The 144,179-nt window shown below is 39.5% G+C and overlaps 3 protein-coding genes across 12 annotated transcripts; 2 read left to right on the top strand and 1 right to left on the bottom strand.

The window, feature by feature from the left end:
• Positions 1–9,701: 9,701 nt before the first annotated feature.
• DYDC1 (DPY30 domain containing 1) lies at positions 9,702–55,685 on the bottom strand. Of its 8 annotated transcripts, none has more exons than XM_020977353.2 (8): positions 55,542–55,685; positions 20,911–21,073; positions 20,722–20,823; positions 16,928–16,987; positions 15,576–15,635; positions 11,486–11,551; positions 10,585–10,680; positions 9,702–9,804 (listed from the first exon to the last, which is right to left on the bottom strand). In XM_020977353.2, the coding sequence occupies exons 2-8, from the start codon at positions 21,055–21,057 to the stop codon at positions 9,766–9,768; spliced, it is 570 nt and encodes a 189-aa protein (XP_020833012.1). In that variant the 5' UTR covers positions 21,058–21,073; positions 55,542–55,685; the 3' UTR covers positions 9,702–9,765. The 8 variants fall into 8 exon arrangements, with proteins under 8 accessions (XP_020833012.1, XP_020833007.1, XP_020833011.1 ...); XM_020977348.2 differs by having other exon boundaries at positions 20,911–21,076; XM_020977352.2 differs by lacking the exon at positions 55,542–55,685 and adding an exon at positions 41,440–41,545 and having other exon boundaries at positions 20,911–21,076.
• On the top strand, positions 39,080–46,308 carry DYDC2 (DPY30 domain containing 2). Its single transcript, XM_020977355.2, has 4 exons — positions 39,080–39,270; positions 39,664–39,819; positions 40,290–40,412; positions 45,624–46,308. Exons 2-4 carry the CDS (start codon positions 39,667–39,669, stop codon positions 45,750–45,752), a joined length of 405 nt encoding a protein of 134 aa, XP_020833014.2. The 5' UTR covers positions 39,080–39,270; positions 39,664–39,666; the 3' UTR covers positions 45,753–46,308.
• Positions 55,686–88,986: 33,301 nt separating the features above from the next.
• On the top strand, positions 88,987–139,556 carry PRXL2A (peroxiredoxin like 2A). 3 transcript variants are annotated; one of them, XM_020977344.2, is made up of 6 exons: positions 88,987–89,112; positions 117,172–117,348; positions 117,517–117,611; positions 126,321–126,461; positions 128,512–128,676; positions 137,437–139,556. In XM_020977344.2, exons 2-6 carry the CDS (start codon positions 117,174–117,176, stop codon positions 137,548–137,550), a joined length of 690 nt encoding a protein of 229 aa, XP_020833003.1. In that variant the 5' UTR covers positions 88,987–89,112; positions 117,172–117,173; the 3' UTR covers positions 137,551–139,556. The 3 variants fall into 3 exon arrangements, with proteins under 3 accessions (XP_020833003.1, XP_020833001.1, XP_020833004.1); XM_020977342.2 differs by lacking the exon at positions 88,987–89,112 and adding an exon at positions 95,141–95,298; XM_020977345.2 differs by lacking the exon at positions 88,987–89,112 and adding an exon at positions 112,050–112,200.
• Positions 139,557–144,179: the final 4,623 nt, after the last annotated feature.

Raw genomic sequence — 144,179 nt, forward strand, 5'->3', positions numbered from 1 at the left:
AGAATAAAATACAAAAAAAGCTACTTTTATAAAGTTCTTTAAAATTTACAAAGCACTTTCATTATTTCATTTCATTACATAATTATGTAGAAGGGACCCTTGAACTTGTTTTCTTGAGTTGTCCTAATTTCCATACCAGAAGTCACCCTTATGACCCTTTAAAATAGTCAGTACAAGTATAATTATCTCCATTTTATGGAGAGGTTAAGCAATTTACCCAATGACACATGGACAGAGTGGTGAAACCAGAATTTGAACCCAGATCATCCAACTTCAAATCTAGGGATCTTTCCGCTATAATGTACTTGTATTGAATGTATAATGCCCTGAATTTCTACTACAACTATGAACTACAATGATACCAAGTATTATGCATTATTTATCAGAAGCCAGGGCTACAGAATTCTGTTAATCTGGCAAAAGTTACCAAAAATTCCCTCTATAGACCTACCGTTGCTGCTTCAAACTGTTATGGTCTTCATCTTCACCTTAAAATCCTGAACCAATGTAGCTCACCTAAGCCTTAAATGCTCTACAAAATCTCAATTCAAATTGCAGAATCCTCTGGCCATATAAAGGACTACTTGTACACTGATTTTTTTTTAACGCTTACTCGCCCTGATGCTCCTCCACTCTAAACCACTCCATAGAACAAAATGCCCGATTCTGGGTACCGCTGGAATGCTTCCCCCTTTCCTGCTCATTATCATGCTCACCACCTGATTTCAATTCAAAGAGTCTTTCAGCTAAGCATGGCAATATGACAGAAGAGTACCAGTGACAAAGAAAAGTATCAGTGAAACAAAGTTAAAAGTGATTGCTTCAATACTAAACACACATGCACCAAGCAGTGGAGCATCCAAATTCTTAAAAGAGATACGAGTTAGAGGAAATAGCAAAACTATACTAGTGGAGGACCTCAACTATCCCCTCAGAAATTGATAAATCCAACAACAACAAAAACCAACAGCAAAGAAACTAAGAAGGTGAAAAGAATTTTAGAAAAGTTAGGTATGACAAACCTCTGGAGAAAACTGAATAGGAATAGAAAAGAATATACCTTTTTTTCAGCAGTACATGGTATCAACACAAAAATTGACCATGTATTAGGGCATAAAAATTTCAAAATCAAATATAGAAAGGCAGAAATATTTAATTCATTCTTTTCAAATCATAATGAAATCAAAATTACATTCAACAAAGGACAGTGGAAATATAGATTAAAAATTAATTGGAAACTAAATAATCCTAAAGAATAGATGGGTCAAAGAAGAAATCAGAGAAACACTCAATAACTTCATTAAAGAGAATGGCAATAATGACACAACATACCAAAGTATATGGGATGCAGCCAAAGCAGTACTTACGGGAAAAATTATTTCTAAATTCTTAAATCAATAAAATAGAGAAAGAGCAGATTAATTAAATATGCAACTAAAAAATCTAGAAAAAGAACAAATTAAAACCCCCCAATTGAGCACCAAATTGGAAACCCTGAAAAGCAAAGGTAAGATGAATAAAATTGTAAGTAAGAAAATTATTGAGCTAATAAATAAAACAAAGAGCTGGTTTTATGAAAAAAAAAAACCTTAAGATAGAGAAACCACTGGTTAATATGATTTAAAAAAAAAAAGAAGAGAACCAAATACCCAATATCAAAAATGAAAAGAGTGAATTCACCACCAATGAAGAGGAAATTAAAGCAATCATTAGGAAATATGTTGTACAATTATAGGCCAATAAACTTGACAATATAAGCAAAATCAATGAATATAACAAAAACACAAATTTCCCAGATTAACAGAAGAGTAAATAGAATACCTAAATAACCCCATCTTAGAAAAAGAAATTGAACAATCCATCAACGAACTCCCTAAAAAAAATCTCCCTGGACAGATGGGTCCACAAGCGAATTCTACCAAACATTTAAAGAACAATTAATTCTATACAAGCTATTTGGAAAAATAAGTGAAAGAATCACACCAAATTCCTTTTATGACACAAATACAGTACTTATACCTAAACCAGGAAGAGCTAAAACAGAAAAAGAAAATAAAGATCAATTTTCCTAATGAATATTGATGCAAAAATTTTAAATAAAATACTAGCAAGGAGAGTACAATAATATATCACAGGGATCACCAGGTGGGATTTATATCAAGAATGCAGAGTTGGTTCAATATTAGGAAAACTATTAGCATAACTAAACATATCAATAACAAAACCAACAGAAATCATATGATTATCTCAATAGATACTGAAAAAGCTTTTGACAAAATACAATGCCTATTCCTATTAAAAAAAACCATTAGAGAGCATAGAATAAAGAGAGCCTTTCTTAAAATGATAAATGGTATTTATCAAAAACCATCAGCAAGCATTATCTATAATATAGTTAAGCTAGAAGCCTTCTCAATAAGATCAGTGGGAAGCAAGGATGCCCATTATGATCACTATTATTCAATATTGCACTAGAAATGTTAGCCATAGCAATCAGAGAAGAAAGGGAAATCGAAAGAATTAGAATAGGTAATGAGGAAACAAAACTATCACTCTTTGCAGAGGATATGATGGTATACTTAGAAAATCCTAGAGAATCAACTAAAAAACTACTTGAAATAATTGACAACTTTAGCAAAGTTGCAGATAACACAATAAACCCACATAAATCAACAGCATTTCTATATATTACCAACAAAACCCAGCAACAAGAGATAGAAAGAGAAATTCCATTTACAATAACTGTAAACAACATAAAATATTTGGGATTCTACCTGACAAGACAAACCCAGGAATTATATGAACACAGTTACAAAACACTTTTCACACAAATAAAGTCAGATACAAACAATTGAAAAAGTATCAATTGCAAATGACAATTCTGCCTAGAATAATTTATTCATCACTATACCAATGAAACTATGAAAGTATTATTTTATAGAGCTAAAAATAATAATAACAAAATCCTTCTGGAAGAACAAAAGGTCAAGAATATCAAGGGAATTCATAAAAAAATGCAAAAGAAGGTGGCCTAGCTATACCAGATCTCAAACTATAAAATAGTAATCATCAAAACAATCTGGTACTGGCTAAGAAATAGAGTGGTGGACCAGTGAAATAGATTAGGTACACAAGACACAGTACTAAATAACCATAGTAACCTGGTGTTTCATAAATCCAAAGACCTCAGTCTCCAGGATAAAAACTCACTATTTGACAAAAACTGTTGGGAAAACTGGAAAACAACATTGCAGAAACTGGGTGTAGACCAACATCTTACACTGTATACCAAGATAAGATCAAAATTGGTACATGATTTAAACATAAAGGGTGATACCATAAGCAAATGAGCAGGAACAAGGAATATTCTACCCATCAGATCTGTGAAGAAGGGAAGAATTTATGAACAAACAAGAGACGGAAAGCACTACAAAATATAAAATAGATAATTTTGATTATATTAAATTAAAAATGTTTTGCACAAACAAAACCACTGCAACTAAGATTAGAAAGAAAGCAAAAAGCTGGGAAATAATCTTTAAAGCAAGTGTCTTTCACACAAATAAAGTCAGATCTAAATAATTGGAAAAACATCAGTTGCTCATGGGTAGGCCGAGCTAATATAATAAAAATAACAATTCTACCTAAGCTAATTTACTTATTCAGTGCTATACCAATCAAACTACCAAGAAATTATTTTATAGAGTTAGACAAAATAATAACAAGATTCATTTGGAAGAACAAAAGGTCCAGAATGTCAAGGGAACTAATGAAAACAAATGCAGGGGAAGGTGGACTAGCCATTCAAGATCTTAAATTGTATTATAAAGCAGCAATCATCAAAACTGCATGGAACTGGTTAAGAAATAAAGTGATGGATCAGTGGAATAGGTTAAGTATGTAAGACACAGTAGTCAATGACTACAGTAATCTATTATTTGATAAACCCAAAGACCCCAGCTTCTGGGATAAGAACCCACTCTTTGAAAAAAAAAACTGCTGGGAAAACTGGAAAAGAGTATGGCAGAAACTAGGAATAGACCCAGATCTCACACCATATACCAAAATAAAGTCAAAATGGGTTCATGACTTAGATATAAAGGCTGATACCATAAGTAAACTGGGAGAACAAGGAGTAGTTTACCTATCAGATCTATGGAGAACAGAAGAATTCATGATCAAACAGGAGATAGAGAACATTATGAAAAGTAAAATGGATAATTTTGATTACATTAAATTGAAAAGTTTTTGCACAAAGTCAATGCAACCAAAATTAGAAGGAAGGTAGAAAATTGGGAAACAATTTTCACAACCAATCTCTCTGATAAAGGCCCCATTTCTAACACATGTAGAGAATTAAATCAAATTTATAAGAATATAAGTCATTCCCAATTGATAAATGGTCAGAGGATATGAACAGGCAGTTCTCAGATGAAGAAATTAAAGCCATCTATAGCCATATGGAAAAATACTCTAAATCACTATTGATTAGAGAAACGCAAATCAAAACAACTCTGAGGTACCACATCACACCTATCAGATTGGTCAAGATGACAAAACAAGAAAATGATAAATGTTGGAGAAGATGTGGGGAAATTAGAATACTAATAAATTGTTGTTGGAGTTGTGAAATGATCCAACCATTTTGGAGAACAATTTGGAACTATGCCCAAAGGGCTATAAAAATGTGCAAACCCCTTGACCCAGCAATAGCACTTCTAGGGCTATAATCCAAAGAGATCACACAAATGGGAAAAGGACCCACATGTACAAAAATATTCATAGCAGCTCTTTTTGTGGTGGCAAAGAATTGGAAATTGAGAGGATGCCTATCAATTGGGGAATGGCTGAACAAGTTGTGGTATATGAATGTAATGGAATGCTATTGTGCTATAAGAAATGATGAACAGGCAGACTTCAGAAAAACCTGGAAAGACTTGTATGGACTGATGCTGAGTGAAGTGAGCAGAACCAAGAGAACATTGTACACATAACGGCCATGTTGTGCAATGACTAATATTGATAAACTTAACCCTTCCCAGCAACACAAGGATCCAAGACATCTCCAAAGGCCTCATGGTGGAAAAAGCTATCCACATCCAAAGAAAGAGCTATGGAATTTGAATGAAGATCAAAGCATACTATTTGCTATTTTTTTTTCTCTTCTGTTGAGTTTTGTTTCCTCTTTCTGGTGGTTCCTCCTATTTGGTTCTAATTCTTACTTACAACATCACTAATGTGAAAATATGTTTAATAGGAATGTATATGTATAGCCTATATCAGATTGTGTGCCATCTTGAGGAGGGTGGTGGGGAGGAAGGAGGAGAAAAATTTTAAACTCAAAAGCATATGGAAGTGATTGCTGATAAATCAAAAGAAATTAATAAAAAAAAGAAAAAAGAAAGCAAGTGTCTCTGATGAAGGTCTCATATCTCAAATATATAGAGAACTGTATCAAATTTACAAAAATACAACCCATTCCCCAATCGATAAAAGGTCAAAGGACATGAACAGGCAGTTTTCTGATGAAGAAATCAAAGCTATCTATAGGCATATGAAGAAACACTCTAAATCACTATTGATTAGAGAAATGCAAATTAAAACATCTCTGAGATACCACCTCACATTTTCAGATTGGCTAATATTACAGAAAAGGAATATAATAAATATGGGAGAAGTGGGAAAATTGGGACACTACTTCACTGTTGGTGGTGTTTTGAACTGATCCAACCATTCTAAAGAGCAATTTGAAACCATGCCTAACGGGCAACCAAACTGTTCCTACTCTTTGAGCCAGCAATACCGCTACTAGGTCTGCATCCCAAAGAGAGCATAAAAAAGGGCAAAGGACCCACAAGTACAAAAATATTTATAGCAACTCTTTTTGTGGTAGCAAAAAATTGGAAACTGAAGGAATGCTCATCAATTGGGGAATGGCTAAACAAGCTGCATTGTATTAATGTAATGGAATACTATTATGCAATAAGAAATGATGAGCAGGCAGATTTCAGAAAAACCTGGACAGACTTATATGAACTGAATAGCAAAGTGAAGTGAGAAGAACTAGAACACTGTAACACAGTAGCAGCAACACTGTGTGATGATCAACTGTGATAGACTTAGTTCTTCTCAGCAATACAATGATCAAGAAAATTAAAAAGTACTCATGATAGAAAATGCTATACACATCCAGAGAAAGAACTGATGGACTCTGAACACATGTCAATTTGTTTAAAAAAAAAAACCTGAGAAGGGCAGCTAGGTGGTGCAGTGAATAGAGCTCTGGCCTTGGAGTCAGGAGGACCCAAGTTCAAATCCAGCCTCAGACACTTAACACTTACTAGCTGTGTGACCCTTGGCAAGTCATTTAACCCCAATCGCCTCACCAAAAAAAGAAAAACAAATAAATAAATAAATAAATGAATAAAAAAACCTGAACTTGATAGAAGATTTGACATATAAGATCCAAGGGAAATATAAGGTACATATCAAATACTAATTACAATGGACTCAATAAAAACAGACTGTTTATCCTTTATGTGAGGAAACGTAAAACTTGTGTCTAAGATTGTTATTAGTAATTCAGTAGTTCATAAGAAAGATTGGGGTAAACCTGAGTATTATATGATTTTTAAAAGTAAAACTGTTTAGAAACAAATAAAAAAAGTAATTGCTTTATATAAATGAGGTGGGAGGTGAAGAACTGATCTAGAGGAATTAGATGGGAGAGGAGAACTGATAGTTCTGGAACCCTACTTTCATCAGGAAAAGGTTTAAGATGGTACAATACTTATATATCTAGAAGGGTTTAAAAGTCTTCTAAATTCAGAAAAAAATAAAAATCTAACAAGATAGAGTTGAGGGAGAGGATAAGGGAAGGATTTTTAGAGGCGAGGGTGAGGGAATAGGATAAGGGGGTGAGGTAATAGAAAAGTGTTTAGCTTATTGGGAATGGGAGAACAAGAGAGGAATCTTTGGGGTAGGGGTAGGTTGAATAATTAGAGGTGAAGTAGCAGGTAGAAGTAAAGTAGAGAAGTCAGGAGGGATAGAAAATAAGAGATACATACAAACATAAAAGATCAGAAGTAGAATTTATTTTTTAAAAATGGGTAGTAATCATGATCTCAGACAAAAATTGAGCTAAAATAGATTTAATCATAAGAGAAAACAGAGAAACCACACTATACATCAGCCATATTAATCAATATTGTTTTAGATTATTCACAATAGCTAGACATATAAGGATAGAATATCGCTGTGGTGTAGGAAATGATGAGTTGGTGGACTTAGAAAAATACGGAAAGACTTGGACTTATGAAGGAAGAGGTTATCCACTTTCAGAGAAACAGAGGACAAATAGGTGTAGTATGATCTTACATAGATGCATATGAATGTGTATGTCTATATATGAGTATCATTATAGGAAACTAAGTACATGTATGTGTATTTAAGTGTACATATGTTTGTGTATATGCACGTATATATCTTTGTATATATGTGCATATTTGTATCTATGTATGTGTATGTATGTATAGCTTATATGTGTATGTTTATGTATGTGTATATATATTTTATATATATATAAATGTGTATGTGCATATACATATACATATACTTATACATACATATATATATATATATATATATATATATATATATATATATATATATATATCCTCATTTAATTGTACTTTCTTTTGGATGGGAAGAAGGGGAGGGAAAACAAAGTAAAAAGGGTACAGCAGAGAACAAAAGAAAACTTACCAGGAAGCAAAGAAAAGATGGACAGCTCTGAATACAATGGATAGTATTTATTATATATACTTTCCTGAAATGGGAATTTATTGCTGTATATTTTGAATCCTCTGCTGTGCACATGGCAATGCTTTTTCTTTCCTTTTCTTATTTTGTATTTAAATGTCAATATTTAAGTTTATAATGCTTCTTTTTCTTTTCTTATCATGTATTAAAGTTTTGTATTTGTTTAAAATGAATTAATAATAAAAATAAAATAAAATAAAGTGATTGCTTATCTCTACCTAAGAGATCCTGCTTCTATTCCTTTGCTTTTCCTCCTTCCTGGGATTCCATCCCTCCTCCACTGGTACTGCTGATCTAACTCTAGCTTATCCTTCAAGGTTCAGTTCAAAGTTCTACTTCCTCCATGAAGGCTTCTTCTTTTTTTAAACTTTTTTTTAAAGTTTTGAGTTCCAAATTCTACCCCTCCTTCCTCTCCCCTCTCCCTGAGATGGTGAGCAATCAGATGCAGGTTATACATGTGCAATTATGTAAAACATTTCCATAATAGTCATTTTGTACAAGGACTTGAATAAGAGAAAAAAATGTAAGAAAGTGAAAAATAGCATGCTTCAGTCTATATTCAATCAATATCGGTTCTCTCTCTGGAGGATAGTATGCTTCATCGTGAGTCCTTTGAGAATAGCTAAGTCATTCACAGTTCTTCATAGAACAATATTGCCATTACTATGTATAACATTCTTCTAGTTATGGTCACATCACTATGCATCAGCTCATGTAAGTCTTTCCAGGGTTTTCTGAAATAATCCTACTTGTCATTTCTTATAGTACAATAATATTCCTTTACAAGCAAATACCACTGGTTGTTAGCCATTCCCCAACTGATAGGCATCCCTTCAATTTCTAATTCCTTGCCACTTACAAAAAGAGCTGCCATAAATATTTTTGTATAAGTAAGTCCTTTTTCCTTTTTTGGATGTCTTTGGGATGTAGACATAGCAGGGTATTGCTGGATCAAAGGGTATGCACCAGGGGTGGGGAACCTGCAGCCTGGAGGCCACAAGCAGACTTCTAAGACCTTGGGTGTGGCCTTTTGACTGAGCCCAAGTTTTACAGAACAAATCCTTTTATTAAGGGGATTATCAAAGGGCCACATGAGGACCTAGATGGCCACATGTGGCCTTAAGGCCACATGTTCCCCACCTCTAGTACTATGCACAGTTTTATAGCCATTTGGGCATAGTTCCAAATTGCTCTCCAGAATGGTTGGATCATTTGTGAAGGCTTCTTTGACTGCTGTTGCTTTAATGATGCCATCCCTTGCATCCTAGAATATTTACTGCATGTATAAAGTCACTTAGTATGGAATCACTCCAGAGACAAACTTGTCCTGTACTGACAGTGCCACCTGGTGACTGCTACAGGGAAATGTTTTCCTGCAGTTACATCCTCTTCCTCATCTTTTCTTCCCCTTCTGATGGATAGTATACACACCATGCTCTGCATTACAATGCATAAAGCCCGCTAACTCTACTTTAAAGGCAGGTAAGTAGCATAGGGGATATAATGCTGGGTTTGGTGTCCAAATCAGGCCTCCAACATTGATTAGCTGTATGACTCTGGGGCAAGTTACTCTCTCAGACTCAGTTTCCTCATCTGTAAAAATGGCGTAAATCATGCTATTATGATTGCTTCAGGCATTTTTGAAAACACCACATATTTCTCTTTGTAGAACATTCAACTTTGCCCTCATCCAACTCTTCTCCTATTTTGGCGCTTGTCCAGTTACCTCAGAGGTATCTCCTTTACTTTCTCTCATTGCATTCATTCAGAATTCCAGGGAAATTCTGGGCTTAAAAGTTCTGCACCTGCACACCATTAATATCATCATTTCTATCAGAAAACCAGAAACTGACTTGGAATAAACATATAGAACTCATTCATAACTTGGGATTTTCTTTATTGAAAGCTGTAAGTAACAAGCAAAAATATATGTTTGGCTGATGCTCATTGCTCTTTGCCGTCTCTGTCAGACTCTAATCCTGCCTAAAAGCAAAATAAAAAAAAGTAAATATTATTCTTCAGCATTATCCAAACTTTGAAAATGTCACAAAGCAAAGTAAATAGATACAGTGTTTAGATAACCTTCTATTTGACTATGTGTACTGGTTCAGTTTGGGTTGATTGTGATCAGTAAAATTCAACAGAATTTTTTAAATGAATCGTTTTCAAAACAGTTACAAAAGGTCCACAAAAATCATTTAAATTCCATCAAAGAACAAATGATTCATTAGGTTATTAGCCTAAAAATGTCATGTACATAGGGACGCAGTAAATGTTTGCTCAATTAAGTTGGATTGGCCTCAGAGTTTTGAGTTTGATAAAAGTTACTACCAAATTTCTTGCCAAAAAAAAAAAATCAAGGCATTAATATAATCAATATTCTAAAAAATATAAAGTTTTCATTATAAAAGGCCCAAATTAATAATTGATCATGCAAACCTAAGGATATCATGAACCATGTGGTACATATATAAGTGACATCCTTTGTATATAGTAACTATTCCACCATCAATCCCATACTTTCAGTTGTTTCCAGTAGAAGAGATGGATTTGTGATCTATTCAGTTTCCCACCTATCTCCCTTGTGATCAATGGTGTATCTGCAAAATTGGCTGTCTGGCATTCAGGATCCAAAGTCTGGCCACTGAAAAGATTTTTCCTTCTGTGAAACCAACAAGTCCACAACCCTAACACATTTAGTACTATAGCTTAACCAAAATAAAAGAGGCTCTTATCAAAATCCTCTTTTCTAAAAATACTTACTTCAGAAATAGTCGTTTCATCTAATTCTTCAACTCGACTTAAGTTAGGTGCTCCGTACTTATTGCTAATTTCAGCTAACGTCTTATTTAAGCCATCCTACAATTCAAGTAATTCAATTGCAATTTTTAAATGGCTTTATGAGAAATTTAATCCATTTTAAAATGATATTCCTATATTTGTCTACAATGAACAAACTGAACATAATAGTAACAACATATTTAAGATCTTCAAAGCATTTTAAATTAATTTGATAGAGTTAGGGCACAATGGTTGTTGATCACTAGAGGATTTTCCAAAGAAGAGTACAGAATATTCAAAAGTAATCTTAGGCATTTGAAAATACTTTAAAATATACATGTAACTTTTAATCTTCTTAAAATAATGCCATCAGTATCTCAAAAGATTCCGTTATTTTTATAAAAATTATCTTTTTATCTCCCCTAATGCCTATAATATAGTGTTCCAGAAAGCACTTAATAAATGATTGACAAATGAATATTTGAGATTTAGCTTGACAGCACATTTGGGACTTGTTATGACTAGAACACAAACAGTCTTTATGACCTTTATTACCCAATTACAATAAGACTGATTAAAATTAATGAATAAGGCTTTCACACAGGAAGCCCTTCCTGATAGCTGTCATTATTCTCATTCTCTTCAAATTCTATTTTATTGATTGGTTTAGATGTTGAATTCTCTTAGTAGAATGTAAGCTCTCTGAGAGCAAGAATTTTTTTTAATTTAGTCTTTGCCGCCCAAGCTCCTAACATAATGCTTTCTACTTTATAAGCACGTAATAAATGTGTAATGAATTTATCATTGAAAAATGCATCAGAATTTACTTTTGCTTTCTAGAATGAGTTACTGCCTATAACAAACAATAATTTTTTATCCTTACCACTTCTATCGGAATTTCTGCTACATGCTCTTCTTCCCCACTTTGCTCCACCTGGGATGACTCTGGCTATAATAATATTTTTTAAAAAGTTGAACAAAAACATACTTTGTATAATTTTTCATTTTCTTTCCACCCTTTCCAAATAGCTTTACTGAATGATCAAATGTATATTGCAACAAGTAATTTTCAAAGCAGAATCAGAGTAATTAAGCAATAGTTCATTCAAATGCATAGATCTAATTGCCATTTTATATTCAATTTTAATAGAGGCCATCATATTAAGGGCAATACTTTAACAGATCTGTCATGTAAGCATTTTCTCCAATGGTACAGAGCACAATTATCCATGCCCATGTCTCATTCAGTGCAATTCATATCCATCTCTGTTCAAAGAGAATATGGGAGATGGAGGTATTGTCAAGAGATATTACACAGGTAACACCAACAGGCCTTAGCAAAGAGATTGAATATGACAGGTAAGGGGGAGAAAGTGAATGTGACACCTAAGTTACAAGCCTGGATGACCAGAAGGATGATGGTACCCTCAACAAAAGGGAAGTTCAGAAGGAAAAAAGGTTGGGATCGTGAGATAATGCATACAATTTTAGATATTTTGAGTTTAAGATGTCTATAAGACATCTGGTTCAAGACGCCCAGCCAGTAGTTGAGGATGCAAGATAACAGCAACCTTCCAGTCACCAAGATTTGCAATACAAGATTTGGAATCATCCCTGAATCTCTTCACCTTCCTCCTGCTGACCCAATCCCATCAGTTGCTGGATTTTGTCAATTCTACTTCAGCAGCATCTCTTGCACCTGCCTCCTCCCCACCCTCTCCATTCACAAGTCACTCCTCTTTTTTAGGCTGTCATTACTTCGCACCTGTACTTTTGTAATAGCTTCCTATTTGATCTCCCTAGATCCATTATTTCTCTTCTCCAAACCATCCTCCTCACAATTTCCAAATTAGTATTATTTGTGATGTTCTCCTGCCATTTAGTATCTCCCTCTCTTTGAGATAGCTTAAAAACCTATCCTTCAATTTCTTCAAAATCACATCTCCTCCATGATGGCTTTCTTCTATACATATATATTTGGTCCACCTGCTATTCCTGACTTCATCTTCAGTCCAATTTCTACTTTATCATATGGTATTGTTAGCTATCAATTTATAACATATAGGGAATGAGGAAGCCCAATACCTTTTGTAGGTTTAGAGTCTAGCTAATATAAGAACTGCTTTTTGTTTGAAGGTAAGATCCTGTTGGTTTTTTGCAGGGCCATCCTTTAATGATCTACTGGATTTCTTCTTCTGAGTCTTGTCTACTCCATGTTTTGTCAGTCTTACTCTTTTATGTTTTTGTCCACAGTTATTCATTTTAATCCTCAAGATTATTAATAGAGCTGTGTCTAAAATTGTCTCTTAATTTTCTTTTGTGCTTATCTCTCATTTTCAAAGTCAATGTTTATGATTTCCTCTCTTTTTAAAATTACAATTTCTGATTGTCAATCAATTTTCTAGGTCATTTCTAAAACTTCTCCTTATAAATTCAGTTATTTCCTTCTTCTGTTTCATTCATCTCTGCTCATATCAGTTATCTCCATTTTTCTGCTTTCTATTGGTAAAATAGAATTGTTCCTTTTTCTAATTGTAGACTTACTTCCCTAAGGTTCCCTTATCCTATATATTAATATATGCATTCAGCACTATAAGCCTTCCTCTGAGCACCACTTTGTTTGTTGCAATAGATTTTGAAATGTACTTTATTTAATGTAATATGATACTGACTTTTGCAATTCCCCTTTTCACCCAGTCATTACTTAATAAATTGGGTTGTGTTTTTGTTTGTTTGTTTGTTTCTGCATGGACCTATTCCTTTACTTTGTTTTGTGTTGGGTTTTTGTGGTGGTAGAAGGGGTATTCAAAGGAGTTGTGGACCAGTGTTTTTGTTGGTATGGGGATGCTTGATGTGCAAACTCTTTGCATTAAAACAGATTACTGAAAGGTAATTTATAGAACCAAAAAGTTGCCTGGGCGGTTACTGAGAGTGTAAGTTACTGGCCCATAGTCACACAACTAGTATGTGTGAGAAGCAGGATTTGAATCCAAGTCTTTCTGACTCCAAAGCTAGTATCTCTACACCACACTATAGTGTCTAGTCATATTTGTCTTACAGTATTATTATCTACTCTAGCTTCATGGTATTATGATCTACAAATATAGAATATATACTTTCTGCTTCTCTAATTTTCCTACAACTTCCTGGCTTCCCTGGCTTCCTTCCAGTCTCAGCAAAAGTTCCAACTTCTGCAAGAAGTCTTTCTCAGTCCTCCGTAATCTCAGTGCCTTCCCTCTGAGATTATTTTCTATTTATCTTGCCTATATCATGTGTACGGATCATTTGCATGTTGTCTCCCCATTAAACTGTAAGCTCCTTGAAAGCCAGGATGGTCTTTTGCCTCTCTTCAGATCCCTGGCACTTAGCACAATGCCTGGGACATGGTAGGTGCTTCATTCATTGCTTGTCTTTCATCTGAGGAAGGGCTATGCAAAGTCACCAATCTCACTCTTTCCTCAAGAACTATCTGGGTCCAGTGGCCAGATATAGATCAGGACAACTGGATATCAGTAGGTGCTTAATAAATGCTTGTTGACTGATGCTATCCAGCACCTGATCAGTTTTTATGTAAGTTTCAAATGTAGCTGCTTTTGAAAAGCCAACTGAAGGTACATAAACTGAATCCCCAGTGCATTGTCATTAAGGCAAAGAGTATATCTAGGACAAAGTAAGTACGCATCATGTTGAAGAGTTAAACTATCTGTTTTTAAGAAATACTAAACTTTGAGGGGCAGCTAGGTAGTGTGGTGGATAAAGCTCCAGCCTTGAAGTCAAGAGGACCTGAGTTCAAATCCAGCCTCAGATACTTGATGCTTACTAGCTATGAGACCTTGGGCAAGTCACTTAACACCAATTGCCTCATCAAAAAGAAAGGAAAAAAAAAGAAATATTACACTTTGTTCAGGAAACAGTAAAGAAAGGGAGTCCCTCTTTTGCTATAACCAGATACACCTGATCCATCTGTGACAGAATTGAGAAATCACTGGACCTGAAATCAGAAAGAACCAGATTCAAATCCCACCACTGAAACTTATTCGCTATATGACCTTATGAAAAGTCATTGAAAGTCTGAGTTTTACTCTCTTCATCTGTAAAATGGGGATAATGATATTTTCAGCACATACCCTACAACCCTGAGAGACTCAGATGTGCCAATGGACGGAATGTCTTTGCAAACCATAAAGCACTGTATTAAATGTCAGCGTTATTGTTCTATTCCAATTTCTCCAGTCGTTCCTAAGAAAATTTGCTATGATCCTAATTGATTCCCCCCTTTGCATGTCATACTATGATAGGAGCACAGCTCTAGAGCTGGAAGGGAGCTCAGGTACTCTCTGGGCCAACAGTGTCATTCTACAGATGAGAAAACTACAAATTGTTGGTTTCCCCAAGATCACATTAATAGTAATTGGTAAAACCAGGATTTGATCCCAGATCCTTTGCCTCCAGAGACATATCTTCGCCAACTGAAGGAATCTTTCCTAATCAGTACCATATTGAATGAGTAAATATCGGGCTTCTTCTTCATAGGGATATATGAATTCATTCTAACAGTGTTTTTATTTGTTTCTTTTTTTTTCAATATTGGGAAATTTTCTTGAAAAATTTCCTGAAATACAGTGCTCAAAATTCTTTGCTTTTTAAAATTGTTCCAGAATGTTTGTAATAATTAGATTAAAGTATTTTGACCTACCCTACCCCCAGTTTGTCATTTTAAGATTTTCACCTTTCTTTCCATTTGAGTATTTTTTTGAAAACTAAGTTCTAAATTTGTCTTTTTCCCACTTTCTCTGCATTATATGCAATTTTATTTTCAATTGTATTAATACTGTGTTTATTTGGGAAATTTTTTTTCATTTTCAACTTAGAAGCACTTTTTCTGTTGATCATTCAAAGTGCTATAACACAAAGGCATATAATAAGAATAGACAGTATATCATGAAAATAGACATAAAACACTGCATAAGTACCTCCTCTAGCTGTTCCAAGAACAACCTTTCTCTTTCTTGCATTTCCATGTCAAGTTTTTGCTAAATAAAAACACAAAAATGCATACATTAAATCAGACTAAAATTAACTTCTATAGATCAGTTCTTGTATTATCAAACTCCTCAGGGGTAATAAATTCACATATGACTATGTAAACATATCTGCCTGTTGACATTTTCATGTTCTCTATCATATTCTTCATATTAAGCCCTATTTCATTATATCTTCTTAATCATTGTCAGCATATTTCAATTTTAGCTTCAGTTCATTCCAACTACAAATTGGTATAGGGAACACCTGGTAAGGAACCTCCTTCTATCAATGAAAATTCACAACTGTTTTGCAGTTTATAACCTTCGAAAATTGCCTGGAGCATTGAAAGGTTAAATAATTTGCCCAAAGTCACACAACCAGTATACCAGAAGGAGACCTTCAGACTCAGGTCTTCCAAACTCTGACTCTATGGGCACGTATTGCTGTTGCTGTTCAATTGTTATCAGTCATGTCCAACTCTTTGTGACCCCATTTAGGGTTTCCTTGGCAAAGACACTGGAATGGTTTGCCTTTTCCTCCTCCAGCTTATTTTACAGATGAGGAAACTGAGGGAAATAGGGTTAAGTGTTGCCCAGGGTCACATAGCTTAAGTGTCTGAGGCCAGAATTGAACTCAAGAAGTTAGCCTTACTGACTCAGGGCCTGAGACTCTATTCACTGCCACTGAGTCGCCCAAGGGCATGTGGTATTTTGAAAAGTAATAGTTTATTTCAGTGAAAGATGGACCATTTATCCACCTGTGGTAGGAACAACTGTCTTATATAAATTAAGCTGGCCCATTAAAAGGGCAAGGATGCCAGGGCTTCCTTGCAGACTGAGGCATAAACATCCTAGCCCAAGTGGAATTAGTGCTTGCCTCTAGCTGCTTTATAAGGAATGCTTTGCTGGGTGTGCAAAAGGATGAGATTATCCTTTTGAATGTATTCTCTTAAACTCTTATTTAACCAAGTGGCTTTTCATTGTAGATTTTGTGTTATCTGAGTATTTATTGCATTTTAAAACTTTAAATCTGCTTTAGGCTTGATCTACAATATTACCTGTAATAAAACATGCATTAAAAAAAACTTAAATTACTGCTCTTATGGCTTGCATTTCTATAAATTTTCATTTCTAACTTGGAGACAACACCAAGTTATTTTCTTAATATTTAACAGTCAACCATTATTACTAACAATCCATTAATGATCAAAAAGAGTAATTATGCATACAATTTAAAGAGAGTGCTTAAAGATAATGTAAAGGTAGTACATTAGAACAGATATCATCAAACTTCAAAGTACCTTCTCTAACTCTTCAAGTCTCTGCCTCTCTTTTTCTTGCATTTCCAGCTCTAGCTGTTGCTAAACATACAAGCATAAATAAAAACAAAATAGGTTAGAATAATATAAACTACTATGGATCAGTGCTTCTGCTCTCAAATTTCCCAGGAGGAATAAAATTGTATGCAACCACCCACATTTCAGAAACACACAAAAATTTTTGGTAAAAATGTTTAAATTCTTAAAAATAGCTACTAATAACAAAAATTGCAAGTATATTTCCTTTATAATCAAACTGCATCTACAGTTGGTTAAAAAAAAATCAAGTAATTTTCTTTATCCATGAAGCTACCAGATTTAAGATTTCAAGAGCTATTGAAATTACAAAATATCTCACTAGCCTAAGATTAGACCTCATCTAGACAACTCTTGATCATTTAAGGTAATGGAAGGAAAATCTTGGGTTTATTCCTTCAAGTCACAAATAATCTAAATACATAGTTCATTAAACATATAAGCTACCATTTCATCAGTTAACTTTTGACACAACTGATGACCATAACGCTCTAATTTTATCTCAAAAATGACTCAGTTATCAACTGTTTTAGCCCACAGTGCTATTTCTGGTTAGATCAGTTGATTATAATATGGATGAGGATCCTTTGGCTCTGCTAGGGCAAAAAGGTACATCCTAAATTGGGCCTTACATAGTGAAATACTGTGCCTACTCCATTCAGAGCTCAGTCTCTTCAGTGGTCTAACAAACCTGGCTGTTAAAGTAATAATAATAACAACAACAATGATAATGATAGCTAACATTTATAGAGCATTTTAAGTTTACAAAATGCTTACAGTAGTTAATCTTATTGGTAACAAGCCTATGTATTTTTTAAATTCTCGGCTCTCTCTCTCTCTCTCTCTCTCTCTCTCTTTCTCCCTCTCTCTCCATTATAATCCCACCCTATTGTAATACCTTGTACTTAGTAAGTACTTAATGCATGTTTGTTGAATTTACTTTAATTTTAAGTTAATCATCTGTTATAACCTACAATTGATTCCCCAGCCCTATAGTTGCTCAGTCATGTTGATGTGGGGGACAAAGAGTGCCCTAGGATTAGAAATAATATTAAGGGTTACTTTCCCAGGCCCCTGAGGGGGTTTGAGGCTCATTCTGTAGCGCATCCTGTACCTTGAGACCCTGGATCTTGAAAACTTCCCAATCCTTTTCCCTTTATCTCAAAATGCCATACAACTTTCACCAAAAGAATTGCCTTTGTTTCCCTTATCTTGAGATGCCATAAAACTTCCCCCTATCCTGGACCACGAAATTTCCTTGTCTCCCTCCTCCTGACTCATGAAATTTCCCAAATTCCTTATCCTGGGTCCCCTATGCTGCCATCCATCTTCCTCATCCTGTGTCTTGACAATCCCTCCCCCTACCTCGTAAGATAAAACAGACCCCTATCCCTTTGTTAGTTGTGAATGGGATGTCCCAGTGAAGATTTCTCAGTGTAATTAAGGTAATGAGTTCAGAAGGTAGTGTGAGAAATGAACTCTCAGAAGTGAAGGCTCCTCAAAGGGTCAAATAATTCTTGATTACTACTTTCAAAATCGTCCCCAACTCAGACCCTGTTTTTAAGCACTTAACAGAAAGAATAAACTCTGCCCCACCCCCAACCTGAGCCCTTTGTCCTTGGCTTTGAATTTCGAGCCTGGAATGTAAGCCCCACCTCCCAGTTAAGGGGATAGGAAGAAACTCTCAAGCTTAGAATGTAAGCCCCACCTCCCAGTTAGAATGTAAGCCCACCCCCAGTTAAGGGGGTAAGTGATAGTGGTGGGTGGAGACTTGTTTTCATGTTGGGTGGAGATTTGCTTTTATAAGGCAGTCCCTGTTAGGTGGTCTCTCCCTCCCCCTCTCCCTCTCCCTCTCCCTCTCTCCCTCTCTCCCTCTCTCCCTCTCTCCCTCTCTCCCTCTCTCCCTCTCTCCCTCTCCCTCTCCCTCTCCCTCCCCCCACGTGTATCGGAGGAGCAGACAGCCATCTCATGAGATTGTGATAAAGGTAACCTTTGCTTTCCACCTTGAGAAGTCTCTGAGTTTAATTTGGGTTGGGGTCGCTGTCCCACTCAGCTTCTAGTCCTCTTTCCAGAGCTAGCCCATTGCTTTTGCATCAATAAAGCTCCCCAATGGTTATGGAGACGGTCTAAGGGAATTCTTTCACACCTGAACCAGCTCTCCCAACTCTAAACCTCAACAATGTCCAACTTTTTGTGACTGCATTTGAGATTTTCTTGACAGAGATACTGGAACAATCTGCCATTTCCTTCACCAGCTCATTTTTATAGAAGAGGAAACTAAGCCAAACAGAGTTAAGTGATTTGCCCAGGATCACACAACTAGCAAACTTGGAATCTTCTTGATTCCAAGCCCAATGCTCTATCCACTGTGCCACCTAGCTGCCCAATAGCAATAATAAGCAAGTCACTCTACTTTAACCTTAATTGAAAAAATAAAAGATAAAGTAATTTTTAAATCATTAGAAGAAAAGTCCCTGGAAGCAGGATCAAAGAGCTTACAGTTTACTCCCAGATTCTATTGGCCTTGCCTATGAGGTCTATGAGGCTACATACCACACTACCTTTTTTCTCCTCCACACTTTCCCTTGATTTTCAGGAATCAATGAAAAGTCCTGGGCAAAATGGTTCTCCTGTATTTTTTTTATATTAGGCATTGATAGAAATTCAAATGATTAGACCTCATCTAGACAACTCTTGATCATTTAAGGTAATGGAAGGAAACTCTTGGGTATATTCCCTTAAGTCATTCAAAATAATATTATTAGGCAGTCAGAATTAAGTTCTGAAAAGATTATTACAGCCCTTCTCAGTAGGTGCACAGTCCTGTTCACTGATTTGGTTATTATCTCAACACTAAGTCAACATTTACTAACCACAAAAAGCTTTTTCAAAGCAAAATGTATTTGGAAAGGACCTCTGAGAAATTCTTACACTTTCCTCTCAATTTATTCTTCTGAGAAGTTTCTGTCTTAGCCAAGAAAGAACTATGAAGAGAAGGAAGAAGGGGCTGGAGCCTACTGGGTATTACCTATGAATTCTTATTCAAAGTTTATGGGACCATGGGACCATGGTTCCCCCCTCCCCCAACACCATCATTCTGCCTGAGGGGGAAAAAAAAACAAAGATAGGAAGACTGAGAAGAGAACAAGAAGTAGAGAGTAAGAGTAATGATGATAACAATAGCTTACATTTACATAATGCTTTTAAGGGTTGCAAAATGCTTTGCACACATTATCTCATTTGAGCCTTACAATAATCCTTTGAGGTAGGTGGTAGTACCCAGTCAATAGAGAGAGAAAGAAATGAAGAGAGATCATACAGAAAAACAGAAAGATAAAGGCATATGGGGAAAATGGTAGAGAAGAACGCACTGTATCAGGCTCCTGAGGCCTTCCTACTCATAATAACACTAAAAATGCCTCCTACTTAAGCTCGGTTTATTTTTCCCCCTTTCTCTATAGTCTGTCTTTCTGGACAGCTGAACTGAGCCAATTTTCCCAGTATTACAGAGATAGAGAGTCAGTGAGAGATAGACAGAGAGACAGATGTAAAACGAGGGGAAGGGAGGGAGAGAGACATGGATAGATAAATACATATAGAGATACAGACAGACATTTCCATTATTTCATAAGTTTAAGAACAATCACAAAGCACCTACTATGATCAAGAACATATCAGAAACTATTTCTAAGACTAATAAAAGTCAGATTTTAGTCTTAAAGGATTAATCTTTGTCATACCTGTTGAAACAACAGCTCCTCTTCTTTCAGTTGTTTTGATGTTTCCTCCTCTATCCTAGCTAATTCTTGCTCTCCCTGCAACTGAGTCAGTTCCATTTGCCGCTAACATTGTGTTAAAAAAAAAATTGTGTGAGTAATTAAAAATACACCAATCAGACCATCTGTCTTGGTTGCTTCCTTCATACTCACCATTTTTTCTGCAACCATGTTTTTCTTATATTTGTAAAGCCAGAAGGCTAAGTACTCAATTGGGTCTACTGGTTGAAACTTGACCACATCTGCAAGTGCTTGACTCAGGCATTGGCCAAGGAACTTTCGAAGATATCTGGACTCCATTTGTATCCAGTGAAAACTGCTGTGTAAATAAATATATTGTATCAGTGTTAACTGGTTCAGCTAAGGCAACAATGTCACACAATGTAAATGAATGGTAAATGGGAAGATGTCACCAAATAATTTACAGGATGGTTAAAGAAAGGCAAAGATGAAAAAGAGCACTCTATGAGAAAAATTTGTCAGCAGCAAGGAAGGTGACTGCTCTTCAAAGGCCACTTCATCTTAGATATTGGTGGGACTAAGAGTGTTTCTTAGGAAAGGAAAGTCTAGCAGTAAGGTCTGAAAGGAATAGAGGACGACGCTAAGAATCCCTTGATGCCTGACATCTGGAGTCAATACTTCAACCAGCTCTAATAAGTTCAGACAATGACACATAAGTGAAGTTGCCAGGGTGCTACATAGCATGATGTGAGGTATACTGATAGCCCAAAAGTTATCTTCAAGGCTTAAAGCCCCAAAATGTGTCTTCCTTATAGGGCTTTTTCAACAGCATCTAAAATTCCTGCAAGTCATTTCTTTATCTCACATTATAGAGAAAACATGTTATCTGGAGGAAGGAACACATGAAGTCTTTAACAAAGACTTCATTTAGTCACTTAGTGGAAAGTACATTAGTTTTGGAGTCAAATGACTTCAGTCTCAATACTGGCTTGACTACATATTACCTGATTTACACTGGGTAAATCAACTAATCTCTCTAGATCTCAGTTTCCTAAACTGTAAAATGATGAGGTTGGAATAGATCCATAAGATGCCTTTATAGCAGTAAATCCTGCAATCTCATTAACATGTATGCATTAAATTGGCATGTCAATTAGTCAATAAACATTTAGAAAGTACCTACTATGTGCCAGGCACTGTGTTAAGCACTGGAAAAAAAGAAAGGTAAAAGGTAGTCAGCTCTCAAGGCCCTCACAGTCCAATGCAAACAACATGCAAACAACCACATACAAACGAGCTAAAGACAGGATAAACTGGAAATAATTAACAGAGTAAAGGCACTAAAATTAAGGGAGATTGGAGAAAGACAGCTTCCTATAAACAGGCAGGATTCTATCTGGGACCTGAAGGAAAACAGGAAGTGGAGATGAGAAGGAAGAATATTCCAGGCATTTAGAAAAACCAGTGAAAGTGCCTAGAGTCAGGAGATGGAGTCTCTAGTTCAAAATAGAGGAAAGGAGGGAAAAATTGGGGGTGGAGGAAGAAGTAATGGGGAAAGTCAGGGTGGGTAATGGTGAGAGACATAAAGTGTTAGACTGAAAAGGAGTGAGGAGGATCACAAGTTATGAAAGGATTTTTTTTTTTTTGCAAGTCAAAAAGCATTTATTAAGTACTTACCAGTGTCTGGCACTATGCTAAGCACTGGAAATACAGCTACAAGTAGAGTGTCCCTGCCCTCAGGGAGTTTATATTCATTTCTTTTTTTTTCATTTTTTAAAAATTAATTCATTTATTTTTAGTTTTCAACATTCACTTCCCCGAGATTTTGAGTCCCAAATTTTCTCCCCATCTCATCCCTACCACCACCCCAAGATGGTATGCATTCTGAATACACCTTCCCCTAATCTTCCCTCTTGTCTATCTCTCCCCCACCTTCTCTTATCCCCTTCCCCTTCAATTCTCCTGTAGGGTAGGATAGATTTCTATACCCCATTTCCTGTATATCGTATTTCCCAGTTGCATGTGAAAACAATTTTTTTAAACTTTTCTTTTTAAAGCTTTGGGTTCCAAATTTCCTCTCTTCCTCCCTCCCCACCCACCCTCACTGAGAAGGCAACTTGATACAGGTAATACATGCGTACTCATGCAAAACACTTTCATAGCAGTCATGTTGTGGGAAACTAAATATATTTCCCTTAATCCTATCCTGCTCCCCATTTCTCCTATTCTCTGTTTTAACTCTGTCCCTCCTTAGAAGTGTTTGCTTCTGATTACTCCCTCCCCAAATCTTCCCTGCCTTCTATCATCTTCTTGCTCTCTTGTCCCTTCCCCCTGCCCCCATTTTCCTGTAGGGTAAGATAGATTTCCATAACCAATTGAGTGTGTATGTTATTCTCTCCTTAAGCCAAATCCGATGAGAATAAAATGCACTCATTCCGTCTCACCTTCTCCTGTTTCCCTTCCACTGTAAAAGCCTTTTCTTGTCTGTTTTTTGTGAGATAATTTAGCCCATTTTACCTCTCCCTTTCTCCTCCCAGTATAATCCTCTCTCACCCCTTAATTTCATTCTCCAGGTATCACCCCTTCATCTTCAACTCCTTCTGTGACTTCTATCTATGTATCTATTTCTATATCTATCTATTTATCTACATATAATTTTCCCCTGCAACTACTCTATTACTGACAAAGGACTCATGAGTTACAAATACCATCTTTCCATGCAGAAAGTAAGCAGTTCAACCTTAATAATTCTCTTATACTTTCTCTTTCCTATTTACCTTTTCATGTTTCACTTGAGTCTTATATTTGAGAGTCAAATTTTCTATTCAGCTCTAGTCTTTTTATCAAGAATGCTTGAAAGTCCTCTATTTCACTAAATATCCATTTTTTCCTCTGAAGAATTACACTCAGTTTTGCTGGGTAGGTGACTCCTGGTTGTAATCTTGTCTCCTTTGCCCTCCAGAATATTATATTCCAAGCCCCCCAGTCCCTTAATGTTGAAGCTGCTAAATCTTGTGTTATCCTGATTGTTTTTCCACAATACTTAAATTGTTTCTTTCTGGCTACTTGCAATATTTTCTCCTTGACCTGGGAACTCTGGAATTTGTCTACAATATTCCTAGGAGTTTTCCTTTGGGGATCTCTTTCAGGAGGTGATTAGTGGATTCTTTCCATTTCTATTTTGCCCTCTGGTTCCAAAATATCAAGTCAGTTTTCCTTGATAATTTCTTGAAAGATGATGTGTAGGCTCTTTTTTTTATCATGGCTTTCAGATAGTCCAATAATTTTAAAAAGATCTCTCCTGGATCTACTTTCCAGGTCAGTTGTTTTTCCAATGAGATATTTCACATTGTTTTCTATTTTTTTTTCATTCTTTTGGATTTGTTTTACAGTGTCTTGATTTCTTATGAAGTCACTGCCTTAAGGAGGTATTTTCTTCAGTAAGCTTTTGGACTTCCTTTTCCATTTGGCCAATTTTGCTTTTTAAGGCATACTTCTCCTCATTGGCTTTTTGGAACTCTATTGCCATTTGGGTTAAGCTATTTTTTAAGGTGTTATTTTCTTCAGAATTTTTTTGGGTCTCCTTTAGCAAGGTGTTGACTTGTTTTTCATGATTTTCTTGCATCAGTCTCATTTCTCTTTCCAGTTTCTCCTCCACTTCTCTTACTTGCTTCTCAAAATCTTTTTTGAGCTCTTCCATGGCCTGGGACCAATTCATATTTTTCTTGAAGGCTTTGGATTTAGGAGCTTTGGCTTCGTTGTCTTCTTCTGGTTGTGTGTTTTGATCTTCTTTGTCACCAAAGTAAGATAATATAGTCTGACTCTTTTTGCACTACTTGCTCATAATCCCAGCCAATTACTTGAGTTATAAATTCTTTGTTAAGGTAGGGGTCTGCTTCCAGTGTGGAGAATATACTGTCTCCAAGCTTCAGGGGTTTTGTGCAGCTATTTTCAGAGATACTTCTAGGGACCTGTAAATTTTCACTTCTTCCAAGGTGGTATAATAAGGGGCGAGGTATTTACTCCTTTCCTGGCCTGTGCTCTGGTCTATGAGTGACCACAAGCACTCCTTTCTGCCTTGGAACTGTGAGGAGGATTTTCTGTGCACTACCACTACAAGCTCTACCACGCCAGTGCTCCTCCTTGCCCCAGGACCACCACCCAGAACTGTGACCCAGATCCAAGCATGGACAAAGCAAGAGAATCCTTCACCAGCAAAGAGATCCCTGCAATCCCCCTCTGATCAGCCACTTGATTCCCCCTCAGTCTATGGGCCAGAAGCAGGAAGCAGCTGTTGCCCTGGGGACACACGTGGGGAATTGGGCTGGAACCAAGCTTCTGTCTCACCAGAGTCACAGACTTTTCCTACTGACCTTCTAAGTTGTCTTTGGCATTAGTGGGGTTGAGAAGTCTGGAAACTGCCACCACTGCCCATGACTCAGTCTTCTGAGGCTTGCTACAGGTTCACTGAGGTCTGTTTTGCTGCGTGCCTATGTCGAACTGCATTCCTCTCCCTGCCCAGTGCAATATATCTTTCTGATCAACCATCCATATTGTCTTGGGCTGGAAATTTGTTTCACTCTGTCTTTTTGGGTGTTCTGCTGCTTTAGAATTTGTTTAGAGCCATTTTTTACAGGTATATGGAGGGGTTTGGGGGAGAGCTCAAGCAAGTCACTGCTTTTACTCTACCGTCTTGGCTTCGCCCCTCTATGAAAGGATTTGAACACCAAACAGAAGATTTCCTATTTGATCCTGAAAGTGACAGACAGAATAAGGAGTTGAGGATTGCCACTAGGTTGTGAGCCAGGGTGACTGAGAGGATGGTGATGCTCTTATCAGTAACAGGGAAGTAAGGAAGAGGGAAGGGTTTGAGGAGAAAGATAATGAGTTCGATTTTGGACGTGTTAAACATAAGATGGTCATTAGCTGACAGGATCCTGAAGAAATGACATATAATGAATGAGATTCGAATCTTTAATTGGGAGATTAAAAATGATAATACCAAGAGGGCAATACTAGATGGGGAGGCAAAATTGAGAACCAAGTAGCCTAAGGGACAATAACGATTACAGGTAAAAACAAAAATGGCGTAAGGAAAAAAAAAAGCCTTGAGAGCCAGTAGCCTTGCATTATAGTCTGTGCATTGCTACCCATTTCTATATAACTAGGCAATCAGTTAACTTTCATGAGGTGGCAGAATAGTGTTCTTCAAATATTTAAGAATCCTTTTGTGAGAGAAAAAATAGATGAACTTTGTGTTGCTCCAAAAAGACAGACCAGACGATAGGTGGTAATATCTTCAATAAGCAGATCAAAGAGCAACATAAGGAAAAACTAACAGCTGTCGTAGAGGGGTAGAGCTTGCTCGAGTGGGCAAGTACCTTATAACAATGGTTTCCAAACTTTATTTAATGAATCCCTCTCATTAAAAACAACAACAACAACAACAAAGCTGCCACACTTCATCTTAAAACCCTGCAATTAATTTACTTAGTTCATATTTAATTAAAATAAAATTGTTAAAACTTACTCTTTATTACACCAAACAAATCTTAAACATAAAATAATGTAACAGAAATACTTGTTGATTGAAAAGATGCCTTTGCAATTTTCATATTTACATCTTATAAAATAAAAAGGGGCAGCATGGCCTATTAAATAAGGAGACTGCATTAGAGTCGGGATGATTTACCTGGTCTCAAAGAACCCATGTGTTAGACCAGGTCACTCACCTCTCAGTGCCCTAGGCAACTGTGTAAGATCAGACTGAAATCATAACCACAATAATATTACTCATACAATGAGTAGGTTTGTTTTTCAGGGCAACATTTCTCAAAACATGGAATCATTGATGATCTTTCTAGATAGATTCTTTTCCAATCACTAACTAAAATCAATATTTTGTCTTTAGTTACAGCAGACTACCCTATTTCACATAAGTAAAATGTTGTGAACATTAGTAAAAGACTTCACTTTGATTACAGAGTCAATTGCCACCCTCAAGAACACCCACTCTTCCAAGGGCAGATAAGCATTGAATGGGTTTCATGAGGGATCTTTGGCATTTGAGAGTGTCACTGATCCATTTTATTGGTAATATGCTAGAATTATTAATAAAATGATTAATTACCCCAAAACTATGTCTCTCGAGCTTTTTAAACACCACAGTATGAATCTGAGGATCTTGCATTGATGTAGAATATTTGGGTTTTTTTAAATTATCCACAAAGTACACCAATTTCAGGAGGAAATTTTTGTTATACAATTTGCTTCATCTTTATTATTATCATTAAGAAAACTGCAATTTCTTCTATTAGTTTAAAAACTATTCAAGCATTTTGGCATGTGAAAGCCAATACATTTATAGCAATGATACAAAAATGCCCTAGGCTTTGCCCCTTAATTGTCACATAATTTTACAACAGTCTTCCTTTTAATGTATTGGGTTTTTTTTAATAAAGTAAGTTATTTTTATCACAATTTTTAAAACTCTATGTTGTTCCTCACTCACATTTCTTAAGAAATTTATTGTGAATCATATGATGCATGCAAATTGCACAAGGGGCCACATTTTTAATTAATGCTTATAGACCTGCATTTCATTCATTGATAAGTACTAAGTACAGAGTCCAATGCAATTCTCTCACATGATCTAATTTTCATTTAAAATTTCATCAACGTTATGGAAAATTTTTCTTAATGTGGTAATGTCATCAATAGGCTCACAAAGTAACAAATCTCCCATAACATCAGTTTCAGTATCATACACATGTAAGCAAATAAGAATCTTTAACTATAGCTGTTACTTCATCCACTTGCAATGCAAAGTAAGACGATTTGCCTGTCAATTATTTGATCACAGAAGTCTTCAAGTACATGGGCATTCTCTTTCCTGCAGAAGCTGCTTTGCAAATGATCCAGCAACCATAATTTCAACCACATCAATAGCTACTTCTTGTTTTTCGGTGTTTTCAGTTGTGTCCAACTCTTTGTGATTTGGGGTTTTCTTGGCAAAATGTTGGAGTGGTTTGCCATTTCTTTCTCCAGCTCAATTCATAGATGGGGAAACTGAGGCAAACAGGGTTAAGTAATTTGCCCAGGGTCTAAGACTGGATTTGAGCTCAGGTCTTCCTAACTCCAGACCCTGCTCTCTATCAACCAAACCACCTAACTACCTATATCAATAGCTGCAGATAGCACCAAAGTTCATCCTATGGATAAAGCTCTTTGTATTTAGCAATGCTATAAAGTAACCTCATACAATTCAAACAATTCTTTTGATATTAATTGTGATTTTGGGGGAAAGATGTTTTTGATAATTAAGAACATCTAACTTTTTCTGTATTCGACAATATATTCTGTCTTTTCCATTTATACTAATATTTCTTTTATATCATTGTATCAATTCTGTTTGTTCAATTCTGTTTTTCACGACATCCACCCTTGTGTTATAAACTGTTTCTTCAGCTTCTAAATGCTGTAATTTCATTCTTTATCTCATTTCAGCTCTTCCTTTATTTCTTCCACCCACTCTTGGTAATCCTGGTAATCAAACCACTATTTTTCTAGGCTTCTACTTGAAATTATTGCATAGTGACTTTCTTCTTGGATTTTATCTTGGAAAATTCTTAACCCATTCTATTTCTTCATTGTATTATACAAGGTTTTTTCCCCTTTTATTCCATTCATCTGTCTCTTCAAGTTCAGTTCCTGAATTGGGACTTTGTATCAGAGCCAGGCTCTACCCACTCCCTCAGTCCTGGATGGAATGGCTAGGCCTAGGTCCTGTCTTCTGCTACAAACTCAGAGTGGGCCATCACTGTACCAGGGTAGATGCTGTACCACTCTTTCTCTTCCCTGCAGTGCAGGTGCCACTGTCTGGGACAGGGGATGGCTAGGATCCTGGTCTCACTTCCTTACCATAGTCCCAAAACTGTGTAGTACCAGCCCCTGCTTACCTTCTGCAAACCTGGACTAGAACTGGGACCGGAGCCTGATCCTTCACATTTCCCAAACAGCAAGTCTGAGACTTCAACTACTTTCTCTTGATCTGGCTCCCAAACAGAAAATCACAACAGTCTCAGTCTTGTCTCCAGGTGCAGTTATCTACAGCCAATCTTAGGCTTCAGCCTAGGATTGACAAGCTCCTGTCACAAAAGAGCTTCCCAACCAATAAGCATGGTGGTTTCAGGCCTCATCCTGACAAGACAAACAGTCTTAGGTGGGATGAAGGGGCTCATTGTTATATATCCTCAGTTTTGTGGAATCTTTCTTTCATCTGGAATACTTCATCATTAGTCCTGAAGTGGTTCTCAGTGGGGCTGACTAAGCAGGAACCTTTCATGTCACCATGTTTACCAGAAGTCTCATTAAAGTATTCTGCATGTACATTTTCAAGATGTAATTTCAATTGTTTAAACTCTATGCTTTCTGCAGCTAACTCATATTTACATAGCAAAGTAAGCAGTCTTTCCTCTCCATTAATAACAATAACTGTGAATCTCAATGATGGAGGAGATCATATTTTCTAGATTGGGGTATTTTATTCCCCTCCCCACTTAAATTGTCTCTACTGTCTTTGCTAACACTAGTTTGAGCTGCTCTAATGGATTTTCTCTTCAAACCAATTACAATGGATACATTTATCCATTATGAAGGGATGTTATTTCACTTTTTTAAATTAGAGAAAATAACAATTTTAAACAAATTTAAATTTAATCACTGAATATTTTAAATAATTATTAATAATCCATTCTTGAGTTATTTCAATTTCATAAGAGTTGCCAGTTTATTCTATTTAGTACTGGCTAAAAGAAAAATAGATCAATGGAACACACTAGAAAAGGAAGAATCAGAAATAACTAAACTCAATAATCCAATGTCTGATAAACTCCAAACAATCAATTAGCTAGGAAAAAACTTTCTATTGGACAAGAACTACTATGAAAGCCTGGCATAATTTAGATTTAGACCAACATCTTAAAGCACATACAATAAACTGAAAATAAAGATGTGATGTGAATATTAAATGTCATAGCGTAAGAAAATTAAAGAGAACCATATCAGGTACCTTTCACTTTTACGGCTAGGGAATAAATCATGAACCAAATAAGGGATAAAGGCAACTACAAAAGATAAAATGGATCTTTGTGACTTCATGAAACTGAAAAGATTTTCCTCAGAGGAAAAAAAAATGAACTACAACTAAGAAACTGAAAATATCTTTGTATCAGATATCTCTGATAAAGGTCTGATATCTAAGCAATATAAACAACTAACAAATGGAACAAAAGCCATTCCTCAATAGCTAAGTCCTCAAAGGATTGAATAGTTCTCAAAAGATAAATGCAAACTATTAACAACTATATGAAAGAATGTATCAAACCACTAATAAGAGGAAAAATGCAAATCAAAACAAGTCTAAGGTTTCTTCAACCTATACCCAGGAAATTATAAAAATAACCAAAAAAAAGAATAGAGTTAGTGTTGGAGCAGTTATATCAAGGTGGTTAACACTAATGCTCTCACTGTTGGCTATGTGGTGAATTGGCCCATTTTACAAAGCAAATTTGGAATAATGCAAAGAAAGTAGCTTTTGACCATATCCTTTGATTATAGATGTCAGGCTTTTTTGATGTGCTAGTTAGCTTTGTTGAACTATTTCTTTCTTCTTTCTTTGTTATACAAAGGAGGAGGAGGGATGCACTGAGAAATGAAGATGATGTCAAAACAAAAGTATTAAAATCCATGTTGCAAGAGATTTTGTAAAGATCAGTTTATATACTGTATATATCAAAACTGTTGTCATTAAGGAATATAACAGGTATTATGGTACTCAACTGAAATAAACAGAGACTACATGCTTCAAACTCAATTTCGACAACCATCACAACACCAATTCATATGGGTAACATAGCTATAGGTAATGGTTGCAGATCATTCCCAAATCAATATTCAACACCTGCCAACTCAAAACTGACCTCATTTGCTCATACTACATTAAATGATCATGCTCTACATTTACTGTCATTTGGAGGAATTTGGCATGTTGCTTTTTTGCTGGCTTTGATTTGAAATTTGTTTTCATTGAACAAAAATCCTCAAAAATGTACAATGATCTTGGCTACTGCTTTAAACCCCCACCTCCCCCTCTAGGAGGCCTTGTCACATTATCTAGCAAATTTTCCATTTCTATTGCTCTGGAGCTGTCCTATTAGCCCTATTGCAGTAAAGGAAATTGGGGGGAGGGGAAGAAGAGTTGGATTTGTTAGCCTCTAAGATCCCTTCCATCTCTAAATCTATGATCCTATTATCCTCTGTCAATAAAGTTCCCTTATTTGGCATTAAAATGGCATTGGAATGCCTGGACAATTCATGATTTGGACAATGGGCATAGTCAGTCAGGGGCAGCTAGGTGGCATACTGGTGATGAGATTCAAATAGAATGGTCGATGAGAAGCACATTATCTCAAGTACAACTTAAAGCCACTTTAGAAGACAATGAGATTCAAATAGGCTGGTCAATGAACTACCTGAAACTAACTAGGGCCCCTATGCCACTAGGCAAATGGACTGAATAGTGTAATAATGTTGTGCCTACATATCTGCAATACCCTGAACTATGGTCCCTAGCTACAGCAGGTTTTCTTCTATAAGAGTACCTCGCTAGCATCTCCTGGCTAGGGGGCATCTCTTTTTAGCTGGAGACAACGCCCCTAATTAGCCCTCCCCCTTGGAGGGCTGCCACCCTCCTTAAGCTGGCATCTCCCTTAGTGGGGGTCTCCCTTAAGTGGGAGTATCCCCCTTAAGCGGGCATGTCCCTTTAGTGGAAGGCATCTCCCTGAAGCTGCCACCTTCTTGAGAGGGGGGCCCACTCTCTCCTAGAGGACTGCCTCCTTTAGGGGACTATCACCACCCTTTAAGCTGGGGTCTTCATTAAGGGGCAAAGAAGTATGTTTGGTCTGTTGCATTATCTGAAATAAATGCCTTTACTTGATTTGGAGACTGCCTGAGCAAATTCATTTAAGATGAACTTACACCTCAACATTTTGAGGTGCCCCAGAACCTCATAAGAGGATAACATGCTTGGCCTGGAGTCAAGAAGACTCAACTCAAATCTAGCCTCAGACACCTACTAGCTGTGTGACCCTTTTTAAATGACTTAGCCCTGTTGGCCTCAGTTTCCTCATTTGTAAAATAAGCTAGAGAAGGAAATAGCATCACTTCAGGGGGGGCAGAGCTAAGATGGTGGAGTAAAAGCAGTGACTTGCTTGAGCTCACCCCAAACCCCTGATATACCTGTAAAAATGACTCTAAACAAATTCTAAAGCAGCAGAACCCACTAAAAGACAGAATGAAACAAATTTCCAACCCAAGACAACCTGGATGGTTGATTGGAAAGGTATATCATGCCAGGCTGGGGGAGGAATGCAGTTTGATGTGGGCAGACAGGAAAAATAGGCCTCAGCTAACCTGGAGCAAGCCTCAGGAGACTGAATCATGGGCAGTGGTGGCAGTTTCCAGACTTCTCAACCCACTAATGCCAAAGACAACTTAGAAGGTCAGTAGGAAGAGTCTGTGACTATGGTGAGAGAGAAGCTTAGTTCCAGTCCCATTCCCCACATGTGTCCCCAGGGCGGCGGCTGTTTCCTGAGCTCCTGGCCCACAGCCTGAGGGGGAATCAAGTGGTTGATCAGAGGGGGATTGCAGGGATCTCTTTGCTGGTGCAGGATTCTCTTGCTTTGTCCATGCTTGGATCTGGGTCACAGTTCTGGGTGGTGGTCCTGGGGCAAGGAGGAGCACTGGCGTGGTAGAGCTTGTAGTGGTAGTACACAGAAAATCCTCCTCACAGTTCCAAGGCAGAAAGGAGTGCTTGTGGTCACTCATAGACCAGAGCACAGGCCAGGAAAGGAGTAAATACCTCGCCCTTATCATACCACCTTGGAAGAACTGAAAATTTACAGGTCCCTAGAAGTATCTCTGAAAAAGCTGCACAAAACCCCTGAAGCTTGGACAGTACATTCTCCACACTGGAAGCAGACCTACCTTAACAAAGAGTTTAACTCAAGTAATTGGCTGGATCATGAGCAAGCAGTGCAAAAAGAGTCAGACTATATTATCTTACTTTGGTGACAAAGAAGATCAAAACATACAACCAGAAGAAGACAACAAAGTCAAAGCTCCTACATCCAAAGCCTCCAAGAAAAATATGAATTGTCCCAGGCCATGGAAGAGCTCAAAAAGGATTTTGAGAAGCAAGTAAGAGAAGTAGAGGAAAAACTGGAAGAGAAATGAGAGTGATGCAAGAAAATCATGAAAAACAAGTCAACAGCTTGCTAAAGGAGACCCAAAAAAACTGAAGAAAATAACACCTTAAAAAATAGCCTTAACCCAAATGGCAATAGAGTTCCAAAAAGCCAATGAGGAGAAGTATGCCTTAAAAAGCAAAATTGGCCAAATGGAAAAGGAAGTCCAAAAGCTTACTGAAGAAAATACCTCCTTAAGGCAGTGACTTCATAAGAAGTCAAGACACTGTAAAACAAATCCAAAAGAATGAAAAAAAAATAGAAAACAATGTGAAATATCTCATTGGAAAAACAACTGACCTGGAAAGTAGATCCAGGAGAGATCATTTAAAAATTATTGGACTATCTGAAAGCCATGATAAAAAAAAAAGAGCCTACACATCATCTTTCAAGAAATTATCAAGGAAAACTGCCCTGATATTTTACAACCAGAGGACAAAATAGAAATGGAAAGAATCCACTAATCACCTTCTAAAAGAGATCCCCAAAGGAAAACTCCTAGGAATATTGTAGACAAATTCCAGAGTTCCCAGGTCAAGGAGAAAATATTGCAAGTAGCCAGAAAGAAACAATTTAAGTATTGTGGAAAAACAATCAGGATAACACAAGATTTAGCAGCTTCAACATTAAGGGACTGGGGGGCTTGGAATATAATATTCTGGAGGGCAAAGGAGACAAGATTACAACCAGGAGTCACCTACCCAGCAAAACTGAGTGTAATTCTTCAGAGGAAAAAATGGATATTTAGTGAAATAGAGGACTTTCAAGCATTCTTGATGAAAAGGCCAGAGCTGAATAGAAAATTTGACTTTCAAATATAAGACTCAATAGAAGCATTAAGAGGTAAAGAGGAAAAAGAAATCATAAAGGACTTATTAAGGTTGAACTGTTTACATTCCTGCATGGAAAAAATGATATTTGTAACTCATGAGACCTTTGTCAGTATTAGAGTAGAGGGAAAAAATTATATGGATAGATAGATACATAGATACATAGAGGGCACAGGGTGAGTTGAAGATGAAGGGGTGATATTTGGAGAATAAAATTAAGGGGTGAGAGAGGATTATACTGGGAGAAGAAAGGGAGAGGTAGAATGGGGTAAATTATCTCACATAAAATAGACCAAAAAAGGCTTTTACTGGACGGGAAGTGGGGGGAAAAGTGAAAGGGAATGAATGAGTGAATCTTATTCTCATTGGATTTGGCTTAAGGAGGGAATAACATACACACTCATTGGGTATGGAAATTTATCTTACCCTACAGGAAAATGGGGGGGGAAGGGGACAAGAGAGCAGGGGGACAATAGAGGGGAGGGCAGATTGGGGGAAGGGTTAATCAGAAGCAAACACATCTAAGGAGGGACAGGGTCAAAAGAGAGAATAGAATAAATGGTGGGCAGGATAGGATTAAGGGAAATATACTTGGTTTTTCACATGACTACTATGGAAGTGTTTTGCATGACTACACATGTATAACCCGTATCAAGTTGCTTGCCTTCTCAATGAGAATGGATGGGGAGGGATAAAGGGGGAAAATTTGGAACCCAAAGTTTTAAAAAAAAATGTTGTTTTCACATGCATCTGGGAAATAAGATATACAGGAAATGGAGTAGAGAAATCTATCTTGCCCTACAGGAAAGCTGAAGGGGAAGGGGATAAGAGAAGGGAAGGGGAGAGAGGACAGATTAGGGAAGGGGTATTCAGAACGCATGCCATCTTGGGGTGGGGGGAGGGATGAGATGGGGAGAAAATTTGGAACTCAAAATCTTGGGTAAGTGAATGTTGAAAATTAAAAATAAATAAATTAATACTTTTTTTAATTCAAAATTTTTTTTAAAAAAGAAGGAAATAGCAAACCATTCTAATATCTTTGCCAAGAAAACTCCAAATTGGGTCACAAAAAGTTGTAAGTGAACTGAAACAACTGAACAAAAACAATCAGGTCAAGTAAGGAAGCTCCAGGTAATGCTTTAAAGAATTTGGATTTTTGTTGCTGTTGCCTGGTTTTTGTTTGGGGATTTTTTTGTTTGCTTGCTTATTGAAGGGCAAAACATTCTTTTTTTTTCTAGAAGGGAGATGGAACAGAGAACATCTGAGATGTGATGATCCTCTTGGAAGAATTAAGAGAGAAATAATGAGGAATTCCACATATACTTCAAATCCTCCCTTGCTGAGGCCACCCCTCTAAAAACACCTGAGGGCAGTATAACTATTCTAAAGCTCATATATTCATTCCAGGGAGTTGGCACAGTCAGGAACGTGTGTCCAATTCATTTAGCAATCAATATTTCCTTCTGTCCTAAAGAGGAGATGGAACCTTGAGCATACCTTGCAGGCCCAATGAAAATCCTAATGCACTATCACATTATTCATGTTTTACCCTCAAATAATTACTGTCCAAAATATTAAGTACCACAATTAAATTTTATGAGCCATGGTGATCCAAAGGCTAGGATAATTCACAAAAGAATTATAATACACACTATAGTATCAAAGAACCTGGATGTCAAGTAGCCCTCACCTCAGCTTCCTCCTTCTCCTTAAGTACATATGCAGTAAATACTAGCACATCTCCAAGTACATCTGTCTCCTCAGCACTTCCAGGGAAACATCAACCGTCAATTACCAACCATCCTTAATGTTCCCTGGGAAGCATCATTGGTATAGAAAGAACAATGAATTAAGTCTTGCTGTGTAACCTGGAAGAAGTCCCAACACCTCCAGCCTACATTTCCAGGTGGATTTCACACTATTCCCTTTGGAGCATGCTATGTTCCAGCCAAACTGGACCACTGGTTCTTTATTCTCATCCCTCCTTCTCCAGCCTCCATGCCCAATCACATATGCCTGAAATGAACTCCCTCTTCATCTTGACCAAACCAAATCTTTCTTTTCCTTTTGGACTAGGAGCTCTACCTCCTTTCTCATACCACAATCCAATCAATTCTATTAGAATACAGATTTCCTGAAGGCTGATGAGAGAGAATGAGAAAGGATTAGTCTATTAGGAGTTAGAGAAAGAGGTTCCAGGAGACTTGTGTGACCAAGATCATCTCCCCTGCCTTTCCCTGCAGCTCTTCAGGTGCAAAATAAAGACATTATCTTAGTTAATCTGTAAGCTCCTTACAAACTGTAGTAATCCTGTGCCTATATTCCTTCTCATACATGAATCCACAGGCCTAAAATAGTGCTCTCCATGTAGGAGGTGCTCAATAAATCTTTGCCAGATTGAACTGTTATCTGTGTCTCAGTTTCCTAGTCAGTAAAATGGGGGGGGGGAGGATAAATTACCTCTGAGTTTCTTTCCAGCTCTAGGAGGTTCTGCATAAAGAGGAGACACCCTTTCTGGCCCACTAACTTCAGGAGGGGGGGCAGTATTCGAAAAAGGAGAAAGAGGAAGATGGAGGGAAAAGGGCAAAGAAGGAAGCAGAGGGGAAAGGAGGGAAAAGTGAGAGGGGAGGGAGGAAAGAAGAAAGGAGGAGGGAGAAAGAAAAAGGGAGAGGAGAGAATAACAGTGGGAAGGGGAGAAAGGAAGGAGTATGGTAGAAGGAAGGAAGGAAGTATCATGGAAGGAAGAAGGGAACTGAAGAGGAAAGTGAGGGAGGGGGCAGAGGAAGGTAGTGGGATGGAAGGAGGGACTATGAAGGAAAGGAAGTTGGGAGTAGGGAAGAAGAGGAGGGAGAAGATGGAAGGGAAAGAGTGAGAGGAGAAAGCAAGGATAGAAAAGGGGAAGGAGGGAGATGAGGATTGGAAAGAGAGATGCTAGAAAAGCAGAAAGGAAGGATTGGAAGGAAAGATGAGAGAGTAAGAAAGAGGAAAGGAAGGGCAGGAAGGAGGAAGGGGATAGTAGAAATGAAGAAGGCGGGGGTAGGAAAGAGGGAGGGGAGAGAGGGGCAAAGAGAGGAGGAGGAGGAGGAGGAAGAGGGTGGTAACCAAAAGATAAAAGGTAAGAGAGTAAGACCCTTAGTTCAACCCTCTCACTTTAGAAATAGGTACAAATGACGAAGGTTAAGATCCTCGATCCAGCTCACACAGGCTGAGATTGGAAGGCGGCCCTTCCGACCCCAGCCCGACCCTCCCCAGAGGGATCCCGAGGCAAGGGCGAGCCTCGCAGCCTCTCCACGCATGCCCCCACCCCCATGCCCATGCCCAGCCAAGAGCTCAGAGGTGCACCATCACCGCCGCTGCCACCACCACACTGTCCCTGACCCCGACGACGAAGACAACCCTGAGACCGACGAAGGCTGTAGCACACCCAGCGCCCGCTCCTGTAGCTCACCGCCGAGCCTGGGGTCAGAGTCCCCAAACCGCAGTTACTGGGGCAGAGGCCGCGTCTCTTCCTTTGCTAGGTAACGGTGGCCTGGCGCGTGCGCCCTGCGGCAGGGATGGGCGGTGGGGGGGAGAAGAGGAAGGAGAGAGGACGGAGGAGGGAGGAGGGAGGTAAAGAGGAAGCTGGAGTGAGCAAGGGGGAGCAGTGAAGAAGTTTCCTGCAGAGCGCAGGGTGTCAGGGGATGTCGCATGAGTGTTGCGTGCCTGGACCCCGAAAGAATAGAGAGGGACGGGGAGAAAGGTGCTAAGAGATCGTGCAAATGCTGGATGCATTCTCCAGCTGTTGAAGGCATCCTCTGTGTTTGAGGCTCCCTATTTTCTGGAGTTGCTCGGGATCACGGGGATGGAGAGAACTGACTTTGGAGTGTGATGGGACTACCTTTGCGCAGTGCTCTCCTTTGAATACGAGAAGAATTAAAGAAACCATGAGGGCGGAGGAAGCAGGCGACCTCCCGTAAGGGACACTATAGTGCAGGTTTTAGAGTATATTTACTAAAAGGCACGTTGTTATGCATCTTTACTGAAAGACATATGTGTGTGTGGGGGGGGGGTCCATTCGAGGAGTGTGTGGCCACATGGGGAGCACACCTACCTTAGATGAGTTTCTACTAACCACCTGATTATTTACTTTTTTTTTTCATGGGAAAAGAAAGATTTCTTTCAGGGACTTCTGGATTCACAGACAAACCAATAAGAGTCATGCCCATTCGCTGTACCCTTCCACTTCGTGGCACATCTCAGTTCCTTGAGGATGTTTTTTTGCCTTTCTTTGTATCCCCGAAGCATAACTCAAAAATTTGCATAGAATAAATGCTTAATAAAAGCTTATTGACTTAGTGGATGCTTTGAGGTCTCAGGGCTGAGTGTGTGTGTGTGTGTGTGTGTGTGTGTGTGTGTGTGTGTGTGCGCGCGCGCGTGTGCAGTGCACGAGAGCGTCTATTTAACTCCCTGAGAAAATTGGGAAATTGAAGAAATAAAAGAACATGGAGAAGTCTTTGAACAGGACTTAGCTCACAGAAATCAAAGGATTTGTAGCTGACTCCTACAGAGTTTTAGTCCAACCCGATGCCCAATTTTAACATTTTATAAATGAGAAAATGAAGGCCCAGAGAAGTTAAGTGACTGTCTAAGGTCACAGTGCTTAGCACAGTACTTAAAAAAGAGTAAGCACTTAATAGATGTTTATTGAATGGAATTGAGTGACAGAACTAGGATTAGAGTCTGATGCTAGATACAGTACTCTATTGTATACCTTGGGGGGCCATGGGGAAGATTGAGGGATATCCATGATCCACAGGGAACAAAATCAAGGAGGGGAATAGAGTTGACCTCACTGGGAGCTACCAAATTCCTGAGATGTACCATGGAGTGGGAGGGCCCAGTGAATGAACATGACTTACTGGTTTGCCTCTGAATTCTCATGTCCTTGGCTGAGAGAAATCAGTCAACAAGCATTTATTAAGCCACGCATAGTTAGCATTTATATTTAATGTTTATATTAAGTCACAAGTATTTAAATTGAGATTGAGAACTGTAAGGAACCTCAATGGTTCCCAAAGTAGAAACCCTTCATTCTACAGAAAAGGAAAGCAAGGCCTAGAGACAATAACTCATATGCTCAAGGTCATACAAATCATAAATAAGAGCCAGATTTTTTTTTAACACAGGTCCTCAAACTCCCCACTCCTCAGGTTCCTTTTTCTTCCTATTACAGGGTACTAGCCTAAAGATGTTACTGTCTAATGGCCCTTGAGTATTCCATTTATGAAACAATCTGAGATTCTTTCCAATGAGTAAAGCCTTTATGACATGGGGCAGCAGACACAATACCACAACTAATCGGATGAGGACAGAACCCCTACTGCTAACTGTCTGCTTGCTCGAAGATATTCTCCCCACCCAAGGGTGAAAGTCTGTTGGTAAGGTGGTTCTTCTGGAAGCCCAAACTATCTTCTTACATTGAATAAATAGAAATTCTGTCAGTTTTGATGACTTTATCAAAGTTCCATTAGTCCAGCTTCAGATTGCTCCAACTTGGGGGGGAGGAAGGGAGAATATATTCAGAGTATTTGAATATACTATGGTAAATCTATAGATGCTTAGGGAAAATTATATTCAGAATATTTAAGTATACTGATTGCTGCCAACATTTAAGCAATTTTTTAAAATAGAGATAGGAATGAGGTTAACAATCTAAGAAAGTCTGGTGTTAGCAAGTACTCTATCATAAACCTATGGGTGCTTAGAATGTTTCCATTTAAAAGTTTGGTCTGTGATTGAAACAATATGCCTCTACACTGGTGTTTTTACAGGAAATGTCTTTGGAATCTGAGTACCTGAAAAAGTGCTTGGGAACGTGTTTAGTTCAAGGCCTTGCTAAGTTGCTTCAGCATCGCCCATCAGATCCAATAGAGTACCTGGCAATTTGGATTTATGAATATAGGAGACAAATGTATGCAAGTCACCAGGTATGTATATACGGGATATACATTTCACCATTGATTTTCAGGATGCTCTGGAGTAACTGCATCTCTAGAAGGGTCCTAGGAATGTCCAGATCTCCTCTCTATACCCCGTTTCACAGCACCTGGGTTTAATCTCAGATAGACTGTTGGCAGGGCAGCTTCAGGATAGAGTTAATTTCTTAGTCCCAACTCAACTGTCAAAGGTACTTTGGTTGCTGAAATTCCTGAAGTCAGGGATTTGCAATATAAGTTGAGAGGCTAAGCATCTGATTTCAGAAACCTTAGGGTTAATGGGTTGTCACCCACCTTGAGGACAGCAAAGAGCTCAGAGTTCTTTGTTGGGATATGAACCCTCTCCTCCCTCCTCACCTCCCCCCCACACAATGGTTTTTCATTCCCATCCAGGGCACAGACTTTTATTAACAGCTGATCTAATTGTTCAATTTCTGGTATTTGGCTTTTTCCAACAATAGAGAATGCTAGAGAAGCTTCAGCTGAGTGAGGAAAGAATGGAAAACCTTTTGGAACTAGAAATAGCACAGAAACTGAAGGCAGAGGAAATTCAGTTCCAGAAAACACATGAAGAGTATCAAAAAGTGAGTCACCTTCACTAGTTTCAGCAACAACGTTATGGCCCAACAGCAAACTCAGTTCTTATTGCATGTCACGATTTTATGTGTTTAAGAAGAAAGCAGTTTTTCTTGAAGTATTCAACATCCTTTTTCCCTCTTTTTAATTTACAGATGTTACTATATTTAATCCCCTTGGATTTTACGGGAAAATTTAATATATAACTTATTTTAGTGTTATTGATGTTGGAGCCTCATCTAGAGAAAGTAAAAACAAAAGTCATAATACTTTGTATAATTTTACCTTACATTTCATAAGATCAGAAATTGAGAACTGAAAGAAACCTTAGCAGTCATCTGGTCCAGTCCTCAAATTTTACAGAGGAGGAAAGTAAAGGCCAGATGGTTAAATTGATTTCCCTAAGGTCACATATTAAATAAGAGAACTGGGATTTGAACCAAGTCCTCTAAATCTAAACACCCATCCAGCATTGTTTCTATTGTACCTCAATGTTCTTGATATGACTCTGCAGTTTACAAAGTACTCTTGAATAAGTAGGACCTTTTCTGAACATTTCATTGAAAACAGTCGGTGTTTCCTTGACTTTATATCTATATCTTAGAACTTTTGCAGCGCCTAATAACAAGAGATCATAGGTGCTTTTCTGTTTATGATGAGCTTTCCTAGAGATGGAAAAGTTGTTTTACTCTGATTTTTTTCTTTCAGCTAGTATCTTTACATTTTAGGCATGAGGTATCTCAGCTTCTCAGAACTCAAGATTATCTTCAGTGAAGAAAACAGTCTTTTTGCTGGACTGCTCAATATGCTGATAATCTCAGAGCAAATAAACTAGGTTTTTGTTGTTGTTCTTAGTTTTCAGTCCTGGTTTTTTATTTCAACACTGGAGGGATCTCTCATTATGGAAACTGCTTCCACTAATGCAGATTTTCCATTCATCTGTAACTCAAGGTCTTAGAAAAGTTGCCTTGGGACACTGAGAGTTTAAATGACTTGTCAAATTCACAGTCAAAATGTGTCATATATTATTCTTACCTCCCAAGATTGCAGAGGTACACTGAAGTTTGGAATTACATGTGTGATTTCTTTCATGTAGGTAACAGAGCCAGTCACCTTAAATTTTGCTTCTTCTCCCAGAAGTGTTTTTTTTCCCATTTACTTGAATTGCCTTGGTCTAGATTAAATCCAAGTAGAATGTTTCTGTTGCCCTGATTCTGTATGGTTCTTTGCTTATTGCATCTCATGTGTTGTTTATTGCATCATTATTCTGTCACAGAGGCTGAACATTTGTTCAGTTGTCTGCTGGCTTTCATCATTGATATGGAAATTTATCAAGGTGGCAAATTTCATTTTTTTAAATATTTTAGCAACTCAGTGTTAAAAGCAGCTAGATGGTGCAGTAGAGCTATGAGCATGCTCTTAGGAAGACCTAAGTTCCAGTCTGGACTCAGACGCTTGCTAGCTATGCAGCCTTGGGCAAGTCAGTTAATTTCTATTATCTCAGTTTCCTCATCTGAAAAATGGGGATAACAATAGCACCTTCTTCCCAGGGTTGTTGTGAGAATCAAATGAGGTAATATCTGCAAAGAGCTTAGCACAGTGTTTGGCATACAGGAGGCATTGTAGAAACACTAGTTATTCTCACCATCATCATCATCATTATTTACATGCAGATATATCTCTGGTTTTATAGATGTTTTATAGGTTTTCTAGCAAATGTGATGAGGAACTTAGTCTAATGAGCAAGATAACAGAAAAGAAAGCTGAATATTTATCTATCAAATATTTGTTCAGCAGCAAACTTATAAGACACTAAAAAAAAAAACAATTCGCATGTCAGGAAAGTCAGTCCTCTTAAGAATTACTGTTCTTTCCCTTCGTGACTGTTGCCTTACCTAAAGTGGCGACCACCAATATCTGGCCAGAGGTCCCAGATGTTGATAGTACAGGGGAGGTATCCAGACTTTTCCAGGGACCTAGAACTGAGCTGCAAAAGTATCCCACTAAAAACTCTTACTTTGGAGCACTTATTAATTTAACCATGAATAAATTAGAAAGTAACTAATTATGACTAATAATCTAGAGGCAGAGAGGAGATTGGACCAGCCTTCGAGTCAGGAAAACTCCAGGCTTCAGCTCTTGCCTTTGGCTCTCAATGACTGTTATGACCCTGGACAAATCATTTTACCTCTCAGATCCTTCAAGCAAATCTTTCAGACTATACATTTTAGAAGCTTCCAGTCTTCATTATGGATGAAGTTTACTTCATCCACTGATGAAGTCATAGGACTAGGAAAAAAAACCCCTAAACTGATCAGTAAGAAATACCAACTAGAGTAAAGGTACAAACGTCTAAGAAATGTCTGTGATATGCTGACAAATTTCATCTGAACTTTTCATTTTAGTTGATATTAACTAAGCTATAGGATGATCCAGGTTTATCCCATCAGTACTCAGCCCTCTACCTGAGTTTACCTATAATCTGTAAAAGATCAATTAGTTTCCTTAATACTTTTTTTTTTTAGCTCAGATACAGGTCCCCCAGCCCCACCCCTTTCCTTGCTGATGCAGTTCAGAAAATCTACACTCATCTATTAGCATTCCTCTGATTGTGACTTCAAATAAAGCAACACTGAAAATTTTTAAAGGGCCAGTTACATTTCCTTTTTCTCTTTTATATTCTAAACTTAGATTCAAACAAATATAAGGTTTTTTTCATAGTACTCATAATCCCCAGAAGACAGAGTAGAAAATTCATGGTAGGAAGGAATGGAGCTGGTGACCTGCTTTGGGGTAGGCTGCATGCCTCGGCAAGTTTGTAGCATTCTGTCAGCTGGGATTTATATTACTCATCACATCAACATTCAGTTTTTACTGCACTTTCCCCAAAATCTGAGATTACTCTTCCATCATTATAGAGTCCGATCTTCCCATAAGCCACACTTATCAATCAACGGGAATTTTTCCCCCTTGTTTGAGGATGCTCTTAGCAAGCTTCTCTACCTTGCTCCCCCTTCTTTACTCACTGTTCATTTTAATGTTCACTGTTTAGAACAATGGTCATTAAAGTCAAGGGCCGCCTATATCACATTGTGCGCTGTCTTGGGGAGGGTAGAGGGGAGGAAGGGGGAGAAAAATTTTAAACTCAGAAACATATGGAAGTGATTGTTGATAAATCAAAATAAATTAATAAAATAAAAAATAAATAAAAAATAAGGTCAAGGGCCATGGCTGATGGAGGTGGGAATCAAGGTGGACTCGACCCGTCTCCACTGGGTATGTGATAACCAATCAGAGGTTAGGAAGCCAAATCACATCCAACATAACCATACCTACCCTTATTCCCCAAAACTTCCCTACTGGGTACCCTCCTTCTGATGTGTAAATGTCTTACCTTGCCCATCTACACCAAGTATCAGTCCCTCATAGCAGCTGGAAACTAAACTAACTGCCAGGACCTGCACAGTTTCCATTGGGAAAATTCTCCATTCCCTGTCCCCAGATCACCTAGTGACTGCAGCAGGTACTTCTTGGGGAGTGACCTCTGCACTTGGGGACAGTGACTGGTAAGTAAGAATACCACCTCCTCTCTTTTTCTTTTGAATAGGAAAGAAGTGGGTTACCTACAACATGCAGGCATATTTAGATTGCAATAACCAAAGCCATATTTTATCACACTGACTTTCTTTCCCTGTCCATATTCCAGATTTCCCTATTACTGTCAAGGTCACCACCATCATTCCAATTCCCCAGGTTTCTATTCCACTCTACTCACTTTCCCTCATCCCACATTCACATAAACAGGTGGTTACCAGATCTTGCCATTCTACTTCCATATCTCTCTCATCTGTCCCCTGCTCCCTATTCCCACAGCCACCACTCTCATTTAGGCCTGATTCTTCTCTCAACTAGACTATTGTCATAGCTTCCTAAGTGGCCTTTCTGCGTTGTCTTTGCCCACTCAGCTTCATCCTCCACTCAGCTTCCAAAGTGATTTTCCTAAAGCAAAGGTCTGACCATTTCATTCTGCTATTCAATAAACCCCAGTAGCTCTCTATTGAGTTCTAGAATCAAATATTACTTAATCTTCATCTCATCACTTTTATTTCTATTTTTATATAATTTTCATAATTTACATAATTAGTACATAGTACTATAGTAAATCTATGTTATATTTCATAAATAAGCAAATATACACAATAATGGGGGATACATGCTCCAAATCTTTTACTGCTGTTACACAAAGTCTGGGGACCACTGGTTTACTGTGTTTAATAGATCCTAGTCTGCAGTGCATTCAATTTGGCTACAGAAAGAAAAAGCAATAAGTAATGGATACAATGCAGATTTAGGCAGACTTGTTCCAAGGTGTACTGGTCTGCCTGAAGAGGTCATTGGTTTCCCTTTATTGGAGGACTTCAGGCACAGGCTGCATGACCACTTATCAGGTCTTTTAGAACAGGGTAAGTTTTAGATTCAGTTGCCACTGAAGTCCTTTCCAACTCTGAAATCATATGGTTATATGAAGGATGACCTGAAGATTCCTTAACTGCAGTATTTCAAATTATATTTTTTTAAAATGAGTTTTTTGCCATCTTGATAAATTCACAATTCCAATGTCAAGTCTAAGAGGAGCTATATTATTCTCATTCAGTGAGTCATCAGTTAACACTTACTGAGGAAGAACTACTACCCCAAAATATAATACCTTACATTTGTATAGTGTTTTACAGTTTAAAATCACTATTTTTTTCATCTGATCATTAATTCCACAGACCTATAAGGTAAGGAATATGAAGGCATTATTTTCCTATCCTAATTAATCCCTGTCCTCTCTCTCTTTTAAAAATAAGTATAATAAATAAATAAATAAATAAAAATTTAAAAGAATAAAAATAAGTATAATAATAGAGACTCAGAGAGATGAAAATTATTGTCTTAAGGTTACATAGTTGGCATAACTAGGGTTAGAACTCAGGTTTAATGACTCCTACTCCAATTCTCTTTCCACTCTACTTTACTGCCTTTCTTTATTGAATGGAAATTCCTTGCTATTTGGAAGGTATAGGTTTTTGTTTAGATCCATAATCTGGATCCTACCATAAATCTAATCAGGCAACCAAGTTTTAGGACTCAGAATTTTTTATACAGATATGTAGGAACTCTAACTTCAAAAGACAGCAAGTTTTAAACCACTAACTGATTTTTTTTCTTTCTAGAAAACAACTATGGAGACTTATCCAGAACTGAAACCTCACACGTGGCAGGAAAAGTTTGGACCCCTGACATTGCCCCCTCTTGAAGAAATAGATGAGTCTTCATTAAGCCCTAATGTGAATATTTTTTAAAAAATACTCACCGAAATGGAACCTTTCCTCCATCATTTTACTTATAAGCTTTTCTTCCTGAACAGTCATCTGTTAACATCAAAAATTTGCATGTACATTGGCATAATATTTTGTTAGTGTAGAGGCCTGAGACACATGAGTTTTCTCCAAAAATGTTTCTGTGGTTAAGGGTGTCACCAAACCTAGTTTTGACTTCCACATAATACTCTTCCTTGACCCTATTTTGAAATGGAAAATATCAGGGAAAACAGGACGAAACTGCATAAATTACATGAAAAGAGCAAAGAGCTAAAAGAAAATCCTGCTCTATTTAATAAAGTCTTTTCTCCAACCTCACAGAAATGAATGAGATATTGGCAGGATAGTCATATCATTATCATTCAAAAGCATTTATCTCTAGTAAGAGAAATGCAAATCAGAACAATTCTGAGGTTTACCTTCATACCTAGCAATTGGCAAAAGATGACACAAGATGAAAAAAACCAATGTTGTAGAACTTATACACACACACACACACACACACATATACATATATACACACACATATATATCAAATGGGTGTTAAAAAAATGTTAAATGGGTTTCCAAATAAATTAAAGTCTATATCAAACAACATTGGTATGAATAAAATATAATATCAAATACTATAATGGATAAAATATATAAATATTTTAGTTAAGAATTGTTCCTTTCTAATGGTGAGAAAAATAGTATAACAAGCATTTATACTTAATACTCACTATGTGATCAAGCCTGAGCTAGGTACTATGAAAAAAGATAATATATGGCTTGGTGTCTGACTTCAAGGAACTATAACCTAATTGGGGAGTTGAGACTCATGTAACAATTGTACTAGCAATGAGTGAATTGGGAAACAGATTCTGGGGTTATGGGGCTTATTCAAAGATGCATAAATTTTTTGAGTAGGAGGAAAGAAAGGAAGGCATATGAAATAGGGGAACACTGAAGTGATAATTATGTTCTTTGTGGGGAAGGAACAGTGAGATGACTAGCCTAAACTTAATTAAGAGAGTATGATGTAATGGAAAGAACCCTTAATTTAGTTAGAGTCAAAGGACCTGGATTTGAATCCCAATTCTGCTGTTTGCTGCTTTGGGTGAGTACTTTAATCTCACCTAGGCCTAGATTTATCACTCTTAAAGTGGAAGTATTGGACTAAATATACAATCAAGATTCTTGTTGAAGAAAACTGGGAAACACAGAAGGTATAAGTCAATTGGAAAGTTTTGTTTTTTGTTTGTTTGTTTGTTTGTTTGTTTGTTTGTCTAGGCAATGGGGTTAAGTGACTTGCCCAGGGTCACACAGCTAGTAATTGTTATGTGTCTGAGTCCAGATTTGGATTCAGGTCCTCCTGAATCCAGGGCCACATAGTGCTCTATCCACTGTGCCACCTAGCTGCCCCAATTGTAAAGTTTTTAAAAGACAACTTTAGACTTGATAATAGTAGTTCCACAGAATCAGCATGCCATAGTGGTTAGGCTGTTGGCTATGAAATCAGGAAAAACTAGTTTCAAATCCCAGCCTCACCATTTAAAAGCTATATGGTCGACCCTGGGCAAGTAGGTTGACTTTTATATGTTTCAGTCATCTCTGTAGGGTGATCTACCAAGTAATTGTTAGGTTGTGATCTTCAGGGATGCAAGGAATTCCAACACCAGGAGTTTCCTTTGATGATAAAATCTCAGATCCAGTTCCTTTAGGTATTCATGTATATTCGAGGTAATAAGTGACTTGATTAAAGTGGTGTTTTTAAAAGATTAACCTAACAGGAATACACAGGGCATCAAAGGGGAGACATATGAGGTCAGGGAAAACAAGTCAGAGGTTGCCATTACGTAGGCATGTTATAATGTAAGCATGAATGAGATGGCAATGGAACTAGAGCTTACAGAGCAAATCTGACATATTTCAGAGGAAGAACCAATAGGAATTGGTGGCTAATGGAATAAAGATGTTAAAGAAGAGGGAAAAGTCCAGGAGTCATTCATTTCTTCCTTCCTCCAACAAACATTACCTGCTATATAGTACTGTGCTAGATACTCGTGGGTTACGTGTGTAAGATAGAATCTTTACTCTTGGGTTTATGGTCTCGCTGGGCAAATGAGACATAACACATGTGAAATAATAAATAGCAATGAAAGGACAACATGTGATAAATTGCCAAATGAATACTATAGAAAAGACCTACAAAAAATAGTTCAAGAGATAAAGATTACTGTAGGCTGAAATGATCAGAGAAGGCTTCAAGAAGCAAGTAAAGCTTTGAACTGGATCTGGAAGGATAAGTAGGATTTTGGGTAGAGAAAAAGAGATAGGAGAAGCTTCTTGGCTTCTCTTCTGAAAAAACTTTTTTTTTAAATAGACAATGGTGAAGTCCTCAAATTTTATACAACATATATAAATATGGGGGTAATTATGAAAAAAAAATTCTTTTTTCCTCTATTTTGGTCATATTTAGAAAGAAAATGCAATGTCCAAAACAGAATGGAAGGAACAGCTTTCCCCTGAATCTAATATTGCTACCAAGACTGGATCTCAAGAAAAGTCTGTTTCAGGTAGTTCATGGCTCCAGGGGGGCAATTCCACAACAGATTTTTTTTTTTCTATAAGCCCCACTCAGTGAGCATTTGACTCATTCTATCTTTGGTGGGGGGCAGGGAGAGGAACTGAAGCAAGTCAATTAAAGGAAAGCTAGGTGTTAGATCAGAAGTGTCAAACTCTGCAATCTCAAGTGAGAAAGCAGATTAAAATGTAATACGGAAATGTTTAACAAAATAAATAAGAATACAAGACAACATAGATAATGCTAATTTGTGGTTTTCTAAATCAATATGTGGCAAGCAGAGTTCAGTTTCTATTTGAGTTCAACCCCATTATCTTAGATATTCATAAATAAGTATAGAAAATACTGTCAAAGGGAACAATGTGCATTAAGGTGGGAGAGTGTCTTGAAGGATAGATCAGTCAGACGAACAATATGGTTGATGGAGAGGAGCAGTGAGGAATCAGGTTGGATAGATAGACTGGAATCAGATTGGAAGATCCTGAATGCCAAGCTAACAGTAGGAAAAGACAGAAAGGAACAGAAATAGAGACTGCGTGATGAATATTATTCACATTACCTAGCAGCCTTTTAGAATATTGCCAATGCGTTTAAAAGCCATGTTTATTTTTGCACGTATAAGCACAGATTTAGATATCTCCTCTTAATACTTGCTTTGCAGATGCAGTGAATCCTACCTGAGGATCAGATATCCAGCACAAAAGGTGGCATTTCCCTGCCCTTGATCTATAGGGAGCGGATGGTTCCAGTACCCTCCCTGGAGGAACAAGTCTCAAGTTTGGATCCTCCTCATCACTAGCATAATGTTATTTTTAGAAGGCTAGAATTAATTGAAAAAGTAAATAAGTGTTGTGTTGGAAAGTCTGATTTCTGACCGAATCATGTATAGATACCACCAATCAGCCTTACAATCAACTTATCACCCTCATGATGAGACCCCAGAACACAGAGACGTCAGCCTAAGAAAGCAGGTTGATGGGAGGTGGAGATCATGGAAAGATGATGGAGAGGTAGGGGCCGAAAGGGAAGGAAGTTTCTTACATTTCCCAAAGTCTGTGAGAGGCTATGGGCAACATCATGAAATACTGGGGGGAAAGCAATAGGGTCTCTCAGATGACCTGAATCTAGTCCTGGCTTTACCACTCACGATTACTGCATCATCAAATAAGTCACAGGACTGCTAGCTAGCACAGTGGATGGAGTACTGGGCCTGGAATCAGGAAGACACATCTTCCTGAGTTTAAATCTGGCCTCAGACACTTACTAGCTGGGTGATCTTGCAAGTCACTTAACATTGTTGGTCTCAGTTTCCTCATCTGTAAAGTGAATTGGAGAAGGAAATGGCAAACCACTCCAGTATCTGTGCCGAGAAAACCCCAAATAGGGTCACAAAGTCAGACAGGACTGGAAACAACAAGAACAGCAATTGGAAGTTGGCTTTTCCTTCAATTATGATTTTTAAAGTTTTACTTCTGAGATACTCTATAGGCTTCCATGACAGACAAAAAAGAGTCCCTGCTTTAGACCATCCCACACACTGGCAGATTTATATTCCTTAAACATCTTTCATGATGTCACTCCCTTGCTCAAAAACTTTCCACTGCTCCTACTTTCTGCTGTTTAAAAACTAAAATCTCTGCCCCATTTTCAAGATCTTGCCTACCCAGCATTATTTCTCACAATTCTCCAACACTTCTCCTGCTTGAACTGCTTTAACTAGTTTGTCTCCTGGATGTCCACCAAGTGCATACTTATGCTTCTTTTGTAGTGCTTCCTTCCTCCTTTCTTTCTATCCAGATCTCACCCAGGAAGCCTTTCTGAATACTCTATCATTGGTGTTATTGTTAACATTCTCATTAAGGTAGTCTGTACATGATGCAGGAATTTTATACTAATGGGACTCCAGAAATAATCACAGAGTTTATCATTGTCACCGGTTGACTAACCAACCTGTCAATAAGAAATCATGCCAGCCGATCAGCCCTAGTGTTAATATCACAGACTGTCCTAAATCTGCTTAGTCAGCTATGGACAAGGGGATTAGTAAAGCTCCAGGCTACGGGACAGATCTTCCTCCCGGTGTCTTCCATTGATGCAACACATGAAGAAGGGTCCAGAAAACAAACTGAACATGCAAAGTGTGCATTCCTACTTTGGGCAGATTGGAGTTAAAAATTGGACAGACATTACCGCACTTAATGTTAATTATTTCCCTGTCACCTACTAAATAGGAAATAACAATTTCCAACTGGATCCCTTAAATGCCCTACTGTGGTTTGTAGATCTAGCATATAATATACCACTTTCAGTGACTCTGAATTGCTTATGGAGAATACAAAATACAAGCTCCTAATCGTGGAATTTAAGCTGAATCATGGTCCAATCAACTTTTTAAAATTAATCAGTCAATAAGCATTAAGGCCCTACTATGTGCTAGGAACTATTTTAGGCATTGAGGATATGAAGATAGAATGAAACAATTCCTACTCACAATAAAAGGAATACTGGGCTTTGAATCAGAACATTCTGGTTCAAATCCTAATGTGCTTCTCTGTAATAATAATAGCTAGCATTTATATAGCACTTTGAGATTTGCAAAGCACTATACAAATATCTCATTTGATCTTCACAACAACCCTGGGAGGTAGATTCTATTATCATTCCCATTTTTTCAGTTGAGGAAACCAAGACAGCAAAGGTTAAGTGGTATGTCCAGAATCACAAAACTAATTAAGTGTTTGAGATCAAATTTGGACTCAGTTCTTGCTGACCCAATCCAATGCTCTCTCCACAGCTCAGATGGACCATTTCCTGATCTCATCCAACCCTGTTCCCAGTATATTTGATCCTGCTGCCCCCTAGGTCTAGAAGGGGGTACATCCTCACCTCATCATTTCCATTCTTCAAAACCCAGCTCTAATACCTCCTTCTTCATCAGATCTTGGAGATGACTCCCACTCCAATCTGCTGCCACTGTTTAGCCTCTTCTATGGACTTCTCTATATCTTGAGTTAACTAAACTCCAGAGAGAGCAGAAATTTCGTCTTCTCTAAGTGGTGTATCTCACTCAGCCCTTGGCACAATGTGGTCAATTAAATGTTTGCTGTAGGTGTTTTTATTTATTCATTCATATTCACAATGCTTCATTCATCCACATTTACTAAATTCTAAGCTTGTATTTTTTCCTTAGTATGCTTCCTCTACTCACTCTTACTAAATTGTATGCTACCTGAGGGGATGTAGGGGCTTGTGCCCAGCTCCTAAAAAGCTGCCTTCACAGGTAGCAGGCACTCAATAAATGTTTGTTGAATTCATCGAAGTCTTGTGTTGTTTCCTGTTTATTAAGCTTGTCTTCCCAACTAGAATGTTTCCTGAGGCCAGAGCCTGTTACAATCGCAAATGAGTTAACTTATGTGAAGCGCTTTAACATGTCAGGTACTATTGTCCTCGACCCGCCCCCGCCCCCAATATTCTCGATGCTACACAGTGCCTGGTAGAGCTCTGGGCACCTAAGATGTCGACCTTCTTGGGGAGCTAGCTGGTCCACGGCCCGGCTGTGCAAAAGTGGACAGAGTCATTCCCATCCTCAGGTTTGCGTTCACTCTCAGCAGCAGCCAATCCATTCCCCTCTTCCTCTCGTAATCAATACAAGTTGAATCTGCGTAGCACTCACGTAAGCATGACTCTGGGGCATTGGAACTCCCAGCTGGAATAGCGTGTTTCGTCGCTAAGCAACGGCTCCGGCGCCTGCGCTGTTTGGAGGATCCCGTTGCGGGCGTCCTATGGCTAGAGCTGCGGAGAGGAACACCTTTGCCGAGACAGGAACCGAAAAAACGTTTGTTTCAGCTTCTGCTCGTGTATTGCAGAGCCCATGGTTTAAATGCTCCTCGTTTGCTTTTGTCTCCTATTGCCCTGGAAAACGTCTTGCTGTGGTGATCTGCTTTCACCAGCAAACCCCAACAGAGTACCTGTCACATTGATTTTGCCAGTACCAGCAAAACTTAGAGAAGACAGTGAGTGTACACATGGTGCCAGGATCGTATGCAGTGAATTATGGTCCTCAGGAGAGTCCCACATTTATCCTGTACGTCCACACTTTCCCACATGTACTGGGCGTTATGATATAATTACAATTCTGGAATTAAGATTTTGAGAGTTTACCAAAAGCCGGAGATAACCCTCTCTTTCAAGATAATCACCTCTCCTTCAAGAGATGGATAGCATTCTTCAACCTTCATGTGGAATCATGATTGATTGTTACATTGATCAGAGTTCCTCTCTTTTAAAATATTTTTACAATGTTATTGTTAGAATATAAATTGTTCTCCTGCCCACTTCACTCTATCTTCCCAAGTTTCTCTGAAACTATCAATTTCATCATTATTTACATCACAATAATATTCCATTACATTCCTATATCATAATGTGTTCAGCCAATTGGTGGTCATTCTCTGAGTTTCTGGTTTTTCCCAAAGATCCCTGGAACTAGGATACAGTTCAGGGTACAGGTACAAGATGAAGAGAAAAGAACAAATATTTGCTGAATTTCTACTATGTGCCAGGCATAATGCTAAGTGCTTTACAAATATTACCTCATTTGATCCTCACATAAATCCTGGCAGGTAGGTGCTATTATTATCCCATTTTTACAATTGAGGAAACTGAGGCTGACAAAGGCCAAGTGGTTTGCTCAATGTCACACAACTAGTAAGTGTCTGAGCCTGTATTTGAACTGAGGTCTTCCTGAATCCAGGCAATCCAGAGCTCTATTCACTAGAGTTATCTGCTTTTGAGGAACTTCAAGGAAGTTGGGGGCTTCCACTAACAACCAGAAGCCATGAAGACATGTGGCCTTCAAGGTCCTTAGGTGTGGCTTTTTGACTAAGTCCAAGTTTTATAGAACAAATCCTTTTATTAAAGGCATTTGTTCTGTGAAGTTTGGGATTCTAAGTGTAGAGTCTAAGTGTAGGTCCTAGACAACTAGGAAGAAATTAATCAAAGAGGTTAAGATGATCAATTTAGGAGTGAAGTGTTTTGATCATTAAATGAAGATAATTGAAGCTGTATGTGCACATGTACACAGACACACACACACACACACACACACACACACACACACACACGTCCACTCACAGAGCTGTCTTGTTGCTGGAAGAATCAGACATGTCTTTTAGCTTACATATGATAGAGCAAGCCAGTTCAAATACAAGCATTTCCAGCAGTGAGTTGAGTAATGATTCAATCCAGTGAGGAAGAACTCCTCTGATGAAATTGCGCTTGGGTTTGAGGTGGTGAGGAATATTAGAGTTTCTCTCCTTCCCCTCTCCTTGAATAAGTGATGACTATGAACTCCAAAAAGTTGGAAGATTTGAAATTCTCATCCAGATCAGTAGCAATGTTTCTTGATAGATGGTAGCTAATGACTCTTAGAGCCCAGCAGAGAGCTATACCAAAGGGGTACTTCAAAGGACTTCCAGTAACCAGAAGCTCTTAATTTACATATGGCTTTGTGTGCTTTCTAAGTTTGAGCCAGTCTCCCCAAAGACCTGATGTGTGAAAGGGGAGAAGTAGATCCCCAGTTTGGGGACTGTTTCTGTACCACCTGTCTTTACTACATCTGCTTAGTAAATACCCTTTCCCAAAACTGATTATATCAATGGGGAGGAGAAATCAGTGGGGAGGCTTTTGAGTGGGAAGACAAGAAAACCACCTCTTCAGCCTTATCCTTAAAATCCTACTCCCTCAGGGCAGCTAGGTAGCACAGTGGATAGAGCACCGACCTTGGATTCAGGAGGAGCTGAGTTCAAATCCGGCCTCCGACACATAATACTTACTAGCTGTGTGACCCTGGGCAAGTCACTTAACCCCATTGCCTAGCCAAAAAAAAAAATCCTACTCCTTCAGTAGGTATAGAAGGTGCCCTCTGGTGACCTGTCCCACCAATGAAAGTGTGATTTGAAAGAGCAGCTCCAGAGAGAATGCTACACCTGTAAAATGCGAGAGGGGAAACTAGATGATTTCTCAGATTCCTTCCAACACCAATCTAGTCAGCTGTGCTCAGAACTGATAAGACTTGAGACTTGCATGGAATAATGAAAAGTGAAATAATCAAGAGAATGGTGAATACAGTAACAACAATATTGTTATAATTGTGAACAACTAAGCTATTTTGAGTATTATGAGTATTCAAATCAATTGCAAAAGACCTATGAAGGAAGATGCCGTCCACCTATAGAAAAAGAACTGATAAATAGAAATACACAATATTTATATTGCATGTATAGTATATAGGAGTGTGTGTGTGTGTGTGCCTGTGTGTGTGTGTGTGTGTGTGTGTGTGTGTGTGTGTGTGTGTGTGTGTGTGAAATGCTGGCAGCCTCACTGCAGGCTGGGGAGGTATGAAGGCAGATAGTTTGGAACTTAAAATGTAACTTAAGAAAATGAATTAAGACAAAAAGCACTGATAGGACTCAGTAATTGATTAAATAATAGTCATAGTTCACTTTGTGTAGCACCTTGCAAGGCATTTTCCTGTGAAATAGGGAAAATATGAGTTACCATTCTTATTTTACATATGGGAAAGCAGCCTGGAATACATAGTAAGTATTTAGTAAATGCTTGTTGATTAAGGCTCAGAAAAGTTAAGAAGTTTTCTGGATTCCAGGTATTCTACTATACTACATTGCCAGGGCAGGGGGGGTATTAAAATTACAATAAGGTCTCCAGCACTGGAGATAGTGTGAATGGTGGTGTCATTGACAGAAATAGCAAAGTTAGATGAAAAAACAGGTTGGGGGGGAGGAAAGAGAATTGATCTTGGAAGCTGAAGAATTTGCTTCCAATCCAGATTTGATTCATTTCTACTTCTATGACCTTGGGCAATTCACCTAATAATCACTAGGGACTTCAGTTTTCTCATCTGCACAATGAGGGTCTGGACTTAGGTGATTTCTAATGACCCTTCAGCCTTTAAACCCTGTGACTTAGACAATTGGTAAATCTTACCCTTTATATCTTCAGTCTGGGAACATTCATATGGAGCTGGCCTGTAGGTATTTTGAGGTAAAGATCAGGAAAAGATCAGGGATAGAAATATAGATTTGAGATCATCTGAATCCTGGCAATAGCTGAAGTTATGAGAATGAATGAGATTATCAGCAGGAAAAGTGTAAGGAAAAGAAAAGAACAAGGATAGAAACACTAACCTTAAGGAGCTGGGAAGAGTTCAAGATGCCAGATGGGTTGTTAGAAAGCTGAGAAGAGAATGAAGAGAGGATGAGGTCCCTGAAGCCAAGTGAACAAAGACTAACCCCCAGAGAGGAAGTCAACAGTATCCAATGCTGTAGACAAGTCAGTGAGGATGATGACATTTATCTTAAAGCCATTGTTTGGGAGGGATTATGAGGTCACTGACAGTCTTTGAGAAAGCAATAAAGATGTGGGTGCTGATGCCAGATTGCAAGTGGCTGGTGAGGGAAAAGAGAAATGGATTTATAACCAACTTTTTAAAGAACTTTTTTCAGTGAAATGGAAAAAAGAAATAGCATAGTAGCAAATTGGCTAAAGAAAAGTAAAGGAAAAGATGTGTGTGTGTGTGTGTATGTGTGTGTGTGTGTGTGTGTGTGTGTAGAGCACAGGTTTGGACTTAAATTCTTTCAATTCCCACTCACATGGTCAACCTGGGTCCATAGCTATATCAGCTATATCACCTCTCATGGTACTGAAGGTGGTCTTAATGAGTTAAGGATAGTTTTCTAATATTATTGCTCATAAACTCCCCCTGGTGTGCTACTCCCCCTCAGATAATCATCATCAATTGAAATTAATTAGTCAGCCAGACTAATTAGGTTTTAGAAAGAGGTATTTATGGTCATTGATATTCAAGAGTGCCACTGACCCCTTTTATTAATTATCTGCTAGCATGATTAATGAAATGATTAATTAGCCAGAAATTACCCAATGGGGGAAGGGCATAGCCTACTATTAAGCAGACCTGGGGCTGAAAACCTTTTCATGTCTCCCAATACCTCCCTCAGTTCAGCTGGTGGACATGAAAGCCGAGCTGTATTGTAAAGAATTGACAGACATGGTAAAGCCAGACATTGTGATCAAGGACTAGTTTGCCACCAGAAATGGCGGTGGCTTCATCTACCATATCTGTGTGAAGCTGTTAGATAACTGTGAAGTCTTGGCTGAGTTTAAGCCAACCCCTATGTACACTGGAATGGTGCTGAATGGAAAGAGGTCTCCTACACATTCTCCAATTATCCCCAAGAGTCTGTTACATCCACTTCTAGTACGGAGGCAAACATACTCAGTTCTGGGCTGGGTGGTATGGCCCGAATGTCACCAACAGTAGCATCACGATTGGCTCTGAAGTCACTAGGAAGCCCAGTCCTACAAAAGGGGAGAAACCTTTCAGGAGACAGCTTAAGACCCTTCCAAAAAAAGCTGAGGACATCAATTAGGAAATGGTAAAGCAAATTGTGGCACATAAATTTAATGAAATATTACTGTGCCATAGGTAGGGATCAATATGAAAAATTCAGAGCCTTATATGAACTGATTCAGAGTGACACTGAGTAGCTGTGAGACCCTGGGAAAGTTACTTAACCTCTGACTAGGATAGGGGTATATAGTTTATGATCAAGCAAGAGATAGGATCATGGGAGGTAACATGGATAATTTTCATTACATTAAATTAAAAAGATTTTGCATAAACAAAACCAATACAGCCAAAATTAGATAAACAGGAAACTGGAAGGGTAATATTACAGCAAGTTTTTTTTATAAAGGTCTCATTTCTCAAATATATACGGAACTGAACCAAATCTGTAAAAATAAGAACTATTCCCCAGTTGATAAATGGCCAAAGGATACGTACAGGCAATTTTCAAAAGAAGGAATCAAAGCTAATGGCAGTCATTTTTAAAATGCTCTAAATCATTAATAGAGAATTGCAAATTAAACACCTCTGAGGTACCCCTTAATGCCTATCAAATTGGCCAAAATGACCAAAAAAAAATGACAAATGCTGGAAAGGATATAGAAAAAAACAGGTACACTAATACATTGTTGGTGGACCTTGGAATCAGCCCAACCATTCTGGAGAACAATTTGGAACTATGCCCAAAGGGCTATAAAATTGTTCATACTCTTTAACCCAGCAATACCATCACTAGGTTAAACCCCAAAAGGATCAAAGGAAAAGGAAAAGGAGTCATATGTACAAAAATATAGCATGTCTTTTTGTAGTGGCAGAGAATTGAAAACTAGGGGCAGCTAGGAGGTGCAGTGGATAGAGCTCTGGCCTTGGAGTCAGGAGACTTGAGTTCAAATGTGACCTCAGACACTTGACACGTACGAGCTGTGTGACCCTGGACAAGTCACTTAGCCCCAGTTACCTCACCAAAAGCAAAAAAAAAAATTGAAAACTGGTGGGATGTCCATCAATTGGGGAGTGGCTGAACAAGTTATTGCATATGGATGTGATAGAATGTTTCTGTGCTGTAAGAAATTATGGAGATGGTTTCAGAAAAACCTGGGAAGACTTATATGACATCATGCAAAGTGCAGTGACAAAACCAGGAGTACACTGTACATAATAATAACAATATTGTAATGAAAATCAACTGTGAAAGACTTAGCAGCTCTAATCAATACAATCATCCGTGACAATTCCAAAGGACTCATGATGAAAGATGCTACCCGCCTCCAGAGAGAGAACTGATGGACTCCCAGGACTGATTGGAGAATATTTTTTCTCTTTTAATTTTTCTTGCTTCCCACTCACCCACCCACCTTCCACAACATGGCTAATGTGGAAACATGTTTTGCATTACTTACTATATATAATAAGCATTGTATTTCTTGCCTTCTCAATCAGTAAGTGAGAGAGTGGAGGCAGAGAGAGAATTTGGAACTCAAAAATAATTTTTAAAGAGAAATTAAATTAGAACTTAAATTTTTAAATTTAATTTTTAAAAGAAAAATTATTTTTGAAACCACAAGAAGAAAGGTTGGGAAAGACCAGAACCCTTTGCAAAAGATCACAGAAATGGAACTCTGAAATACTGGGAACAGCTTTCAGAGTTAGACTTCCTGAGAGAAGAAGCCCCTGCTGCTGGAGCCAGAAGGAACAGAAGCCTAGCCCCAAGCTGGACGCATTTTCATGTATTAACTTTCCAACTTTGGTTCTCAATAATCATTTTTTGTAAAGCCAACCTGGAATTTATTTGGGGAAGGAGGAGAGAGTGAGATCAGAGCATGGATGGTTCCTAGCCTTCCAGCCATATCTATGTCTCCAGCTCCCTTGCTCCAGCCTATAGATGAGTTCCCTTACTTGGTCATTGATGTATAGAACACAGCCATTTTACTAAAATAGAAACACTATATCTTTTGCCTATAAAGCCACTCTGTTCCCAAATTGCCCAGAGGCACCAGACAAAATGGAGTCCCAGTTTCCTCCAATCACCCCCCACCTCAAAATTCCTTCCTGGAGGCCAAGTTCCAACTACCAGGCCAAGGAATGGTAGGTGTGGGCTTGCCAGGATGCTACAGGCTGCAAGGCCAAGGGTCTCACTCATCTTTAAAATGTCTAAGGCCAATGCACCCCATGACTCCTTCAAGACTACCACCACCACTCAGCAAAATCTCCTCATTTTAGTTCATAGTGCCTAATTTTATCACCCACTCCAGATCCTGATGGCAATTATCTACTGACCCCCAAAATATTCCCTGTCCTTCCTCAATAAGTTCAGTGTCTGGATCATAATCTTTCTCTTCCCCAACTCCTATCCTGATACTAGTGGATTTCAACATACATGTGAATGCTTCCTCAAATCCACTAACTTCTTATTCCCTCCATATACTCTATATACCCCTGACCCACTTTCTCTTCTGGTTCATGTCAGCTACACACCACAAGGGGCATAGGTTTTATCTTGCCACCCCCCACAAGTGTTCAACTTGTGTGTTCAAGAGCTCTGAAATTGCTTTGTCTGACCATATCATTTTTATCATCTCATCCCTCCCTAGCACTGTTCTGACCTCTCACTCTCTCCACTTTTTTCCCAGGACAGTATTCCTGCACTGCCTATGCTCTCTTCCCATCCCTATCTCCATGTCTTGGTGAACCAGCTCCATCCTACACCATCTTCTTCTGTCAAATCCTTTGTTCTATCTCCAATCATACCTTACTGTGTCTCAGTTGAGAGAAATTATTATTATTCTATTATATCAATAACCAATTATTAAATTGAGATCTAGGCTTTTCTCCTCAATTTCCTCATTCTTGTTATTAAAGTCTCTGAAGGACGTGACTGATGAGATTAGTCCTAGCTCTCAAGGAACATGCTCTTCAGTTTTGGGCAGGATCCCACCCAACTAGTAGATCTTACTTATGTTTAGAGTAGAAACAGAATCCTGTCAGGGTGAGGGAAAGGGGTCCCTGTCCTTGTACCCTTCCATTAGAATTTAGGGTGACCCAGCTGATGAAGAAAAAAACCAACCAGAGAGGTCCAGGTAGAGATGGATTCACCTGTTCAGATTACTGGAGGTGGCTGCATCTCATGACCAAGCCACATTCTCAGCAGGAGGAGCTAGACTTCTAGTCCACATCCTCATTAAAAGCACACCAATCAGGGTTGATTTTCACTTGTCAAGGCATCAGGGTGCCTATTTAGCTTCTTTGGATATTGAGAGAAACAACAGAACATCAATTTATTATTAGCTAGTCTAATTAATAAATTGATTATTATCAGGGGGGAAAGAGGTATTTACTAAGGCTGTATAGTAAGAATTATTTAGCACTAAACATTCTCCCTGCCAAAGTCTGTGACACATTATCTCACTGGTACATACAGAATCCAAAGGAAAGTGGGTTTAAAAGTATGGAGCACACGTGGCAAAGAGGTAACTCAGAGCTCCTAGCTGCTGGAAATCCCTTTCTGTCTTCCTGGGGTACTCATGAAGTTTCTACTAGACATGAGGTAGACTTGCTGTTCAGCTCCTTATAGAATCTTGAAGTTTCCTCTCCTTGGTATTGTCTAGTTTGATATTTTCTCCTGTATTTGCAGCTCTTCTATACATACTGCTAGGACTTGGTTGCTGATTAAAAAGTCTAAGTTTTCTGACCCTCAATCTTTCCATAGTCAAGGAGGTGGGGATCAAACCTCACACCAGAGATAAAGTCAAAACTCTCCTCCTCCCCTCACACATGATTCATTCTTAGGAGCTGAGCTAGAATTTTGCTCTTCTGGATCACCATTCTTTCAGGTCCCCTATTCCAAACTAGATCAATGATATGCAAGCCTCACAGGGCATGACTAAGTCTTTCAACCAACCTGAACAGACCTAATTGATATACCTTTGATTCAGGGAAAATCCAGGCTTTGTCCATACCTCAGATTGATTCAGTCAAAATATAGCCTCATCTGATGATTTTATCAAGGATATGTGAGGTGTGATGATTGCTTGACTCAATTTACCTCCAGACCTTTTTACTCCCCCTCTCCTAGTGTTATTTGTTTTCCTCAGCAAATCTGATGGTGTGCAGTTTGTCAATGTCCACAGTCCCACCCAAATCCTAGACGGTTCTTTTGTGATTTAGGGAGGCTCTACCTTATCTTTTTTTTTTTAATACCTTCTCCACTACTTTGCACTAAAGAGCCTCAGAAAAAGTCTATGTCATAGTTCATAATCAAATTTAGTAATTAGCCTTCATCCACTCTTCCAAATACATAGCAATACAACTTTAACGCACAAACACCATTTACCAAATTCTAATAGGTAAACCATCTGTCTTGGTGCTTGCAAAAAGGTTCATCCCATGCCCATCAATTGGGGAATGGCTAAACAAGTCATGGTATATAAATGTAATGGAATACTATTGTTCCATAAGAAATGATGAGCAGGCAGACTTCAGAAAAACCTAGAAAGATTTGCATGAACCGATGCTGAGTGAACTGAGTAGAACCAGGAAAACATTGTACACAGTAACAGCAACATTGTGCGATAACCAACCTGGAAAGATTTACCTCTTCTCAGCGATGCAATGATCTAAGACAACTCCAAAAGATTCATGATGGAAAATGCTATCCTCATCCAGAGAAAGAACTATGGAGCCTGAATGCAGATTAAAGCATACTATTTGCTCTTTTTTTTTTCCTTCTTGTGGTGTCCCCTTTTGTTCTGATTCTTCTTTTACAACATGACTTGTAGGGAGCCATCATTATGGAAAATCTCTAAGTCCTTATAGACATAAGGGGTCAGTACCTATAGAGGCTTGCCTCGGGATAAATGCTCCCATGACTCTTGCCCCAATTCAGTTTGTTGACAAAAGTTCTCACTCATGCCCAGCCTTGAGGTCAGGTGGCTGACTCGGGCAGATAATACTAAGAACTGGGCAGGGAAACAATAGATATGAATTTTGGCATTAAAACTACTTTCTCATGAGAAAATAAACCTTTAGCTGCTTAGTTTGTGTATGTTATTAATTAGCGCTTGTAGATCATTTCTCATGGTACAAAGCTGTTTTTCTATGGGTATATAATATAATCAGAAAACTCCTGAAATAAACTAGTCTTGAGCATTAATCTTGGACTCACCTAGCCTGACTTTTCTTTCTCCATTTCCCCTTCCCCATTTTTCTTTCACCGCTCAGTCTTGCACCACGCTGGCTGCTGGCAACAACTAATGTGCAACTATGTTTAATATTATTGTACATATATATAGCATATATCACATTGCTTTCTGTCTTGGAGGCAGATAGTGGAGGGTGGAAGAGGGGGTATTTTAGAACTCAAAATCTCATAAAAATGAATGTTAAAAAGTAAAAACAAATAATTTTTAAAAAAGGTTTATTTCAAACCCAAAGAATTTTTAAAAATGAAATAAAATAGAAAAGGAAATCAAGTCTCCCTTCTTAGAAGGAAATCTGGCTCCCTTCCAGAATTCCCTGAGCATGGGGAGGAGGGGTGCTTTTAAGGAGCTGAGGGTAACTGGAAGTCACTCCCTCGCCCTTCAGGTGAGAAACCAAACTAATTTGGCTTGATGCTCATATAGCAGCACATTCCATGTTCTAGGGGCTGGGATCCTTGCTCTTTCCCTCTCCCACTGAGGGACTTTGCTACTCAGACAGATACCAAATGCTACAACAAAACTAGCACTGAGTTCAGGGAGCACTGGATTACTTATTCTCTGCTTTTCCCACTATAGAGCCTCTCATTCTGGACCTCGACACACAGTCTAAGTTTAATCAAGACTAACTCACAAAGGAGGAAAAATAAATCTTCCTATTTCCAAAGGAAAGCTTAGTCCCTATAGAGATCCCAGAATGTATGAGGCTTCCCAAGAGGTATTAGAAACCTGGGGTAGATTGGAAGTCAGTCCTTGACCCTTGAAGTGAGAAAATAAACTTTCTTGGGTGAAAACTCTTCCATTATTTCCTCAGTGTGTTAAGCCATCCAACTAGGATCCAGAAAAAATGTCTTTCTACGTAGGGTATACCAAAAATTCTGTAGGAGTCATTTGTTCAATAGGCAATCTCCTTATGGACCCAGGCAAATTTCCTTTGGATCCCTATACCAAAGGTCACTTGAAACTGCCCAGTAGATCCATGCCACTGTAAGGACAATCCAAATGGATTTCTAACTCAGAACAGATTAACTGAAAGAAAATACACTGAGAAAAGTCTCCCTAAAAGTGTGGGGCTCCCCAAAATGATTAAGCACCTACGAGGATAATAGCTAACATGTACATAGCAGTTACTAAATGCCAGGCACTGCGCTAAGCACTTTACAATTATTATCTCATTTGATAGTCATGACAACCCTAGGAGGTAGGTACTGTCATTATCACCATTTTACAGATGAGGAAACTGAAACAAACAGAGGTTAAATGATTTGCACAGTGGCAGATGGTCTACTTATTAGAACTCAGTAAATTATGTGGGTGTTAAAATCGTGTTACTACGTATTTGAAAGTAATGAAGAATGTTAATTGCCAAACCTGATTATGAAATACAATGTGATTATGAACACATTGAAGTCAAATTTGAACTCAGGGCTTCCTGACTCCAGGCCTGTTAATCTATCCATTGTACCATCCCCTTGCTATGGCTGATTATTTGGGATTTCTATACCAGCAGAAAAAGCTTATCCTACAGATCTGCAGTCCATAAGAGTCTCAGAGAAGTTTTCTGGACTTATGTCACGAATAAGGCAAGTAAAAAAGAAAAAAAAATAACATTTTCAAACTATCCTAGTTTTGTCTATGTGAACTTCTAGTCACTATGCAAAATATGGACTTCTCATATTAGTTGAACTACTCAGATATTAGTAAATAAGCATTTAAACAAGCAAAAGTTATATCAACAAAACTGCTCTGATTTTTAACGAAACACACCAGAAAGCTCACTAATGCACAAATTCGATCTAAAACAAAATAGAGATAAAAATGCTAAATTTTGCTCTAATGGACTCTGAAAACTAGAGCATCCAATAAAGAATCACAGTAGAAAATTTTTCCAGTGTGTCCCCCAAAACTCAAAGGGCCCAATGCTTATCCCAGATGTAGAGTTTAGTTTTGTTTTTTCAAAGGATTAGGGCTCCCTGACCATTTGTGTGGGTAATTAGGAAGCAGCCAGTGAAATGGAAGAGATTGAAGATAGATATAGAAAGGGATGGATGATCATTAGAGCAAAGCTCTGGGAGATGCAAAAAAAAAAAAACATAAGAGCAAAGAGGCAGCAGGTAGAAAAATTCATCACTCATTGTTCACTAAGATTTGCTACACCACAGATGGTGGTTTTGCTTTTCAGAAATCTACAGGGAAGAACACAACTTAATTTCTGTGTTTCTAATATGCGTTATAGCCACCAATGATTTATAATTCAATCTAACAAACATTTATTAGATGCTTGGTAAGCAAGCCACTTTGCTAGAGGCTGGAAAAGTCTAAAAAAAAAAAAATCAATAAGATAGAACCGGCCCTCATAGAACTTATAAGTCTCATTCTAGACCCTAAAGTAGAGTCAGAAACAGTGGAGGTGACAGGGTAGGAACAGAGGCCCTGAGAAGGCAAAAATCTTAGTCAGAGATGAGAAGACTGTCATAGAAGAATTTTTCTGGTCTGGCTATATTGGTGTCATTTGCTTGACACAGCAGGTCAAATCACTAACTGAAGCATGCAGAATTCAGCTGAGACACCAAACTTTAGCTCCAGTGATTAACTGTTAAGTGAATGACAGGAGAATTTCTGACTCAGCTTTTTTTTTTTAACCTCGATTTACTTAAGCTGAACATGTCAAGTAACTAGGTATAACTCTGGTGTTAATTGTGAGTCCGCAGATTCCAGGTATATCCCTAGTGTTTACTGGCCAGTTTATTATTTTACCTGCCATAGATCTTCTCATTCCGCTATCTGTTCTTTGATGTGCAAATCTTCTGCCCTCTGTAAAATTCTGTAGTGTTCATCTTCCCTATGTAGCTAAGACCTATGTAAGGTTGCTGAAACTGATGCTCAAGGGGCTCACCATTTTTGGGTTTTGTTCTTGTTTTGTTTGGGGGGTTGGTTTTACTTTTATATATATATATGTACTGTGGTTCTCTGCTCTGAGCATATAATAAGCTAGTTTTTAAAATGTGTCTGTGCATTGATGCTTTTGATTGGCAGCAGTAACTATCAACTAATCCTTGGACAATTTGTATGTCGAACCTTAAAGTGAAAAGAGAGCTTGATAGCTGTCTTCATCTATGCAAAAGATTATTAGGTGGAGCTGGATCAAGCTTGTTCTGCTTGGCTTTGGAGGGCAGAATTGGGAGCAAGGGGAGGAAGATGCAAAGACACAAATTTAGGCTGAAAACCTTAACAATCAGAGCTATGCTGAACTCAATTTGGAGTCCCAGGAGGCAATGGGCTTCCCCTCGCTGGAAGTCTCCCAGAAGAGGCTGGTCAAGAATGTCATGTAAGAGGTTTCCTGTTCAGGCATAGGTTGGACTAGATGACCCTCTGAGGAGCCTTCTAACTCTGAAGTTCATACTACGAAAAATATAGACAGGAATTCCAATAAGTGTGATACTAATTAGAATATGATGTGTGGAAAAGTTATAGGCAATGTACTGTGAAGCCGTCAAGGAGGGGCAGTCATTAAATGATGGGAGAAATTTAAAAATTCTCAAGAAACCAAACAATCTAAATATGATTTAATTGTAGACATGGTTGATTTTTAGATAGTTAATTTAGGTCACTCTCCAAAGGAGGAAATAGAAAGGTTTGGAGCACCTATTTGCTGACTTTTGAGCCATTAAACTGTTTTTTTTTTTTTTTTTTGCTTTTAGGCAATTGGGATTAAGTGACTTGCCCAGGGTCACACAGCTAGTAAGTGTCAAGTGTTTGGTCTGAGGTGGGATTTGAACTCAGGTCCTCCTGACTTCAGAGCTGGTGCTCTATCCACTGCGCCACCTAGCTGCCCCTCATTGAACTGGTTTTTAAGGAGTATTTATGTATTTCAAAAAATATCGTTGGAAGTTTCTCTGTACTCTTTGTACTTTGAGACTCGGTGGTTCTGTTCTTTCTTTCGTCTGTGTTATAGGAAAGTATACTAGGAACTCCCTGTAATATAATAGTATACTGGCACATTAGAGACTGGTGTCCAATGGCGAGTATCAATTCCCCAGTGTTTATCTACTTGAGCTTCTGTAGATCTATGACACTGTAATTTAAAGTGTAGTCCTTCCCATTCTTAAGAAGGCGAGGAAGAGAGCAGAAGCTTCGCAAGGGGTGACTTCATTAGACAGCACAGGAGGAGAGTATTCAGAGGGGTAGGCTGTCACACCAGCAGATTCACTGCCACAGATAAGAAGGAAGTGATCTCAACAGAAGAAAACTGTCATGCCACCCCTGTCACAGTGAGCTGAAGCTGTTGCCAGGGTAGGCAGTCAAGATAGGATGCTCTGAGTGCCATATCCTGAGAGAGGCACTGGCCTATGGAAAGAGGAGAAGAGCAAGCTGAAACACCAATGAAGAGATGGTGTGAGATGTAACTGGGAGCTTAGGACAGAGTTGGTGAGCCTTATCACCCATTTCCCTTGTGCCCTTCTGGCTTTCTCAAAAGAGACATGAGTCTTTCCCCAACCTTTATTCTTTAAGAATTTGTTTTCTTTCTGTTTTGTTATGTGTTTTGAAAGAAACTGGTTTCTCTAAGGCAATGAAGTCATCCGTTGGAGTATTCCTTAGGGTGGGTACTAGGTGGAAATACACTGAGATGAGGACAGTTGCTGACTGGCAAGGAGAAAGATTAAAAGACTCTGTGACTGCTGTGGGAGGCATTCTGTGTCATGGAATTGGGGACTTGGAACAACAAAAGAGGCTTTATTGATACTTATTCTTATAGCTTCTAAGAAGCAGAGAGAATATATGAATCGCAACCAGTACCTAGCCTCAATTAGACTGAGAAAGTTTCAGTGGGAAAAGGGTTTGTCAATGAGATGGCACAGTCTTCTGAGGCAGTTATTTCAAACAGTCTATCCCTTTCTTTCCAGAGCAGCTTTGAAAAGTAGATCAACCCGGGATGGAGCTAAAGACATTAACCAGGGGAAAAGTCCTTCCTGAATGGAGGAGCTAAGGAGAGTTGCTGCCCAAATGAGGGGGGTGAAGGATACAGAAAAAGGGAGTAACTAGCTTTTCCATTAAGCTTACCCACAACTGGAAGTATGCTTCCAATAGTGCCTGAATGCTTTTTTCTACAGCACCAAGTACAGTATAAGGCAGATCCATCTTGGACTCCATCCAAAGAGGTTTCATTAAGGAAATACCAAAAGGACCTTGTATAAAGTTGTCTCACCAATATCTGTCTCCATGGCCAACACCCTGAGGACACTATTGTAGCAAGGTCCCAGTGGATTTTGATGTTTCTTTGTCTAGTAAACTAAATTATTATTTTGATACGGTCAGTCACAGAGACCAAAAATAATATAAATGTCTTTCAAAGAATATTTAAAAGTATTATTTTTGAAGTGTTATATAATAAAAGTTGGAAATATTTTCCCGGTTAATAAGAAAGTTAATTTATCACAATTGTCACTAGACCCTACACTGAGATCCCCCTTATCTTTAAGAGCAGATGCTCAAAGCATTTTTTTTAAATTGCACTTTTCTGAAGTGGAAGCCAAAATGCCTATTATTTAGTGCAGGTGCTAATAGTGGAGGTTTTGTACAGTGTTCATTACAGCCCTTTATAGAAATGTCTACAATTTAAAAAGATAATACTGGAAGATTTACGTCAGAGTTAGAAAATATCTCAGAGGTCATCTAGGTTAACCCATACCATAAAAAGTGTGGAAAGCCTTGAAGAAAATTCCATTTTGTGTGAACTTTACCCTCTGTTCATTATAGTTTTATCACTGTCTTATAAAAGAAAGAAAGAAATTTAGGAGAACATTTAAATTATGGTCATCATTGTTATTCCCAAAACATTGGTCAAGTACAAACACATGATATTGTTTGGATATTGTCCAAAGGTTTGAAAGACCCACTAATTATCTTCAGGCAGATAAGTGGCACAGATACTAGCCATGTGGCCGTGGGCAAGTCATTTAATCCTGTTTGCCTCAGTTTCCTCATTTGTAAAATGAGCTACAGAAGGAAATGGCAACCCCCCCCCAGTATCTCTGCCAAGAAAACCTCAAATGTGGTCACGAAGAATCAGACTCAAGTGAAAAACAAAAAAGAATTTGCAATTTAAATCAGAAAACCTTTATACAGGCTGATAGCTAAATGGATAGTTCATAAATTATTTTAAAATCTTTCAATTATTCATGATCACTTTTCAATGACTAACCTTATTCAGGACAGAATTCATCAAGACTATTCCCCCTAGTACTGGGAAATCCACAAAGTTAGTCAAGACCTCCCAGGAGTCACATTCTGAACTATTCTAGAATATAAGACTAATGATAAGGTGTCTTTAGGGTATTTTGTGTAGGGTTTTGGGTGAGTGGGAAAATTGTCTAGGCTACTCCTCCTAATGATTTAAATAGTCTGAGATGACAACAACAATAACTAACATTTACATGGTACTTTAAGGTTGCAAAGTACTTTAAAAATATTATCTCATTTTATTCTCACAAGAACTCTGAGAAGTAGGTGCTATTATTACCCCCATTTTACAGATAAGGAAACCGTTAAGTAACTTAGACCAAGTCACACAGGGTTTGAGGATAGATTTGAACTCAGATCTTTTTGATTACTACCTGGGCTGCCAATTTTTCTTCCTATTTCATGTATGTAATCATGTTTTATATTTTGTTAGGAGTCTCAAAATATCTGGCAGCCATGGCCTTGCTTGTCCTCACAGTAAGTCTGTGGGGTTGATGACATGTACTATTCCCATTTTACAGAAGAAAAAAATGAGGCATGTCACATAGAGCCATAGGCTCATACACCATATCAACGACTCTTTATTCAAATACCTACCCTGCACCCAGCACAATGACAGATGCTATAGGGTGCAAAATAAATATCAGACAGTCCATGGTCATTAGGAGCTTGCTTGTTACATAATTATTCACATAAAATCAACAGAGGAATAATACAAGCTAAATAGATCACTCTTTCACCCATTATATTCATACTGATCAAATGCCTACTATGTACAAAGGTAGGTATTATTTCTTTATCAAGATGGTGCAGTGAGTAAAGCATAAGACTTGGAGTCGACAAGACCTGAGTTCAAATCCTACCACAGACACCAGCTGTATAACCCTGGGCAAGTCAGGTAATCTCCCTTAGCCTCAGTTTCTGCATCTGGAAAATGGGGACATAAATACCACATACTTCACAGGGTTGTTGTGAGAATGCAAGGAGAAAACTTATGTAAAGCGCTTTGTAAGCTTTCAAGTGCTATAGAAGTGCTAGCTATTGTTATTATTATCTGTTTCTATGTCTACCTCTACATATGATAACAGCCCCATGGGTTTGGTGGATGTTCCCGAAGGCGTCAGTTGCACAGAAAGACCTGCAGCTGAGAGGATTTGGGGAGAAGCTAAAGGGTATGTTTGTTGTTGTTCAGATGTTTCAGTCTTGCCTGACTCTGTGACCTCACTTGGGGTTTTCTCCACAATGATATTGAAGTGGTTTGACATTTCCTTCTCCTACTCGTTTTACAAATGAAGAAATTCAGTTGTCTTGGTTTAAAACCTTCCTGAGGTCTTTGAAATTCACAGATTGACCCCAGTCTCTTTTCCCAATTCATCCTCTTTAGCCATACTCAGCATTGAACGCTTGAAGGTAGGAATCCAGACCTTGCTTCCCGAAAGATCCGTTCTCAGGCCTTGTGATGAATTTCTAGTTTTTACCTTGTTTCTGCCTCTGATATTGCCTCTCACTTCTGGTCCTTTCCCACTCAAAGACTTCAGTCAACAAGTCTCCAATAAGCATTTAAATGCTTGCTATATGTCAGGCACCGTGCTAGGCATTTGAGATACAAAGAAAGGTAAAAGACAGTCCCTGCTCTCAAGGAGCTTACAATCTAATAGGGAGGACAACCGTATATGGGTATAAATAAGATACCCACAAGGTAAATTAGAGACAATCAAAAGAAGGGAGGTCCTGGCATTAAAAGAATTGGGAAGGGCTTCTTATAGAAGGTAGGATCTTACCTGGGATTTGTCTGTCTACTTCCTTCTATGGACTTGGTTCACCATGTTCTTGACCTTGACCTCTACTAAGGCTTCTCTACTACTCTTTTGTCCTCTACTTCAATCAGTAGTTGTTGTTTAGTCCTTTTTCAGTCATGCCTGGCTCTCCATGACCCCGTTTGGAGTTTTCTTGGCAGAGATACTGGAGTGGTTTGCCATTTCCTTCTCTAGCTCATTGCATAGATGAGGAAACTGAGGCAAACAGGATTAAGTGACCTGCCCAGGGTCACACAGCTAGTAAGTGTCAGAATTCAGATTTGAATTCAGGTCTTCCTGACTCCAGGCCCCAAACTCTACCTACTGCATCAATTGGCTGTCCTCCAATCAGGGAAGAATTCAATGGACTCTACCATAATCCTCCTTCTCCTACTAGGGGTGGACAGAACATCACAATCTGAATAAAGCACTCATGGTGGAAGAATTTGCAAGAATCTTGTACTAAAGTTATTTCAAAAATAATTAAGGGTTACTTTTTTTTTAAATTTTAAACAGGAGGCAGGAAGTAAGGAAAGAACTTTCCATCTGGATCCCTGAGCATTGTCATATCAGAAGAATAATTTGAAATGTCCCGGTTTGGCTCCAGCCCTGTATTGCAGTGTAGTGAGATAGGACTGGATAGCGGCCAAGACTATAGAAGGACCTAAAACGCAGGTAGGAATTTGTATTTAATCTTATAGGCAGTAGAGAATCATTCCTCGGTGTGTGTGTGTGTGTGTGTGTGTGTGTGTGTTTTACAAGTCAGTCCAGTAATATAAGAAGGATGCAACTGATCTGGAAAAAGTAGAACAGAGAATTCTAACCTCTCAGTTCCTTTTATCAATTATACAGCTATTTATGATTTTGCTTTCACCTTAAATATATTTACAAACTATAAAAATGTGGAAAATATTTAAACAGTTTATACTTCAAAATCCCACAGCACCAGAAGCAGAGCAAGGCCAGCAATGATTCATAATGGTAGACAGTGTTTATTTTACATATGTGCTATTTCTCCCTCATCCCCATGAAAGTAGAATGCAAACTCCTTGAAGACAGGAACTGTTTCTTTTTTTCTTTGTGTCCCTAGCACCCAGCACTATACTTCACCCAAAATCTAGGTTTCCTCCTGACTCCCAGTCCCATGACTAGATAATGTCATCCCGGCTCCTTTTATTGAGTATTGCAGAGTAGAGAGGAACAAGGCTGAATAAAAAATGCTACACTTTATTTAGCCCCAAGTTTGGCCACAAAATGACCCTAAATGGGAAGAATTTTTCTCCTTTAATGAAGGTTTTGTTTTGTTTTATTTTCTTAGGATTGAGCAGAGTCTGCATTAGTAATTAGAACTGAAAAGGGCTCTACATATGTTATCTCATTTAATCTTCACAAAAACCCTAGAAGGTGCTATCATTATCTCCATTTTGCAAAAGAGAAAGCTGAGCCCCCAAAAAAGTTTAAGCAATTTGCCAAGGGTCACACAAATGTTGAAGTGGATAGAGTTCAGGCTGAAGTCAGGAAGACTCATCTTCCTAAATTCAAATCCAGCCTCAGACACTTAACTAGCTGTATGGCCCTGGGCAAGTCACTTAACCCTGTTGGCCTTAGTTTCCTGGTCTATAAAATGAGCTGGAGAAGGAAGTAGCAAAGCACTCTAGTATCTTTGCCAAGAAACCTCCAAATGGGGTCATGGAGAGTCAGATACAGCTAAAAAACACCTGAGCAACAACACACAACCAGTAAGTAAGTGTTTGAAGCAGGATTCTGGACTAAAGTGTTCTTAATCAAGTCCAACACTATGCTCTAGGGCTCCTAGCAGCTACATTAAGATTTTATCAACAAGTTAAATTGGCAGAGGGGGAGAGTGCAGTCTATATTTGGACTAATATGGTGCATGTTCCATGAAGAAAACATTATTCATTGTGCTAATATATCAGGACTTTACTACAAAAAAAGTGTTGGCTGTTCTCACAGCGACTTTAAAATTTCAAGTATATTTCACATCAGTAATGATTTTAACCTTCCTGAATCCCCAGCTGCTGGAATTTAATCATTCGAACCTTTTTATAAAAGTGTCAGTGAAATAATCAAGTAGCAGAAATGTGTACATATAATTAACTTACATTTTAAACCCAATTTCTAAGGGGACAAAATTCTTGCCCTTTTGTTAGCAGAAGAGACTGTCTTACAGTAGAATTGCAAAAGAGGAAATGCTCAATTGTAATTCATTTTCAACTTTTGATTGTTATTTTAAGTTTCTATGCCCTCTTAAATCATGCAGCTAATAATAAAGAGTTTTATTTGAAAGAAAACATTGGCCTAGAAGTCAGAGAACTTGAATTCCGGTCCCAGTTCTGCTATCTGTCTCTCTGGGCCTCAGTTTCCTTATTTGTAGAATGAGAAAGCCTGCAAGAAGATTTCTGAACTTAGCATTCTACATGACTCCCAGGCTTCTCCCTACTGTTTTCTCTTTTCCTTTGTTTCACCATCCTAAACAAAACAGGACTTCGGTTTCAGTTTTCCTGGCCAGAAGGTGTCACCAGTGATCTATTAACTATCAGCAGATGAGCTGCTTTCCCACCCCCACCCTCCTCCAACTTCACTGAATTGTTTTTGAGGGATCATCTCAGCCTTTGTCCTTCTTTGTGCAATTCTGCTGGGTTTGAACTAGAAGTTAGTCATTTGCACAAGCTTGCCTTGTGATAGGAAACATAAGAGCCAGATGTGTGTGTGTGTGTGTGTGTGTGTGTGTGTGTGTGTGTGTGTGTATGTGTGTGTGTAACAGTGTCTACCCTATCTAGAAAAAGGATAGGTCTGTTTGCAATAGGATCCATATGGAAAACAGAAATATTATCTGGTCTTCTTTTCAGGTCCCTACAAATGACTTCACCGAGAATCACCAACCAGTACCTGACAATGTATGTGAAGTGTGACTTGTCTGGCATCAATAGAGACCACAAGGTATATTCAGTATTCTGGCTCAGTCACTTGTGACCTGTGTGAGCTGGAGTATTCAATGAAGTCTCTCTGGGCCTCAGTTTCCTCATCTGTAAAAAATGAGAGTTGAATTAGATGATTTCTGAGATGCTTTTCTACTTTCAATTGGACGACTTTCTACTTTTGTTTTTTGTTCTTTTCCTTTTTTTTTTTTTGCATTGGGTTACATGAGAGAAGTCAAAGAAATGAAACCATGGGCCATTTAGAAATAAACAAAGGACAAGAGAAGGAACTGGAGCATTGCCTAGCTTTTGGATAGATTTAACATTGCGTGCAGTCTTCTAAACCTTTACTTCTTAGAAGGAAAGCTAGAGCCTGCTAAAATCCAGAAAGACCTGAATTGTTCTAAAAATAGAGATGCAATGGTTTAGCAAAAAAAAGTCTGGACTCAAATTGGGGCTCAGGAAACATGGGTTCTAGTCCCTGATTTCTGACCACTAGTCAGAAGGATGAGATCTTCAGTAAGTCAGCCTCTGAACACTTTCTCTTCTGTAAAATGAAGACAGCATCCAGGCTGAGGCCACCCCTTGCTCTGCTATTCCTATTGATCTACATTTAGGGAAGGGAATAAGCATTTCCATAGCACCTACTATGTGTCCAGGCACTGTGCTAAGCACTTTTACAAATCTCATCTCATTTGACCCTGTTAGACAGGTGCTATTATTATTTCCATTTTACAGTTCAAGACAGTGAGGAAGACAGATAATAAGTGACTTGCCTTGGGTCACACAGCTAGTCTGAGGTTTAGACTTGAACTCAAGTTTTCCTGATTTCAGGCCTAGTGCTCTACCCACTGTGCTACCAGCTACCCCAATATTTATCCTATTAAGGTAAGTTTACTTAAAAATAGATTGTTTTCTTTTCAAAAGCAAATTTACCTGAATAGTTTAAAAAAATAATAAAACCTTGAAAACTGCAGTAGGAAGAAACATGCAGAGAAAGTCTTTGAAATTGTAAATGCCGGGGTCTGAGCTTATCAACAGGGTGGTGGTGAATTGCTGACACATATTTTGAGGAACTTCTCTCCACCCTTTCCTGACCTTCCCACCCTCAGGCTGGGGCTCCTACCAACTTGTTAAAAGATCACTTCGGGGCATTAGTGTGATTGTAACCTTCCTACCAATGCGTTCTGTCAGTAGTATCAAACTCAGATAGAAATGAGGGCCCCTGCACTGTGTACAAGGACCCCTGCTGGCCACATATTGACTTAGAAAATCAAAAATTAATATGATCTATGTTGTATTATATTTTTATTTATTGTGCCAAACATTTCCCAATTACATTTTGGCCTGGCTCCTGCTGTACTCCCGAGTTCTACAGACCATAGGCTGGAAGGGTGAGGCCTTTACTCTGGATTTCATTTCTCCTTGGTGGTGCTGACCTTTTCTCCTCTCAAAGTCCTAGGCATTTATTCCTACTTAGAACCATAAGACTTAGAGCTAGGAAGGATCTCAGAGACCATTTAGCTCAATTGTGTTCGTTTTACAGATGAAGAAACTGAAGCCTCAGAAGTATAAATGACTTGTCCAAGGTAGCAGAGGTGGCAAGCAGCAGAGCCATGATATAAGCCCGGGGTATTGGGATTCTAATCCAATGTTCTTTCTACTAATTTACACATATATGTAATTGCCATTTGTAGCTTAACTATTGATTTGTAGGTAGAGCTCCTCTTGACCTATCTGCCCCCTCCCCTCTCCTGCTTCAGAGAGCACTGGAGGACATGTTTAGGGAAAGGCCATGGGAAATGATGAAGATGTATCTCTGGCAGGGAGATACTCTTGTCAAGGTCAGCAATGGGGATACTCAAAGAGGACCGAACTGTGTGCACTTCCTAGAACTCCTGAGCTCAAAGAGGCTCTGTACTATTGGGTGTGGGGAAGGTGGTTACAAAGACAAGGGGAAGAAGGCTCACAGCCACTTGTTACATCCTCATTGTGTGCTGTTTTCTTGTCTATTATTTCATGGGAATGATTTGGAGTTGAAAGGGACCTCAAAGGTCCCTCATTTTACATAATCAGAAACTGAAGCTTACAGAGGTTGAGATCAGTCATTAGCTAATAAGTGTCAGAAGTGGGATCTTAACTTTTCATCTTCCTGACTTCTACATCCCACACTCTATCCATTACATTTGTTATTGATTTTATCCTAGGAATAATGACCAATGTATGCAATATTCAAATATTTTTGCTTCCTTTTGGAGAGCATCAATTCCAAAATGCCAATTCCACATGACTTCTGGCTCACTGAAATCTCCTCTCAGATTGCATTCCATCTACTATGTGTCTATCTCGCATGGACGTAGTTGTTTGTGTGTTCTCTCCCCCATTAGAATGTGAGCTACTTGTTGGCAGGTACAGGGAGACTGGGTTTGCCACTGCATGGGACCTTCAGGCACTGGTTTCCAGTTGAGTACTTACACAAAGCCACTCATTCCTTGAAAATGAGCTCCTCTCAGAAAAAGGTGGGGCTGAGAATGACTTTTAGAAAGATAGAGAACTCAGCATTTGCTCTGAACTTTTGCCCAGAAAGGCACGTACCAAAGGTCCCTGAGCTTGGGAATACCCAAGATCCAGGCCCTTTTGGTTGAATAGAATCAGATGAGTAGCTGTCAATCCTATCTGGTTTTTAAGTGTAGTTTCTGAGAGTCATTTGCAATAGTTATCTGTAAACTAAATAAGTAATGACATCTTCCATAGGCAAGTATTTGATATTCTTACTTGACTCTGTCTCTCCCTAAGGGAAGATAAAAGACTACTTTTCTCTTAGTTGGAGTTGGGATTGGCCAGAAGAGACCTGGGGACTATATAGACACTATGGGGCAGGGCAAGTGACTAAGCAGATCTAATCACCAGGAACAGGCACTTGGCATTAGGTGGAGTCAGTAGAAAGTGATAGATGTATATTCTGACAAGTGAGCAGAACACTACGTCAAGTGAATCAGGCAGAAGGAAATAAAAGAAGGTTCTGGTTTCCCTGGCTTCCTTGAAGACAATTCAGATCTCCTCTTCTACAAGAGTTCTTTTCAGTTCCTTCCATCCCACTCCTCACCTTCCACTTTGCTTTCTCTCTCAGATTACCTTCTATTGACTATGTAAACATCTTGTGTGTGTGTGTGTGTACATATGTATATATATATGTATATATATATATATATATATATATATATAATTGTTTGCATGTTATCTTTCCCATTAGAATATGAGTTACTTGTTGGCATGGACAATATGTCTTTGTATTCCCAGAGCCATGGGTGGAACCTACAGAGAGCTGGAGATAGGTTTCGATATAAGGGAAAACTTCCTAACCACTAAAACTATCCAAAAGTGGCAAGGTCCCTCTGCTTCCTCCTGCCTCCAGAGGTACAGTTTTCGCCATCACTGGAGATCTTTAAGCAAAACCTAGACAATGACACATTGGTTATGTCATAGAGGGGATTCTTGGTCAGAACTGAGTGGAACTTGGGAGCCCCTGAGATGTTTCTCACTACCGAGCTTCTGACTCATTGACTTTGGTACAATGGAGAAAGTGCTGGCTCTGGATTCAGAGGCCATTGGGTTCAAATCTCACATCTGATGCACACTACCTGTGTGACTTTAGGCAAGCCACATAACCTCCCTCAGTCTCAGTTTCCCCATTTTTTGATGGAAGAGTTAAACTAGATGGTCTCTGAGGTCCCTTCCAGCTCTAGTGATAGGTTCCTGTGAATTTCTAGTCAAGACATTTTGTAAAGATTAGAACCATAGGACAGGGTCAGAACAGCCCCAAGATCAAGGCTATAAACACCAAGGTTCCCTACATGGGGCTTCAGAAATACCCCTCCCCAATGCCCATCACTTGAGGAATGGCTAAACAAGTTGTGGTATAGGATAGTAATGGAATGCTATTGTGCTGTAAAAAATGACAAGCAGGTAGATTTCAGAAAAATCTGGGAAACACACCAACTGATGCAAATTGAAGTGAACAGAACCAGGAGAACATCATACATAGTAATAGCAATATTGTTCTATGAAGAATTGTGAATGACTTAGCTATTCTCAGCAATACAATGATCCAAGGCAATCCCAAAGGGTTTACGATAAAAAAAAAATGCTATCTACCTCCAGAGAAAAAACTGATGTAGTCTGAATGCAGATCAAAGCATACTATTTTTCTCTTTATTTTTTTCATGTTTTTTTTTCCTGTTTCTTCTTTCACAACATGACTAATATGGAAATATGTTTTACATGATTGCACATATATAACCTATATCAAATTGCTTACCATCTTAGGGAGAAGAGAGGTGAGGGAAGGAGGAAGAAAATTTGGAACTCAAAATTTTTAAAAATTGAATGTTAAAAATTATATTTACGTGTAATTGGGAATTTTTCTAAATAAGGGAAAGAAAAAGAAAGAAGGAAAGAAAGAAAGAAAGAAAGAAAGAAAGAAAGAAAGAAAAAAGAGAAAGAAAGAAAAGAAAGAAAGAAAGAAAGAAAGAAGGAAGAAGGAAGAAAGAAAGAAAGAAAGAAGGAAAGAAAGAAAGAAAGAAGAAGAAAGAAAGAAAGAAGAAAGAAGAAAGAAAGAAAGAAAGAAAGAAAGAAAGAAAGAAAGAAAGGAAGGAAGGAAGGAAGAGGAAGGAAGGAAGGAAGGAAGGAAGGAAAGAAAGAAGAAAGAAAGAAAGAAAGAAAGAAAGAAAGAAAGAAAGAAAGAAAGAAAGGAAAGAAAGAAAGAAAGAAAGAAAGAAAGAAAGAAAAAATAAACACCCTTCACACTAGTGAAAGGTATACTGAGTTTACTTTCCTGGAATTAGGCAGCTGTGCATCTGCCTGCTCAATAGCCATTGCCCCAATGCTGATGAGGTCTAGAGGTTAGGGGTCCTGGAATCTCAAAATCATGACACACAGGTCCTGCCAAAAGAATTCGACCCAAGCCTTCTTTCAGCCAAAAACAAGGTTTATTGACGATTTGCCATATTAGCTAGACTCTTAAGGAATCTGAGCATCTATGGGCTATTGGCTAGATTATAAATATCTGTGCATCTTAATGGAGACAAGATGGACCTTATATACAGAAAGACTGTGGGAAGGATCCAGGAGTAGCCAAGTAGTCTATGAAGTAATATCTAGGAGTGGCGAAGTAGTGGCCAAGTAGTCTATGCCTATATGGGACCAAGGGTGGGAAGTGGCCTGGGGCCATAGGGAGGCAAGACAATGGAGGGCCAGGCTAGGTAATTGGGGGATTGGGTATAGCCAAAACAAAGAGCCAGGCTAGGTCAAGGATAACAGAATTGGAGGATTGGGTGTGGCCTCAGGGGACTGCCAGAGATCTCCTTGATCAAGTGGGAGAATTCAAGAACAATCCAAAGGTTTTCTAGGGCCCATAGACAAATGGAGCCCAAACTGGGACAAAGGTCTCACTTTGGGTCCATGGGCCATCAATTCCATTTAACCACTTAACTCAATTAGTTTTTACAAAGGGCCATTTACTTTGAATGTGTTTTGTAAAAATAAACACAGAAACACCTCAACTTGCCCCTCTCACCCCCCTCAATCACTTTAGGGGTATACTCTTCCATACCACCTGGACTCTGGAGAGAGTAGACTCACTCTTAGTATGTTTCTTAGATATACACTGATCCTATCAAATTCACTTCCAGAATGCACAAATGTTGTGGGCGTCCTTGTCTCGGCTACCTTGGTCTAGGGTCCCAAAGGTCACATCTTGCCCCTCTAGCATCTATGCTGGGTTAGCTGCAAAACCCATCTTGATTCTGACTCTGGGATTCCTGTGACATGCTCTTCCAAATTCGAGATTAATCTTCTTCACCTAAAAGGGAAAAGAGCAAATGCAGACGCCTGGGACTGAAGCCTATTTCTTAGGACCACATGGCTTTGATGCCTTAGCAGCACAGTCTAAAGAGTCTAACCAAGAACAGAATAGGTGAAAGGACTGAGACTAGAGAAATGACCTAAAATAGTCTAGGTCAAGGTTGACAGATCTTCTGTGCACTGTGGCTGGTTAGCATACTTCCTCTTTACTACATGGTTAACTGGCTGAAACCACCTCACAATGTCCACACATGTGCCACAATCTCTCCAAAGCATTTCTATTCCATGTCATCCCAACTTTTCTGTAGACAGATTTGCCAGCTTCTACCACTGGAGCCTTTGGAAGCTGCCCATGCCTCAGAACCCCATTATGCAGGATCAATCCCAACTGCTAGTATGGGGATATATTTACATGTTGCTATTAAATGATCGCAGCTTTAAAACTAAGAACAGGGAGTTCTTAACCCTTTTTGGTGACATGGATCTCTTTGGAAGACTGGTGAAACCTGTGGACTCCTCAGAATAATGTTTTTAAATGTATAAAATAAATAGAATTACAAAGGAAGCCAATCGTATTGGAATATAATTATCAAATTTTTTTTATCAGTTTTATTTATTTTTAGTTTTCAACGTTCACTTCCACAAGATTTTGAGTTCCAAATTTTCACCCCATATTGCCCCTCCCTCCACCCCAGAATACCCCTTCCCCTCCCTTCTGTCTCTCCCTCCCTTCTCTTACCCCCTTCTCCTTCTATTTTCCTATAGGGCAGGATAGACTTCTGTACCCCATTTCCTACATTTCTTATTTCCCAGTTGCATGTGAAAACTTTTTTTTAACATGTGTTTTTAAAACTTTGGATTCCAAATTTTCTCCCTTCCTCCCTCCCCACCCATCCTCATTGAAAAGGCAAGCAACTCAATATAGGTTGTACATGTGCAGTTATGCAAAACATAGTAGTCATATTGTGAAAAACTAACTCTATTTCCCTTAATCCTATTCCACCCCCCATTTATTCTATTCTTTCTTTTGACCCTGTCCCTCCTCAGAAGTATTTACTTCTGATTACTCCCTTTCCCAATCTGCCCTCCTCTCTGTCATCCGCCTGCTCTCTTGTCCCCTTCCTCCACTATTTTCCTGTAGGGTAAGACAGATTTCCATACCCAATTGAATGTGTATGTTATTCCCTCCTTAAGCCAAATCCTATGAGAATAAGATTCAGTCATTCCCTCTCACATTCCCCCACTTCCCCTCCACTGTAAGAGCCTTTTCTTTTCTGGGTTTTTTTTTTGTGAGATAATTTACCCAGTTCTACCTCTCCCTTTCTCCTCGAAGTATAATCCTCTCTCACAACTTAATTTTATTCTCCAGATATCACCCCCTTCATCTTCAACTCACGCTGTGCCCTCTATCTATGTATACATACATATAATTTTTTTCCTCCCACTACCCTAATATTGACAAAGGTCTCATGAGTTACAAATATCATCTTTCCATGCAGGAATATAAACAGTTCAATCTTAATAAGTCTCTTATGATTTCTCTTTCCTGTTTACCTCTTCATGTTCCACTTGAATCTTGTATTTGAAAGTCAAATTTTCTATTCAGCTCTGGTCTTTTCATCAAGAATGCTTGAAAGTCCTCTATTTCACTGAATGACCATTTTTTCCCCTGAAGGATTATACTCAGTTTTGCTGGGTAGGTGATTCTTGGTTGTAATCCTATCTCCTTTGCCCTCTGGAATATTATATTCCATGCCCTGTGGTCCTTTAATGTAGAAGCTGCTAAATCTTGTGTTATCCTGATTGTGTTTCCACATACTTGAATTTTCTTCTGGCAGCTTGTAATATTTTCTCCTTTACCTGGGAACTCTGGAATTTGTCTACAATATTCCTAGGAGTTTTCCTTTGGGGATCTCTTTCAGGAGGAGATCTGTGGATTCTTTCCATTTCTATTTTGCCCTCTGGTTCTAAAATATCAGGGCAGTTTTCCTTGATAATTTCTTGAAAGATGATGTCTAGGCTCTTTTTTTTGATCATGGCTTTTAGATAGTCCAATAATTTTAAAATTCTCTCTTCTGGACCTATTTTCCAAGTCAGAGATATAACTCGGAATCTTTTTTGTCTGGCACATGAAATTTGTCAGGAAGGGTGGGCAGAGTACCTGAAGTGCAGAAGGTGGTCCTGATGCTGTTGTTTTGGGAGAGGGTATTGTCTGACCCTCAACCAAACAAGGCTTATTGCAGGGCAGCTACACCAGTATGGAAGGTGGAGGCAAAGTGCTGGGATGAGTCATTGTGTTTGTTCAATGCACGAGCCAGGGGGCTTTCCAAGAGGAGAAGGTTAACTGCACTCCTATTAGTGTCCCAGGGCCATGCTAGTTAGGATTTTTGTTCTAATTCTACCACTAACTTTGGGGAAACCAAAATTCCTTCTTTGGATGCTAAGGTCCTTGAATGTAAAAAGAAAAGCTGAAACAAAGTGGTTTCTAAGGCTTCTTACATCCCTGTATCTTTGATCCCACAGAAATGTACCTTTCTGTGTCTCAGTTTCTTTATCCATGAAATTAAGGAGTTGGTCTGGCCTTTTTTACCTCTGACTTTCTAGGAACACCATCACACTCTCCAGAAGTAAAAAATATCCCCATTTTAAAGATAGGCAAATCTGATTCTTGAAGTCACATTCTTTGCTGTAAAGATGCTTCTACTTATTATAATAGATGCACCTTGGAAGGGAGCAAGAATAGACACATTCGTTAGGACAATGCATGGAGTAACCCAGGAGTCCTTGAAACTAATCATAACCTTCCATCATAGCATTAGCTGAGAAGCCTTCTCCATAGAGATCATGTAGTCTATTCTATTAACAAAAAGGATTTGCTGGATGGGCCATGCAGCAACTTGTCGGAAAAGACTGGAGATTACATGCCAGGTGTTCCAAAAACCATCCTTCAAACCAAGTCAAGCATGGGATGCCTCTGAGGGAAAAAAAAATTAAAAATCTATAGAATTGCCTTCAGAACTAAGATTTGGTTTTCCCTCCTTAATAAGGAATTTAAAAAGCCTCATAGAGGACTGAGCTTGTGTATTATATTTTTCCATATGGGGACTCTGTCCATTCAGTACACAGCTCCACATAGAGATGATTTATTATATTATTAATTTCTTCCTATGGGAGTGTCCTCTGTTGATGTTCAGGAAAACTAAACAAAGTCATTAATCATGGAGGCACACCTCTTCAAAGTCAATTATTTGGAAGAAAAAAAATAAGGTGGGTCCATTTCACTTTCTCCCTTCAGCCCCATTTTGTTGTCATTCAGTCATGTCTGACAATTCACATGTGTTTCTATCCATCTTAGGTTGGAATGATTTATATTTTCACAATACAATGTTTCATGAAACTTTGTATCTATTAACATTTGTCTGATGAGTAGACATTTCCTTCTTATTTGGCAAGATCGTGGCTATTGGGTGGTTCAGAAGACTCTCAACCATCCCATCCTTACAGTAAATGTTTAGCATGTTTACAAATGAAATAATAAGCACATAAATTATGGAATTAATTTAATAATAGATTATCCTAACATAAAAGATGACCAACACCATCTTGTGATGGCAGTCCTCCTGAGACCTAGAGGAATCAGGCATTCTTGGATCAGACCCATTACACTGGACTCTACCTCCTGCCCCTCTATTGTGTGGCACCCAAGATGGATTCTCTACCTACTTTTCATTCCCAGAAGTCTCTTTCATGTCAGGAAAATCCATGTCAGCAAATCGGTGAATTTGGGGACAAAGTGTGATCAGTTGTTTCTTTGGTTTAACATCTCAATGGCATTTCTCACAGCACAGTAGAGGGTTACACAGGTGAAAAACAGGGAATGAGACATTGCTGTAGGGATGCAGCTTATATAGGTTACTAACAAGTGATGGTATCTCCCGTCAGATCTGTAAGAACCAGCAGCAGGCAGACCCCATACTGGTGATCTGGTTGTCCCTGGTTTGGCAAGACAGGCTGTGACTAAAATAAACTGTTTTCTTCTGCTGCTGAGACATTCGCAGGTCCTTGTTAACCAGGGAGCTCCTAATGTATGGCATTGCAACTAGAGTGAGGCCTAGTTTGTCTCCAGGTCCCTCACTGGAGCTTTTGCTTCTGCTCAGAATCACAGGGTCTCCACTAAAAATAGAAAGTACTAGATATTTCCTCTTGAGCCCAGATAATTGTGGGATCCCCCTCTTCCTGAACCAACTTATTTTGTGCAATGCTTGAGTCCAGGGACTAAAGTTGTCCATGTCCCAGGCATAGTCAGGTTCAACTTTGTTGACTCAAACACAAGCTGTTTAGACTCATCTCAGAGTTAGGGGGTTAAAAAAGTTTTCCTTGCTCTTGAATCACAAATGACGTGTGCATCAGCTTACCTCTTTTCCACCCCAAGAAGAGGTCGATAGTATGTTTATGTAGGATAGATGGAAAATAACAGAAGCCCAGGGAGTGCTCCAGGTCACAGTCCTCAAGCTACCAGTTATGGACCGGAAATACTTTACTGCATGGTCACATTTCCCTGGAGGCCTGATTCAGAAAGGTTATCACGGCTTGGAGCAACCATAATCCTGTCGTTTATGTAGTGCATAGCACACTGAGTGCAAAACAAGCTGGAGACCAGATTTAAATGGGTACGTTTACTTTTCTGAACCTCTTTGTCTGTGAGAGGACATCTATGGAATGTTGGAAAAAATATTAGGTCATATTTAAGGTGATTTGTGGTAGTGATGAGGATGTTACAGATATAAAACATCACCAATTTTCAGATGAATTCCAAAATGGGCTTCCTCTATGTTAAATCTCTCCATGGAGAGACTTCCTGGGCAAGGCTATATCTTTTATATGTTCTATAACGAAATCAGCACACGAGCAACAGTTAACAAACTTTCTTCCTTCAAGGCCCATCTCAGGTACTATCTTATCCATTAAATTTTTTCTGATCGGCCCCCAGCAAGAAATTTCTACATTCTGGAATCTCTCATGCTACATTTTAAACCTCTCCCATGTACTAAATCATACTCTAGCTCATATCATAGTTATTTCTGTATGACTTTACCCTACAAGTTCCTTGAGGAGAGAAGGGTAGCATTACTTTTTTCATTTATATGTCTGACACATAGTAGACCCTTTACATTTGTTAAATTAGATTGTTCAATAATAATAGTACACATTTATATAGTATTTTGCTGTCCTGTCGTTACAGTCATGTCCAACTTTCCATGACCCCATATTGGGGTTTTCTTGGCAAAGATACTGCAGGGATATACCATTTCCTTCTCCAGCTCATTTTATGGATGAGGAAACTGAGGCAGACACAGTCAAGTGACTTGCCCACGATCACCCAGCTAATAAGTGTCTAAGGCCAGATTTGAATTCACAAAGATGAGTCTTCCTGATTCTAAGCCCTGTATTCTATCCTAGCTGCCCCCATATAGTGCTTACTATGTGCCAAGCACTTTACAATTATTATCTCATTCAATCCTCACGACTCTATGAGGAAGGTGCTATTATTATTCCCATTTTACAAATAAGAAAGCTGAAGCAGGCGAAGGAGAAATAACTCACCCAAGGTCACACAACTAAGAAATGTCTGAGGCTGAATTTGAACTCAGGTTCCAGGCCTGGTACTCTATCCACTGCACCACCATCACTTCCAGCTGTGATATTCTATTTTTTAAAAACATTTTTTTATTATTATTTTTAGGCAACTGGGGTTAAGTGACTTGCCCAGGGTCACACAGCTAGTAAGTGTCAAGTGTTTGGTCTGAGGCCACATTTGAACTCAGGTCCTCTTGACTTCAGGGCCAGTGCTCTCTCTGTGATATTCCATCAAGCTCTCCATGAGACCTCTCTTCCTCAGATCGAATGCCATTGATCAGACTATGTTTAATGTATTTTTTATTTTGAATAGTTATATTTTATAGAAATTCATCGTGGCAGGGACTGTGCTCTCTTTCTTGATTTCTCTTGCATTGTGCTGTTGCTACTGAGTCTTTTTAGCATGTCCAGCTCTCTGTGATCCCTTTTGTCGTTTTCTTGCCAAAGATACTGGAGTAGTTTGCCATTTCCTTCCCCTGCTCATTTTATAGATGAGGACCTGAGGCAGACAGAGTTAAGTGACTTACTACTGAGTCCTTTTAGCATGTCCAACTCTCTGTGATCCCTTTTGGCGTTTTCTTGCCAAAGATACTGGGGTAGTTTGCCATTTCCTTCTCCTGCTCATTTTACAGGTGAGGAAACAGAGGCAGACAGAGTTAAGTGACTTGCCCAGGGTCAGTAAGTATCTAAAGTCAAATTTGAACTCAGGTTCTCTTGACTCCAGGGCTGGTGATCTATCCACTGCACCACTTCAATGCCACTTGTATTCTAAGTGCTTACTAAATACTACTTGATAACAACCCCGGAAAATGCAAAGCACTAAGGGTAGCCCATGTTTTCTATCATCCCATTAAAGGGAAGCAACCTAACAGTGGGGAACAGCTCTGACTTGGAAGTCTGAAGGCCCTGGCCCAAGCTTTTTTGACTTTGGACAAATGACTTGAGCTCCTGGATCCTCAGTCAGTGGACAAGCATTTATTAACTTTTTTCTCTCAGTTTACTTCTCTGTCCAATGGGGTTGATGATAAAAAGAATTCAGTTCAACAAGCATTTATTAAGGGCCTACCCTGTGCCAGACACTGCTTAACTCTGGGGTTACAAAGACTAACAATTAAAACAGCTCTTGCCTTCGAGGGTCTCACAGAACCTCATAAACTATAAAGATTTATCTAGATGACTTATTATTTGTTGACCAAATTTTTTTTTTTACCTAGTGCAGACCTTCTCTATTCACCAGTAGTGGATAAAGAGCTAATCTTGAAACTAGGATGACCTTGTTTCATGTCCCACCTCTCACACACAGTGGCTGTGAGACCCTGGGTAAGTTCTGTACCCTCTCAGTGCTTGAGACCGGTGGTCAAACTCAGAATCAGGAACCATACATAAGGGTCCCTGTGGCCATACATGGACTTAGAAATCCACACAATCATGACATCCATGTTTTATTGGATTTTTATTTTTGTTAAATGACATTTTACATGACATTTTAAATGACAACAACATTTTAACCTGGTTCTGGCAAGCACTGGGGAGTATTTGTGGGCTGATTTGATACCCTTGCTTTAGGAAACCCTCCAAGACCCTAGGTTACAAGAAGATTGCTGGTCTGCATTGGTAGATAGATTACTCACTTGGGAGTTCTCACTACGTATAAAATCACAGGATCAGTCTTTATCCATGCAGAGCTACTTTTAAAAAAAGCTGGAAAGCGCTGCTTGAAAGCAAATGCCTTTGTTGTTGTTTAAGGATTAAGAAAAGCAAATGTTTACGTGTTTGGCTTAGAAGAAGGATGTTTATAAACGAGCCAAACTCACACATTTTCATGGTTCACACAAATGTATAGGGACCTCAGGACACTAGAATTATTTCTCTCATAATAGTTTCAAAAGAAGTTTATGTTTTTCAGTTTTGTGATTTTATTCATTTTCTTTCTTTCTTTCTTTCTTTCTTTCTTTCTTTTTTTCTTTCTTTCTTTCTTTCTTTCTTCTTCTTCTTCTTCTTCTTCTTCTTCTTCTTCTTCTTCTTCTTCTTTTCTTCTTCTTCTTCTTCTTCTTCTTCTTCTTCTTCTTCTTCTTCTTCTTCTTCTTCTTCTTCTTCTTCTTTCTCTCTCTCTCACCCTCCCTCCCTCCAAAGACAGTAACTAAACTTTTCATGTGCCTGCTTGTCCGGATCTCATCCCTCAGGTCTTATTACTGCTTTTTAATGAGCCTAGCTTTTAGGTCTCTTACTCTTTAAAAGAGAGAGAGAGAGAGAGAGAGAGAGAGAGAGAGAGAGAGAGAGAGAGAGAGAGAGAGAGAGAGAGAGAGAGAGAGACTGGGTAAAGCTTGCGGTTAATGAACTGTCAAATCTATTCAGGCTTTTGAAGTTCAGAAACCAGTAATGTTAGGGAAGTGTGATCATGGGCTTTTGCATTTGATAAGTAATTATATTACTGCCAAACCTGTTATAGTCACTAGGAAAAACCCTAAGCAACCTTCCTGTTGAAGCAAGCTAATTCTGCAGCCCCTGACACATGAAAGATTTGCTAATTAATTAATGGCCCTTGGGAATGTTCAGGGACAAGGATGTTGTTTCCTGCTTTGCTACTGAGAGATTGACTTTGCTACAAACCCTTACTCTCTGTTTAATCCTCCCTCAGGATGGACAATGGGATGGCCTTGGCCATCCCTTGCCCACAACTACTTGAATCCTTCTCCCCACCTTTTAAAGTAGTTTGGATGTGGGGAGCAAATGTAAAAGTCCCTGTGGGGTGAAATTGTGCTATGGTTCTACCCATACCATACCAAACATACCCATTCTCTGAGATCTCTGCTAGATGAGCCTTATCTTACCAGGCTTCCAGGTCACCTCCACACCATGCTGTTGGCAAGTTATCTCTTTCTCCTTATGGGTTATTTTACCCATGAGAATTAAGCTCTTTGAGGACAAGGACTGTCTTGCTTACTTGTATTTGTACAGACAGCTGTCAGCACAGTGCCTTGTACATAACAAACACTTAATAAATGGGACATCTACCTGTCTAGGCAATTAAGGGTTCATTGCATAGAAAGCTGGGCTTAGAATCAGGAAGACCTCAGTTTGCAATCTTGCTTCAGACACTGACTAGCTGTGTGACCCTGGGCAAGTCACATAACCTCTGTCTGCCTCACTTTCCTCATGTGGAAAATGGGGATAATAATAGCCCTTACCTCACATAGATATTGTAAGGATCAAATGAGATTAACAAATGTGAAGTGCTTTGCACAATTTGGATGCTCATTATCAAGTGTTACTGTTATCTGCCTGTCTAACCATCTTTCAAGGTCTAGTTCACATCCTGCAACAAGGCTCTAACAATCCATATCTATCCATCTATCTCTATCTATCTATCCATCCATCTATCTGTCTATCTCTCTGTCTAGCTATATCTATCCATCTATCTTTCTCTCTATCCATCTATCTCTATCTTTCTTTCTATCTCTATCCATCTAGCTATATCTATCCATCTATCTTTCTCTCTATCCATCTATCTCTATCTATCCACCCATCTATCTCTATCTTTCTATCTCTATCCATCTGTCTATTTATCTATCCATCTATCTCTAGCTTTCTATCTCTCTATCACCTATCTACATCTATCTCTATCTCTAGCTTTTTATCTCTATACCTGTCCCTCTCTCTATCTATCATCTCTCTATATCTCTCTATCTTTCAAGGTCTAAGCTCATGTCAGCACAGTGCCAGGCATATAATAAGAGCTTAATAAACGCTTGTTGATTGATCGACATTGCACCTCCTCCTCGAAGCTTTCCAAAACTACTCTAGTAGGTGTCTTCTCTATCTAACCATAAATCATGGACTAAAGGCCAGTCTTTTTGTTTTGTTTTGTTTTTTTCCATCTTCAATAAATATTTTTTGGAGGATTAGACACTGGTCCAAACAGCCCAGTCCTGGAACCTGGAAGAAATCCGACTGCAGGACAAACATATTACGGAAGCCCAGAATAGGAACTCGTTTGGGGCTGCTGGCTGGTTGATCGATCTCCAGGGCCTGTCACTAGGACTTTAGAAGGAAAGGTGACCGAAGGACGCTCTAAATCTGTCTTCAAGGATATAGGTGAGTGGGAGCTTGAAAAGGAGCAAACCATTATCAGACTGTACCAAGTCTCCAACGCCAGCCTGCCTGGGGTGGGGTGGGGGAGTTAGAAATTCCCCTAGGGCTCCCTGCCTTCAACTTCAAGAAACTTGGCTTCAGACTCAGTTTCATTCTCTCTAGCTGCTCGCCGGAGCACCTAGGGCTTGAAAGGACTTTATTTTGGCTAAAGGCTCCCTTTTCAAACCTTTCTGGCTTTAGAGCAGGCAAACCGAGCAGTGGTAGAGGCACCAGCGCCAGCAGCCGGGGGAGCTAATAGGAATGACAAAGAGGAGAAAAGCCACTGCCGGGGTTTTCCTACCCGCGAGCTAAGGGAGGTGAGGGTGGGAGGGAATTGCCTCTGACTCCACCCTCTCCTGCTCCGCTCCCTCTCCAAGCAGCTCGAGTGAGGGGCGGGATTAGGGACTGGAGAGCCAGGGCCCCGCCCCCAGAGGCTCAGGGCTTCTGCCCCAAGCTCCAGCGTGAGGGGGGAGGGGCAGCTGGAGGTTTTGGAAACCGGGAGAAGGAGAAGGAGGCGGAGGACCAGGAGCTGTGTGAGTAGCAGCTGCACGAGGGAGGGAAGGCGGAGGCCTTGTTCATGGTCCTTGGGGCTTCCCGGGGAGTGGGGCTGGCGTCCCGACTTTAGGCACTGAACCCTCCTGCAGGGCTTCCCCATCCTCAAGGATCCTGCACCTGCCTGGGGCTTTGCAGAGGTGATGATGAGGTTACCCAAAGGCCCAGGCAGGGGCCACTGGAGGGACAGCCACCCCTGGGTCTGTTCTCTGTGACCTCTAAGTTTCCTTTCCCTCCCTGGGCCTCGATCTGCAGTTCTGTAAGATGAAAAGGCTGGAGAGAGTCTCTGGGCATCCCCCCTCCAGCCCTGGCTCCCGGGAGTTCCGCCCAGCCCCCACCCGCAGATATCAATGGGATCCCACCACTGGCTGCACACCACGTGCCCGGTGCTGTGGAAACTGGCCGGGGAGGGGACTGACTGAGCCAGGTGGAGTGGAGTCACCTCCCCTGGACAGGTGTGCGAAGAGTGTGCTCGAATCCCTCCTAGGGGCATTCTTCTGTGTGTGCTAGGTGCAGGGCTGGTTTTGGTTTCGAACAGCTGCTTGTTTACCAGTAGGATCATGGCCCTCTGTGCTCAGTCTGTCTGGGAGGACCTAGGAGTGGAGGGGTGGGTGGTGTGACTTGATAAAGCCTGCTTGCCGTGGACTTAGTTCAATTTATCCAAAGGCCAGATGGCGTGACTAGGCTGTGAACACACTGATAGCAGGTGAGCAAACATGGAGTTTCAACCTAGCATTGAGAACGAAGAAAATGGGACAGCTTTCCGGGGGAGTCCCTGGCAATCCACACTCCCAGTCACCTCTCTTTTAGTTCAGCCCTTCTCTCCTGTAGTGGAGTGGGAGAGCAACATGATTAGTAGAGACATAGAAGAGGATGCTGGAGTCAGATTTTTCCTTTTCTGAAACTAACTTCATAGTTTCCAAAAGAACCAGCTTCCAAGGCTACTCAGAATTATACATGAGCTTCAGGATTTATTTCAATACTTTCAAAGAATTTATAGCAATAATTGGGGGCGAGGGCAGGAGGAGAATAGCAGTGTTACTCTTCTTGGACGGTCATTGGCAAAAAGTAATTGTTGCTTCCCACCTCCTGCAAAGAAGAGAGGGGTATTTTTTTCTCGGAACTCAGCCAGTGTGATGGAGGTGGATGACATTGTCCAATTCTTTCCCAGCCTCAGTGGTACTGACCTTAGGGCAAAGCCCCCGGTCAAAGAACTGACTCAGCAGTTAGGACACCTTCCTTCTCTCCTTTCTAGAGTGAGCCTGTCCTTTCAACTTGTGTCTCCCTTGGACAAAGGCTCTTCAGAAGAGGCAGCAACAGTTCATTCATTTGTCCATTCAATCATTCATTCATTCCACACTCATTTATTGAGATCCCACTGTACTGAGGCACTACCAGCTGCTTAAAAATTAGACACTGAGAGTAGAGTCATCAATAAGACAGGGCCCTTGTCTTCAAAGAGTTTGCAGTCCAGTAGGAAGAATAAGACAAAGATAGGAGGGGCACTGGCTACATAAATAAACATACCAGTCAATTTATCTCCTCCGACAACCAATTTTAATAACAACTGACCTTTATAAAGCTTTACAATTTTCAAAGTACACTATGTGATTACCTGATTTGAACCTCACAGCTTGTAAGGTAGGTATAACAGGTATCATCCTGATTTTCAGATGAGGAAACTGAGTCTCAGAAAAGTAAAGTTATTTGCCTATTATCACACAGCTAGTGTTGGGGGGGAAGAGGGTAGATTTGAACCTAGTCTTCCTGATTCCCCAGTGGAACGTGCTACTCACTAGGCTGGGTTACCTCTCTTCCAGCTACCCAGATCTTTCATGCTTTAATAGCCAGTTTTTGCATCATAAATTCCTTTACATCACTTTAAAAAATAAACCAATTTTTAAATAAATTCCTTTAAACCTATTTATAAATTGGAGGTTCTCTTTAAGGAATGAGGACTGTGGACAGTAGTTGCTGAGCTCTCAGGACACAATTTGGAGCAGAACAGCCAAAATTTTGTTTGGTGAACTGCTTAGGCAGCTTCTGTGGCTTAACAGAAACCACAGTCTCAAATAGGTTGACTGCTTCCAGCTCAGAATAAGCAAGGCACTCTCAAGGAGTTCTGTTGCAGAGCTAGTAATCTCCTGAAGTACGAAGCACCGGATTTATGATTCTATTTTTCACCAACTGTGTTGTGTTTGCGGGATAAGAAGGAAAACATTGTTGGGAAATGTATGATGGATTTATTTGTAGGTAGGCTGAAGTTCTGGTCAGTTATATTTGGTGGGGAGGAGAGAGTGGGAAAAAAACCCAACAACTTGTAACTGCAGAATAATTTATTCTTCTTAACATTAGAGCAACCCAAAATGTAAATTAAAAAATAAGTCCATAGTTGGGAAGCTCAAATGAAATGGAATGAAAACATTCCCCAAAAGTGTCTGAGAGAATCAAAGGAATAAAACCTAAAAACTGATTAGGAGGGAAAGACCATAAGTAACTAAGTGTGGGGAAACAGTAGGAGTGTTTTTAGGTATTTTCATGTCTTTAATTGAATTTACATTAGGATTCATGGTGGACCTCACTTCATTAGAAAGGTGGGGGACTATGGGTATGGAATGTTATATACTAAGTTGCTATGTTGGTTAGTTTGACTGAACTGCCTTGTCATTCTCCATCTCTTATTTTTTGTTACAAAGGATGGCATAGGTTTAGGGGATGGATATATTCAGAAATGAAGGTGATTAAAAACAAAATATAGCAATGCAAATTAATTTTTAAAAGGATTCATAATGTTACTGAACACAGACTATATACTAACAGGTTATGATGTTAATGGCTACACAGTGTATGCCATACACTGAAAGGATTTGTTGGGAGAGAGAAATGAGAAAGAAAATTCTGCTGGAGTCAGTCTGTGAAGACAGACAAAAAGGAAAATGGCATTGGAACTAAACCTTGGCCAGCCATCAGAGAGCACATGTAAAGGGATTCCTGTTCTGTACAGTTGGATATTTAGAGAAGCTCTCATGTCCCTTCTCATTCAGGAGACTGTCTTTTACTGTAATCATAAGGCATCTCCATAGTGTATATATTTGTGTTTCAATGACTCTTCTCTGCTGCCTTTTTCAAATTCAGAATTTCTTCCCTTTTGTTTCTTTTTAAGGAAAAGAAACAATAGTTTGTTTTTATATGTTGTGTGTTCCTCACGAGAAACCTGTGAGGTTGCTGGCATGTAGCTAAGTGTGGCAATGAATAGAGCGCCCAGCCTGGAGTCAGGAAGATTTATCTTCCTGATTTCAAATCTGACCTCAGACGTACACTAGCTATGTGACCTTGGGCAAGTAACTTAACCCTATTTGCCTTACTCACCTCATCTGTAAAATGAGCTGCAGAAGGAAATTGTAAACCACTCCACTACCTTTGCCAAGAAAACCCCAAATGGTATCACAAAGAGTCTGACATGCTGAAAAATGACTGAACAAGGGTGGTATAAGTGTGATTATATTCGCTTTAAAGGTGAGGAAACAGGCCCAGAGACTTGATCAGAGTCACATAGACAGTACATGTCAAAGCTGAGAGAGCGCAGGTCTTCTGAGTTCAAGTCCAACCCTCTTTGCTTTAATATAGATCACACTGACAATTTAATGACTAGGGTTGGTCATTGCCCCACATTCTTGCTTTTAAGTGACTCATATGAGGAATATGTACCATGTTCTTAGAAGAGAGTAGGAACAGCTACTTTAGCTGAGTACCCATGGAGATCCCACTGAAGGAGTGGCTTTTAAACAAACAGTGCGAGAAGGGTGGGCCTCACCAGCATTCTGCCCAGGGGCTGATGGATATAGACACAAGCTACATCCAAGCTGTGTCCATGAAAGAGCATAACTTGGTTGATGGAAGGGGCGTGAAAGTGGAAAACTTTTCTGAACTCACCTAACTATATTCAAATAAAATTTTGATTCACTGGAACCATAGTCTTCAATTAATTTGGTTGTTTCCTCCCTTCTTTTAGTTATAAAGTCATTGGAGTGTCTACTTTCCAATATAGGTTTGCACAAATTACCATATGTCATCAGCACTTGTTCAAAACTGTAGTTCACAAACCCCAGCAAATATCTGTATTTTTAAATGAAGCCATTAGGATGCATTATTTTTTTTTCTTGGCAAGGCAATCAGAGTGAAGTGACTTGCCTAGGGTCATACAGCCAGTGTCAAGTGTCTGAGACCTATTTTCCCTTTTGTCAGTCTACATACACACAGACTGGCCCCAGTAGAATTTTCTGTCTTGAGGACTCAGGTCCTCCTGACTCCAGGGCAGATGTTCTATCCATTTCATCCCCCAGCTGCCCCAGGATACATTTGAAAGAATGCGAAAGATATTTGATCAACAGCACAGCAAAAAAAGATCTCTCCATGCTCACTTGAACACTCTCTTCCACAGGCTTATATATCACCTATGAGAGGAGGGCGTACACAGAGGGAATAGTGTTATGAGGCATCCGTGTGCCTAGAACCCATGTGACCTGGCCATTCACACCTGTAGTGCTGAAGAGTTGATGATATCCTTTGGGAAGATCATTACACTGTGGTCATTCCTCAGGCGCTCATGTCCCTGTTCTCTACTGAGAGTCTTTTATGGTGTCTTAGTTGCTGAGTTGCTCTCTGTTACTATCTTTGGACTCTGCTCCCCTTTGCTAAGATGCCGTGATTAGAAAACCTCTCCCTGACAAGGACAGGCAGGCAGCTCTTTTACTTCATTCTTAAGCCTGTGTATGAACCCCCACATTTATCTTCATCCTGGGAAGCCAACAAAAGCCAGTGGCAGTACCTCCAGGCCAAGCATACTTGTTCTTTTGATTGCTTATTTCTGGTCCTGAAATTTCTGCACCTATCTGGGGCAGACAACTATCTGATATGCGATTAGAAAATTCCTCATAATTTCAGTTTAATCCCTGATGGGAATCATATGTCCTCAAGACCTATTCTAGGAATTCTACCAAGAAAAAAACAATCCAGAGGGCTGTATGGAGGCTGAGGCCACAGTGCCTCCCTCCATCCCAGCATCTTCCCAGACTGGCATGCAAATGAATAGAGCAAAGACAAAAAGCCAAGAGGAGTGGATGAAGTTACTCCCTTCCATCTTCCTATCCTTCCTGTCTGGGATGCGTGTGTGGGTGTGTGTGTGTGTGTGTGTGTAGAGAGTATATGTGTGTATATAAACATGTATATACATATCCATATAAGTTTAAAAATAAATACATAAAAATAAATATGATATATATGTTTACATGTATATAGTGAAAATTTTTTCTTAGTAATCATTATCTTGGAAACTCACAGCTTCCCCATCCCCCTTTCTTTTTTAAAGTTCAGTCCTTCTTCAGAAGGATATTAAGATGTATTCTAAATGGGTCTATTCTTGCTCATTATGTTACCAGGTCTGGGAGAATGTTGATTCCTCCCAATTGTCAAGACAGGTGATATGGAAATTGATGTCTCTTCGACCAGGATTAAGTGACCTGGGTCACATACTGAAGAACTCTCATTTTAATATAGCCTGCCTCCCAGAGCTGATTGGCATCCCTTGGGAACACCTACTCTTCTAAGGGCATATAAGGCTGTACCCCAAAACTCCCAAATTGAGCCAGTTCTGAAGTGACCCCTTTAGGGGACCTAGTTTTGTACTGAACTCCCATGTCAAGCCAGCTTGAGAGAAATTAAACTGTGACCACACACACCCTGATTTCGTGGGTTTGTGGATTTTGGGGGAGAGGGGTTCACAATAAACACATTATATAAATAATCTTCTTTGTTGTTGTTGTTGATTCTTGGAACAAACAAAAAAGCTCCTGGCTTTTGTTGTATTCTGTATTGTCACTGTATCCCTACTAGAGAAAGACAAAGTATGATGTAATAGAAAGTAGCCTTAGACTGGAAGTCTGGGAACCTGGGTTCTGGTCGTGACTGCCACAGACTAGTTTTGCGATGTCAATGAGCCTCTAAGATAGAGTTTCTTCAAGTCAAGAAGCATTTATTAAGCACCCTCCATGTTCCAGGCACTGGGCTAAGTTCCTGGAATCCAAAGGACAGGAAAAGACAGTCGCTACTCTCAGGGAGTTCACAGACTAAAGGAGGAGACACCTTGCTAACGACTATGTGTAAACAAGGTATTTACAGAATTGATTGGCTGTAATCTTAAAGAGAAGGCACTGATATTAAGGGAGATAGGGAAAGGATTGTTCTAGAAGGTGGCGTTTTATGGGGGACTTGAAGGAAGCAAAGGAAACCAGAGGCAGAATTGAGGAGAGAAAATGTCAGGCACTAGGAAACCGTGAGAGAAAATGCCCAGGGCCAAGGGAGCGTCTTGTTTGCAGAGGCCAGTGACACTGACCACAGTGATCTTGGAGCACATGGGGATGTGGGAGTGGAGAGCTCTAAGAAGGTTGGAAAGGTAGGAGGCCATGGTATAAAGGGTTTTAAAGCTGGAATATTTTTTTAATCCTGGAAATGATAGGCAGCTGCTAGAGTTTACTGAACATGGTCAGACCTGTGCTAGTCCCATGGGTGGTTAGCCTGGACAGTCTTTATGGTTCCTCTAGGCTTTAACTTTCTAAGATTCAAACAACAAGAAAAGGTTATTAGCTATTTTTTAAAAAAATATAAATGTAATTAATCAATAATAAAATAATTAATCAAATAAAAATTTAAATTTTAAATTTAAAGTTAATCTTAGGGTAGGTATGAGAGCATTGGACTTAGAATCACAAAGACCTGAATTTGGATCTTTTTTTTTTTCACTGTCACTTTCTGATTGTGTGATCCTGGAAAAATCATTATCCTCTTTTAGCCTCAGTTCCTTCATGGGAATAATAACTAATAACTATCTCTATCACATAGAGTTGTTAGGAGGATCATGTGAGGATATAAAATACTTCATTATCCTGTGAACACTAGATGAACGTGTCCTATTACTAACATTACTTAAGAACTTAGTCTCCTTCACCTTTTATATTCCTTCACCTTTTATATTCCAGTCGTGGATTGTCAAGAAGTAATGTTTAAGATTAAGGTCCCGATGCCCTACAAAATCTTCAGACTGAAAAGAAACAGTCTATTTTGTTCATTGTATTCTGCTTACTAAAACAGGAAAGGGAAGTTAAATGTTTTAGAAAGGGTTGTGTTTTTTTTTAATAGGTGTTTAAATAAAAATTTTGGATGTAAAACTTGTTACCCAGAAAATTGTTGATGAGAAGTCCCCCTTTCCAGAATTTTCTTCTAAACTGAAGTTTGAATGTTCTTCACTTCTTCTGTAAGAAAAAGAGATCATGTTAATGTTTTTTGACCCGTAGAATTCATATCTCAGTAATTCATTACTTCCCTGTTGTTCCTGTTAGAGACTCGAAGGGGCAGGAAGATTTGACTTTGAAGTTGGCGAGAATAGACCACAGGAACTGAGTCTTTTATCAGAGGAACAATACTGGCCTTCTTTAAGTACTTTCACTACTAGGGCAAAGTGCAAATGTGTTTCCAGCTGGGCACTTGCTACTGGGTAAAAAGTCAGACAGTTCCAAGTCTTGTATCATGACTTGGCATTAAGATCTGTCTTTCATATATAGTGTACACATCTAGGGAGTCCCATGTGGAAGTCAGATTGAATCTGGAATATGGTGGGTTTCTGGGGTACCATTTTTTAAAGTTTATTTTTTTCCATTAACAAACATTTTCTCTCATTCATTTCTCCCTCTCCTACCCCATTAAAAGATTAAAAAAAAAACCAAACCCTTGTGACAAATATGAATAGTCAATCAAAACAAATCTCCATATTGACTATGTCCAAAAAAATGATATATGTCTCATCCCTTGTGTTTTGGAATTATGGTTGATTGTTACATTGATCAGAATTCCAAAGTCTTTTGAATTTGTTTAACTTTGCAGTATTATTGTTGTCACATAAATTGTTCACCTGATTTTACTCACTTCACTCTATATCACTTCCTACAAGTTCTCTAAAGTTTCCCTGAAACCATTCCTTTTGTCATTTCATATGACATAATAATATTCCATTACCATAAGAGACAAGGAAAAATGAAAAGGAACCATATGTACAAAAATATTTATAGCAACTCTTTTTGTAGTAGCAAAGAATTGGAAATTGAGTGCATACCCAACAACTGAGGAATGGATGAACAAACTTTAGTATAGGAATGTAGTGGGTGGCCACTACATTTTTAGAAGGGTTAGGGTTGATAAGCTGTAGCACATCCAAAAGAGGGCAAACAGGGTGATAGAGGGCCTTGAGTTCATGCTGTACGGTCATCCATTAAAGGAACTGGGCATGTCTAACCTGGCAAAAAGAAGACTTAGTGGAATAAATGGTAATTGTCTTCCAATTTTATAAAGCAATCGTGCAGAGCAAAGAATTGTTCTACTTGGGCAGAACTAGGACCAGTGGGTGGAAATAGTAAAGGATCATAAATTTAGAGCTAGGGTGGGGAGGGGACTTTCTAAGCCAACCTTATTTTATGGATGAGGAAACCAAAGCCCAGAAAAGTCCAATGTATTGCCCAAAGTCGCAGAAGTAATATGTGGCAAAGCTGGAATTGGAACTCAGATCTTCTAACTCCAAATTCTGCATTTCTTCCACTGCCCCATGCAGCCTCCCAAGGTTAAGTGACTTGTCCAAGGTCACACCATACCAGTAGGCAGTAGGACTAAGGCTCAGGACTTCTGATTGTCTCTGTATCCAGGATTTTACCTTTTCCACCTTTCCTTTCTTTCTTCAAAACTTCCCTGAAAACACCTGGCTGAAAGACCAGTATCTGTTTACTAAAAATGTATGCTTATTTTGGTGAAACCCATTTGCTTCTTTTTGGTAGGAAAGCTGGGAAATGAGTTATTTTTTTTTAAATACTCAGAAACTACAGTTGGAAGAATAGAGAACACACTGAGGCAGAAGAAAGATTGCTTACCCAGGATAGGAGGCTGCCTGGTATGGCCCAGGTGGCATGAATGGCACCAAGCCCAAGTGAGTGTGCACTTTTTCTCTTTTTAGGAAGAGAGCTCACTCGTCTTTTTTCCTCAGAGAGAACTGAAGACCTTTTATCCTCCCTCCAGAAACCATAGGTCCTTATTCTTAGAGATGTCCTTGATCCTTCATTCTTATAAAATATTAACATTTTTGTTGCCCACAACCAGATCGTACACCAAATGGAGAGGCATGAAATAAACTTGAGACATGGGCCAGGCGGAGCAGCAGAACTGACTCAGCTAGAGAAAATCTAGCCTAACTTCAAAGAGTCCTCCCCGTGAGATACTCCCCAAAACATCTGCTGAGGACGTGACAACATACATTTCCTCGTTATCAGGGTTCCTAGATTGGGTTGTATTTTCCAAGGTTTTCCCAGGCGCCTTGGCGCCACCTGCATAGAGGAGTGAATGTATAAATCTAAGGTTCAAAGAGTGAGAAGGAAAGTCTCAGCAACCTCCTAACAGGGAGAGATTGGAGAGCCATACCTCTTAATCATTAAGCCCTTTCGGGTAAAAGCCTGGGCAGAGGTCAAACTCTGCCTTGGATCTTAAACCCTTATCAGACTCTTAAGATTGTCCCTCAACACATTTTAAAAAATGGCAGTGTATACATGTGTGTTTTTATATGTATGTATATATGTATTTACCTATTTACCCATTCATTCCTTTATTCATTCATTTATTTATTTTCTCCTCTAAAGCAATATCCAGAGCCAGGAAATTCCCACGCCCAGGCATTTGGTTCAATGATTTTGTGATCAATCACAAATTTGCTGGTTAGTGACCAAGCCCAGCTGTTGGCTCCAATGGCTGGCTGCCCATGCACAATGACTGCCCTCGTCATATGGTAGGGGCTTCTTGCAATGCTCTGGAGCCCCATCAGGGATTAAGGAAGCAGGAACTCTTTTTATCAAAGGCTTTCTCCATAAGAATTCTTTTGGTGTCACTGAGGGATTATTGTTTTGATGCTACAAGGGATTCATGATCTTTTTGGTGTGACTACTCTCTTCACTGATGCAAATTACAAACCATGCCTTGTGTTTTCATGTTTGATTCCCTTCAGAAATCATCAGCCAGGGATCTACCCCAAAACTTCTTGACCTCATTCTATGACCCTGCATCTCTCCTGTCTTTCCTGGCTAAATTCCTAGAAAAAAGTAAGATACTCTTGTTGCCCTTCTACTTTGCATCCCTTTATATTCAGGCTTCTAATCTTATCATTCAACTTAAATTGTTCTCTCCAAAGTTATCAATTATATATAAAATATATGTGTATATGTATATAAAATCTTATTCATCAAACATGGTAGCCTCCTCATCCTTCTTGACTTCTGTAGCATTTGGCATTGTTGACTTCTCTCTTCTCTATGGGCTTGTATGCCATTGCCATTTCTTGCTTCTTCTACCTATATGATTGTTCCTTGTCAATCCCCTTTGCTGTGTCATCATCCATATCTGGCACCATAACTATAGGTATACCTCAAGCCCCCCAGCGTCTCTTTTCTCTACATACTCTTTCATTTGGCATCTCCATCAGGTCCCATGGGTCTTATTATCAGCTCTGTGCAGATGACTGCCATGTCTATTTATCTAGCCCTAAGTACTCTACTGAGTTTCCAGCTCACATCATCAAATGGGATGTTCTGTGGGCTTCTCAAATTCAGCATGTCCAAAACAGAAGTCATGCTTTTTCCCCCCAAACCTGCCACTCTTCTGAAATTCCCTATTTCTGTCAAAGGTATCACCTTCCATGTAGCCATGCAGGTTTGTGACCTTGAAGTTATCCTCACTTTCGCTCAACCCACATAGCCAACTTAGGGGCAAATCTTATCAATTCTGCCTCCATGATATCTCCTGTCTCCCCTATACTGGAACACTAGGCCACCCCTAATTCAGGCTCTCATCGTTTCTTATCTGAACAATTGTAATAGCCTCCTAATTGGTCTGTCTCAAATCTGTCCTCCACCCAGACTGCCGCCAAAGTGATTTTCCTTGATTAAGGACAGATCTAACCACATCACTCCTGTTCAATCCATATTGTCTCTCTCTTGTCTCTAGGACCAAGTACAAATTTTTCCTTTAAAGTCCTTCACAAGCTGGTTCTTGCCACACTTTCGTGATTTATTATGTATTGCTCTGCTCTGTGCCAGACTCAGTGGTCCAGCCAATCTGACCTTCCTGCTGTTTTTTTCATACAATACTCTCTCCCATCTCTGTGCCTTTGCTCTGGCTGCTCCCCCAGATGGCTCTTCACCCTTATCTCTTAGAATGCCTGGAGGCAGGGGAATTGGGAAGCAGGGTGAGTCATAGGACCTAGGGTCAGGATTTCTATCTGATCCAACAAACTGACTTGAAAAAATATAATAGCAGCAATAACTTTGTTTGACCCTTTGATTATTAATAGAAGTGAAGCAGGGAACCGATGTTCACCAAAGGCATTTGCTGCTCTCATGAAAAGTGTCTCCCAGGTGTTTTTGCTTGTACTGATAGCATTGAGTCACATCTTATTGTAGTGACTTTTAAAGGAGATCTATAATCTCTCAAAAGAATTTCAGTGCCTCTGTCCTTGAGGAGTTTACAGTCTATTCAGGCGAGAAACAATATATACTTGTAGAGGGATAGATAAAAGGTGAGAAGGAAGGAAGACTTTAGCAGGAGAAGAGAGGGTATTTGGAAAAGGCTTTATGTAGTAGGTGGCACTTAAGTCAGTCCTTGAAGGAAACACCTCCCCACCAAGACATCAGAGTAGAACTTTGGGGAGAGGGGCTGTAGAGAAGGATTATTGAAATGGGTTTTATGTTCGATTGAAATGGGAAATTTAAGGAATAGGGCCTCTGTTAATCCTTTGAGCTTCTCAGGGGAAAGATGCTATATAAATGCAAAATAACAATACAACCAATCTTTTCATGAAATTATAATCACATAAGGATGAGAAAATGGAATGACTGTAAACAGACTTTTATAGGTAGAGACCGAGGAATTGTGGATCCAGACAAATGGCACTTAACAGAAATGGTTATTTTACAATATGGTTTGGGTTTGAAAAGTTGTTTTGCATTGTACATAGTAACAGCAATATTGTTCAGTGAAGAACTGTGAATGACTTAGCTATTTTCAGCAATACAATGATCCAAGACAATCCCAAAGGACTAATGATGAAGCATGCTTTTTTTCACTTTTATTTTTTTTCTTTTATTCAAGTCTTCTTGTACAAAATGAACAATATGGAAATGTTTTACATAATTGCATGTGTATAACCTATGTCTGATTGCTTAACCTCTCCCTGAGAGGGGAGTTAGGAAGGAAGGGATAGAATTTGGAACTCAAAACTTTAAATAAAAATGTTTTTAAATTTTTTTTAAACTAGTAAAGCCTGAAAAAAAAAAAAGAAAAAGAAAAGTCATTTTGAGAATCTCAGATGGGGGGAAGGTGCTAGTAGAGAGGATTTATTTTCAAGTGGAGTTACCTCTTCTTTCCTCTCAAGTCTGTACTTTTAAGTCTGTCTTCGTTCAGTCTTACTAACAACTCTTTTCCAGATGGAGAGAACAGCCAACGGGAATGGAGACAAAAATCTCCCCAGATCTGCATTCATTTCCTTAGCTTGGAGCTCTGGTTATTCATAGCAAATGGAGAGCTTTCTCTAGGGGTTTGGGAAGTTCTCCAAAAGGAATTTAAGTATGACTCTTCTGTATTTTTCTTTTTTTGGTCAATGAGGACTGTGGCTCAGTAACTCTCTTCACTTCTTGAGGTGTCATGTTTTTCAAATACCTCCTCTTCAAAACAAGGTTACTATCTTTCTCCCTAAACCTGTTCTGTTTTCTGACCCTTTTCTCTTTGTAACACCACTGGTCTCTCATATTTAAAATGATATAATCTTAAATTGCTTTTTCCCCCTTTACCTCCATCATTAAGTAGTTATAAAATCCTGTGAATTTTCTATATACCAAATATCTCTCAGACCTTCCCCGTTTCAATCTGTTCCCATTAATGCCATCCCAAACACTCATTACCAGCTTCCAGAACAAGTATAAAAGTTTCCTAAAAGGCCTTTCTTTCTTCTTTCTGACCCTTCCAATATAGCCTTCATAACCCTTCTGGACTGGTTGGTGGTTGTCCTTTGTGCTCAAAATGATATCACTATGTTGGGTCAAGGTACAGTGTGTTGGATTGTGGCTGATCAAACCATTACAAGCTTGGAAGGCTCTACTCCAGGTCAGCACAAATAGTCCATGTGAATATTTAGAGGGGAGATGTCTCTAAATTTGTGCATCTCACGTTTCTTTTGAGCTCCTGTAATTTGGCTTTGCCCATAGAGCACAGCACCTCCTTTGATGCAGACACACTGCCCTAGGTGGATCCTGCTGGACTGTGTATTTTATAAATAGATGTGCACATGTCATTCCTCTGCTCAAAAATCTTCAGTGACACCCTATTATCTATCAAGTACAAGCTCCTTCCCTGGCATTCAAAACCTTTCCTCACCACAAAAACTTTCCAGCCTATGTCAAATTAGTCCCTACCAATTACTCCATCCTCTAGCCAGACAAGACTATTCTGTGTCCCTCCAACATCCCCTAAACTTTCCTGCTTCCAAGCCTTTGTCCAAATTGGTCCCCCTACTTGGAATGCCCTTTCCCCTCTCTCTTTGCCTGCTAATTGCTTACCCAATCTTCAACAACCCCCTAAAAATGCTATATCTTTCATTATATCTTCCTTGACATCCCCATGTCAGTAGTGATCTTTTCTTCCTTGAACCTTATATAACACTTTGTTTTGCAGCTCTCTAATGCACGTACGTCATGTATTATTTTGTATTGCAGTTTGTTCTATATTCATATATGTTATGTATGTATATATGTATGTGTATAATGTTTTGCAAAACTCAGTACTATATAAATGCCAGCTTTTATCATTGTTTTGGTTGATGTTATTATTTATTTCATTCTTCTCATCTTTTTCAATGTACTTCAGGTAGAAATGGTCCTGGAAATAGTCATTATCCTGCTATTATCCTTTTAGAGCTAATAATGTGTGGACTATTGCATAGATAGATAAAAATAACTGCTTTTTGTAACTGAATAAAAGCATTAGGATAAAAGCTTATCTTCTCTAGACTCACAAAGCTTTTTCAGGACAAATCTAGTAGCAGATGGGACAATAGGGATGAGAAATACCTGTTCCCTCTTGATTTTGATATTTTCTGACTAGGTGTCTGTATATTGAAAGCCTTTTATTCCCCATAGCTTGGTGATTGAGTATTTGCCATGGCCATAGCTATTAAAAACATTGTTCTTATACTTTCACAGATAAATATGTCTGGAAGATTGTGGACAACAGCTTCATCTGTGATAATGATTCAGGACCAGTATAGTTTATTTGTTGAAATCTCAGGAATATTTTGAGGTATTTTTTTTCAGTGTGGAGGTCTGTCATCTACTAGTCTTTGAAGGTTGACTTTTGATGTATAATTCTAGCCAAATGGCTTGTGTTTTGCTAGTTTTTCAGTAGATGCTAAATTTTCACAATCCAGTGTGATGTGTTGCACAGTTTCTGACATTTCTTTGAATGAGTCCAACTTTAAGTCACCGCTCTTTGAGAATAACCCTTCTGTAATTTCTGGCATCAGTGACCTGGTCCTGAATTGTCATCATATTAACCCTCAATCCTGTATAAATCTACATGATCCAGTTATTTGTTTGACATTGCTTTTCTGACTTATTGTTGGTTGAGTTTATGTGGATGTCCACTCACAGAGAGTTTTTTGATTTCACGCTTGGATCTTTGCCATTTCATAGGCTCTATCTGGAGTTAACCCCCTTCAGTTGTATTCAACAAGTCAAAACTGTGTTCCTATTCAGCCTTTACTATTGTTCATCAGGTGATATATGATGTTCAAAGAGTATTTTTGTAAGTTTTTAACTTCTTTATTATGTACTCCAAGAAGTATTCATTTTTCAACATCTATCTTTAGGTTAGGGTAGCTAAGTGGTGCAGTGGATAAAGTGCTAGGGCTTGAAGTCAGGAAGACTCATCTTCCTGAGCTCGAATCCTCCTTCAGACACTTAACTAGCTGTATGGCCCTGGACAAGTCACTTAACTCTGTTTGCCTCAGTTTCCTCATCTGCAAAATGAGCTGGAAAAGGAAATGGCAAAGCACTCTAATATCTTTGCCAAGAAAACCCCAAATGGGGCCTCAGTAATCAGACAGGACTATAACATCTTAGGGTTACAAGCACTGTATTTTACTGATATGGTATTATGTGATTTTTTAAAAAAGATACTTTAAAAGTGTATTATTTATTTTCTAGTTCTAAGTATATATGTATATATATATATATAAAGAATGGTATTGAATAGGTGTCATTTGCTTTAAATGTTAATCCCATTAGTAAGTATCTTCTCTTAGCAGTTATGCTCATTTTATCTTGCCTAGTGGAGATCAAGATATTGGAAAAGTATCACCTTCATCCATTGATTCAGTTTGACTTCTAGATTCAAGCTCAAAGCCTTCAGTTTCTCTTTTCTTCATGTTCATGAAGAATTTTAAGCCTATCATGTCTAAATGACATCTTGATATCATTGGAGAGAGATTCCATGAGATGGAAGAGGTATTTAATGTGTTTTTCAGAAGAGCCACATTAGGGTGTCAGCTATGGACATTAAGTGATTTATAAGATGTTTTAGAATGACTTCCTCTTTAATTTGAAAGCCATACCTACTTGTGTTTAGAAGTAATGATAATGGATCTAAGGTTAAGCTGAGCCGTAAGGGGCTTAAGCTGTCTCCCTGAAAGATGCTAAATTTTACATAAATTATTTTTTATATTAAACAGGTATTATAAATAAAATAAATTATATTTTCCATGTGTGCATCAAATAAATAATTTTAGAATTTGGAGCTCAAATGTTTTAAAAAGAATGTCAAAATTCTATTTGCATGTAAAAATAAAATATTAAAAATTCAAACAAATAATATTAACATTTTCATTATACCTGAGTCAAACTCTAAAAGGCACTTTTAAAATTCAGATCTTCTCTTCAAAACCATGTCAGATAATTGTATTATCTTTGTTATCCATTTGGTTATTATGTAGAATATCTGGCATTTGCATTAAAATGCATATTGGTCTTAGGTTTCTCAACTGTTACTTTTTTAGATTTTAGTAGCTCCTTGATTTCAACTTTTATTTCTTGTACTCTGGGATTAGGGATGAAGTCTTTCAACCTTAAGAGTTAGGTCTAAGAAAGACAAACAGGATTAGTTGTATCAGTGTTTATTTATCTCAAAGTGGACAGCATGCATGTGTCATGCATGGGATCCAGTCTGGAACTGAGTTCACTTTGTGGTTAGGGTGCACAGTTTATATACTCTTTCGACAGGGACTGATGTCACTCCATCATCATTTCACCCCTGGACTAGAGAAAATATCTCTATACCAGACCACTCCCAGCCTTGGGCTATCTCCAGGGGTGAGAAACCTGTGGCCTTGAGGCCATCTGTGGCCGCTAGGTCCTCAAGGGTGCCCTTTTGGCTGAATCCAAACTTCACAGAACAAAAGTTTAGATTCAAAGGGCCTTGCTTGACATTGCCCACACCTGAAAAAGAATCTGCTAAAGAAAGAACACAATGGGCTTCCCTATTTAAGATTAAATTACTTGCAAGCTGTGGGTGAGGGCTGACCACAATAAAGAGAGTCAATGCAATCTCATTATCAATGATGTCCTTCTGGAGAAAAACGAAATTTAAGGTCAAGACTTTGGGAGAAGGGGTGGGGTGGGGTGGGGTGGAGAGAAGCTCTGAATCTCCAAGGTATGTGGTTATGAATCATCATTTTTCACAAGTCATTTCTCATGATTATCCTAATTGATCTGCAATGTGTTGTTGTGTGACTTAGGCCTAGAGGTGTCATTGTCAAAAAGCAGCAAGCATGAAGCTTTTACTTAGAATTGTGGTGAGGTATATTTCCAGTTTTGTCCTGTATAGTACTGGTGCCTGGTGAAAGCATTTCATCATTCCATTTTATGCACATTGGTGGTTTTCCCACAGTGGTGGTCAACACCATTTGCCCATATGAATTTTTCTCATTTGTTGACCAGGGTGCTAAACCAATTAGGGATATCCAATATCCGAAGCACTCGGTTTACCATTGTTTCAGAGTTCCTTCCAGGCCTTCACAGCTATAGTCTCAGGGAACACAAAGTCCCTACTAGATGTCACCAGGCCCTGGCATTCTCTTACTTAGCCATTGCTTCCTCCCTCTCTTTACAATGTGGATTTGGAGGGGTTGGCTTTGTGGAGGCTAATATCACCTTCACCTCTAAGAATCCTCAACTTTTTTCAGGGCTCAACTCGGGGGCCACCTCCCACAGGAAACTCTTCTAGATCCCCCGAAGTGTTAATGCTTTTGCCCTCGTCAAATTAACATGTATATACTGATTTCTTTGTATGGTGTATCTCCCCTCCCCCATCATAGACTATAAGGCACTTGAGAGCAGAAGCTGTTTTTTCATTTCATCTTTGTAGTCACAGAACCTGGCAAGGATATTATGTGGACAGCGACCCTAACTAAATTAAACTCAGAGACTTCTCAAGGTGGAAGCAAAAGTTACTCATTAGTACAATCTCACAGAGAAGGGGCGTCTGCTCCTCAGGTACACTATCAGCAGGAGACAGGCGAGGCACCAAAAGCAAAATGAGATTATATACCCTATGCAAACAAACCTCCACCCACCACTATCCCTTATTCCCATTAGCTGGGAAGCAAGCTTACATTCTGGGTGCGAAAATCTTCTCCAGGGACAAAGAACAAGGAGACAGGGTATAGCCAATCCAAACACACATGGCCTTATCTAGCAAATTTAATGCTGATATGGCAGTGGTGTGGCAATCAAGGGGGGGTTTAGGGCCGGATTCCCATGAGTTAGGTAATTCCTAGGAAACCAAAACTTAGGCCTGTTCAGTCTTTCAGAGCTTGTCTCTAGTTTTGAGACAGTCTCTTAATCGCCACCCTGAGAAGTCTTCACAGAGGCTATGTCTCACTCATAGGCATTTAATAAATGCTTGTTGTGGTACCTAGGAAAAGATTGGCATTCAACTCAACTACCATTACATTGTAGTTTATGTCCAAATCTTTGTGATCCCATTTGGTGTTTTCTTGGTAAAGATACTGGAATGGTTTGCCATTTCCTTCTCCAGCTCATTTTGCAGATGGAGAAACTGAGGCAAACAGGGTTAAATGACTTACCCAGGGTCACACAGCTAAGAAGTATCTGAGGGTGAATTTGAACTCAGGTCCTCCTGACTCCAGGCCTGGCACTGTATCCGCTGCACTACCTAGCTGGCCCGCTTACAAACAGAGAGAATGGCAGTTCTCCTCAGTAACCTTGGACATGAAGAGGTCAGTTTTCAAAACCATTGCTTTGTCTAAGCAGAATTACATAAAGGAGATTTTATTCCTTTACACTAGGAGCTATTTTTAAAATTTCCTGTCAAATTCTTTCCTCTTCATGGGGCTCTCTCACCCAAGTTTTTGGAAGACTTGGGAAAAGATTTAATAAGTCTTTGGATGAGGGGCAGCTGAGTGGTACAGCGGATAGAGCACTGGGCCTGGAGTCAGGAAGACCTGAGTTCAAATCTGACTGCAGACACTTACTAGCTGTGTGATGCTGTGCAAGTCACTTAACCACTGTCTGCCTCAGTTTCCTCATCTGTAAAATGAAGATAATAATAGCATCTACCTCAGGATTGTTGTAAGGAACAAATGAGATAATAATTATAAAGCACTTAGCATAGTGCCTGGCATGTAGTAGCTATCCTATTATTATTCTTAATAATAATTTAAAAAATGGTCTTTTCCTTAGGTTAACTGTGTATGGAGGTAGGAATAAAATTAGTTTTAATTGTCTGATTTCTAGGAAAATAGTCTTGACACTGGCTTATAAATTGCTTGAGGGGCAGAGGCTATATTTTATTCAACAATTGAATTTCCGTAGTACCAAGCATAATACATTGAACAGGGTAGGTGCTGAATTAATGAACGGAATGAAAGAATAGCATTGGAAGCAGTTTCCTGGGAGTGTCATGGAATTTCCATGGGAGGAGGGGAAAACAGGAATTAGTCCTCTACCACTTAAAAATAGGAAGATTCTAGGGATAATAGGGAGACCAGCTCTGGCCCAGGTCATATCAGTGAAGGAGGGGCACCTCTTTGGCTCTCTTCCTGTTGGGTCTCATTATAAGCATCACTTTATTTTTCTTTCCTTTGTCACTCCTCCCTTCTCCCACCTACTTCCTTTTCTTCCTCTCTCATTTTTTCCTGCTTCCCTCCCTATGCCTCAGGCCAATATCTTCTTGGAGGTACAATACTGCGGGTGCCACCCAGGTTGGTCTTGTGTACAGGTAAGGTTTCTAATTTGACAGTGTCTATACTTGTTTCTGGTAGTAATTAATCTTTTACTTATGATATTTTCTATGACTGTGTATAACTTTATTTATCCCCCGCTCCACCCTGTGATGCCTCATCATGGTGTGGACTAGCACTGGGTTCTCAGCAGAGTACAAGTTCTAGCAGCTCCTACCCAAGTGGGAAGGGTTCCAAGCTCAGGCCCAGTGGTGGACTGTCTCCTTGCCTCTGAGGTCAGTCTAGCCAGGTTGGAAAAAATTCTTCACCTTGGCTGAAGGTTGACTATAAGATAATGAATTGTTTGGACTGCGGTGGCTCATTAAAGTAGTCTTCAAACTCCAGAGAGTTCATTTCAAAATGACAAGCATTTTTAAAATGCCTACTATGTGCAAAGCACTGAGATGCAAAGACAAAAACAAAACACAATCACTGCCCTCAAGGAGCTTTTAAAGGAGTTCCCAGCTGATGATATCATAGATCCTTGAATTCCTGACATCATTTCTTTAGTATCTTGACAAAAATTGCACCATTCTTCCTTCTTTTTTCTTTAAATAAAACACAAATATGGGAGGAGTTAGCACAGATAGTTGTTTTAGCCCAGCCAGTAGGATCCGTTGACATCAGTTAGCCTAAAGTCTTATACTTCTTCTAGGACAGTGACCATAGATATTTTTATTTATCTTTGTACTGCCTTCTGTACTTAGCACTTAATCATAGAATCACATAATGCAGAAGAGTCCTCAGAGACCATCTGGTCCAGGGGTGGCAAACCTGTGGCCTCAAGGCCTCTTGTGGCCCTCAAGTGTGGCCCTTTGACTGAATCCAAACTTCACAGAGCACATCCTCTGTGGATTTGTTCTGTAAAACTTGGACTCAGTCAAAAGGCTGCACCTGAGGACCTAGAAGGCCACAGGTTCCCCACCCCTGATTAGTCTGTCAAATAACTGATTAAGAATGCCCTCTCTAGTAAGTGGTTATCCTTTTGCTTGAAGACCCATCCTCATAGAAACGTGATCTCAAAGCTTTCATCATCTTGGTTGCACTTTTTTGGAAGCTCTCCAGTTTATCAATGTACTCCTTAAAGCATGGTACCCAGAACCAATCATTTGCTACATGTTGTCTGACCGGGGCTCCTTCATTGTAGACAATAAACATAAAGGACAGCCATTAAAAGGCATGATCTGGAGCTGTCTGATTTTTTTACCCACTGGCAAAAGCTTAGCTGCAAACATGTCTGCCTTTTGACCTTGTAAGAAAGGTACTTTAAGAAAGCCCCAATACTCTAATGGATGTGTGACGTCTTTGGTTTGGATTTTTCCTCAAATTATGTGAATTCCAGCCCATCCATGTCTGCCCATTGTATGGAGCTCCTATTTTTGTTCTCCCATGAGCTCACCGTAGGGGTGAATGGGGATCCATCCAACATGTTGAGGGCCTTCCCCATATTCTTTCGATATTTCGAGAGTATCAGTGGAGCATATGACTTATCTTTCAGTTTTTACCTCACTTTTGCCCTATGCGACTGGCCCGTCTCTTTTGATCATACATTTTTTGATAGCATTCTTTGTATCGTGACTCCAATGTAATGTGTCAATTTGTGAATGTTGTAACCTGCTCATGCCCACTATCCACATCTCCATTGTCCTTTGGGTGATCCTAAGTTTTGCTTGTTCATAGGGTTATAGTGTTCCATGACTCACAGACATTCAACATCACCTGAAGAATATTAGTGTTGAAAAGCTAGGCTTTTGTTTCAGGGGGAAGCTTAGGGAGAGGGGAGGTCATTAAAAGACCTTTGCAGTTTCCCAAAGGCTATCCATCTCACTCTCCTCCCCTTCAATTCTGGGCCCAGTTCATTGTCCATTTGTAATGTCTTCCAGATATGTTAAAAAAAAAAGTATGTGTCTATACACACATATACGTACATACACATATGCACATGCATACAAACACTGATAGATGAGTGCTTTGAGTTATCCAGCCAGCTATATAACATAGCCGGGACAATAAGGGTTCTTCATCCACTTAGTTTTTCTGTGTGGATGATTAGGCCCAGTACTTTTGAGTGATTATGGGTTTTATTTAGGAGTCTTTGTAGTGTTCATAGAATTATAGATATGGAACTGGAAGAGACTTCAGTCCAATCTCTTGATTTTACAGATGAAGAAGATGAAGAAACTCAAAACTGTGGAGGTTAAGTGACTTGACCAAGGTTCCATGGTTAGTAAGCATCAGAGGTGGGGTTTGAACCCACATCCTCTGACCCCAAAGTTAATCCTCTCCCCCTTGGGCCTTGCTGCCTCCTAGGCTTGACTCAGTCTGTACAGTGTCATCCACAGATAGGAGTATCTGGAGGATGACAAGGAAATGCCTCTTCTACTCAGACTCTGCTAGGTCCTCTTCATGATGGTGGTGAACACCTTTAGCAAAAGAGGACAACTTTCCCCTTTCTTATGCCTCCTTTGATATTAATAATAAAAGCATCTTTGAACAAAGTTATCCCGGCTATTATCATATCTTTCTAGAAACCTTGTATAATTTTGATATATACATGGAAAATACCATGTTGAAAGTGAGTCTTTAAGATTCTACCATATCAAGTGATTTTATTTTTTTCTAAATAATTCACAAACTAAGCAGTTGTATTGTCCTAGATGGTAAATTTAGAGCTGAGTGGAAAGAGGCTGTGGAGTCCAAATCTCTCATTTTACAGATGAGATAATTGAGGCTCAGACAGGTTAAATACAGTTACACGACTACTAAGTGTCTCAGGAAGGATTTAAACCCACGTCTTCCTTACTCTAAGTCCAGAATTGTATCTATGTTGCTTCTAGTTAATTTTGTCAGAGTACATATAGAGTCTGTATGGATTATCCCAACACATAGCAGGTGATTAATAATTGCTTACTGAATGAATTAACGCATGAATGAGTTAGCTTAAAATTTTGCAGCCTAGTAATGATCTGGTGTTGAGAATTTTGCAAGTTACAAGTTCTTATTCTATGTTGTAAGGCCAAATGTTCCATAGATTTCTTAATATCAGGATGAGGGCCACAGTGCCAGTCATACTTCCTGGGTGTGCAGTAAGGAATTTGGGTGGGGGAATGAACATTCTCAAAGTACTTTATACCAGCAAGCTTCTATGAGAAGACAAGAAGAGAGAACAGACATGCATGATAAAAAGTGGTCTTCTTTTTAAGTGATACGGACAGCTCAGTTTAGAAGGCCTTATTATGGAAAGACCATGTGGGTAGTTAGGCCCTGGGACAGTAGGGAAGGAGTAGGAATGGTTGGCACTTGCCAGATGTCATAACCTGCACGATTGCTAATGACTCAAAATGTTTCTCTCAACCTTTGGATGGGCCCCTGGGGAAGCTGGCACCCGGCCACTTGTGATAGCCCAATCTGATTGGCTATCTGCTCCAGGTTTTTATGTTGGGCTTGTGCCCAGTCAGTCCCGCCCAAGGAGTGCAGCTTCGGGGATAAATCAAAAGCTGTTCATAAGGACCAATTCCATTGGAAAGGGCTCTTTTAGCGCTCAACCCTTGTCTTTCCGAGTGGTTCAGGCTTGACAGCAAGAGTGAGAGACTTGGTGTGGAGGAGGTGGGTTGGGGACGTGTCTGAGCCCTGGATATTGGAGGTAAGTCCTTTCACTCAGAATACCTTGCAGAATTCGGCAGCACCTGCCAGGGTGACTACAGTCAGGTGCTCTGGAATTTGCCTAACTGACCCAGCAAGAGAGCAAGGAAAGTGTTAGAGGCTACCGAGGAGCATGTGGCTTGTAGAGAACAAAGTGGGCAGGGGGGTCAGTCCTTCAGTTTTTAGAGTGGTAATAGGGCAGGCAAAGTGGATTGTTCTTCATTCACAGTTTTTATATGTAGAGTCTTCACCTGTCGGAGCTAATTTTTCCTGATCAACCAAGTCGTTTCAGGGCTTTGGTGTTAAATCTAGTCTTTGCATCGGTAGGAGGCTGTGTCTAGAACAGCGTCTTCCCTGGCTCCAAGGACGCAGAAGATCTACCGATTTCCATTTTTTAATCTAACCTGTATTCTGTCCAGCCTTCTCAGAAATTATTCTTTGCTTAGATCTGATTATTTGCTTCCTGCTATTTTTGTTTTAGTTAGTTTAGTAACCAACAATTATCTTACGATTAACTTACTGTAAAAGCAGATGAGGTCCAATGTACTTCTGTTTGGTTTGGTCTGGTTTTGTGGTGTTGCCCAGTGGTCAGACAGTCACCCCACTAACTACCGTGGTTCAGATCGCATGTAAAGTGAAACCGATTGTTCAGGGTTTGGAGCTTGAGCTGGATTTGAAATAGCAAGTGGTTGGTATCTACAGCCAAGTCCCTAAAGGACATCTGCATGCCTGACCAACCGAAACCAGCAACCAGGAACTTGAGGGTTTGCTCCTTGGTCCATTCAGTGACATCCCTTTCTTCTGGGAAAATACACACTGGTTATACATGCTATTTATATTTCTGTAATTCAACTAAACTCAGGACCCTACCAATGAGTCAATAACTATTTATTAAGCACATACTGTGTGCCAGACACTGTACTAAATGATGGAGAGACAAGGAGAAGTAAAGGACAGTTCCTGTTCTCAAGAAGCTTGCAGTCTAATGGAGGACTGCACAGTCTAATGATAGCATAGAAGTGATAAGCACATGGATTCTTCTATCCTTGTATGTAGGGAGGAAGCATGGCAGAGTAGATAGAGTCCTGCGTTTGGAGTTAGGAAGACCTGGATTCAAATGTGACGTCTGATACTTATGTGACCATCGACAAATAACTTAACCTCTCTGAATCTATTTCCTCATTTGAGATTGCTTCTAGTACTAAGCTCACAAGGTTTTCGTGAGCTTCAAATAAAGGAACGTACGTGAATATCAGCTATTATTGCAAATGAATATGTCTGTGTGATTTGCAGATTATTAATTATGAACATGTTTATGTATACTATGTCATAAATATTAAAATCTATTTTATATATATACATAAATGTGTATTTAAAAAAACACAAAATACGTGCTTCTATTTATAGTTTAACTATATTCTCCAAACCCTACTCTAGATTTATCCCAAATTTGGACTCAAGCTCATAATTATTGTTATTCCTTATAAAGTTGTGGCTATCACAGATGTTGCGTGATGAGACTTGCAAGTCTTAGTTAGTAGGCTAAGGAAATAGGCTGTCCTGTTCTCTAATCCTGGATTAATGAAATGGAACTAAAACCATCACCACGACTTAAAAAGTTGGCTGGTAGGGAATAGGGTGGGGAGTCAGAGGGGACTGAGGAGTTCTGATGAGTCATAGAAACAATTTTAAGGTATTTACAAATATAAATGAATACTTTAGACATGTTTTCTTCTAGCACCTGGTATGTGGTAAGTGATGAATAAATGTTTGTTGATGGTTACATAGTGGATACAGTGCTGGGCCTGGAGCCAGGAAGATTAGAGGTTCAATCCAGTCTGAGTGATCCTGGGCAAATCACTTAAACCTCTGTTTGACTCAGTTTCCTTAACTGTCAAAGGAGAATAATAATAGCATTTACCTCAAAGTGCTGTGTGAATCAAATGAGATAATATTCATAAAGCACTTAGTACAGTACCTGGCAAATAGTAAGCACTATATAAATACTATTAATGTTTTTATTGCTATCAGAGTCATGACAATACCTTTGGCTTCTCCCCCTGGCCAAACGAGAGGATAATCAATCAATCAACGGGAAGTATTGGTTGAGTATTCACTATTTACCAGACACCGTGCTAAGCTCTGGGAATACAAAGAAAAAACACATGTAGTCCCTGCCCACAAAAAGCTTACGTACTAATTGGAGAAATAGGTATGTACAGGGTGCATAAAGATTAAATAGAAGTTGATCTTAGAGGGAAAGACTGTCGCAGCAGGTGGAACCATTGAAAACCTGCTGAAAATGTTGTTTGAGTTGAATCTTGAGGGAAGCCAGGGATTCTGAAAGGTAGAGATGAGGAGAGAGCAAATGAGAGCTAGCCAGTCCGAAGGGAGATGGAGAACTGTGTGGGGAAGGATGGCAAATAGGCCAGTATGACTGGACCCTAGACCACATGGATGGAAGTCATATGTATGTAAGAAGGGTGGAAAGATAAGACAGGATCAGATTGTGATGAGCTTTAAATGCCAGGCAAAGGAGTTTGTATGGCTTATTAAGTAGGGGAGCGATATGGGCAAACCCATATTTTAGGAAATTACCTTTGACAGATTTTTGGAAGAAAAATTGGAGTGAGGAATAAGTTGAGACAAAGAAACCAATTAGAAGACTATTGCCATAAACCAGATGGGAGGTGATGAAGGCCTAGACTAAAGTGGTGGCTGGGTGGATGGAGAAAAGGAGACATGTTTGAGGGCAAAGAAATTATGAAATTTGACGACTGATTAGATCTGCGCCATTAGTGAGAGTGAGGGATGGTGGATAGCTCTGGGCTTGACAAACTGAGGGGTGGGTTGTGTCCTCGATAGCAAGTCAGTAAAATAGGGGATTTTTTCTAAGTGTAGGGGTAGGCTGGGGGTGAGGGAAGATAAAGAGTAGCATTTGGGACATGTTGAATTTGAAATGCCTACAAAACATGCAGCTCAAAATGTCCAATAGGCAGTGATGTGGTACTGGGTCTTGGGAGAAGGATGAGGGGTGGCTATAGAGATCTGAGAATCGTATGTGTAGAGATGGTAATTGAATCTTTTGGGATCTGTTGAGATCTCTGAGTTACTGAGAATAGAGGGAGGGGGGAGAGAAGAGAAAAGGGCCCAGGACAGAGCTTTGGGGACCTTCCATAGTTAATAGGCATGATGTGTATGAAGTTTCAATGAAAGACAACTGTACTGGAAAGGAGTGGTCTGAGAGGTAGGAGGAGAACCAATAAAGAGCCGTGGGGACGCAAAGCATATACAGTTTTTTCAAGGCCACATAGAGGTGTCAAACCACATGTGACCCACAGCACTCCTGAGTGTGGCCCAAACCGGATTAAAATGTAATTGGGAAATATTTGACAAAATAAATAAAAATACAATAAAACATAGATAATATTGCATTTTTAAACTGTCAGTAGACAGCCCACCAAGATCTTTATGTGCATACTGATGGCCTGTGTTTCTATTTCAGTTGGATGCCACTAATCTAGCCTAACCCCTTTGTTCTATAGGTGAGGAAACTAAGGCCATTTAGGGAGTTTAATTTTTCTGTTATTTTTATCAGAACCTCTTTCAGGGCCGGACTAACCTGACCTTTGCAGACAGGCTCAGAAACTATTATGCCTCAAGTCTGTATGGGGAGAACTTGGGGAAAACATTAAGGCTGCAATTTGGTCCCGCAGCTAAGCAGTATTTGCATGAGTCGTATATCCATGTCAGGAAGTTAGAGGAATCGTCTAAGTGGGTGAAAGAGGACTCCAGGCACGGCATGGTGTCACTGATTCAGCCAGAACTACCACTGTGATTTTGCCTCATGTTTGTTTTTGGTAATGCAGTCCCTTCCACCATTGTTGGAGTGTTTGCTGATCAAATGGCCTCAGTTGAATATTATCCAGCATTGAACAGAAACTATAGTTTGGCAATCTTCGGCTCCTTCACAACATCACATCCAGCCAATCGTTAAATTCTTGTGGTTCTGCCCTGTCAGTCACCCTGAGTTTCGTCCGCTTTCCATACCCCAGATCAGTGTAGTATATAATAGAGTGCTAGTCTTGGAGAGACCTGGGCTTGAATCCTACCTGTGGCATTTACTAGCTGTGCGGACCTAAAAGGAAGGAAGATAGGAAATAAACATATATTAAACCCCTACTATGTTAAACATTTTGTATTTTCTCATTTCATCCTCATAAGAAACCTGGGTGGTATTATTATCCTTATTTTACAGTTGAGAAAACTGAGGCAGACAGAGGTTAACTCACCTGCCCATAGCTGCATAGCTAGTAGTTATTTGAGACCAGATTTGAAATCAGGTCTTCCTGACTCCCGGCTCACCTGGATGCCTAGAGAAGAAGTGGAATAATGTTGGATTTGGAGGGAAAGGATAAAATAGGGAGTTTTTCATACCAATGAAATCACAGGTCAATCTATAAACATTTATGAAGTGCCTACTATGTGCTAAGTCTGAAGCCCACCCACTCCATACTTGTAGTACCTACCTCATGAGTTGTTCTGAGGCTTCACCATCCAATGGAGATAAATCGTTTACACTGCCTGTCTCAAAGGATTGTTACAAGGACAGTCTTTTGCAGACTTGGAAGTACTCTATAAACAAGGATTGCAGTTATTTAAAAAGAGAGCTGCAAACTCTGAAAGATGGTGAGAACTGACCCCAGAGACTGAAATGGTCTTCTTTGGTGACTAGTTGTGACCTCAGGCCTATTTTGTGAGCTGGCCTGACACCTTGAGATCTGCTTAGCTGCCTTGGATTAGCTTTTATGACCTTTCCTATTCCTCAGAGTTCTTCCCAAGGTAATAAGCGTTTAGTAGACACCTGATGACTCTTAACACTAGCTTCTCTGTGGATATTTGCCAGGACCTCTATCCAGGCTTTAGGCTCCAGTCAGGGTAGAGGAGTAACAAACTTGCTTTTGATTTCCAGAGATGTCTTTCCTGGACCTGAGTGTCTTCTCCATGGGGATGTGGTCTCTGGGGGCTGGAGCCCTGGGCGCAGCTGTTTTAAGCTTGATCCTGGCCAACACTGATCTGTTTCTGACCAAATCAGTAACAGCTACCCTAGAGTTTCTGGAAGACATAGAGCTGAAAACCCTGGATAATGGTGAGAATTAAGCCTTGGATAATTCAGGACTAATATTAGTTCTGGCCAGGAACCTCAGGTTCTTGGTTTTGTGAGCTCCTCTGATGGCCTGGGGACTGCTTCAGTGCCTCAGAACCGAGAAGTGAAGTATGAATTGAAAAACATTGAATATCTGTCTTTCTTTTCCAGAATCCCCAAAGACTTTCAAAGCCCGAGAACTCTGGGAGCACCATGGGGCAGTGATCATGGCAGTAAGAAGGCCAGGCTGTTTTTTGTGTCGGGAGGTATGTAGCTTTGCATCTGGGGCTTTTATTTGGGGAAAAGAACCATGGTATGTGAGAGACCTATGTACTTCACATGTCTGGAGCACTTTATTTGTAGCACTGTGGGTTTTAAAATGTTTTGTTATTTATTTATTTTGGGCATTCTTTTCTTTGTTAATTTTTAGTTCCAGATTCTCCCCTTCCCTCCTACTCTTTCCCTAACCATTGATGAGGCAAGCAATATGATGTCAATTATACATGTGAAATCGTGCAAAAACATTTTCATGTTAGCAGTATTTCTTTTTAAAAGCAAGAAAAATAAAGGGAGAAAATTATACTTCACTTTGCATTGAGAGTTGATCAGTTCTGTTTCTAGTAGTGGATAGCATTTTTTCATCAAGAGTTCCTTGGGGGAGCAGATAGGTGGTGCAATGGATAGAGCACCATTCCTGGAGTCAGGAAGACCTGGGTTCAAATCCGTTCTCAGACCAGATACTTGACACTTACTAGCTGTGTGACTCTGGGCAAGTCACTTAACCCAAATCGCCTTGCCATAAAAAAAAAAGTCCTTTGGAATGGTTTCAGATGATTTTATTGATCAGAATTGCCTTCTTTCACAACTGATCATCATTACAATATCATGTTGTTGTTGTTCAGTCATTTCAGTTGTGTCCGACTCTTCGTGACTCCATTTGAGGTTTTCTTGGCAAAGATACTAGAGAGGTTTGCCTTTTCTTCTCCAGCTCATTTTATAAATGAGGAAAGTGAGGCAAACAGGGTTAAGTGACCTGCCCAGGGTCACAGAACTAGTAAATGTCTGCGACCAGATTTGAACTCAAGTCTTTATGACTCCAGGTGTTGTACTCTAGCTACAACATCGTAGCATTGTGTTTTTGTGTTTTATCCTTTCTTATTGTTCACTGGTTATTCTGAGCAAATGTCTTATCTTTCTGAGCAAGACTCATTTATGTATTTGATAATGATATGTATATATCATTATATTTATTATATATAACAATAATCACTGAAATAGAATACTACATGATTTGTAAAGCACTTTATATACCTAGTCCGTTTGTTTTTCGCAACAACCCTATGAAGTAGGTGTCGCTATTATCCCCATTTTATTAATGAGGAAACTGAGACAGGCAGGGTTCAAGTGATTTGCCCAGGCTCACACAGTTAGTAAGTGTGGTCATGGCCTCAGGAGTCTCATAACCTTCTCAAGGATAGGCACTCTGCTTTATTTTTCTTTTCTACAGACCGGTTCCCTGTGCAGTACTGGGCACATAGTCAATACTTGTTGATTGGTTGATATGAACTCCATGGCTCTGAGTTCCTCCCTTGCCTCATCATCATCAATGATGTTCCCATAGCACTTTCCCCGCATTTTTGGAGAACTAGAATTGAGTAAGTGGTCAATGCCGCTTCTTAGGAAGAGGGAAGAGCTGATGTTCAGAACCACATTTCACAGAAGGGTGTGGTCCTGAACAAGCCGATCAGGGCCAATAGACACTGTTCATTTCACCTTTGCAAATGGGAATGTGGCTGTTTCTTTGTAGGGGTCATGGAAGGAACAGCCCTATGGAGTTCCTTGACTTAACAACCATTTTTACTTAGGCAGGTTACGGAGACAGGCCAAAAATGAAAGCTTGACATGTATAACCTATAAGGGATTGCCTGCTGTCTTGGGGAGGGGGAGGAAGAAAAATTTGGCACTCAAAATCTTATAAAAATGAATGTTGAAAATTATCTTTATGTGTAATTGTAAAAAATAAAATACTATTTTCCCCCCCAAAATGAAAGATAGAATCCCCTCTTAGATCACCATTCCATTAATCAGTTCAGCTCAGTAACCTCTATTAGAAAAGAAAGTTCAATATAGTGAATAAGGATATGGAACTTGCAGTCACAAAGACCTAGGTTCAAATTCCACCTCAGAAATTTACTAGCTGTGTGACCCTGGACATATCACTTAAATTTTATGTGACTCAGTTTCCTTATCTGTAAAAAAGGGGTTAGACTCAATGGCCTCTAAGTTCCCTTCCAGATCTAAATTTATGATCCTATGAGCCTATAACCTACTGAATGGCTAGTCTATGTTGAACCCTGGGGATATGACACAGTGGATAGAGCACTGGCCCTGGATTCAAATCCATCCTCAGACACTTACTAGCTGCGTGACCCTGGACAAGTCGCTTAACCCCAATTGCTTCCCAACCGCCTCTCACCCACCCCTCTCCCGACAAAATCCAACTGAACCCTCCTCAATGCTCTCTCCACTTTAGTCTGTCTTCCACACTGCCACCAGAGTAATTTTCTTAAACATGTCACCTTCTACTCAATGAACTCTAGTGGTCTCTAGAATCAAATACAAACTTCTCCATTTAGTTTTTAAAAGCTTTTCATAACCCAACTCCAACCTATCTTTATATGAAATATTTAACATTTTCTTCTACTTTTCCATCTTTTGACTTTCTTTTATTATTCCTTGATCTCTGATGGAGTCATGACCTTCCATTTGGCCAATTCTAATTTTCAAGGAGTGATTTTCTTCAGTGAGGTTTGGTATCTTTTACCAAGCTGTTAATTCTTTTTTGATAATTTTCTGGTATAGTTCTCATTTCTTTTCCCATTTTTCCACTAACACTCTTATTTGGATTGTAAAATCTTTTTTTTCATCTTTTTAAATCACTTTTTTAGACTTGTAAGAATTCTTGTTGGGCTTGTGTCCAATCTTCATTTTTCTTTATGCTTTGTTTGTAAATGCTTTTGAGACGTTGTCTTCTTTTGTGTTTGTGTCTTGAGCTTCCCTGGCACCTCAGTGACTATGGTCAGGTTCTTCTTTCTTCATTCTTCCAGCCTACTTCTTGACTTTGGGTTTTATGTTAGTGCTGGTCTTTGCACACTTCTGGGACTGATGTCTGGCCTGAGCTTCTGCCCTCTTATGTCCTTCTGCTACTTTCACATCTCAGTCTGAAGGCCTGCAAGTTTTCAATGCTTTCCAAGTGGTGTGATCCAGGGGAAGGTCTGTTCGCTGCCCTCCTGGTCTGAGCTCTGCAGGTTTCTGACCCTGATGTGGGTCTATTGGTTTCTGAGTGGTTGAGTCAGTCACTATTAGCCCTCTGGGAGATTTTGCAAGTGCCAAGCCACTGAACTAGTGACTACCCTTTGATCTTGGCCTCCTGCTCTGGTTATTCTACCACAGCCGTATGTGCAGGGTTAAAGGACTGAGTCACCACTCTCCTCCTGGGCCCAGAGCCACACAGGTGTGTTTCTAGAACTTGTGCCTTGCTATGTACACAGCTGGGGTCCCACGTGCTCACAACCACTCCTCTCTCTGCTGGATCTGTGGTTTAGAATTGGGTAATAAGCGACAGAAAGATACCAGATAGCACTCGTTCTTGCCCCCAGTGCTACTTGAAGGGTCCCCTGGGATCTCTCTCTGCTCCAGTGCTTCCTGCTCAGGTTGCAATGTCCTGGCCCCCTGTCCATCCTTAGATGCTGGAATGTTCCCTTCTAAGGCACTGCATTCATCCCTGGCCAGTCCCTGCTCCACCAGAAACAGACCTCTCTAGGTCTGTCTTCCTGAGCTGCCCCAAACTGAAAATGACTCATTGTAACCTCTTGCCTTTCTTCATCAGAATTTGCTCTGTCAGAATTCTAGGTAGCTGTGGAGATGCACTGGGTGAACTAGACAAAAATGGTTCTTCTCATTCTGCCTCTTGATTCTGGCCCCATCTTCCCACCTGTCTAGCTTCATTGTATATCGCTGCCTGTCTGGCACTTTGTGATCCAGTCAAAGGAGATTGGTCTCTTTTTCCCCTCACAGCAAATACTCCATCTTTGGTCTCTGCACTTTACACTGGCAGCTCTTGAGCCTGGAATGCACTCACTCCTCATCGCTACTTCACAGAATCCTTTTGTTCCTCCAGGACTAAGTCCAGTCATCATGCTCTACATGAATTCTCTTCCTGATTCCCTTAGCTGCTGATGTCCTCCCTCCCAAACAATCTTATTTTTTTTTAACTACTTCGCATTTATTCTCTTTACATTTATTTTGTGTACAATTCCATATGTCCTCAATGCTTTCCTATTGGAACTTAAGTTCCTTGTGAGCAAGGATGTTTCACTTACTGTATTTGGATCCCCAGCTCTTAGTTAAAAAAATACACACACACACACACACACACACACACACACACACACACGCGCGCACACACACACACACTCATTGATTGATTGATTGATTGATTGATTATCAGAGTTGGAAAGGAGCTCAAAGGCCATCTGGTCCAACTTGCTTCTGAGTAAGCATCCCCTCTAAAATACACCCAAAGAAGCCTTTGTTTGAAGACCTAGTGATTGGAAACTCGCTCTCATGCAAGGCAGCCTATACCACTTTGGATGGCTCTAACAGTTAGAAGTCTTGAGTCATTTCCAGTTTGGCACACTTTGTGTCCTAATTAGTAATAGTGAAAATGACAGTCATGTTTTTGTTTGCACACTCCTTGACCTAAAGGGATTTTCTTCATGGCTTTTTCAGTCTTGCCTGGGTCTCCTCCTTACCTCTCCTAGGTGGGCTAGACTGGGCTTTCTTGGCAAGACACAGGGTACCTCTGACTATAATAATGGGGCAACTCCCATTTATATTTGTTGGGTGTTGCTTCTAAATAGCAATGGCATTTTAGGAGCTTGTGCTGACCTAATTTCTTTCACTTTCAAAGTAGGGTGACCTACGAAGTTAGAAAAGAACTTCCAACATTAATTAAATGGTGGTATGTTATAAAAATTTTTGGTTTCCAGAAGGATGAGTGAAGAGGATATGTGTGTGTATATATAAAAGTTGCAGTTAAATTAATTAATAAAGAGACCCAGAGTAATAAGCAAGTCAAAGAGCATTTATTAAGCAGTATGTGCCAGGAATTGTGCTAAGCAATAGGAATATACAGTTATCTTTTCCACATCACGACTTTCCTTATTGCAGTTTTGATGTGTCAAGGATTGGCATAAGAAATTAAATGTGAGTTTGGGGGGGGGAGTTTTGTGGAAGCTACAGATGCCATGCAAAGGCCAGCAGACCACACAGCGCCTATGATCAAATACTTAACCCAAATTTTACAGTAAGGTACTGTAAATACTCCATAAAAGAAAAAGAAGAAAGTTCAGACTTCTTCTCTGGTATGAAGGGAGAGCCAAAAAATTTTATATGGATTTTCCAGATCATAGGAAGGGGAGGGGAGGATGCCCCTAATCCTTCCCCCCCCATCTCTCCACACCCACCTCCCATGTGGAAGAGAGAATTGTAAATATAAGCAAAAAGAAAAACAGTCCCTGCCATCAAGGCACTTACATTCTGATAGGGAAGACAACCCATGAAAGTAAAAGGGTGAGGGACATGATGGACAAATCTAGGGGAGTGAAATCTTGTGAAAAATGAAGAGATGGCTGCCCAGGGAACCCTCCATAAATGGAGATTCTGGGGAAGCCCTTCACCCTCTAATCAGAAGGAAAATGTATGTAGTATTAGTTCATCTAGTGTAGAGGGTAAAAGATGAATTCCTCTAAATGAGAGAAACCTTTCTGCTTCCCAGGCAAGACCCCAGTAAGGAAACAAGGAATTGATAAAGTTCACTATGTACCAAGCACTGTGAGACCTTTGTGGTGTGTGTGTGCCCTCTTTACTTGCCTAAATCTCTTGTTTAATCAAGTTATCGATAAATGTGTTTGAGGAAATGGTATTCTCATTAGGTTTTTCTTTTTAGATTTAGAAAGTAGTAAGCAAAAAATATTCATAATTCCTACTGAAGTAGAGTTGATATATTTCAAAATACTCCTGCCTTTTTTTAAAAAAAATTTATTTATTAATTTTTTTTCAACATTCACTTTTATAAGATTTTGAGTTCCAAATTTTTCCCCCTTCCTTCTTCCCTTCCCCCCTCCCCAAGTCGACATGCAATCTGATATAGGCTATACATGTACAATCATATTAAACACATTTCCACATTAGTCATGTTGTAAAAGAAGAGTCAGAACAAAAGGGAAAAACCAGGAGAAAGGAAAAAGAGAGAAAATAGTGTGCTTCGATCTGCATTCAGACTCCATAGTTCTTTCTCTGGTTGTGAATAGCATTTTCCATCATGACTCTTTTGGAATTGTCTTAGATCATTGCACTGCTGAGAAGAGTTAAATCTATCAAAGCAGATCATCGCCCAATGTTACTGTTACTGAAAACACCCCTGCCTTAATGCAAACACACTGTTTCGATTGCAGTAACTTTTTAAAAAGTTTTTTCCACATTGCTATCATTTCTCAGTCCTGCCCCCACACCAACAGAATCCTCCCTATGAACAAGGAAATAGTTAAGCCAAACAAAAGGACACATTGACTGTATCTGACAGCATATGCCTTATTCCTCATCTCTCTGCCGAGAGAAAAGTATGTTCTAGATTTACTGTATTTTCCTGCTGAGATGCCTGAGCTTTGTGCCACATGTGTCCTGATCATGACATGGTTATGGACCAATACTTTGCAATTTTTCTTTCTAAAAGAGAAGCTTTAGCATTGCATTTGCATATTAGAGGAAAGGGTCTGCATATTTCATGACTGATAATAGATGAGCCCATCTCTCCAAGCATGCAGCTTCTCTCCAATTTGGGTGGAAATTCATTCGTTCAACAAATAACTACTGAGTTCTTACTGTGTGCATAGTGCTGTAAGAAAACTATCTGTAGGCTCTCCAAGTCTCAGTTAGAAAGGACCTAAGGAGTATTCTAATATTCCTTGATTTGTCCAACAAGAATTCCCTCCATTAAGTGATCATCCAGCCTTTTCTTGAAGACTTCCAATGAAGGGGAGCTCATTACCTACAAAGGCAGTCCATTCTACTTTTTATCTATTTGACTCATTCTGAAGTTCTAGGCTATCTAAGTGTTTTTGGATCCTGACTCTATCATCTAGTATATTAGCTATCACCTCCCATCTTTGTGTAGACAGAATAGTTTATAAGCAGTTGACACGGTGACTTGCCCTTGTTGTTCAGACGTTTCAGTTGTATCCAACTCTTTGTGACCCCTCTTGGGGTTTTCTTGGCAAAGATACTAAAGTGGTTTACCATTTCCTTCTCCAGCTCCCTTTATAGGTGTGGAAACTGAGGCAAACAGAGTTAAGTGACCTGACCAGGGTAACACAGCTGGTGTCTGAGGCCAGATTTGAATTCAGAAAGATGAGCCCAGGGCTCTATTGTGCCATCTAGCTGCTCCTACAGAGCTCAAAAGCCAGTTAAGGAGATAAGACGTACACTTGTATAAAATTTAAAAATAGCACAAAATAAATAACATTATAAAATGTTAAGGGGCAGTTAGGTGGCGCAGTGGATAGAGCACCAATTCTGAAGTCAGGAGGACATGACTTCAAATCCGACCTCAGACCAAACACTTACTAGCTACGTGATCCTGGGCAAGTCACTTAACCCCAATTGCCTAAAAATAAAATAAAATAAGATAAAATGTTATAAAAGAGATATCACAAGGCATTAAGTGTCGAATAAGTGGTTTGTATAATGAGCTCAAAGGCCAGAGGGACCTGGACTTGGCCAGTACTCAGTAAATGTTTGTTGTATTGAATTCAATTCCTGTGGACAGAATGGTCAGGAAAGGCCATGTGTGGAGATGGGAATTCTTGCTGGATACTAAAGAGTAGCTAGGGTTGAAGTTGAAAGGAAAGGAGAAGAGGAAAGGCATTCCATGTGAAGAGAAAAGGCAAAATGGTGAGACTTTGCAAGGCATTGCCCTTTTGAAGGACAAATAGTGGACTGATCTGGCTGGAGTGATATGTTCTTTTGTTGTTTTTTTTTTTTTGCTGAGGCAGTTGGGGTTTAGTCACTTGCCTAGGGTCACATAGCTAGTATGTGTCAGAGGCAACATGGCCTGGTGGCAATAGAATTGCCTTTTTGCATCAAGGAGACTGGCTCTGTATAATAATATAAAAGTTATAAAAAGCAATCATTTCTTCCACCTGCCCAATAATCTACCAAACATTAAAAACAAAAGAATGATAGTAGGATATGGACCTGTCTCAGGACTGTTTCTATTGGAATTCCATTGAATAACAGATGAGAATGAGAGGAATCACAGCAGCTCACTTTTCTATGAGGCTTTAAAGTTTACTTTGTGTGCATTATCTTATTTGATCCTTACAGTTCTGAGAGGTGGGTGCTATTCTTATATCTGTTTTCCAGATGAGGAAACTGAAGCTTCCCCTAATAGACCATCAGTTCCTTTCGTTCTTGTGTTTGTATCCCAAATTTTTAAATTGTACCAATGAAGGCATTTGCCTGTTAGGGCAACAATATATTCCATGTACTTTCTTGAGGCATCCAAATCAGATAAGGTCACCCTATAAAACAAGTTTCTTATTTGTTGGTTATTGTTAACTGAATAATATTACAAAATGTCAGTGAGCTGTTGTTTGGCAGTAAAAAGAAGACAGACCATCTTTGTCCTCTCAGTTCCAGTGACAATTGGTACTTTCAGCCCTGGTCTCCCTCAGGAGGTGACATCTTTGGATTTTGGGACTGAGTGGGGTTTTTATGCTTACTTTGAAGAATTAAGACAAGATTGTGACCTCTTTTATCAATGAGGAAGAAAATTGTTAGGGCGTGTGTGTGTGTGTGTGTGTGTGTGTGTGTGTGTGTGTCTATTAACCTATCTTTCTTTCTCTCTCTCTTAGGAGGCAGCTGAACTATCTACTCTCAAACCACAGCTAGACCAGTTGGGGGTCCCACTCTATGCTGTGGTGAAAGAGAAGATTGGGTCAGAGGTAGAGGATTTCCAGCCATATTTCAAAGGAAAGATCTTTCTGGATGAAAGGGTATGTCTGTTGCAAAACTTCTCCTAATGCTGTGTTTGTTCACAGTGCCAAATTAGAGTTGGCTCTTTGCTCGGTTGAATTTCTGGGGGTAGCTTGAACAGTGAACTGCCAAGCTTCGACGGACTTGGCCTGAAGTTGGCCTTGTGGAAATGGATTATTTGAACAGCACTATATTAACTCAGTTAGTTAAAGAAAGCCTTGAATTTCTCTATGGATTGTATTGAGTTCCTTTGAAAGCCCAGTGGCTTTCCTGCTTGCCATATTCTCACACGATTATCTTTTTCATGCACCTTGGATACCATAATTAGGGAATTATAGGAACTTTCTTCTTGCTTATTGCTTAAATACTTCTTGAAATGGAGTTCTGTGAGCCTGACCCATCGCTAAAGCCAAGAAGGGCTAATTCATTCTATGATGGAATACAGTGAAACTTTCACAAGGAAGTAGACTTAAGGGGAAGGTGGAAGTGACTCATTCCTCTCCTTTTTGTTCACCACCTGTCATGACCTGCTCATGGTTAGCTTAAAGAGAAATGATGATGATGATGATGATGATGAAGATGATGATGATGATGATGATAATGATGGCTAACATTTATATAGCACTTACTAGGTGCCAGGCACTGTGCTCAATTTTTACAAATTATTATCTTATTTGATTTTCACAACAACCCTGTGAGGTAGATGCTATTATTATCCCTATTTTACAGATGAGGCAAATTTTTTTCCTACCTCCTATTGTACCCAGTTGATCACAACAAAAACTAAAAGATTGCCACCATCCAGCTGGGAACAAGAATATTTTAGGCTGCAAGTGTGTTTTCTTCCACTAAGTTCTTTCTCCTATAGCTACTCATTGTGTGGATATAATACTCATAATCATAATAACTAACGTTTATATAGTGGTTACCAGGTGCCAGGCACTGTGTTAAGTGCATTACAATTATTATCTCATTTGATCTTCACAGTAACCCTGGGAGGTAGGTACCATTATTATCCCCATTTTACAGATGCAGAAACTGAGGCAGACAGAGATTAAGTGATTTTCCCAGGATCACACAGCTAGTAAGTGTCTGAGGCTGGCAAGATTAGACTCCATTCTTCCTGATTTCATGTCCAGCACTCTATCCACTTTGCCACATAACTGCCTTGAAGACCCCAGTATTCTAAAAGCTCTGTCAGGAGATTGTAAGCTCTGGCAAGCCTTCTCAGGCTACAAAGGCTGTCCAGGCACCAGCTTAGCTAAGTTTAGATCATAGGATCATTGATTTAGAGCCATAAGGAAACTTAGAAACCAAAAAAGAAAAGCCCAAACCTCTCATTTTTACAAATGAAACCCCAAAAAGTTAAGTGACTGGCCCAAGGTCACACAGATAGTAAGTGTCAGAGGTAGATTTAAACCTAGGTCTTCATACCACAAAACCAGTGATCTTCCTGTTGTATCATTTGGGAGATTAATTTTTCAACCACAGAAGCTCTCAAAAATAGTTAACTAGGCTCAGATTTTTAAGATCTTTAAGATCTAGACACATGCTCAGATTCTTAAGATCTGACCCTCTTGCATTAGCGATACAAATGCTTAGATACCTTAAGAGTCTGCCCAATATGACAGCTATTCTAATAAACCTTGTCTTTGGCTGGAAAAAAAAAAGTAGTTAACTAAGTCATAGAGATGTTGTGAGTAGAGTCCATGGATGTATCCTGTCCTCCCCTGAGCTACCCACACAATAGCATAAAAACTTAAAAGGTCCAAGTATAAATATTCAGCTAGGATGTGGGCTGAGAGCTACGTGTACATTCTCACTAGGCCTTTACCCTCTTACTTTCAATGAGAGAATTCAGCTTAATTCTTTGGATTTTGTGTTAGTTTGGGGTATTATTACACACAAAACTTTCCCACATGCCAGCAGCTAGACATGATGTTTTCCCCTGTAGGAAGTAAGTACTTCTGACACCCTTCCTCTTCTGAAGAGGTGAGGGCAGACTGGGGAGAGAGGGGAAGGAACAAAGACATGGGCATCAATAACTCCACATCTTTCTCTTTTCTGCAGAAAAAGTTTTATGGTCCTCAGAAGCGGAAGATGATGTATATGGGATTCCTTCGTCTGGGGGTGTGGCAGAACTTTTTCCGGGCCAGGAGTAAGGGCTTCTCTGGTAACCTGGAAGGAGAAGGGTTCATCCTTGGAGGTGTTTATGTGATTGGGCCAGGCAAACAGGTAGAATGTGTGTTTGTGTGTGTGTGTGTGTCTTTGTGTATCTGAGTTTACATGTTGTCTTGTTCTTTTTCCTTGAGAAGCTCCCTGTTTCCTTTTGTCACACTTCCCATTTCCTCTGAGCTCAGAAGTCACATCTACATCCCATTATCCGGGAAAGATAAGCTAGGAATCTTCCACAACTCCTCAGGCTCATAGTTGCCCCTGATATTCGCAGAGCACTCAAAGGTTCACAAAGAGCTTACACGTCTAGCTTAGAGAATAAAGGTACTGTTTGGCTGAGGCGACAAGATAAAGGCCCTTTCCTTTGCCTGCCATCTCTGTTCACCTAGATTTAGCTCTAAGGGGGAGCCGGCCATCTCTGTAGGAGGTTGGGCTCCCCATTCTCACATTCGTTAGTCCCTCATCATCCCAGTTACTCCAGAAAGAATTCTATTTTGGGTTCTGGGGGAGCATTTTCCTCAAAAGGTGAATAATTTCAAAAGGCATGCTTTGTACAAATGTGAATCAAGTGTGGGATAGGTACTTTATTCCTACCCAGAGAGATAAGAATAAGATAAGGATGAGAGGATCAGAGCATGAATGCATCAACACAGCAATTTAAACAGGATTCTCAAGCTCAACTTATAGCCAGGCTACAGTCTGCCTGGAGGCTGGTAATAAGTCTCAATAAGACTTAGTACAGTGTGGCAGTTCTGCTAATTTGCCATTTCACATTTCATTTCTGCCCTGGGCATTGTCCACTCGATAGCCAGCCTTGATCGCCTTTCTGCCGGCTTCTCTGTGATGCCATCCCTTCCCTTGGCACCAACCTGCTTCTGTCACTGCTTAGGTGCTCTCTCCTAGGGGTGGTCAAGTACAACCACCGCCCCCTGCTATCACTTTCCCTGCCATTGCAGGCCTTTTTACATTCTCACAAGGCCCTGAACCAGAATAAAGAAGACACAGAAAGGAAAGCAGCCCCATCTGAGGCACCAGCTTGCTTATGGCTTGTGTCTAAGCTATGAGAGTGGGGGAGGGGACCCTGCAAGCAGCCTAGAAAGTCATCATCATGTTTTGAAGACAGAAGGAAAAGAGAAAGTGAGAGGCAAGGAAATAATTTAGTGTAATCATATAGTCCTTACTCAGTAGCCAATCAGAGGACTCGGCCCAGCAACAAACGATACATACGCGACAGCTGGTCCCTAGCTGGTCAACCAGGATGGCAGCTGCTTATGCTGCGGGGAGAGGAGAAGCACCCTCAAGGGCATCTCCTATGTATGCATCCTCATTTGGTCTTCCCAACAATGCTGAGAGATTGGCAAGATAAATACTAAGGTATGTGTTATGATTATTTCTCCCATATTTTTCACTTGTTTCAGTCACGTCTGACTCTTCGTAACCCCTTTCAGGGTTTTCTTGGCAAAGATACTGGAGTGCTTTGCATTTCCTTCTCCAGCTCATTTTACAGATGAGGAAACTGAGGCAAACAGGGTTAAGTGACTTGCCCAGGGTCACACAGCTGGTAAGTGTCTGGGGCCAGATTTGAACTCAGGAAAAGGAGTCTTTCTGACTTCAAGCCTAGTGCTCTATGCACTGTGCTGCCCCATGTTATAGAGGAGGAAATGTAACTAATATCCTCACAGAGAGTAGAAGCAGGAAAGGCGGGATTTGAACCCAGATCTCTTCTAGACTCCAAGTCTAGGAGTTTGTACCCTATTGTACTCACTCCATATCCCCTTATAACACGAGAAGCATTCATTTGAGTGACTGTAGACATGTTTTCAGTCACTGAAAGTCTTGGGCTCTAGAAACAAAGCACTAAGTTTCCCTTCTGCCAGATGATGCATTTGTCTCCCTATATGCATCTCCCTTCCTTAGAGAAGATCAAGTTTGTTCCTGACTGCCCCTTATTTCTTTTGGGGCAGCTCTGAATATCTAGCCATCTCTGCATTAATGCCTGTAATAGCAATAGTAGTAGTACTAGCAGCAGCAACAACAGCAGTAACTTCTATGTACATGTTTTCAAGGCAACAAGGTGGCTCAGTGGGTAGAATACAAGGCCTGGAGGCAGGAAGGCTTATCTTCCTGAGTTCCAATCTGGCCTCAGACACTTCCTAGCTGTGTTACTCTGGGCAAGTCACTTAATTCTCTTTGCCTCGGTTTCTTCATCTGTAAAGTGAGCTGATGGCAAACGACTGCAGTGTCTTTGCCAAGAAAATCCCAAATGGGGCTATGAAGAGCAGGACAAGACTGAAACAAGTGAACAGCAAAAGGAGCAGCAGCAATAACTCTCATGTACGTGTTTTAAAGTTTACAAAGGATTTTTCTCACCGTTGTCCTGTCGGGTAGGTATTAAAAATATCGTCTCCATTTTGCAAAGAGGAAACAGAGGCATGTTTGTGGATTTCAGGCTGAGGAAACAGTCTAGTCCAGCCTGCTCATTTGGAGGCCGCTTCTCCCCATCTCACCTAGGCTGGACGTCCGAATGGGTTGGCCTGGAAACTTTGCACTCTACGTCCGATCTGTGCCAGTTCACCTCTCTTTAGACAGCCTAGCATTCCCCACCCCCCAATGTTCCCCCACTCCTAGGGGCTCGCCGTATTAGTGCCAGACAGCTCAGGCACCCGATTGGCTTTAGCCCTGTTGCAGCTCAGAACCAGTAAGCTCAAGTGATTCCCCCAGCCTCAGTCCTCCATCCTAGCAGGGATGACGGGTGGGCACTCTTACACCTGGTTTCTCGGCCCCACCTTTACCCCCTTATTTTATAGAAGAAAAAAACTGAAGGCCAATCATAATGTTAGTGAATGAATGAATGAATGATAAAGCATTTATTAATTTATTAGGGTTTTACTATGCTGCCCCTCAATTATTTTGTGACTTATTTTAAAGGTATGTAAAGGATCTAAGAGCCCCAAACTGCATACCTGATAGAGTGTTCATTTATACTCTGCCTTCCTCCCCTCCCCCCCCCACCCCCAGCCTCTGCCACTGCCTTTCCCTAAAGCTAGCTGTAAGAATCCAGGCTTAGTCACCAGGAATCGAACCTTCAGAATAGCCTCCTCCTAACTATCTTTGCTTTTCTCAAATCTTTCAAAGACAGCTTTGGCTTTTACCTGCAGCTAGTTCAGCTTTGCCCAAAGATGGGCTGATCCTTCCTCTAAATTCGTATCACTGTTAATCAGAACTTCCAGGACTGATAATTAAATAGGACCCCAAATCCTTCCTGCTGGAGGTACTAACTTAATTGTAACCTTTACTTTGTTGTTTTTTTTCTTACTTGACTTTCTCAAAGCCTCCTTACTCTTCAATCCAACTTGGCAAAGTTTCATTAAACACTTATTATGTGGAAGGCTCTTTTCTAGGGGATGAAGACACAAAGAACCAAAATGAAATTATCCCCGCCTTTGAAGGTACTTAATTCTACCAAGGAACATAATGTGTACCCTGACAAATAAATAGAAAATATAGACAAAGTGGTCTTAAGGAAAGTGTGCCAACCACAGGGGAACAGGAAAAAACTTTACGTAGGCTGTAGTACTTGAAAACATGGTTTTAAAGGAAGCTGGGGAGTCTCTGTGGCAGAGGTGAAGAGGGAGGGAAATCCAAGCACTGAAGAACTGTTTTTCTGGAGTGATGAGTGTGTCAAGAGGAATATCCTAAATAAGACTAGAAAGGTGGGTGGGGAGCCAGAGAGTGGCAACATTTGAAAGCCAGGCTGATGATTTTTTTTCAATGCATCATCCTAGAGTCCATAGGGAGCTATTGCAAGTTTCTGAATGGGAGTGCTGACCAGATCCGTATTCTAGGAATAACAATTTGGCAGCTTCATTCTCTGGTTAATTGATCTTACTGAGTACCAGGAAGTCCTCAGCAGTATAGCCTGTTGGAAAGAGCATAGGAGACTTTGCTTTCAATCCTGGTCTTCCCAACTAATTAATTGGGAACTTTTGAACAAATCACTGCACCTCTGTGTAGATAATTTTCCTAATTTGTCTGGTGGGATAATACTATCTTTGTTACCTCACATGGTTCTTCTGCTGAAACAATTGCTCTGAAAACACAAAATACTATGTGCATTCTTAATTGTTCCCCTCTCCAATGTTTTAAATAGATGACACTGAAGAGAAGATTACTTGCTTATTTTTCATTGATAATATATATAAATGAGGCATCCCTCATGAGAAAAGGGTCATTAACTAATAATAATAAAGAGTAAGATTTATATGACATTTTACATCTATTATCTCATGTTACATTCAGAACAACTGTGGGAGCTAAGCACTATTATTCCCATTTTACAGATGAGGAAACTGAGGCTGGGAGTTCAGAAACTTGCCCAGAATTGCACAGCTAGTAAGTGTCTGAAGATAGGATACTGAGGTCTTACCCACTACAGGTCCGATAGTATCCGTTGTGCCACCTAACTGCCTCTAAGGCTAGCAAGGAGGCTAACCTGAGTGCTAATTCTGTATCTGCTACTAACTTACTCTCTTATTTAATTCTACCTGTGAATGATGGGCCTGGAGAGATTTCCAAGGTTCCTTACTGCTCAAACATTCTAAGATGCTGTTTTCCTCCACCCTTATTGACAGCCCTTGGGCCAAGGTTTGGCCAACGTGCTGGATTTTGCCTCCTCGTGACTCCCTGGGTACTCATTCCTACCAGGAAGGTTCGGCTCCAGGAGATCGTGGGTGGCACACCCACCTTCATCCCTGGAGGATGTGTTATTCATGCAAAAGCTACTGTTTTCTCTCCTTTACCCACAAGTCAGGCTGCTGAGAATTTTGTTTGACTCTGCTCTTACAAAAGTCCCCACCCTGTCTCCTTAGAGATGGGGGCTGGATGTGGAGTTGGCTCTGCTGGCGGAGACCCAGACACTGCCTTCAGATGCCTTAGCAATAATTATAGTATTTATAAAGCCCTTTCTTTACATTTACAAAGCCCTGTCTAATAATCATGCATTTTTGTCATTATTGTCCCCATCCTGCTGATGAGGAAGTGGGCTTAGGGAGATGATATAACTTCCAAAGTCATACAAATAGTAATTACTACCATCACTACCACCACCACTACTATTACCGCTACTACGACTACCATCACCATTACCACTACTACTATTGCTATCACTACTACTTCTACCACTACTACCACTAGTGCTATCACTACTTCAGCCACTACTACTTTTACCATTACCACCACCACCACCACTGCCACTACTACTACTACTACTACTACTACTACTACTACTACTACTACTACTACTACTACTACCACCACCACTTCTAGCATTTATATAGCAATGTAAAGTTTGCAGTGTACTTTACAAAAATCTCATTTTATCCTCACAACAATCCTGGGAAGTAAGTACTATTATTACCCTCATTTTACGGATGGGGAAACTGAGACTGAGAGAAGTTAAGTGAGTTGCCCAAGGTCACACAGCTAAGTAAATATATGAAACTGGATTTGAACTCGGTTTTCCTGTCTCCAAGTCCAGCACTCCACGCACTATAGCACCACCTAGCAGTGTCAGTGTTGCTGTTATAGCATTTAGAGTTCTATAACTATTCAACAAGTGTTTCTTGACAATGCGTTTTCTCTTCTTTCCCTTCTTTACTTTGACATGTGAACTGATTTCACTGCTCCTTTCTGATGTCCTTTGGGCAGTGCAGCCAGCTCACTTCTTTCCTGAAGGGCAAAGGAATTGAGTCTGCTTTTTGCTCTGACTCTTGTTCACTTTTTCAGGAGGGCCTGTCATGAGAGGACGTGGCTCCCATTGAGAAAGTCGATTTCTTAATCATCAAAGTCATGATCAGACAGGCAGTTGTCTCTTAACAAAATTATGCCAAAGGTAGCCCCATGTTGTTTTGTTTTGTTTTGGTGTCCATCCTTTAAAGTGTTTTCTTTTGTGAAAATGGAAAGTTTTTCCGTTGCTACCAAGACAGAAATTTTCAAAATTAGATTTCTAGGGGTGATTTTAGAACACCACAGACATTTCTCCACCTCCTCCTCCTCCTCCTCCTCCTCCTCCTCTTCTTCTTCCAAACTAATTTTCCCATACAAAATGTTTTCTTTGCCTATTAATTTCCTTTCTTTCAGCACCCTGGACAACTTAATAAAACATATTTTAGTCAAACACCTTTAAATAAATAAAAAGCGTTTTTTAATTAAAAAAAAAAGAATCTCTACAAATCCTGTTACCTATGGAGCCCAACAACAGGCCTAGGTCATACTTTTGGGTTTTACATGAAAGTGATTTTCTGATCTCCGCCTCTACTCTATTGAACCCTCCACTGCAACAAAGGAAAATAAACAAATCAATGTATGCAATAATTGCGACAGCGTATGCAACATTTGGTGTTTAGCACCATTCCGGTAGCCATTCAACAAGAAGGCATTATGTGCCTGCCCTGTGCTAGGTGCTGAGAAGAAGGGAACAACGTTCATTGCCAAGCAGTCTCTTGATTGCCAAACTGGGTGGCTCTTTCTCAGTCCTCTTCCTCCTTGGCCTGTCCGCTGCATCTGACAGCTGCTCGCCCTCTCATAGGTTTTCAGGGTTCTCTCCCAGCTCTCATCCTATCCACCTGCGTATTTCTTTTCCTCTTTTTCTCTTGTTGGATCATCCTGATCATGACTCCTAACCATTGGTATTCCCCAAACCTCTGTCCCAGACATACATTCTCTCAATCAACTCATCCATTGCCACAAGCTTAATTATCCTCTCTGTAAAGATGACTGCCAGACCTATATATGAAGCCTCAGTTTCTTCCCTCATTTTCCAGTTCCATATCACCCACTTGCTATTAGACATTTCAGACTAGGTAGCCCACAACACCTGAAACTCAGCCTGTCTAAAACAAACTCATTGACTTTCCCCCCAAAGTTCCCTCTCTTTTAAAAGCCCCTGTGTTTGTCAAAGGCACCACCTTTCTCACAGTCTCTTAGGTTTGTAACCTCAGTGTTATCCTCAGTCCTTCATTCTCCCTTATTCCACATCTTGGGAAATCCTGCCATTTCTAATGCTACGTGATCACTCACATCTGACCCCATCTCTCTACCCATGTTGCTCCCACCTTGGTCCAGGCTTTCGTCACCTCTCACCTAGACTGTTAAAATGTGTAGTATTTAGTTTCCCTGCTTCAAGTCTCTCTCCTACCTAGTCCATCCACCCCATACAGTTGCTTAAGTGACTTTTTTAAAGGGCAGATCTGACCGTGTACACTCCCCTACTCAATAAACTTTCTTTTGCTTCTAGGATCAAATTTAAACTCTTCTGTTTGCCTTTTAGAGCCCTTCACAATCTGGCCCTAACCTGTCTCTTTAGCATCATTCTCTGGTTCCCATATTCTACGGTCCAGTCAAATTGGTTTTCTTTTCTTTTCCCTTTTTTTGTGGTAAATTTAATATTTTATTTTTCCCCAATTACATTCGAATTGGCTTTCTGTCTGTTCTTCGCCTAGAGAAATAGATCCCTTGTCTTTGTGCCCTTGCATTGGCCTTTTCTCATACTGAATGCACTCCAGTCTCACCTCCATCTCATAGAATACCTCTCTTCCTTCTAGATAAAGCTCAAGTACCATCTTCTACATAAAGGCTTTCATGATGCCTTTAATCACTGGTCCTCCCTTCCTTTAACCATCTTATATTTATGGTGCTTTTATTTTATGTGAACATATATGTATACTGATGTGTACACATATATATGTGTGTGTGTGTGTGTGTGTATGTGTGTGTATGTATATGTGTGTGTATTGTCTCCCCTTATAGAATGTAAATTCCTTCAGAGTAAAGGTTCCGCAGCTCCAAAGGACTCATGATGAAATATGCTATCCACCTCCAGAAACAGAGCTGATAGACTCAGAGTACAGACTAAAGCATATTTTCTCCTATTTCTTGCTTTTTTTCCCCCCTATAATATGGTCCATGTGGAAATTTGTTTTGTATGTCTATACATATTGTAATACATTTTATTTATCTTTACTCTTCAATGGGGGGGAACAGAAGGGGGAAAGTGTTAGAAATGGAAATTAAAATAAAACTGAATTTTTAAAAACAGAGGGGATTGTTTCTTTTCTCTTTTTTTTTTTTTTGGAATTATATCCCCAACGCTTTGCATAGTACCTGAGATTAAGATTTGACATTACAATTAATTAGTTTAGTTTCATTTGAGAATTACTTTCCTCTATTTACTGTAGTGATTTTGTATATTATACTTGTTCTGCTTGACTTTAAATTTGTTCGTACAAGTCTTGCCATGTTTCTCTGAATAACGATCATTTCTTAGAATAGAAGTCCAATTGAGGACTTCCTTCTATGCATCTGCACTTCATATTTCTTCTAGAAAGAGGCCCCACCTGGCCTCTTTCTTGGATTCTAGATTTTTATTTTGACTGAATAATTAGAACTCAAAACAAAATCAACTTTTTTCCCCTTTCCATACATATTTCAAAATTTGTTCAACCATCTATCTCGCAATCAATAGATTTACAGTTTGTTGTCAGTTTTTTACCATAATGAAAAGTGCTGCTGCGAATATTTTTGTTGTGTCTGAGGCCTTTCTTTCCGCCTTTGATCTCCTTTTTCAGGGTGTGTACCTGGTAGTGCTAGGATTTGTTCGGGGAAGTTTGGATTCAGTCAAAGGGCCGTACTTGAGGACCTAGAAGGCCACATGTGAGGCCACAGGTTCCCCACCTCTGGCAGCCCCTTCTTGCCTCTGCTCTTCCCCTTCCCCTCTCCCATCTACAAGAAGGAAGAATTAACATTGTCTCACTTTTTTGTCAGGGCATTCTCCTAGAGCACCGAGAGAAAGAGTTTGGAGATAAAGTCGACCCTGCCTCTGTTCTGGAAGCTGCCAAAAAGATAAAGCCACATACTTCAGCCTCGGAGGAAAAATGATCAAATGTAGCAACTGACCTCGGGGGAAAAACTAGGAAGATGAGACTGTTATTATGTGACATCGGCTTCACAAGTCCCACAGAGGACTTTCTTATTTATCTACATCTGCATTATGTATCTCTCCTAGGGATGAAACCCCATCTGGCCTCATTCTTAGATTCTGGGATTTTTGTTTTGGCTGAACAATTAGAATTCAAAACAAGATCGGTTTTTTTCTTTTTCTTTTTTCTTCTTTTCTGTTCTCTCTCTCTCACTTTCTTTTTTCCTGCCCTAAGCAGGTTACTCAGTGCTTTTTCACTGAGGACTGAGAGAAGTGTGAGGTTTGCCTTTCTGGGCTATTCATCACAGCTCACTTCACTCACATTTGAAGCACCTTGGAAATTTGCAAAGTGCTTCTCTCTCAATGCCCTGGTAAAGCAAGCAGTGTAAGGATTTGATATAAGAGAAGACAGAGGTGGAGGTTAAGTGACTTGCCCTGGATCTAATAGCCCCCAAAAGAGTCAGGATAGAATGAAAAGAGCATTGAATTCAGCCTCAAGAGTCCTTGGTTTGAATCCTGGCCCTGACATCTATCAGCTCTTTGGCAAGCCGCTTAACCTCTATGAGACTTAGTTTCCTAATTTGTTTATGGTATTTAGTGAGGATAATAATAGATATGGCAACATGAATACAGTGCTGCATTGTTAACAAAGACCAGTGTTCAAATCTTGCCTCTGATACTGTGTGATGATTCATAAATAACAACTCGTCTGAGCCTCAGTTTCCACGTCTATTAGAAGATAATGATGCCTATATGACAGGCAACATGACATCATGGATAAAAAGGTGGCCCCAGAGTCAGGAATGAATGAATGAATGGATAGATGAATGAATGAGCATTCATTTGGAGCTTACTATGTGCCAGCCACTATGCTAAATAGGGGAAATACAAAGAGAAAGAGTGAGACAATCCTTGCTCTCCAGGAAATAAAACACCTAAGAAAGCATGGCTGGAGGGCCTAAGATTAAAGCTGAGGGTAAGATGGTGAGATCATGGAGTCCCGTGGTTACAGCGATAGGTCACATGACAGGGTTGGGGGTCTGCAGGGAGTAGCAGCAGGAAGACCTGGGTTCCAGAACTGCTTCCAGCACCCAGTGGCTATAGGACCCTAGGCAAGTCACTTAACCTTTTGGTGCCCCCAAGCAACTCTTTGATACTATATATTATCAAGAATGGATAAATCTCCATTTGGGGAGATGGCTGCTCACTAGGAGCCCCCTACACTGATGAAATCAAGAATCTGGTTTAAAAAAAACCCTCTAGTACCAATTTCAAAGGAGAAAATGCATGTGAGCTGCTCTGGAAACCATAAAGCACTGTGTGAATGCCAGCTGTTCTCACTACCTATTCCACAGATTTGTTGCCTTATAATCCTTTAAGCTCTATATAAATGTGAATTACTATTCATTGGAACTGGGACTTGAACCTAGGTCCTCTGATACCAAATCCAGTGCTCATTCCACTATGTCATGTTGCCTTTCTGATGTGTTTGATTTTTGGAGTGATATTCTTGGACATAATTCATGTGGAAGACTTTTCCTGGCTTTTTCTTTTTAAACTTCTTCACATGCCCTGCGAGCTTGGTGCATTTCACCTTAAAGCTGGAAGATTGGGATTTTTAATTGTGCATGTGGGGTATTGTGGGCTCCCCAGGTATGGACTGTGTGTGTCTATCCATATGAGGACTTGCCCAGCCAAATTTGGAGGGGCCCATGAAACAACCTGCTGAGTTGTGGAGAAAATGCAGTCTGCACTGCTGAAATAATGAATCTTTGTGTATGAGTGTGTGGTTATGATTTTATATAAATAGAGATATTCCTTGTTTTATGGAACAGAAGTGTACCAGCAAAACTGGCTTTCTCCCACTATATCTTCTGACCCCATTGCTTTTTAACATATCATTAGAAGCTTGTCCTACTGGAAAATGTTTTGGTACCTGGCTAAAATAAAATCATGCTTAAGAAAACAGTAGGTTTTTGTGTATTTTTGGAAAGTAAAAAACTTTCTCACAAAACATTAATAGAAAAAAATAGTGTGTGGACTCCCCAAGAAGTCACTATCAAAAATATCAAAAGTGAAAATAGTACTATGTTGATCAGATGCTCCAACAGTCCATTGGAGAAGTTGGAAGCCCTCACTTGGGTCTAATCCATCAAATGGTGTGGTGAATAACAGCAGTGCTTGACACAATGCCTAGCACATGGTAGGTGTTTAATAAATGCTTCTAGACTTGACCTGCCCTAATGACCTCAATTCAATATATTTGAACGAATATTTATTGAGCACCAGCTCTGAACTTATAACGTGCTCGGTGCGATAGGTTGATGTCAATGTGAGTCAAACACAGCCTTTGTCCTCAAGGTGTTTCTTGTTGAGGAAGAGATTTAGAGAAGGACCCAGCTAACTATGAAATAAGGATGTGTGATCAGAATTACAAAATCCCCCGGTGGTTAAGAGGAGGGGAGTCTTTGGATCATAGATTTAGAGCTGAAAGGGACGTCTGAGGAAATCAAGTACATCCCTGTCATTTGTCTGATAAACTGGGGGTCAGAGAAGTGACTCACCCAAGGTCACAGCTAATAAGCGAAAGAGAGAGGATTTGAACGTACATAGGTCCTCTTTCCGCTGTACCAGGCTGCTAAAATCCAGAAAGGCTTAATGAGGAAGAAGACATTTCTAGAACTAGAGTCTCAGAATGGAAGGGACCTTGTGGGGCCTAATCCATTTCTGTGCCTGATGCATGAATCATTTCCATACCTTCCCCAACAAGCCATTGTCCAGCTTTTACTTAAATATCTCTAGTGGTAGAGAATTCTTGACTTCCTGAGGCACCCCATTCCATTTTTAGACCGTTCTAATGGTTAGAATGGCCTTCTATATGAAGCTGAAAACAATCTTCTCCATAACTTCCACCTATTAGGCCTGGTTTTTCATTCTGGAACTTCTCAGAACAAGTTTAGACTCTTCCTAAGGACAATCTTTCAGGTGTTTGAAGACAGTGATAGCAGCTTCCCTCAATTTTCTCTTTCCCCAAAATAATTATCTCAGTTCCTCATATGGCATATTTGTAAGTCCCTTCTCTATTCTGATTGCCCTTCTTCAAACCATGATTCAGTTTGTCAGGTGCCCACCTATAATGTGGTTGTAGTGGTTGTTTCCAGTCACATCCAACTCTTTGTGATCCCTTTTGGGTGGTTTTCTTGCCAAAGATACTGGAGTGATTTACCATTTCATTCTCCAGCTTATTTTACAGATGAGGAAACTAAGGCAAACAGGGTTAAGTGATTTACTCAGGATTACACAGCTAGTAAGTGTCTGAAGCTGAATTTGAACCCAGGTTTCCTGATTCCACCTAGCTGCCCAACTAAAATGTGGTATTCAGGACTGAATGATGTGTTAGTAATGCAAAAAAGTGAACCTATTCTCTCATTTTTTAGCTGTTTTAAAACACTTTTCGAATACCTAAAAGCTATTGATTCATTGAGCTATCAGTTAACTAAAACTTTTAAGTCTTTTTGGTTATAACGTATATTTCCATTAAAGGATGGGTAATGTTTCAACAGTCATGATGACAGCTGGAGGGACAAGGCATTCACAGAAAGATTTTGTTGGGGTCATATAGTAGAGGGCCTTGAATCATTGGCTGAGGAATTTGTTAGGTAAAAAAGAGCAGTTGAAGTGGATTTGAGCAGGAAAGGATGCAGTAATAAGAGCAGTGCTTTAGAATGATTAACATGAAAGTCGTATGTAAGATAAATTTGAAAAGGACAAGATTAGCAGTGGGAAGACCAATTGGATTACTGAAATAGTGTAGGTCTAGTCTCTCTGTCTTGCTTTCTTATATTTATATCTGCAGCACTTAGCACAATGGCTTGTGCAGAGAAAGTGTTTAATAAATGCTCTCTCTCTGGTAATAAGAGTTTGCTTTTTTTTTTTTTTTGGTGAGGCACTCAGGGTTAAGTGACTTGCCCAGGGTCACACAGCTGTTAAGTGTCAAGTGTCTCAGGCTGGATTTAAATTCAGGTCTTTCTGACTCCACGGCCAGAGCTCTATCCACTGCGCCACCTAGTTGCCCCACTTGAATTTAGACAGTGGCAGTAGGAATAGAAAGAAGGAGCCTTCCAAGATATTGGGGAGATTATAGGACTTGATCACTGGTCAACTTTACAATATGGTCAAAATACAGAGAGAGAAGAAGCAAAATGAACAGAGAGAAGTTAAAGCTTATGGCATAGGAGAGAGAGGGATGGACTTTGAATCAGAAGAATAGGGTTCAAATACTCAGCCATTTATTAGATGTATGACCATTGACAATTCGTTTCAATACAATAAATATCATGCACTTACTACATGCAAGGCGTGACAGTTTCTGTCCTCTTGAGTTCATATTCTACTGTGGTAATCTACTGTGCATTGATTCCTCACTTGAGAGAATAGCCCAAGGCCATTCTCCTAGTATTCTTTCTAAAATCCCTAGGAAGATTCATCTCTTATCCTGTAAATGTTACTAGTCCTTTGAATTTTGCTTTCGTTCCTAAAACTAACCAGGAAGTTCTCCTCTCTTTTCCCATTAATCAAATGATAGATTCTCTCTGGGCTCAGATGGCCCCATGGCACCTGGCATCATAGATTGGACCCACTATGTCCCCTTTGTCAGCTAACTGTAAGTAAATTGAGGAATATTCAACTCTCATACTCTCAACCCTCTCAGTTATTGCATTCAAAGACCCCAAATTGTAGATCAGGAAGCAGAGATACCAGATGACACCCTGTTCACCAATCACAATCCTGGAACCCACAGAAAGGAGGGAACATTTCTCACATCAGAGATGGAACTTTCCTTATACAAAAAGGGAAAGCTGAAGTTGGGAAGCCATCTTGGGATGAGCTGACATGTTACTCCAAATTGAGTAATTCAAATACCATCTCATTGTGAACAGAGGTTTAGAGGCCTCTAGTATCCTACTCCTATCTCCCAGACAACTACAAAAAATAGTCTTTAATACATTCCTTTTGGATGCAAAAGTCTTGTGTATGGGCTTCCTTTTTCCCTCTTTATTTGTGGAGGCTGTCCTTAGTTCCACATAATCCCTCATTTGGAGTTGGAGAAACTAATCCAGTCTCCTCCTTATTTTAAAACTCTCGCCCAAGGTTCCCTCATTCCAGTTTCTGCAGTGAGTGGCCCTAATTTAGAGAAATATACTTGGAAATAAGAATAAAAGCAAAAGAGATCAATAAAAATGATAAATTTCCTAAAAGAACCAAAGGAGCTATTGCAAATAGAAATACTTTGTAAACTAAAAATGCTATAGAAAATTAAGGGATTATTGTTACTGTGAATGCCCTGGAGAGAAGCAGAGACAGGGAAAAGGGGCTTTACTTGTCTTTCCATCTTGCCTCTGGCTGGGTATGTGACCATAAGAGGTCTACTTCACCTGTGGCTCTGGCAGCTCTCTAAAACTATCGATTGTAAGGAAGGTGCCTGCCTGCATTGGTGGAGAGAATTCCCTCTTCTGGGAGTTTCTTTTACCAATGTAATCATAAATCCAGTCCCTGTTCTGCCACATGTATTTGTTTCCACTGTGGAGGCAGCCTTCTCTGTAGCTTTAACAATTTAGCCAAGTTTTTCATGAGCATCAAACCATTATCTCACTTCAGAATTCATACAGAAGTTTTTTCTGTTTGTTTTTTTTCCTTTCCTCTTTTTTCTTTGTCTCTTTTCCTATCACTTGAATTTCTTAGTTTCTTCTGGCAAGACAGAAAGATAGATCTCCCCTGTAGAGCTACTCAGAACAAGTTTAACCTTTGTTCCATACAACAGTTTTTTGGATAATTGAACACACTGATTACATTCAGGTCTTTCTTCCTTCATTGAGAGTGTTGACCCTACATTTGCTTAAACAGCTGACTTTATATAGTATTTACTCTATGCCATATGTGTACTACGTGCTTTACAATTATTATCACATTTTATCTTCGCAACAACCCTGGGAGATAGGTACTACCATTATCCTCTCTTTACAGATAAGGAAACTGAGACAAACTGGGTTAAGTAACTTGCCCAGGGTCACACAGATAGTAAATGTCTGAAGCTACATTTGAACTCAGGTCTTCCTGACTCCAGGCCTGGTGTTGTCTTTCCCAGTGTCTCTCTTTCCCTGTGAATTCTAGTCTTCCCTTCCCTTGCTTATTTCAAAGGATCATCATTCTAGAGCTAGAAGGGAGGGACCTCAGAGGTTATTTATTCTAACCCATTCATTTTACAGATAAGGAAACTGAGTTCTAGAAAAGTTAAGCAGTTTGCCTATGACTGGCACTGGGTCTCAGGAGAGATGAAGTTGATAGACAGAGAGACAGACAGATAAATAGATAGATGGTTGGATGGATGGATGAATAGATAGATAGATAGATAGGTAGATAGATAGATAGATAGATAGATAGATAGATAGATAGATAGATAGATAGATAGATAGATAGACTGATAGATATGAGAGCTAGATACATAAATAGCTGTTATTTCTCCTGAGGTCCAGTTCTAATCATAGGCAATATAGGTTATATAAATAGGCTACATGTAAGATATATATGT

Source organism: Phascolarctos cinereus, unplaced genomic scaffold (genome assembly GCF_003287225.1).
Source record: "Phascolarctos cinereus isolate Bilbo 61053 unplaced genomic scaffold, phaCin_HiC Scaffold_3;HRSCAF=262, whole genome shotgun sequence".
In the NCBI taxonomy this organism is placed as follows: Eukaryota; Metazoa; Chordata; class Mammalia; order Diprotodontia; family Phascolarctidae; genus Phascolarctos; species Phascolarctos cinereus.

Bases quoted from the DNA above. Each gene is read 5' to 3' on its own strand.
- DYDC1 (XM_020977346.2), bottom strand. From the start codon at position 35,572: ATGTACTTAAGGAGAAGGAGGAAGCTGAG. The intron at 21,077-35,543 runs GTGAGGGCTACT...TTATTTACACAG, and splicing joins AGGAGAAGGAGGAAGCTGAG to CAGTTTTCACTGGATACAAA. The intron at 11,552-15,575 runs GTACTTATGCAG...ATATTATTATAG, and splicing joins TCTTGGAACAGCTAGAGGAG to CCAGAGTCATCCCAGGTGGA.
- DYDC2 (XM_020977355.2), top strand. From the start codon at position 39,667: ATGTCTTTGGAATCTGAGTACCTGAAAAAGTGCTTGGGAACGTGTTTA. The intron at 39,820-40,289 runs GTATGTATATAC...TTCCAACAATAG, and splicing joins AAATGTATGCAAGTCACCAG to AGAATGCTAGAGAAGCTTCA. The intron at 40,413-45,623 runs GTGAGTCACCTT...TTTTCTTTCTAG, and splicing joins CACATGAAGAGTATCAAAAA to AAAACAACTATGGAGACTTA.
- PRXL2A (XM_020977342.2), top strand. The intron at 117,349-117,516 runs GTGAGAATTAAG...TTTCTTTTCCAG, and splicing joins GCTGAAAACCCTGGATAATG to AATCCCCAAAGACTTTCAAA. The intron at 117,612-126,320 runs GTATGTAGCTTT...TCTCTCTCTTAG, and splicing joins GCTGTTTTTTGTGTCGGGAG to GAGGCAGCTGAACTATCTAC.